This window comes from Lepidochelys olivacea, assembly GCF_965140295.1.
Source record: "Lepidochelys olivacea isolate rLepOli2 genome assembly, chromosome: 17".
Classification (NCBI taxonomy): domain Eukaryota; kingdom Metazoa; phylum Chordata; order Testudines; family Cheloniidae; genus Lepidochelys; species Lepidochelys olivacea.
The window spans coordinates 586,898-727,530 of NC_140427.1; the positions used below are offsets into that span (position 1 = coordinate 586,898).

The 140,633-nt window shown below is 47.7% G+C and overlaps 6 protein-coding genes across 11 annotated transcripts; 4 read left to right on the plus strand and 2 right to left on the minus strand.

The window, feature by feature from the left end:
- Nucleotides 1-9,429: 9,429 nt before the first annotated feature.
- On the minus strand, nucleotides 9,430-15,245 carry LOC311532288 (protein ABHD15-like; the record flags this gene model as incomplete). The annotated part of the gene is given in 4 exon segments (XM_084650614.1): nucleotides 9,430-10,964; nucleotides 12,005-12,357; nucleotides 14,827-15,227; nucleotides 15,230-15,245. Coding segments are annotated over 4 exon segments (1,290 nt in total). The 3' UTR covers nucleotides 9,430-10,444.
- Nucleotides 15,246-20,291: 5,046 nt separating this feature from the next.
- On the plus strand, nucleotides 20,292-33,939 carry WDR81 (WD repeat domain 81). Of its 2 annotated transcripts, XM_084650612.1 has the most exons (11): nucleotides 20,292-20,428; nucleotides 21,158-24,759; nucleotides 25,152-25,259; nucleotides 25,489-25,679; nucleotides 27,609-27,799; nucleotides 28,143-28,308; nucleotides 28,443-28,608; nucleotides 28,976-29,674; nucleotides 30,264-30,409; nucleotides 30,648-30,827; nucleotides 31,930-33,939. In XM_084650612.1, the coding sequence occupies exons 2-11, from the start codon at nucleotides 21,195-21,197 to the stop codon at nucleotides 32,245-32,247; spliced, it is 5,730 nt and encodes a 1,909-aa protein (XP_084506738.1). In that variant the 5' UTR covers nucleotides 20,292-20,428; nucleotides 21,158-21,194; the 3' UTR covers nucleotides 32,248-33,939. The 2 variants fall into 2 exon arrangements, with proteins under 2 accessions (XP_084506738.1, XP_084506739.1); XM_084650613.1 differs by lacking the exons at nucleotides 20,292-20,428; nucleotides 21,158-24,759 and adding an exon at nucleotides 24,786-25,051.
- A 3,981-nt stretch (nucleotides 33,940-37,920) lies between these two features.
- Nucleotides 37,921-47,657, plus strand: SERPINF2 (serpin family F member 2). Of its 3 annotated transcripts, XM_084650754.1 has the most exons (11): nucleotides 37,921-38,043; nucleotides 38,694-38,732; nucleotides 39,273-39,336; nucleotides 40,164-40,235; nucleotides 41,600-41,674; nucleotides 42,244-42,700; nucleotides 43,047-43,190; nucleotides 43,435-43,638; nucleotides 44,523-44,665; nucleotides 45,271-45,475; nucleotides 46,735-47,657. In XM_084650754.1, exons 1-11 carry the CDS (start codon nucleotides 37,928-37,930, stop codon nucleotides 47,058-47,060), a joined length of 1,845 nt encoding a protein of 614 aa, XP_084506880.1. In that variant the 5' UTR covers nucleotides 37,921-37,927; the 3' UTR covers nucleotides 47,061-47,657. The 3 variants fall into 3 exon arrangements, with proteins under 3 accessions (XP_084506880.1, XP_084506882.1, XP_084506881.1); XM_084650756.1 differs by lacking the exon at nucleotides 41,600-41,674; XM_084650755.1 differs by lacking the exon at nucleotides 38,694-38,732.
- Nucleotides 47,658-51,699: 4,042 nt separating this feature from the next.
- Nucleotides 51,700-59,631, plus strand: SERPINF1 (serpin family F member 1). Its single transcript, XM_084650905.1, has 8 exons — nucleotides 51,700-51,821; nucleotides 54,507-54,592; nucleotides 55,003-55,204; nucleotides 55,289-55,444; nucleotides 56,379-56,582; nucleotides 57,559-57,701; nucleotides 58,567-58,777; nucleotides 59,227-59,631. Exons 2-8 carry the CDS (start codon nucleotides 54,515-54,517, stop codon nucleotides 59,484-59,486), a joined length of 1,254 nt encoding a protein of 417 aa, XP_084507031.1. The 5' UTR covers nucleotides 51,700-51,821; nucleotides 54,507-54,514; the 3' UTR covers nucleotides 59,487-59,631.
- Nucleotides 59,632-60,015: 384 nt separating this feature from the next.
- On the minus strand, nucleotides 60,016-71,262 carry SMYD4 (SET and MYND domain containing 4). Of its 3 annotated transcripts, XM_084650901.1 has the most exons (10): nucleotides 70,938-71,262; nucleotides 70,639-70,783; nucleotides 68,916-68,996; nucleotides 66,681-67,851; nucleotides 64,286-64,468; nucleotides 63,392-63,561; nucleotides 62,285-62,417; nucleotides 61,668-61,784; nucleotides 61,189-61,312; nucleotides 60,016-60,378 (listed from the first exon to the last, which is right to left on the minus strand). In XM_084650901.1, the coding sequence occupies exons 1-10, from the start codon at nucleotides 71,069-71,071 to the stop codon at nucleotides 60,225-60,227; spliced, it is 2,412 nt and encodes an 803-aa protein (XP_084507027.1). In that variant the 5' UTR covers nucleotides 71,072-71,262; the 3' UTR covers nucleotides 60,016-60,224. The 3 variants fall into 3 exon arrangements, with proteins under 3 accessions (XP_084507027.1, XP_084507028.1, XP_084507029.1); XM_084650902.1 differs by lacking the exon at nucleotides 64,286-64,468; XM_084650903.1 differs by lacking the exons at nucleotides 70,639-70,783; nucleotides 70,938-71,262 and adding an exon at nucleotides 70,468-70,625.
- A 199-nt stretch (nucleotides 71,263-71,461) lies between these two features.
- RPA1 (replication protein A1) lies at nucleotides 71,462-119,406 on the plus strand. The gene is made up of 17 exons (XM_084650904.1): nucleotides 71,462-71,649; nucleotides 74,134-74,181; nucleotides 74,553-74,631; nucleotides 75,269-75,377; nucleotides 76,300-76,388; nucleotides 88,010-88,099; nucleotides 89,789-89,921; nucleotides 93,859-93,961; nucleotides 95,214-95,282; nucleotides 95,431-95,623; nucleotides 96,710-96,849; nucleotides 99,076-99,224; nucleotides 109,508-109,640; nucleotides 110,971-111,147; nucleotides 115,665-115,772; nucleotides 117,839-117,925; nucleotides 118,315-119,406. Exons 1-17 carry the CDS (start codon nucleotides 71,617-71,619, stop codon nucleotides 118,423-118,425), a joined length of 1,851 nt encoding a protein of 616 aa, XP_084507030.1. The 5' UTR covers nucleotides 71,462-71,616; the 3' UTR covers nucleotides 118,426-119,406.
- The last annotated feature ends 21,227 nt before the right edge of the window (nucleotides 119,407-140,633 follow it).

A 140,633-nucleotide genomic window follows, 5' to 3' on the forward strand; every position in this document is an offset into this window, starting at 1 on the left:
CAAATAAATTGGTTAGTCTCTAAGGTGCCATAAGTCCTCCTTTTCTTTTTGAGAAACTTTAGTAAGACTATCTAGCATGATTCTTGAGCCGAAGACAACCCTGCAGTAGTTACAACAGAGCTATATGTCAAGCAACTAGAACAGAAGTAATATTAGGACAAGAGTGTCAAACAGTTACCATTACTGTAAGTAAAAGAATGTTAGAGGTCACACAAAGTCATAGGTAGCAACTACACCGTTCACACCAGCACCATGCATAGTCTAGGATAATAGGTCTTGTTCTGAAGTGTATTCGCTAGCACATTTTAACTAACCCAATTTAAAATGCAACTTGGCACTTGCTATCTGGTCACGCTAATTCTAAGTGTGAGAAACCAGGATGGGGTGGGGGTAATTGGTGTCTATATTTAAAGACAAAACCCTGGATATCGGGACTGTCCCTATAAAACCAAGGCATCTGGTCACCCTACTTAGAATAGACAGGGCAACTCATCTTTCAAAACATGTTAGCTGTTCATAGTCAGCTCTAGTGGGGTGCCAGCTTACTAAGGGGAGCTTGTGCACTCACAAGAACACACACCAGGAGCAGCAAACAGGCATGGGGTGGGGGATCCAGCTCAGTGACTGAATACCCTGCAGGAGGAGCTGTTTTGAGAACTAGAAGTGCCACTGGGATCAGAAACAGGAATGACTGTCAGGTGCCCGGGACAAACGCCCATCCATCATGGCTGCATCTATCTGTGGCAATTGGTTTTAGTTGCCATGAGGTTTTATCAGCATTTGATTTTCCAAAACAAAAAGAGACTCTGTAACAGCTGCCCCTTGGCTTAGCAGATACTGGCTCCTGCCATGTGACAGCATGTTGACCCTTTGTAACACTGATCCATGTCATCTGACTAGGTCAGGTGTCATTGCTGGGAATCAATCAAACCTTTATACACCAGGAGAGTTTTAATGGGAGCTGGACTCATTGTCTTCTAGTTCTAGCTTCACATTTATTGGCAGATGCAGTTGAGCACCCAACACTGATTTTCCTTCTGAAGCATCTAATCTCACCTGTGACCAGGCTGCAGCACCAAGGAGCTGCCTGGCAGCTGTCTGCTCCAAGCTCAGAATTCACTGGCAGCAGCGCCCTGCTGCTGTCTGAGCTCATAAAGGGCAAGATGACGAGGCAGAACCCGGCAGCAGATTTTAAATGACTCATCATTGCTCTTCTTTCCAGGGAACGGGGCTTAGTTTTGTGGCTGTGTGGGAAGCTCTGAGTAACTAGGGGTCTACATCAGTTCCAAAGGAAGGCTGGGTCCCATGCAGGGGAATTTGAACATGGGGAGTGAATTCCCCTCTTCCCCCAGGAGCAGAGTGAAACCCTTCATCCCCATTCTCTCCCTGCATCCCTGGAGAGAAACACAGCTCAGTTTGCTTGTTCCTTTCCATTAGCACTTACTCCATTACACAGTATTTCAGAGGAAGGACAGAGGCCCTTACAGCTCAGGCAAGACTGGGATGGGAGCCATCCAGCAAACTGAGCCATGAGCCTATCCTACAAGAATGTCAGCTATTTGGCTACGCCCTTCCTGCAATGCATGGGCTGGGATGGCTAACGTCTTCAGGGAGGTGCCAGACAGCAAGTACACCTGGCCTGTGGTCTTGCTCCCCAGAAACGGAGTGAGCAATCAGAAAGGGTCATACTGCACCAGGAGGCTGGGGGGGGGGGGGGGGAACAGCCCACCAGGGCATTGGGATCTCAGCAGGGAGCAGCTCTCTCTGGCAGGGGGAGGCATCCAGGGAGCCCTTTTCCAAGAAGGAAACATCGTGTACGTACTTTCTCTAGTTTTATGCTAATTCTGTTGGCTCAGGCATGATGCGATGACTTTGCTGAGCAGCACAAGGGCCTCTGGCTGCCAAGGCCCTAGGGGGGAGGCATCACCAAACCAGGTTTCCTTTGCACATATGTAGATGCTTGTTCAGTCTCAGAGTCACTGTGACTCCAAAAAACCCAGTGAGATGGGAGCATCTGCAAACCCCACCCCCATTATCAACCCTGTAAATCAGTGTTACCTCTGCAGCATAAGCCCACAGCAGTCCACAGTGTACAGAAAAAATAACCATGCAGCCATCTGGCCAGCACCAGCCGTTCCCGGCTCCCAGGCCCAGCTCCTGACCTTTGTAAGGCATTTAATTGATTCTATCCCTCAACTAGAGACAAGTCTGAATGGGAACAATGGGTCCAACTTTGAGGACGTTTAGAGTCAGACCAGCCCCGGTCTAAGGTTTGTGACTTGGGCATTAACACTGGTGAAGTTGCCAACTGGAGACTGGGCTCAGTCTGTAGCTCTTAGAAACCTTCCTGGAGGGTGCCTGGATCTCTCCATCGGGGTGAGCAAGTAGAGAGCTGTGAGAGACTCTTTAGAAGGACAGCTCTCTGCTCAGGGAGGATAGAGTGACCCCTACTATGACAGAGGGACTCTGCTCATGTGCTTTGATTTTCCCAGTCGCCTAGTCAGGCATTTATCTCAGATTTGTTCCTCTGCAAGTTCTAACCGGGATGCAGCGTGTTCAAGGAGATACGTCTGCACTTGGAGCTGGTGGTGTGATTTCCAGTGCACGGAGAGATACGCATTGTCCTGGGGTGTTGTACTCACCAGTGGGGTGCCTCCTTGTAGCCACACCTGGGGATTCACTCAGCCAGTCTGACCCCCTCCTGCAGGAACTCACTCTGTCTCAGGACTTGACAGCTCCCTCTTTGTGGCTTGACCCTCTGGCCAGGTCACTATACTTTTCCTCTTTGGCGGTGGTTAGGTGGAGGGAGAGCTACGTATCAAGCTCTGTCCCAGCAGCCTTCCAATTCACTGCCCCTCAATGGTGCCATTTGCCATAGGCTGGTAGGGGAACCCACACCTTGCTGCTGTTGTCCTGGACTGCTTCCTACGCTGTCCCCATCAGGCTCCTTCTCCACCTCCAGGCACACCCTGTTCCTGCCTGGGTGAGCTTCATCTTTAATTAGTCCTCATTGCTCCCTGGCTTCTCCTCCAGGTGCTCCTCAATTGGCCCACCTGACCACCTTAATCAGGGCTGGGGTGGGGCGAGACCCCATCACACTCGTGCTATCTGTCATTGAGCTGCAAATAGAAACGGACTGTAGCTGCGGAAGGGCCTAGCTGCCCTAAGCTGTGCTCAGTGTCTCAGACAGGACAGCTGGCCCCCCCTCCCACCACTGCGTCTACATTTAGTGCACTAGCTTGATGCCAGCTAGCATGAGTATGTCTCCTCGAACTGTGAATCACACCCCCAGCTCCCAATGCAGCCGTACCCACAGACCGAGAATCTCTTTGCTCCTGCTCTGAGCTGAGCTGCTGGCCTCGTTCTTTCTGAGTTTCCTGGCTGGGGAAGTTACACTGGTTGGCAGCTGCCCATTCAACTTTCCTTTGGAAGTCCCATGTTTGTTACTGCACCTGCAGCCCTGTCCATGGTCATAGATGTTCCAGCCAGAAGGGACCATGCTGGGCAGTGCGGATGCCAAGATGGCCACCTTGTGTGGGCAGCCTGGGAGCCATACACCTGGACAGCATGGTGCACGCTGTGCTACACCCCATGGGTGACACAGCAGGAGGGCGTCCAGCCCAGCTCAATGTTCTCAGCACAGCTGCTCAGGGTCGGCACTCCAGGGCAATGCCCTGGAAGGGATGCGGGCTCCAGAGTGACCAGCGCTGTGTCCGTGGGAAGTGAGGGCTCCTCTGACCTCCTGCTCTGACTTTCAGGGCTAGAGTCACACCCTGCTCAGCCAAGAGGGGAAGAGGAAAAGTCTGCTCTGGCACCTGAAGGGTGGTGGCATGGGGAATACAGGCAAGTGGAGGGACAGGGCAGGAGGTGACTCTTAGGACTTGCCTCCCAATCTCATTACAGGGTTTAAACCGCAGCAATCTGAGCTGGGATTAGGTCTGGTGGACAGAGCGGGACTCATTTGTTAAAATAATCACTTCTCAAACTACCTACTTTCAGGGCCCGGAACCCTTCTCTGGCCTCTCTGCCTAGGCCTGCAGAGGAGCAGTTCCCTTGAGCCACTGCACAGAGCCTTCACCAGAAGGGAACTCACCTATCTCAGGTCAGCTCTGTGGGGTCCACATTTCCCCTCTGCCTGCTGCTAGGACCCCTTTAAGGCTGGATGCCTCATCAGTTTGGATTGCCAGATTTCAGCTGACAGCCTGGGGCTGCTTTGACGTCATTCTGACCTCAGCAGAGCCTGCCAGCTGATTGCAGTTCCCTGTCACTCCAGCAGCAGGGCCCGAAATAACAGCAGCCTTGCCATGTATAGACACACCCTGCCCTGAGCAGCGGCCCCAGCTTTACGCAACTCACATTTACTGCTGCGGGCTGCGCGATCCCCAGCACTGGCTCCTGCCTGCCCCCGCTGCCGCATCCAAACGGCGCGCCTGGTCCAGACCCGAGGCCTGCCACCGCCCTCTGGCTGCACCTACCCCCTACCCAATATGCCGTCCATACCGAATCCTGCTTCCGGGCACCATCCATACACGCAGCCACACGCCCCGTCCCTACCCACCGCCCCACAGCCCCACGCACCAGCCCTGCCCACCGCCCCACAGCCCCACGCCCCGTCCCTGCCCACCGCCCCGCAGCCCCACGCCCCATCCCTGCCCACCGCCCCGCAGCCCCACGCCCCGTCCCTGCCCACCGCCCCGCAACCACACGCCCCTTCCCTGCTCACTGCCCCGCAGCCGCACGCCCCATCCCTGCCCACCGCCCCGGAGCCCCAAGCCCCGTCCCTGCCCACCGCCCCGGAGCCCCACGCCCCGTCCCTGCCCACCGCCCCGCAGCCGCACGCACAGTCCCTACCCACCGCCCCGCAGCCCCACGCCCCGTCCCTGCCCACCGCCCCGGAGCCCCACGCCCCATCCCTGCCCTCCGCCCCACAGCCGCACGCCCCATCCCTGCCCACCACCCCGCAGCCCCACACACCGTCCCTGCCCATCGCCCCGGAGCCCCACGCACCGTCCCTGCCCACCGCCCCGCAGCCCCACGCACCGTCCCTGCCCATTGCCCCGGAGCCCCACGCGCCGTCCCTGCCCACCGCCCCGGAGCCCCACGTGCCGTCCTTGCCCACCGCCCCGCAGCCGCACGCCCCGTCCCTGCCCACCGCCCCGCAGCCCCACGTCCCGTCCCTGCCCACCACCCCATGGCTGCATGTGCCATCCATGCCTCTCCGCCCCGCATGCGGTCCATACCTTGCCCCACCGCCCACACTGCACACTCTGTCCGTACCTGTGCTGTGCCATTGGGTGTGCCCTCCAAACCATGCCTGCTGTCCATGCCCAGGCCCTCCTGCCACGCGTGCTGTCCCTGCTCACACACTGCACTGGGCACGTCCCCGCTGCCTGCAGCTGCACCCTCTTGCTGCACATGGTAAGCACAGATCCCCACTCACGCCCACACCCTCTGAGCGGGTCCCTGGCTGGAGTGAGCGGTACCAGACCTACCCTCTTTTCCTTTCTGGGCACGTGTATGACTTACTTATGTCACCTTCTGCAGCTGGGGCTCCCTTGTTCTCATGCCCCCTGGTTGCTGAGCTCCCTGGGGATGTGGGGGGGCTTCCTGGGTGGTCCTGTCCCCACTGGCACAGGCATGGTATTGGGTGCCAAACTCCCCAAGGCACCTGAAGCTGCTCTCTGTCCCTCTTTGAGGCTTTTGGTGCTGTGGTGAATTTATCCCTTTTGTCAGACTAGTGCCTTGCCTCTCTCTTCTGACCCTTGGGGCTCCCTTGGCCTAGGGCTGGTCCCCAGAGGGGCTGGGGGCTGTCCCCAATCACTGCACCATCCCTCCCTAAGGGTCTCTCTGGTTAATTGCTGGGCTCTGACCAACTCCGGAAGTTGCCATGGGAACAGCCCTGTCTAGCCTCCTGTCTGCTCCGAGCCAAAGGTCGGTAGGAAATCAAGGTCCGTTGCCCAACCTTCAGCCCGGAGAGCAGGAAAGTTGGTGCCAGGAGAGAGCAAGCCGGGGGCTCCTGCAATGCCCCTCTGGCCAATTGCTCCCTCCCAAGAAGTGGGGTTGGAGCGGGACTTGGAGGCAGAAGTTACTCCTGAGTTCTGTTTCTGCCCCGCCACACACTTGCTGTGTGACCTTGGGCAAGTCCCCTGACCTCTCTGTGCCTTTCCCCTCTGTATAATGGGGCCGGGGGGGAGCGCTGGCAGAGCTTGGGTTCAGTGCAATTCCTGATCTATGTGCATTCAAACCACAACCGGAGCATTGCGCTGAAAACCACTTCCCAGCACTCAGCCATCTGCTGGGCAGAGTGGAGCCAGCCCGTCCGCATGCAGCTCAGGGAGCCACCTGCCGGCCATGGCGGGGTCCCACTGAGGAGACAAAGGCCCTGTTCTGGGGAAGCAGAGGGCCTGAGGGGCAGCCCTGGGCGGCAGAGGGCCGGGTGGAGCCCCAGGCGGGCACTGATGGGGAAGCTGGGCTGGGCGTCCGCTTGGCGCAGCAGTTCTGGAGCGGTGCCACACCCTGGGAAGAAGAGACTCCCCTGCCCAGTGCTCGGGGCCCTGGTGGGCACAGGGCCCATGGTAGCAAATCCCTCCCCAGGGCTCAGCCCCTCCAGCTGAGCTGCCAAGCGCAGAATTTCCTGGTCGCTGAGTCCCAGCTCAGAGTCCCCTGAGTGGGAGGGGGGCAGCCGGGCCAGGGGCAGCTAGGATGGAGGGTGGCCAGTTTTGGTTGGGTGTATTCCTGGAGATTTCATCACATGACATAATCTTTAATTCTTGAAGACTTCAGGACAATCCTGGAGGGTTGGCAACCCTAGCCACTGTTCCCAGTAACCTCCCTGGCTCCCTTCTCCCCCCCCCAAACCCTTTCCCCCAACTCCACACTGGTTCCAGTAACCTCTCTGGCTCCCTAGTGCTCCCCAGCAACCCTCTGCCCAGCTCCCCACTGGTCCCAGTAACCTCCCTGGCTCCCTACAGCCCCGCAGCAGCCCTCTCCACAACTGCCTCCTCCACCCATAACAATCCCTCTTCCAGACGCTCTCCCACAGTAACCCCCCATCCCTCCCCCCGGCCCTGATCCCGCTCATGCTGATTCTCACTGACTGGAGGGGAGAGTTGTTGCTGCGGGGGCAGGAGGGAGCCAGGGAAGTTGCTGGGAACAGTGGGGAGTTGGAACTGTTACATAGTCAGTGTTATATTCATATCATAAGCATATTTCCATAAATAATATGGAGTGTAAGGCCACACCGGGGATTCAGCAAAGCAGGAATCTAGGTGAAGATGAAAAACAAGGCCATCACGTGGGGCAAAAGGCAGGGCGGTTCATGCCCCTGGCACCCTCGCTGCAGTACTGACAGGCTCTAGCAGAGGGTTTGGACTCTCCAGGCTGGCTTGAGCACAGTCTGCATGGGAGTAGGGCTCAATTAAAAGTTTCTTGAGGGCCAGCAGTAAGATTCTTGGGATGTGGTGGAGTTTGGGCAGTCACCCCCCAACCCCTAACCTGCTGCCCTGAGACTGCACAGCTGTTAACACGAGCCCTGCCCTTTCAGAGTCCTGGCCAGGCGGTGGGCCAGGGAGAAGATTTAGGGGAATGGCAGGAGTGGGGAAAAGGGATCTCGTCAGCTTTGTTCTTTCTCTTGTTTGGGTTTGTACCTTTGGGCACTTTTTATGCGGTGGAAGCAGAACTGGGGACACAACTGTCAAATTTCCTGTCCCCAGCACTACAATGGTGGCTGCGTCAGACATGCCTATGATAGATGGACGGACACAGAAGGAAACTCCCTAGAAGTAGAAATTGTGTCCACTGCTGCTAGTCAGGTCCGTTCCACAACCTGACCTGTATGTAATCCTGTATCCAGGGCAACCTCCCAGCCCTGCCTTGGCCCCTGGTCCAGACCCTCAGCATCCACATGACCCAGCCCAGGGACTATTCCCAGGGGAGCAGCCATGGCTCATCCCAGCTCCCCTACAGCACCAACGATAACACAAGTGAACTGAATAGCCCAGTAAAGAGGCTGCTGTGCCTGGCTGGCCAAGCCCCCCTCCCTTCCCTTCCCTCACCTCCCAGCTGGTGTCTGGCACACAGGCCTCTGTTTTGGAAAGAGCCCCACCTTAGAATCATAGAATATCAGAGTTGGAAGGGACCTCAGGAGGTCATCTAGTCCAACCCCCTGCTCAAAGCAGGACCAATCCCCAATTTTTGGCCCAGATCCCTAAATGGCCCCCTCAAGGATTGAACTCACAACCCTGGGTTTAACAGGCCAATGCTCAAACCACTGAGCTATCCCTCCCCCTAGCTATCCCTCCCCCCCTTAAGTGAGGACAGGTGGCCCCGAGGCTAGGGTGCTAGCCTAGGAGTTGGGAGACCCAGGTTCCATTCCTGCCTGACCTCAGGCAAGTCACTGAGCTGCTTGGTGCTGAACTGCCCTGCCCCACAGGCTTTGGTGAAGATAAAGGCAATAGTGATTTGGAGATGCCCCAGTGATGGGGGCACCTAGGGAGAATGAGAACATGGGCACTCCCCGGTGGAGGCAGGGCTCCTGGCAGCTTAACTCCGGAGTTGACTAAGCCTGTTCAGAGCAGGGGTCCTTGGCACAGCAGTCCCTACACCTTAGCTACAACTTAGTTACTGGGACTTAGTACAGCAGTACTAGGGGAAGCTGCATTCCCCCAGGAAAGAGGCGACTATAGCCAAGCCCACAGGCAGCTCAGTCTTGCCAAGCTCCCAGTGGGCATGATCATCCCCCATCAGCACCTGCTCCAGGGGGTTGCTCACACCAGGTTTAGATTCTAGGGGGCCCCCTAAGAATCCATCTCCCAGGCTTCTTGTCCACCCATTTCATGACACTGTTGTTCTCATCAGCTTGTTGCCCAGTAGTGCATACAGAGGAGTCAGGCACACCAGCTCCTCAAAGAATGGACACGTTTTCCTCCTGCTGCTGGATCTGTGTTATTGACTCAGGCCTTCCTGTACTGGAGCACAAGTCCCTTGTCTTCCCATGGCATTGCTTGCTTCTCCAAGAGACATCCCTAGCCGCTCTTAGCTTTCCACACGACACACCCAGCCAACCTTACCTCTGACCCCTTTGCGATGCTGGTACATGGGGACATGGCAGCTCTAGGTGCAATGATACTTGGGGAACACAGCATCAGCCAGTGGTTGTGGTGGACTTATAACGTGCTGGTGTTTGTTATGGAGGCATAAAGTACCCTTGTGGCTTCCCTATGGGGACAGAGCTCAGCTGTCCGGCTGCGGTGTGTGGTAAGTGTCACCTGAACTGAGCATTAGTGTGCAAAGTGGGGGAGTGTGTGTGCACACCTGTGGGTGCATTCATCTGTGAGTGTGCACACATGTATGACAGGTCTGTGAATGAGTGTCCACTGATCCCAGTGAGATGCAGAACAGGAAGGAAGACACCCGTCTTTGAGCCTAAAATAACATTTCAAGCATCCTTTAGTCTTGTCATGGAGCCCTAATGAAGAATGCCAGTTAGCCTGCACACACGGGCAAGGAGGTACAACTACACAACAGGGGTGCATTACAGATGAGGGCCCAGGAGCGTCTAGCACTGCATCACCCAGCTACGTACAGCAGTTCCAGCCTCAAGAAGGGAATCTATGCTAATTACTTCCTTATTTTTGTAGCTACGTGGAGAAAAGTAACAGGCCCAAAATGCTGCCCAGGCAGTGACCCTGAGTCACCCCTGATCATTCTGCTGCAGCCTCCCTCCCGACTCTCAGCTACCCCCATTTGCTTGGACACATGTAAAACCTAGAGATATGCTCACTGCAGCAGGGCCTGTGTCTTCGTATGTCTTCCATGAAGCACTCAGCATAAATTCGGGTGCTACAAAATAAATAAGAATCATTCATCCCTCTCTGTTCCATTGCAGCATAGCACCTGGCTGGGCCCCAATCTTCTAGCACTGGGACATCACAGTACCTGGCAACCATCCGCAAAGGCACAGAAACACATCACATTATCACAACCAGGAGCCACTGGCCCTGGAACACAAACACCACTTCTGACAGGGCAGCACCTGAGATGCTGACACCCAGCCAGGACGCAGCACCTCTGTCACGCTGCAGTTAGCATCTAACATGATCCAGTTGTTCACTGAAATACTATGTTCTTGCTCAGAGCCGTCCCTTCGGGGTGACCGCTCTGGGCCCTGTGCTTTTGGGGGGCCCCAGGCCGGCGCGATTGGCCAGGGTGGTTGGTCCTGGAAGAGACGAATCCATCTCTTTCGCCCTGGGTCCTGCACCCCACTAGGGATGGCCCTGTTCTTGTTACAAAGAGTCACAGTCCCAAGAGCGGGGCCAGGGGGGGGAGGGTATGGCACAACCCAGCTGTCTGGGCTGCTGAGACACCATCCAGGTGCAGCTGATGAGACAGTGCTCTCGGCAAAGGTCAGCAGAACGTCCTCCAGATGCCGAGTGAAGAGCAGCTGTCAGTGGGTGTAGGAGCGCTGCCAGCTGTAAATGTCAGGCGTATTGTGGGGGCAACAGGACTCCTGCCTGCAGCCACTTCTGTCCTGGGTGACCTTCAGCACCGGCCGGGCCCCTCTCTTCTTGGCCTGGCCCTTCAGTTTGTCCTCTGTGAGGAGGAAATCCACAGTGGAGTTGAAGAATTCCAGCAGCACCTCATGGCTCCAGAAGGCACCACCCAGGCTATCCTTGAAGAAGCCGCAGTGTCCGCCTCCCTGGGTAAGCACTAGGAAGAAGTAGGGGTTTGTCTCAAACAGGTCGAGGGGCAGCGTGTCCCTGGGGGCCCCACACATGGGGTCGTCCTGGCTGCAGATGCACAGCACTGGTACTGCTACCTCGTCTACGTCCCGCAGGGGGTTGTTCCTCTCCCAGTACAAGTCCCAGGTCTGGGCCTGGCAGAACAAGACCTCCTCCAGCTCCCTCAGTGACTGGCCCCCAAAGAAACGATCCAGGGGAAGAACCTCCCCTAGCACCGTGGCAAACCTGGGGAGACAGACACTGGTGAGAGCCCAAGCAGGAGAATGAGGAGGGGGGACTGTGCTGGGGGAGGTTCATTGATTGAGCATGGGGCAGCTCCCCATGGCTCTATCTGGGATAGAAAAGGCCTTCTCCCTTCGTCCACCTCCCCCAGGGCTCTGCAGCTCCCCACCTTGTGCTGAGAAGCATTCTCACTAACCAGGACTGCTCCAGCTACACCCTAGGGCAGAGGTGGGCAAACTATGGCCCGCGGGATCATCCTGCCCATCCCCTGAGCTCCTGGCCAGGGAAGCTAGTCCCTGGCCCCTCCCCTGCTGTCCCCTCTCCCCCGCAGCCTCAGTGCACCACCAGGCTCCTGGCCCGCGGCTCCTGCCGGGCAGTGCAGGCAGCGTGGCTGGCTCTGGCCAGGCAGTGGGGCTGCGGGCTCTTCTGAGCAGTATGGTAAGGGGGCGGGTGGATTGGATAAGGGGCAGGCGATTCCGGTGGGCAGTCAGGGGATGGGAAACGGGGGGCGGGGGGTAGGATAGGCATGGGAGTCCCGGGGGGCCTGTCTGTGGGCGGGGGTGTGAATAGAGGTCAGGTCAGTCAGGGCCCGGGACAGGGAGCGAGGCGGTTGGATAGGGGGTGGGGTCTGGGTGGGGTGGTTAGGGGCAAGGGCCCTGGGAGGGGGTAGTCAGGGACAAGGAGCAGGGGGGGTTGGATAGGTCGGAGGTTCTGAGGGGGGCAGTCAGGGGGCGGGAAGTGGGAGGGGGCCAGGCCATTTGGGGAGGCACAGCCTTCCCTACCCGGCCCTCCATAGAGTTTCACAATGCCGATGTGGCCCTCAGGCCAAAGGATCACCAGCTCAGTCCCCTATCTGCTGATCCCACAGGATCTCACGTGGGTCCATGGGACAAGGGCAAAAGCCACTGGGATCCCTCAGTGCACTGCAAAGCTGCACTCATGGCATGGTGGAGCTGGGAGGCTGTGGCTCATTGCTTCAGACACGGCCGGGCCAGGCCATTGCTCCACGCTGTCCATCTCAGCCCCAGAGAGGAGTCACTCACCGGCTAAGCCACATCTTCTGGGACATGAGCAAGAGTTGCTGCCATAGCCAGGGGCACCCAGCTTCAAACCATCCCCGAGGATCAAAGATGGGGGAGATGCAGCCAGCAGCTGTCAGGTGGCTAGAGGAACCACATTCTCCCAGGTAGGAGAACAGGAGCCCTGCCCCAGTGCTCTCCCCCACTGCGAAGAGCAGGGCCCCTGGGCACTGGGAGCGGATGTACCGGATGGCTTCTCGCAGGTCAGCAGGATCCCCATACGGCTGCAGCGCGGTAGTGCTTAGGGGGCAGCCGTTCTGGCCGCGGCGGTTAAAGACAACAGGATGGTAGCCATGAAGGAGTGCCACGTGACATAGCTAGACCAGACAAAGGAAGTCACTGTGAGTGCCCTGGGAACAACAGGGAAGGACAGCCTGTCTGCTCTGAGGGCCCCACCCCTGGGCTGCTCTACCAACTGGTGGGTTAGGGCAGAGCCATCCCTTGGGTAGGACACATCGGGGTGACCGCTCTGGGCCCCATGCTTTGGGGGGCCCTGTGGGCTGGTGCGATTGGCCAGCATGGTCAGTCCTGGAAGAGACAAATCCGTCACTTCCGCCCTGCCCCATCCCCCCTCCCTCCCCCCCAGGGACGGCCCTGAGTTAGGGACTCAGACACCAGGAGAAACCTGTGATCACACCTGGAATCCAGGTCAGGATTCTTCCCTGTGGCCATTATCTATGTCTTTATGAATGACCCAGGTGATGGGTCTTAGAAGCCTGTTCCTCTGCTCAGTGCCATGGTATCCCTGCCTGGAATGTTTCCCTCATTCTTCCTTTCCTCAGTGTCCTGATCCCTGGCCATGCGGCCTTGGTCCCTGTCTCCTGGCCTTGGGTGCCACATGCAGGCCGAGGTTTGCAGACGTGCTCACTAATGTGGGCATCCAACCAGAGACACCTGGGCTGATTCCCAGCGTGCTGAGGACCCACCGTCCCACTGAAGTCAGTGGGAGCCGCAGGCTCTCATGGGGGCTGGTCAGAAGCTGAGGCACCCAAATGAGCAAGCACGTTGAGCACTTGGTGCCTTTAATCTCTGCGTCAGCCCCTCCATCCCCAACTCAGTCGTGTGCCCATCTCTGGCCTGCTCCCACTGGGATAAATCCATCTATTAATTGGGTGAAGCCAATACAGTACCAGGGGAGTCACCCACAGCCCCCGCCCTGCTGCAGCACAGCCCCAAACAGCACTGACCATTCAGCTTTCTATCGCACCATCCACTCACCTTTAAGTCCATGAGCCCTACCCCTCACCCTCATAGAAGATCAGGGGTGGAAGGGACCTCAGGAGGTCATCTAGTCCAACCCCCTGCTCAAAGCAGGACCAATCCCCAACTAAATCATCCCAGTCGGGGCTTTGTCAAGCCAGGCCTTAAAAACCTCCAAGGAAGGAGATTGCACCACCTCCCTAGTAACCCGTTCCAGTGCTTCACCACCCTCCTAGTGAATAAGTTTTTTCTAATATCCTCCCTGGTCTCTCCCTGCAAGAGGGAGGTTTCTGCCCCAGATGGTCAGGTGGGTTGGCTGCATTTCCCATGTGCAATGGCATTTTGTTATTTTCTGCCCTTGCTTCCCATCTCCCTAGCTCCCTTTGTTTGCAACTCCTCCCAATTCAGCATCATTGGAAAATTTAACTGGCATCTTCTTTACCCCTTTCCAGATGGGCATCACGTAGGGGGAGGGTTTAAATAACAGGAATGATTAATGAAGCTGTTAAAGAAGATCAGCACTAGGTGGTGTGGAGCGGGCAAGAGCATCAAGAGGTGTCATAGGGACCCAGCACATGTGCCGTGCTGCAGTTGGGGTCGTGTGGCACTAGGTGGGGGTGCCACTGACGGGACAACCTGGACTCAGTTGCACTGAACAAGCTTTCCTGGCCCTGAGACTGGAGTTAGCTGGGGAGCTCTCTGGCTGATACGGACCGTGTTGTTCTAACCGCACTCACAGGCTGTGGGCTGGCCCTAGTGAGGTGGCACTAAGGCCGTTTCTGGTAAGGTGAAGAGAGGTTTAAAGATGCCCAGAACGACCTACGTCTCCCAGCCCAGTCCAAGAGAATCCACTGTCTTCTCTGTAGATTCAGCTTGTCAGCTGCTGCAGCAGAGCCAAAGGGCAAATGGGGTCAGTGGGGTTGTGGGAGGATGGGGGATAAACCTCAGCAGTAAATCCACTGTTAGCAGCGATTGCTAGGGGACCACTTTGGTGCTGGGCAAGGAACACACTGCTGGGGTTTATACACAGCCTTGGATAGAGAGCCTCTGCCTCGGGCGTCGGGCAGCTGGGAGACAGACTGGAGCTCCATGCAGCTGCCTGATGGGAACAGCCTGTTCTCCCTGGTGTGGTTGTGGGTGTGGGTGTGGGCAGGGGTTATGCAGCAATTCCCTAAGTACAGTATACCCTTCCAAATCCTGTGTGACCCCCTATGTTCTCCAGCCAGGCACAGCACTCACCCCTACTCAGCCCCAACCCAAATAGGCCATAGTGCTTCCAAACCCTCCAAACAGCCCACTTCTGCCCTGAGTCCCACCTCCCCACAAACATACACATTGTTCTGCCCCTCAAGGGTAGGGATTGGCTCCATCTCTGCGTCCTGTTGCTGTTTGTCTAAGGAAATTCTCTGAGCTGTAGCTGAAGGGGTCGGGATCATGGTCCCTTTTTCTACAAAGGGGAAAACTGAGGCGCAGGGAGGGGAAGTGACTGGCCCAAGGTTACCCAGTAAGTCAGTGGCAGAACCGGGATTGCAGTTCCTAGTGCCCAGCCCTGTTGCCCGTCACTGCCAGTCCCTCCCCCTCATTACCTTGCTGATGTTGCGGGTGACCTTCCCGAAGGAGTTGGGGACAAGCAGCAGGACAGGTGTGCTGCAGATGGTGGATGTCTGCCTCCTCTTCTGCTGTGCTGGCCCCACTGCCCAGTCCAGTGCCACCAGCCCTTCATCGCTCAGCTGCAGATAGGTCCTTACAAAATGCACCCTGCTATCCAGGGGCCCCATCATGCTGGCCAATGTCTGCAGGGTGGGGAGAGCCCTCCATGGCCAGCTGGCTTCGCATAGGCTTTTCAAGGCCTGGCACTGGCTCTCCAGGTAGGTAGCCAGCGCAGAGGGCTTGCAGACTAGCTGGGCCCCAGAGCGGCTGGGAACTTTTGCTTTCCGAACCCAAACCCAGACACACAGGAAGATGAGCAGTAGGAGGAAGCCCAGCCCCCCACCCATGGCAGCATGGCCAGGACAGAGCCTTCTTGGATCACAGGTCCCTGCTCCTCTATGGGCTCTGGGGGGCTGAATCACACACAGCCCTAGGGAGAGGAAGGAGCTGAGCCCAGGGGGCTGCGCTATCCAGACCCCTCAGCAGACTTCCCTCCAGAGAGGACAGGTTTCTAGCATGGCAAACTTCAATCTTCTGCTTTGGTAGTGAGAGAGGGTGGGGGTGGCTGGGGCGCGTGAAGCAGCAGCCTGGAGGAGGAGCTGCAGCAGTTTCCGCGTAGGTCCCAGACGCAGAGAGAGAGAACCACAGAGACCAGAGATTGTCCATTAAAGACTAACCCTTTGGGTGAGGGGGGGGACTTGGGGATGGGGTGTGTGTGAGGGATGCTGTGGGGAGAAAGGCTTCACTTGGCTGCTGGGGCAGGCAGCATCTCAGCACTCTGCACCTACCCCCTCCGGGCACAGGAGTGAGAACAACCCCAGTCCTAGGAGAGCGGGCAAAGCAAAAGGGAAACCTGGGGAAGACAGAGCCCAGGACACCCAAAGCAAAGGGCAATGGCTACTCTCAACAGCAGGTTCAGCAGCTCATGAGCAAATACAGAAGAGAAAAGGAGTTAACATTTCCCGTCCCTTATTCTCAGACTCTGGCCCTCAGAAGCAGCATTTCAAATGCTCCAACCCAGGGTTGGACGTCCAGGGCAGATGCATGGGCAAGAAGCAGGAGAGTTAACTGGGCAGTGCTTTCCAGCCCGCTCAGCGGAGCGGCTGAAATCCCCAGCTGTACTCACAGAGAACAGCTTCCCACCTCAGCAGCACTGTGCAGAGGTGGAGCACACCTCCCCCTGGGAGCACGGCCAGCCACACCCACCATGCAGCTCACCCCTTAGCACTCACAAACCACGACACAGGAAGCATGACAGCTGATGACTAGACCGCTGGTGGCACAAGCCCCACTGCCATTCCTTGCAGCAGCAACATGGGCTCTCTGCAGAGCTGGGCCACATGGAAGCCAGGAGAATGGTCTGTTTCTCCAGCAACAACTGCCAGATCTTGGCCATCTGAGCTATGCTGGCTAAGGAACCCTGACTGCCTTGTCTAGATCTCAGACCAGTCCTGCCTGTAGCTGTGCTGAGACCAGACAAGTCTAGTCGGGGGACAGGGCACCAGAGCAGCAAGAAGCAGTGTCTAACCCCACCATCCTCCAGGGCATTTGGGTGCCTCTCACACACACATAACCCCTGCTGACATTCCACAGGGAAACCCATCCGGACACACCTCCAATGCATGTGATAGTCCAGCCAAAAAGCAAACGTAGGCTGGCTCCCAGGGATAAAGCCCTGGCTCCAAACCCCTTTACCCACAAGGCAAAGACCTTACTCCAAAGATCTTACCAATCACCCATGTCTTGGAGGCCTCCCAGTCAGGATCCAGGCCAGGCCACAGCCCAGAGATGGCTTTGGTAGCACTCACAGATTAGTCTCGGTTTGGTGTGAGAAACAGTGTGTGAGTGTGAGTGCAGTAAAGCAGGCACACCCAAGACTGGGTTAAGGGTGCATGTGGGTCATTGGCCTTTTCTGATCCAGGAGTGCTTAATGCTCCCTTAACATTGTTTTGTATGGAACATGAATGAACAGCATCTGCAGTGATGCTAGCAGGGATACAACAACCAAGAACTATTGATCTCTTGTTCCAGGTCATAAACTGATCACAGGAAGGGGTCAGGCAGAAATGTGTCCCTAAGGGACAGCACTGCAGGTGCATTAGGTCTTCTCCAGTGCATCCTGCACTGGCCACCATATAAGGCGGACCGATGCCCAAAGGGCAGGCCACCCCACACCTCTTCCTGAAGATGCCAATTGCCCTGGGGGGGTCTCTATCAGTACATGGGCTTCCCCTGAATGATGCACCAGGTGATTTACAGCCTGTTTTGTCCCTTGTTTCTTCACTGACCTTCCTGCTGCCTTGAGGGCTGTTTCATCCCCACAAATAATTACTCAGCAGAAGTTGCACAAGTCCCTGAATCAACATTGGTGAGAACAGGTGCGGCCAGAGCAGGAACTTGTAGCCACAGCACCAAAAGCAGCTGAGCAGGTACTACTAGGAGGCTGCGGGGCAAGGAAAGGAAAATCGCATCCCAAACCCCCAGGCCTGGGAAAGGAGGCGTGACTGGAACTGAAGGACACAGACAGGGCTGCAGGCTCAGCACCAGGAACTTAGCCCTTCACAAATGAAAAGTCTCCTTATTAAAAGTAATCCACATCATGCAGTGTCTGACACTCCCCCACAGAGGGCCCTGCCTCCTCTGGGAGCCATCTGGGCTAATGGATGCTGCCTGTTTACCCTGGACTCTTTCCTTGCACTGAAACAAAAACCCACTTACCCATGAAAGCTGGCGTGAGCAAGCGAATGGGAAGCTGTGATGGTTGCAGGACCCTGAACAAGGAGCTCACAGGATGTGCTGGTGGCGCAGGGAGTGGATTCGTGACACTGTTGCTCCCAACTTCTGCTTTCTCTCTTCCTCTGTTTCTTTCTCTGGGCCACGAGGCAGACCCCAGCGCAGCTGCCACTCCACTTTGTGTGCCTCTATCCCAGGTCCCACAGTCAGCTCACAGGATTCCTAAAGTCCCTAATTCAGGTGAGAGAAAATAAGCCATTGCTTTTCTATGGAACTGACTCTGTTTGTGAAAAGGGCTCTGTGCACATGACTGTGCCACACACAAGCAGCCTAGCTGAAAGCATGGCACTGCGGCTGTAGGAGTGTGTCACACTGCTCTGCACTGCATGTGCAAATGACTGTGCATCAGTCTGTCTGCCATGGGCTAAACCTTCCAACAGGTGAAACTAATAAAAACCCCTCTGCCTTTCATCAGAGGGTCTGGAAGTGCTAAGAGCCAGATGGGATTCCTTCCTGGCCGTGCTCAGTGTCCAGCTGGCATTAATTTGCCCCCAAATTAAAAGTTTAGAAAACCCTGTAGTGGGGAGGGTCTAGGGAAAGGACAGAATATGGAGCACACGAATGGGTCAGTAGCCTTTATTTGGGTGGGGGGAGAAAGGCATGTGCTAGATGTCCCAGGCTGAAAATTACTATTGAGGTGCACAGAGAGCTCAGGACTGAAACTGCAAGGCCAGGTTGCAAGTCAGCAGCACCAGGCTGAGCTGCGTGGGCGCTGTCTGGCTGTTTACCCTGATCACACCGCACCATCTCACCTCCCCACTTCCTTGCTGTGGATGGAGGAGCGGGCCATGTAGTTCTGTGTTGCTTTCGTTTCTGTAGTGACTTGACCACTTCCGGCCCTGTGTGGCTCTCAGCCATGCAACCCCATGGGCCCTGCACTAGAGCACCAATCTGCACAGCAGCGTCTCTCTGTACAGCATCATCCTAATGTCTGTCCTTGCTGCGGCTTCTCTCTCTTTCCCAGGCCAGGCTGGGGAATAAAAAGATTCTGTCCAAGGTGACGAAGGCCAGACATGCAGGGAATTACCGTGGGGACCTATCCAGCAGCCCTATGGTGATGGCCTCAGAAGCTGGAGGATGCCATAAGAACATCCATACTTGCTCATACCAAAGGTCCATCAAGCGCAGTATCCTGTTCTCTGACAGTGGCCAATGACAGGTGCCCCAATGGGAATGAACAGACAGGTTATCATAAAGTGATTCATGCCCTGTCACCCAACCCCAGCTTCTGGTAGACAGAGGCTAGGGACACCACTCCTGCCCATCCTAGCTAATAGCCATTGATGGACCTATCTTCCATGAATCTATCTAGCTCCCTTTTGAACCTTGTTATAGTATTGGCAAGGAGTTCCAGAAGTTGACAGTGCGTTGCTTGAAAAAATACTTTCTTGTGTTTGTTTTAAACCTGCTACCTATTAATTTCATTTGGTGGCCCCTTGTTCTTGTGTTATGAGATGGAGTAAATAACACTTTCTTATTTACTTTCTCTATACCACTCAAGATTTTATAGACCTCCATCATATCCCCCCTTAGTCACCTCTTTTCCAAGCTGAAAAGTCCCAGTCTTCTTAATCTCTCCTCATATGGCAGCCGTTCTATACCCCTAATAATTTTTGTTGCCCTTTTCTGAACCTTTTTCAATTCCAATATATCTTTTTTGAGATGGGGCGACCACATCCGCACACAGTATTCAAGGTGTGGGCGTACCATGGATTTATATGGAGGCAGTATGATATTTTCTGAATCTTCCTTGATGATTCCCAACATTCTGTTCGTTTGGACAGCGGCTGCACATTGCGTGGATGTTTTCAGAGAACTATCCACGATGACGCCAAGATCTTTCTTGAGTGGTAACCGCTAATTTAGACCCCATCACTGTATATGTAGAGTTGGGATGATGTTTTCCAATGTGCATTACTTTGCATTTATCAACATTAAATTTCATCTGCCACTTGGTTGCCCGTGCAGGGGCAGTGGACCCTAGGTAGGCCATTCGCCGAGTTTTAAGCTGGCTAGCCCTCTTTTGGGGAAGGGCTGTCCTTCTCCAGCATAACTGTGGAGACCAGGATGTTGCAGAGCACCCGGCTGGGTGGGGTCACGGGGGGAACTACGGGAACATCCGCTCCTGGGGGCTGCGCCCCTGGGCACCCCGTGGGCCAGCTGACGGGAGGTGGGCGCAGGGGCCGAGAGCCCCCGGGGAGCTCACGGCTGAAGGGAAAGGCCTGGTACCAGTGTCACAGCGCCCGCGACCTCCCGTCCCTCCCATGCTAGAAATGGGGCTCCGCTCAGGCGGGAGCAGGGGCCGGGGGGCAGGACCAGCCGCGAGAACCTGCCCCCCCAGCAGCCGCGGGACCCAGGCACCGCCCGGGCCGGAGGGAGCTGCGCGCCGGGGCCCGGGCCGGAGGGAGCTGCGGGCGGAGGGAGCTGCGCGCCGGGGCCCGGGCCGGAGGGAGCTGCGGGCGGAGGGAGCTGCGCGCTGGGGCCCGGGCCGGAGGGAGCTGCGGGCGGAGGGAGCTGCGCGCTGGGGCCCGCCCCCGGCCCCGCCCCGGGGCTCCGCCAGGCCCGGCTCAGACCCCGCCAGGGCCGCGCTCGGCGCCTCCCCACGTGGAGTTTGTTTCCCGGGGAAGCGCCGCACGTGACCGGCATCAGCTGATCCAACATGGCCGGGGCCCGGGCCGCCCCCGCCCGCCGGGGCTAAGGGCTCGGGCCGGCGCCCGCCCGGGGAGCCCCGCGCCGCGGCCGCAGGTACGGGCCGGGGGCGGAGACGGGGCCGCTGCGGGGCCCGGCCCGGCCCGGCTCCCCCTCGCCCCGCCGCAGTCCCCCGTGGGAGGAGCGCGTCCCCCGTCCCCCTTCCCGGGGCCCGGCCCGGCTCCGCCCGCAGCGGGGGGCGCGGGGCTGGCCAGGCTCCAGGGGTCGGGCGAGCTCCATTGAAAGCTCCCCGCCCGGCGGCGCCCCGGCTCTGGGGGGGGGGCGGCGGCCTCCCGGCTCTGGGGGGGGGCGGCGGCCTCCCGGCGGCGCCCCGGCTCTGGGGGGGGCCCATGTGCTGCTCTTGCCCAGATTTAATGCTGCTGCCACCGCTCTCCTGAGCGCGGCCTGGCCAGCCCTGTGGCGCATGGCAGAGCAGTAAGGCACTGGCCTCAGGCGACCCCCGTTCAGGAGCGAGTCTTGAGCCCTAGGTCTGTCCACACTGCGGGGGGGACTGAGCTTCCCAGCCCGGGGAAGACAGACCCACACTAGCAAGGCTTGAACTAGTGGCTAAAGGCGGAGGCTGGACTAGCCACCAGAACGCGGGGCCTCTGGACTCTCTGTTTCCAGCAGTCCTAGCCCCAGCCCTTAGCGTGGGTCTGTCTGCCTGGGCTGGGAGGAGCGCAGATACCCTATGGCTGAGGAGAGTCCTCGAGCCCCATGCGCATGGGTGGAATCGCAGCCCCCAAGCTGCCTGTCTCATTTAAAGTGTGTCTGTTTCCCACACAGACAGCTGAGCTGCGGAACGCACCGGTGCCAGACCACCATGGAGTGTCTCCTCAGGAGAGCGGAAAAAGACCTGAATATTGACCACAGGCAGCTCGCTGCTGCTGCTGAGGGGACCCATCTCATTGCCTTTGTCCCAGTGAAGTGGCTAGTGAGCCTGAAGGAGCGCAGGGTGCTGCCCAGCCTGTGCCCCCGGCCCGAGGGGCTGAGCGAGGTGGAGGTGAGGACTTTCCTTCAGCACTCTGTGCAGAAGCTGCCTGTTGGCTGGACGAGAGTGGAAATCCATGGTCTGAGGAAAGAGAGGCTGGCTTATCCGCTGACTCTATACCACAGTGCGCAGGACGATCGGAACGGGGGCGTGGAAACACTCCATGGGTTCATGCAGAACGTTGCCTCCCAGAATTATAGAAACTTGTGGCACAGAGCTCACCGCCTGTATGTGCAGCCGTCCTGTCATGCTCACATGCCGCCCACGATGCAGGCCCTGGACATGCTCAGAGTGGCTCTTCAGAAGATCTACGGCTGCCCTTTTCTCCAGGTGGGTAGGAGTGTCCAATATGCCTCTCCTGCCAAAGAAGGTTCTATAGCCACAAAGGGGACGTCCTCCTGCCCAAACATCCTCCGAGCAGAAGCTCTTCTGGAGTCAGCTAACATGCTGTACATCATCTACCCGTATGTGCAGTATTGCTTGCATGACATTGTGACCTTCAGCCCTGCGAAGCTCACCAACAGCCATGCCAAGGTCCTTTTCATCCTCTTCCATGTCCTGCAGGCTATGAGGGCCTGTCACCAAGCAGGGTTGGCATGTGGCCCCTTCTCCCTTCGCGATGTGGCAGTTGATGAGAAGCTGTGCAGCAGGCTCAGAATTAACCTCCGTGAGTATGAGAAACCAAAGGAGGAAGAGAGGGATCTGAGAGCTGAAGAAGAACAAAGGGCTGAGAAAAGCAGGGCTGTGGAATGGACTGGGAAGGAGGCTAGGTGCACAGCTTGCCAGGAGGAGCTCAGGGGCCTTGTGCTGGATTGGGTGCATGGGCGAGTCAGTAACTTCCACTACCTTATGCAACTGAACCGCCTGTCTGGACGGAGAATGGGAGACCCCAACTACCACCCGGTTCTCCCCTGGGTGGTGGATTTCACCACCAAAAATGGCAAGTTTAGAGACCTAAGAAAATCCAAGTTCCGCCTCAATAAAGGAGACAAGCAGTTGGACTTCACCTACGAGATGACCAAGCAGGCATTTGCAGCTGGAGGATCAAGTGGAGAACAGCTCCATGTGCCCCACCATATCTCCGACGTGCTCTCGGACATCACCTACTACGTCTACACTGCCCGGAGGACACCCAAGGCTGTGCTCTGTTGTCATGTGAGATCGCAGTGGGAGCCAAATGAATATCCAGCTAGCATGGAGCGCATGCAGAGCTGGACTCCAGATGAGTGTATCCCCGAGTTCTACACAGACCCCACCATCTTTAAATCCATTCATTCTGACATGCCTGACCTAGATGTGCCATCCTGGTGCAGCTCCTGTGAGGAGTTCATTGAAGTCCATCGCATGCTGCTGGAGAGCAGGGAAGTCTCTCAGGATCTCCACCACTGGATTGACCTCACTTTTGGCTACAAGCTGCTGGGGAAGGATGCTGTCAAGGAGAAAAATGTCTGCCTCCATCTGGTGGACAACCATACCCATCTGACCAGCTATGGAGTTGTGCAGCTCTTTGACCAGCCACATCCCAGACGCATGGTGGGACTTGCATACATACCCGCTGAAGCGCCAGTCATTGCTCGACCTCTCATCCAGCATGCCAGAGAGACAATAGTCCTAGAGGATGTCCAGGGTCAGATGGGTGATGGGGTCAATGGGCTGGTCTTGGAAGCCACTCCTTGTGAAACGAGCTGGTCTGGTGACAAATCCATCAGTGGTGAGGATGACTTGGAGCAAGGCACTGAAGCTCTGGATTCCATTCCTGCAGCTGGCAGAGCCGCCGACCAGCCCTGTCCCTGCATGCCTTCAGCTCAGCCCTCCAACCTCCCTGCCTATCCTACAGAAGGCAAAACCTCAAATGTCCGGCCTAATCGAAGGAGTAAGCCTGGTGTTGTGGATCACGCTGAAAGGGACAAGATGAAGATTACACTTCCTGAGGGTTTTAATCCTGTCCAGGCCCTGGAAGAGCTGGAAAAACTGGATAACTTCTTGGTTAAAGGCTTAAACAGTGAGATGGAGCTGATGGAGAAGCCACGGGTGGAGCCGCCGCTGCGCCTCTCAGATCTTTTCCAGAGAGACATGCAGGCCCTGGGAGTTCTGATAGCTGAGATTGTGTTTGCGCCGAGGGTTCGCACCCTGAAGCCAGATGCCTCCCTGCTGGAGCGGTTCCTGACCATTCGGAATCTTTGCCAGTATCACCCGAAGGAGATCCCAGCCCCGCTCCAGCACATGCTGGATACTTTGCTGCAGCTGAACATGCCTCAGGGGAGACTTTTAAAGAACAAAGTGGCCAAGAACAGAGTCCAGCTTTTTGAGTACAAACCTGTTTCCCAGGGTCTTCCGCCACCCAGCCCCTTGCAGTTCCTTAGTCCTTTCAGCTCAGTTGTTCCCTTCCCTCCATATTTCCCATCTCTGCACAAATTCATTTTCACCTACCAGTCAAAGAAAGTGGAGGATGAGAGTCAGGGCCGTGAGCTTGTTTTCCAGCTGTGGCAGCAGCTGGAGGGGATCCTCTGTGAAATCACTCCTGAAGGCTTGGAGATCCTGCTGCCCTTCATTTTATCTCTGATGTCGGAGGAGAACACTGCAGTCTATACAGCCTGGTACCTGTTTGAACCCATAGCAAAAGCTTTGGGCCCCAAGAATGCAAACAAGTACCTGCTCAAGCCCCTGATTGGTGCATATGAGAATCCCTGCTGCCTCCATGGCCGGTTTTACTTGTACACAGACTGCTTTGTGGCCCAGTTAATGGTGCGTCTGGGGCTGCAGTCCTTCCTCTCTAATCTGCTGGCTCACATCCTGCAGATCCTTGTTGGCGTTGAGAGCTCCCGGGAAGAAAGTAAGTCCCTTCTGGGAATGGCAGAAGATGAGGAGAGTGGAGGAGGCAGCCCAGTTTCCTGTGCATTTGGGGAAGAGATCAAAATGGATGTGGATCATGGTTCCCCGGCACTTGACCTTTTGGATTACACATCTGGAGTCAGCTTCCACGACCAGGTCTATCTGCCAGAGAACGAGGACTTCCAGAGTGGCCTCTATGTCAGCGAGTCCCTGCAGTCTCAGGAGCAGGAGCTGCTTAGCCTGGGGCGGCTGAGTGACAAAAGCAGCGCCAGTGAAGTGTCGTTGGGAGAGGACAGACCTGCAGATGGGGATTCCCAGAAGGACAAGAGTAGCTTGAAGTCTGTGGACAGCAGTCAGGACCTGAAGCAGAGTGAAGACTCTGAGGAGGAAGAAGAGGAGGTGGAGGAGGAGGAGGAGGCCACAGTTGCTACAGAGCTTACCCTGTCAGTGGGCACTGGTCCTTCCATGGATGCTGCCCTGGCTGATGACCACAGTGAGCCAGAGGAGGGGGACGAGCAGGAGCTGCATGACCCCTCTGAAGATAAAGAGCAGACAATTCTCCTGGGTAAGAGCTGCACTTAGATGTCCGTCTGTCCGCGGTGGTGAGTGACTGGTGCAGCAATGGGAGAGGGAGATGGGAAGCCAGTCCCATGCAAGAGGAGCTGGAACCAGCTCTGGACATGCTCCTGAATTCTCCAGGAAGGGGATCAGAGCAAATCTGAATCTATCAAATGGACACTTTAATAGGGTGGAAGATGGAGTCCTGATGTTGCCGCTTGGCTGATGCAGCTGGCAGGGTGCTTGACAGAAGCCCAGGCGATGCTGCGGGTCAGGAGTCCGCTATGTGGGGAGCTCTGGTGAGGACTGAGGCTCTCAGTATCCCATGGGCAGGGTCTGGGAAGCTTACAGAGTGGTAGAGTATTGCTCCTTCTCCTACTCTGTGCTCTTGTTTTGCAGACACAGCCTGTAAGATGGTGAGGTGGCTCTCGGCCAAACTGGGCCCTACTGTGACATCCCGTTACATTGCAAGGAACCTGCTCCGTCTCCTCACATCCTGCTATATCGGTAATGTCACTCCACCAGCTTTAGAGGCCCTTTGAAGGGCTGCTCCTCTGACTGTGTCCTAAAGCAGTCTGCTGTGAATGCTGCCCTCCCCGAGAAGGGGTGCAGACCTAACTGCATGGCGCGCATGACTGGCTGGGGGGTGGACAGGCCCCATGTGAGTCTTGGGATGAATGTGCCCTTTGCGATTCAGCACAGCGTGTCTCAGCTCACTGAGCTGTCTCTCTGGCAGGTCCTACCAGACAGCAGTTTGTACCAAGCAATGAGGAACACAGTCCTCTGAATGCGGGAAACATCTACCAGAAGCGACCAGTGCTGGGGGACCAGGTGTCCAAGCCGGTCCTGGCCTGTCTCATGTATATGGCATACCTGTATGGAGAGCCTGTTCTGACTTATCAGTACCTGCCCTACATCAGCTACCTGGTTAGTGTCCCTTCTTTCTCCTTTACTTGTAGCTGTTCACGCATGTGATGGAGCGAGAGATGCATCAAATGTTGAGCTGCAGGCACGCAGGAGGGATGATACAGCACAGGCTGCTGAGGGAGCTGCTAGTCTCCAGAGCACACGCATTAGCTGTGGTTAATCCTGGGCATCGTAAGCCGAGCAATGTCCTGCTGGGCTGCTGCTTGGCTGGGAGTTGGCAGGGAGAGCACTTGGCTGATGCAGCCAGAGCAGGAACTGCCAATTCCAGGAGTGAGTTCCCACTTTCTGCCCATGGGTGCAGTGGAGGGATTTCCTGTTTGGAAACCCTCGGTCTCCAGGAGCTCTTGGTGTAAGAGTTCTGCACTATATAGATATGGGACAGGCCCAGGAGGGATTGAAGGCATCTGCCTCTCAATTCCATACTGAAACATTAGCAAGATTTACGGGCTTCTTGGTTTGAAATTCTTAGTTGCTCCTGTTGATTATTTGGCAAAGTGTGCAGTAGAGGTGATCAAAAAATGGAACCCTGTTTAAAAAAAAAATCAACCTTGATTTTGTTTTGAGGTGTACAAAACAGATCCATTTTTATTCTCTTAAATAGTTGTTACTTTTCTACTTACAGACTCTTGCTACATGACGAATTTCAGTAACCATTTCCTTAGCATTTTTTGATTAAAAATTGTGGGTGGGGAATGGCACAACAGTTCATGGAACCCTTTGGCAATGCTGGTCAGATTTCTGTGGAAAAATTTTGTTTTTGAAAAAATGCCATTTTTCAATAAAAACTTTGTGGAAACTTTCAAGCAGCTTTATCATGCAGGTGGTCAGCACAGGAGCCTGGGAGTCACTGAGTTAAGCCTCTTTCCCTACCAGCTCTCTGTGATCCATTTGCCCTGGAGGGGATTCTCAATGTCTGAAGTCAGCAGCTAGAGTTATGTTAGCAGCTGATTTGCTTTGGCCTCTTGTTTTACTCCAAATAGAGAGAGAGAGAGAGAGAGAGTGTGTGCGCGTGTGTGTGGGGGGGCACACCATGTGCTGCCTTATTGTTGCGGAACAGTGTTTGGCAACCTGATGTCGGAGAGGTGAAACTAGGGGGCACACCAACTGCTCCTGCAGGGGCTTGGCAGAAGGGTTTGTGCAAGACTGTGCTGTATTGGGTTAAAAGATGGGAAGAAACGTAGCTTGTGATCGTAAGCTGCCACCGAGAATTGTTCCCATTTTCAGTGCAAACAGCTCTCTGCCCTGCGTCTTGGGTAAGAGCATGGGTTTGTAGGGCGGATAATCTAGAAAGGATGCCTTTGGTGTTACACTGAAAAGCTCTTTAATAATGCTAACTGTGGCCAGAGCTCTGCTGTAGCCAGTGCTCTTAAGGCAGGGAAAATGGTCACGTATGTTCCAAGCCTGACCTTTGAGGTTCTGGGCCTACGCTGCTCTTCCAGCTCTGAAGCGTGCTGGGCTGGCCCCTCAGAATGTATCATTTGAATGTCACTGGCCCAGGAGTCCGGTTCCCAGGATGCTCTGCTAGCGTCCTGGCATGGCCTGGTGGTGGTGAGGCCTGTGTGCTCCGTTTCTCTTCCCCCACTCAGACTCCAGGCCTTAGTGTGTCCTGCAGGCAAACACTGTCTGTGCCATGGAATTGAAGTGCTTTGTTCTCATCACTCTCCCTCCTCCTGGCTTCTGGGTCTTTCCAGCAGGTGAGGGCTTTGGGCTCAGCCTCTCCCCTGCAGTCTGTTGGTCCCTGGTGGGGCTCGGTGCTTGAGCAATGGTTGGAAGCTCCTCTGGAGGCCATGAGAGGTGCAAGCATGAATTCCTTGGGAACTGCTCCAGAATGTGGCTTGTCTGACCTGTGCAGGGAGGCAGGTAACCATGGAATGGGAGGTGGTAATGGAGAGAGCTTATGACTGCTTGACTCTTCTTTCTGCCCTCCAGGTTGCCTCTAGCAGTGGGGTTGGCTCTGGCCGACTAAACAGCAGGAAGGAGGCTGGGCTGCTGGCAGCTGTGACTCTGACCCAGAAGATAATCGTGTGCCTTTCAGATACCACCCTGATGGATATTCTCCCCAAGATCAGCCAGGAGGTCCTGCTCCCAGTACTGGGCTTCCTGACCTCGCCTGCCATTGGGTGCGTGTAGAGAGCCATCACGCCCAGGGACCAATCAGCACCCACCAAACCCTAGCATTTCCTCTGCCTGGTGTGCATAAAACATCATGAGCAATCTAGCGGGTTGGGATAAAGCTCCCCTGGGCGGGGGTGGGTTCAGGACTATGGGGGCTCACGCTGCCATTCTGCCCCATCCCCCCCGGTGGGCTCTCCTCGTGCCAGGACTCGGCATGACACAGAGTTCATGTCTCTGGAGCTCTCTGACAGTGCTGTCTCTCCTCTGTGCTCCTGTAGGGCAAGAACCCTACGTGGGTGCACACTGTTGGTCTGCGGGGTGGGGTGGTGACTGATGTGTCCTCTTCAGGTTCCCTAGTGGTGCCCAGGCCCGCGCTGCCCTGTGTGTTAAGACCATCGGTTTAATTGCCTTGATCTGTCTGCGGATTGGGCAGGAGATGGTGCATCAGCACTTGAGTGGCACCGTAGGAACCTTCTTTGGGGCTTTCTCACTAGTGCAGGAACTGCAGGAGCAGGTTAGTGACCATCAGTGGCATCTGTCTCCCTCTTCCCCGTGGGGCTGTGGGCACATGGACGTTGCAGCTCGTGGTGCCCAGGGAACGCATGAGGGGCCGGTCTCACTAGAAATCATCTGTCTTCTCTTGTCCAGGGTCTGTCTTCAAAGTCATTGAGCCCTGGTGAGACGTCTGAGCTGGAGGTGTCCTTCTCAGATGGGAGAGTGCTGCGCCTGGACCCAGCCGTGCTGGCAGAGTTACAGAAGGTTTTCAGCCCAGAGATGGCCTACACCACCTATGTCCCCTTCTCTTGCCTGCTAGGTATGCTTCAGCTACCTTCTCTTCGCGGCTGGGGCCTTGTGCTAACAGTCCTTGCCCTGCACTCTGTGATTATATGCCTGGCCTAGGGTCCAAGTGCAGCAACTGCTCTGTGCATGAGCCTTGAACCATAATGCAGCATTGACGGACAGGAATAAACCCTCAGGACATCATATGGGCCTTGCCCTGCCTGCAGGGGACGGAAGATCTCCCTGCCCCTCTGACCAGGAAGGACATGTAGGTGACGGTATCTGGAGGGGCCTTGGGCCAGCAGAATACTGGATGCTCTGCGAGCCTTGTGCTATTGCTGAGGGAGATGGGGAGGCCGGGGAGAGGTTCCTTCTTCCAGAGCTGTGCTCTGTACTTTCAGGTGATGTTATCCGGACGATTGTCCCTAACCACTTGCTGGTCGGGAGCCTGGCCAACTTGTACCTGGAGAGCGTGAATCCAAAGAGCTTGCCTCTGGTCAGTCCGGAGCCAGCACCGAGCACAGCCTGCTTGGACCAGGATGCCCGAGGCAACGAGCCCAGTTCCAGTCACCATGAAGACAGTCACTCGGGCACCTTTGGGAGTGTGCTGGTGGGAAACCGCATTCAAGTCCCTGCGGACACACAGCACAAGGGTTCTGGCCCGCTCTGCTTCAGCCCCAGAGCTGATGGCTTTTGCCCCAGTTCTGCCAGCGAGGAGAATGTCCTGAAGCAGGATCTGCCCCGCAGTGCCCACATGCTCTGTGGGAACTGGCTGGCTTACTGGCAGTACGAGATCGGAGTGAGCCAGCACGATCCCTGCTTCCACTTCCACCAGATCAAACTGCAGAGCTTCTTGGGGCACACAGGGGCCATCAAGTGTGTGGCACCATTCAGCTGTGAGGACTTCTTCCTGAGTGGCAGCAAAGATAAAACTGTCCGTCTCTGGCCCCTCTACAACTGTGGGGATGGCACCAGTGAGACGGAGTCACGGCTCACGTACACTCAGCACAAGAAATCTGTCTTCTACGTGAGCCAGCTGGAGGCCCCACAGCAGGTGGTGAGCTGCGATGGTACTGTCCATGTCTGGGACCAGTTCACAGGTGAGGGGGCGTCTGCTGATGCAGTGTTTGAAGAGAGGGGAAGCCGGGGCAATGGTGAGAGGCTGAGCTGTACTCAGCAGGCTGTACGCTTACTGAGAAGGACCAGGCTAAATCTGTACATCTGCACCTATAGGAAACTCAGCCCTGTCCTCTTGATTTCAGGAGGAACAGCTGGCTGGGGCTTCTCTGCAGAGTAAGACAGAGTGATTCCGTTCTCCTCCTGCTCCTGGCAGAGTCTTACCTATAGGACAGAGGGGGTCCCTTGCTCTGAAGCAGCAAGTCTAGTCTGCCTCTAGAGGCAGGAGACTGGAGTAGAGGTGTCCTGTGTTGCTGGTCCCAGCTGATTTCCTGGTAGAGACTGTCCTCTGTTCCCTTCCTTTTCCCTCCCCGCCCTCCTGACACCATGGGTGTCGTTGCAGCAGTGTGTGATGAGTTGCACACAAGGACTGGAATTGCCTTTGGTTCCGGGAGCCATGGCCCACGGTGCCCTGAGCGGTGACGCCTATTGGGGCAGCTTTGCTGATCCTCCCCTGCTGCAGGGAGGTAGGCAGGCTGCACTGGTGCACTCAGCCTGTTGTTCTTTTCAAAGGTAAACTTCTCCGGACCTTTGATGCACTGGACAGCAAAGTTCCCATCACCGCCGTGACCACCATGCCCTCTCCCCACAGCAGCATCTCTGTGGCCAGTGCAGACTCTGTGCTGCGCTTCATTGACCACAGGAAGCCAGGATTACAGGTACCGGGGTCTTTGCCATCTCTAGACATTGTGGGCCACCCTCTCCCTGATCTGTTCCCCAGTTGCACCTACCTCCAAGGTTCTTACCAGGCCAGTCATTGCTACTCCCAGTCCATGCATGATTGGGTACCCACAAGGTGAGGCTGGTGACCTAGGCCTGGCATCCAGGCCCTCCCTGCTTCCTCTCCTGTCACTCAGTAACTGGGGCTACTCCTATCTGTACCTCTGTCTCCTGTAGCACGAGTTCCGCTTGGCCAGTGGAGTGAGCGCTGGGCTCATCCGCTGCTTGGCTGTCAGTCCCAATGGGCGCAGCGTAATGGCTGGCTTCTCATCTGGATTCATTGTGCTGTTGGACACCAGGACTGGGCTCATCTTGAGGGGGTGGCCAGCCCATGAGGGAGATATCCTGCAGATAAAGGTGAGAGGCTGGAATAGGGCTTGGGCTGCTCCTGCATGTGGGGGACCACAGACGGCGCTAAAGGCTGAAAGTTGGCTGTGTGGGGCCTGCTGTGCGGATCCTGCTGAGCCTTGTGGCAGCAGAAAAACAGAGCTGAGGTGGGGTGTCCTGCTGCCGGTGGCTCCTGCAGCATTTAAAGGGCAGTGAGTAGATGTGCCCATTTGTCATCTTTCCCCCACTCCTTAGAAGTCTTTTAAACTCTTGGTTGACTTTTTTTTATTTTAAGGCCACCTCTGTTGCCCCCTTGCCTGGGCTTTGCGTAGGGACTGCCAGTGACTTTTGGTGCATTAGATTCTTCCAGCTCATGTTCTGTCTGAGCCAGCAGATCCCCGGTCTCCTTGCTGATGAGCAGGCATGGGCATTGTGAGGGGCAGGCCAGACACACAAGCTGGGGAGGAAGGGAGGGTGCTGCTCTCTCCCTGAGGCTAGCAGCCCCTCCCCGCTCAGGACCTCATTCTAATAAGTAACTCTTGTCCATATTTACCTGCCCTGAGGGAGCAGCGCTGGAGTTTTTGTGTCCTTGACCCAGTTCAGGTTAAACAAAGTTCACCTGCGTGGGTTGTTTACCCTCTCGCAGCACTGCTAGCCAGAGTGCAGCGGCCCCAGCCCTTTGCTCTCCTCAGTGCAGTGTGTTGCACAGTCTCAGCTGGGCCCTCAGCTCGGCATCCCTGAGCAGGGTTGTGCTTTGTGGACCTAGGCTTGCGGAGGAGAGAGTCTGGCAGTGCTGCCCGCTCTGTAATAGTAACAGGATGACAGAGGAAGGGGCAAGCCCCCAATGTGCAGGGAGAGGGCTGTCAGGTGAGGCAGAGATGCACGCTGTCGATAGTCCCTTGGGAGAGTGCCAATTGCCAGACTGCGCTCAGGAGTCTGAGATGGGAGGGTGTCTCGGGCTGACAAGTTCTTGCCAGCAGAAGATGCTGTAGGTGCCCTGGTGAGAGGAGCTCAATGCTACTCCTGTTTGCAGGGTCCGCTTCCTGTGATCTGGGGAGGGGAGAGTTGGGCTCTCAGGCTGGGGTGCTCTTAGCGCAGAAACACTGATTCACTGGCACGTTCTCTCCTGCAGGCTGCAGAGGGCAGTGTGCTAATCAGCTCATCTTCTGATCACTCCCTGACTGTCTGGAAGGAACTGGAACAGAAGCCTTTGCATCAGTATAAATCTGCTTCCGACCCCATCCATGCCTTTGACCTCTACGGCAGTGAAGTGGTGACCGGCACCGTGGCCAACAAGATTGGCGTCTACTCCATGCTGGAGTCATTGGCCAGCACGACCAAGTTGAGCTCAGAGAATTTCCGGGGCACCCTGACCAGCCTGGCTGTGTTGCCCACAAAGTGTCATCTTCTCCTGGGTTCTGATAATGGTGTGATACGTCTCCTGGCATAGTGGCCGCCACGGCCTATCTGCCTGGTGTCCTGTGCAGTCATCCCACTAGCTCTGGTAGTAGCACCTAAGGCCAATATCTTGGCTCATGGGGAAAGGGGGGTGAGGTATTTCTCCGGGATACAAGATACAGGCGGAATGTACTTGTGAAGGAGTTCTCAATAAATCACCCCCAACCTCTGCCTGCATTCAAAAAAGCCATAATGGAGGAACCTCCACTGCTGCTGGGAGAAATCTGGGCATTGCAGGGCAGCATCACCCTCCTGCAAGAGGCCTGGAGCCTTCCACACCGTGTGTGCCTGACTCCCCCTGGGACTGAGCTGCTCTCGAGAGAAAGGTGGACTCTGGGCGCTCTCCTGTCTCCCTCCAGCACAGGGGTGAGAGGCAGCCCTTGGTAAGAGGAACACAGCCACTGCCCTCCACACTCCAGCCCAGAATTGGTGGAGCCAGCTGAGCCTGGGAACTGCCTGGTATTGGGCATGCTCCCCTATGGGGCCTGTAGGGCACTGGGCTATTTGGTTGTCCTGGACGGTGAGGGCTGAAGGGACACAAATGGTTTTTTTTCTCAGTTTGCTTTATAGTCTGCCGCAGTCCATTTAAAAACCCCACCCCAGCCATGGCATCAATCTGGGAACCTTTCCCAGCACCCACTGTGGCTTCTCACTGATTCTAGGGCAGTGGAGGGTAGCAGAGCCAGCCATTTACCCAAGGCATAACCACCACCTGCTGCCCACCATCTGTTTGGGGGTGGGAATGCGCCTACAGAGGGGTGGGGCAGCCCCAGCTGCCAGGAGAGGCAGGAACTAGACCTGTCTGGGGGGCTTCAGGCTCCCAGCCAGGCCCTCTGCCCCGAATCTCTGCATGCTCCTTGGGCAGAATGAATGTCTTTGCCTCTTCTGGGACAGGAGCTAGGGAGATCCATATCCCCCATGGCTGGGGGGGATTTCTTTTGCGTGCTCTGGAATGAGGCTGTGTTGGCTGCTCCTTTCAAAGGAGGGGCCCCATCTGTGCTGGGTGGATTCAGGCTTGGCGGGGAGGGTAGCTTGAGCCCCTCTTTGCTGTCGTACGTCACACTCTACCTTACAGGTTTAGGACAGCACGGGGCAGGACCCAGCATGCCTTGAACCCACAAAGTGCTGCCCTCTGCCCCAGGACTCCACCTCCTGCCAGAGACCGTGGCTAGAACAGCCCTCTCCAGGCAGCCGTGCTGGAGCTGTGCCTGAGGGGAAGAGGGCATTCCTTGGGCCCATCAGTGAGGGTAGCTGCCTGTCCATACCAACGGCTTGGTTCTGCTGCAGGCTCCCTCTCAGTCCCTTGAGCTACTCTGAGTGTTTGCGGAATGGTGCGGAGGGGTTGGGAGCCTGACCAGAGGGGCCTAGCCTGAAATCAAGGCTTGGCCTGATGGAGGGGAGGAGCCTGCAGTGCCTGGGCAACTCCTGCTGGCTCTGTGTGGAGCGTAGGGACTGTGGGGAAGAGCTGTCGTCCTGCCCGGGCTGGGAGTCCCTGGGCTGCCCACTGCTGGGGGGGTCTCTGCTTCCCGCTGCCCTGCGCTTGCAGACGGAGGGTGGAGGAGATGAGCACTTAGTCCCTTGCTATCCCTCCATTCAGGGGTGGGAGGGGAACTCTGTCCCCTGTTGCCTATTAACCATTTGCAATAGATGTAAATATTTATTCTAATAAACCCTTTGAAAGAGACCAGGAGAGGAGCCTTTCTGTGTGGGGTGCAGGGGTGTGCGGTGTGGCGGTATGCGTGTGTTTTACTTATGGGGAAAGGATGATGGCCTCCTTACACAACTTTCTGTAACGTAGGAAAAAACCTGCACAATCCTGGGGGACGTCAGTCTGAGTGACACATGCTGGTGTTCTCATGCTGCCAGCACTAAAACATCCTTGGGACTTTCTAAACCTGTTGCAGTCAACATGGGGGAATTCTATATTAGACCTTGTCTTAACAGATAAAGAGGAACTGATCACAAAACTAAAAGTTAATGGTAGCTTAGGTAGGAGTGATCATGACTTTATTCTCCTTGCACGTTATAAATGTGACAAACTCCAGACCAGTTATATATATTCTTGCTGCTTTAGGAGGGCCAGTTTCACAAAGCTGAAAACAAGTATGAGCCAAATCACCTGCAAGGAAGAATTTAATCAGAAAAAAGTGAATGATGGTTGGGAATCATTTAAGAACTGCTTACTAGATGCCCCAAAAAGCCACAAACAAGGGAAAAGGCTGTGCCTGATTGAAAAACTGACCTGGGTTAGAGAGGAAATGACGGCAGCTGTAAAAAGCAAAAAACCAAAACCAAAACAAACCAACCCCCCCCCCCAAGTCTCGCTGTGTGTGTGTGTGTGTGTGTATATATATATATAAACAAATATATATATATATACAAACAAATGGAAGAGGGAAGCTGTTAGTAAGTAATATAAATTAGAAGGTAGGAACTTTAGAAAATTGATAAGGGATGCAAGGAGAAATCTATGGCCAGCAATGGACAAGGAGTTTTTAAAATATATTCGGGGTGGGGGGGAGGAAGAATCCTTACAATGGTTTTGGTTCATTTCTATATGGAAATGGCAGAATTATCAATAATGCAGAAGTTTTCAGTAAATATTTCTGTTCTATATTTGGGGGAAATACATGATGCAGACTCATCATAGGGTGATGATAAAACTCTTTCCATTCCACTATTATCTCTGGAGGATGTTAAACAGAAGCTACTACAGTTAGGCATTTTAAAATCAACAGGTCCAGATAACTTGCATCTAAGTGATTTGAAAGAGCTGGCTAAGGTGCTTGCTGGACCATTAATGTTGATTTTCAATATCTTCGAGTACTGGGGAAGTTCCAGAAGACTAGAAGATAGCTAATGTGCCAATTTTTAAAAAGGGTAAATGAGTTGACCATTCAGCCTGACGTCGATCACAGGCAAGATAATGGAGTAGCTGATACGGTACTCGATTAATAAAGAACTAAATGAAGGTAATGTAGTTAATGCAGATCAATACAGGGATTATGGAAAAATAGATCTTATCAAACTAACTTTATCTTGTTTTGATGAGACAAAGTTTGGTTGATAAAGGTAATCATGTTGACGTAATATACTTAGACTTCTGTAGGGTGTTTGACTTGGTACTGCATGACATTTTGATTAAAAAACAATATAAAATTAACATGGCATGTTTTAAATGGATTAAAAACTGGCTAACTGATGGGTCTCAAAATGTAACTGTAAATGGAGAATTGCCATTGAGTGGGTGTGTTTCCAGGGGGGTCCTACAGAGATTGGTTCTTGGCCCTACACTATTTAACATCCTTATCTGTGACCTGAAAACACAAAATCACTTCTGATCAAATTTGCAGAAGACACAAAAATTGGAGGAGTGGTAAATAATAAAGAGGACAGGTCACCGATTCAGAGTGCTCTAGATCACTTGGTAAACTGGCTGCAAACAAACAATATGTGTTTTGTTATGGCTTAATGTCAATGTACAGACCTGGGAACACAGAATGTAGGCCATACTTATAGGAGTGGGGACTCTATCCTGGGAAGCAGTGACTGAAAAAGATTTGGGCGTTGCGGTGGCTATTCAGCTGAATATGAACTCCCCACGTGACGCTGTGGCCAAAAGAGCTAATGTGATCCTGAGATGCCTAAACGGGAATCCTGAGTAAGAGTAGAGTGTATTTGGCACTGATGTGACCACTGCTGGAATCCTGTGTCCAGTTCTGAAGCCCACAATTCAAGAAGGATATTGATAAACTGAAAAGGGGTCAGAGAAGAGCCACAAGAAGGACTAAAAAACACGCCTGATAGTGATAGACTCAAGGTGCTCAATCCAGCTTCACAAAGAGAAGGTTAAGGGCTGACTTGACTATAGTCTGTAAATACCTACATAGGGAACAAATATTTAACAATGGGCTCTTCAATCTAGTAGAGAAAGATCTAACATGAGCCAATGGCTGGAAGTTAAAGTGAGACAAATTCAGACTATAAATAAGGTGGAAAATGTTAACAATGAGAGTAATTAAGCATTGGAACAATTTATCAAGATTGGTGGTGGATTCTCCATCACTGCAAATTTTTAAATCAACATTGAATGTTTTTCTAACAGCTCTGCTCTAGGAATTATTTTGAGGCAGTTATCTAGGCTGTGTTATACAGGAGAACAGGCTAGATGATCACAACAGTCCCTTCTGGCCTTGGAATCTATTAGTCTATGGGTGGGAATTAGCGCTGCCTGTTCTGTGTTTGAGGGAAAGGCATGGGGTGTAGCTGGATGGTGGAGGGGCAGTGTGGCTGTGTGTTTGAGGGAAATGGGTGTGCAGCATTACTAGGGCTGGGGTTGTGGGAGAGGGTTGCAAAGTGACTACTCTGCAGCCAATAGTTTCTCTGCTCTGAGTAGTGACTTGATGAGAACCAAGCCAGCTCGCCTCATTTAGGCTCCCCTGACAGAAGAAGGGGTGCCGTTGAGCAGCCCTGTGCCTTGCCAGCTTGCAGTAGGTTGTGCTGCTGACCCTTGGATCCAACTTCTACTTCAGTATGTTCTAGAGCTCCTTTCCCCCCTCCCTAGGCTTTCAAAGCAGCTTCCCAACAGAACACTGATCTGTCCCAAATCAGCCTCCTTTAAAGCAGCTTGTGGTGACAGTTCTCAAGCCTGTCTTGTTTTCACCTGTTCTCCCCTCCCCAATCTCTTAAGGCTTCTCCATATAGTCACTGTGGGGGCCAGGGCCTACTCCAGGGTGTATGCGTGTGGGGAAAGGGCAGCAGCCCTCCTGCCCTCGCTCAAAAGCTCTAAGCCTAGACTCAGCTAGCATAGCCCTGGCTCAGGCCCTATGGTCCCATTCAAATTCTCCACCCCTCCCTAGCACTCTAGTCCAACAGTGATATTAACACATGAGGCCGCATCACCCCCAGAGACAGGTGAGGCTCATTATCTCCACTGTTCAGAGGGGAAGCTCAGGCCAAGGTTGTAGCAAGTCAGTGAGAGAGCCAGTATTGTGCCCTTTCCACAAGAACATCCTGCCGCGTTAGAGTGGGGGCTTTTCTGGTGTGTGTGTGTGTCAAGGGCTCACAACACCGTTGCTTGTGGGGAAACCCAACTCTTCTAGGCATGGCTCTGCTGCTGCCTTCATGATGTGTTGCATGGCCCAGAGGCTGTCAGCTCAGCCCAAGCTGAGCCCACTCCGCTTCCTGCTTGGACCCACTGCAGCCAGCAACTTGGGCCCTGGCCATGTGTCAAAGGGCTACAGTCCTGTGTTTGCTGCAGCAGGAGGAGAGGCTGGGATAGATAGACTAGAAAGCTGGAGTTTCTCACACAGAAAATTCTAAGAATAGTGGTGGGGCGAGGAACCCAAAAGCCATTAAGTCCCAAACCTTGGCTCTCCAATTTGAGGCCATGTGTAAGGGGTCTGCACTCCTCCAAAGGCACAAAGGAGATCTGGAAAGGGGGAGAGTCTCAATTAGACAAAAGATTCCACTTGTTACTTCTACTCTTGAACTTTCAGGAGTAACGTAAGCTGGTAAAATCAGGGTCACAGCTATCCTTGGGGTGCAGCGACCTAGAGTCCCACAGAAAAACACCAATTCGCTCCATCCCAGAACAAATGTTTAACCGGATGTACAAGGTCAATATTTGCTGAAAGGGAAAAATCTTCAAATAAGGGGTGGTGCTGAAGGTCATGCCTGTCACTGCCTGGCAAGCGTGGGCTGGACAAGGGGCTTCATCTGTCCCATGCAGAGCCATCGGCTGGGTAGAGAGGGTGTCAGCACCAACAGAAATGCTTAACAAACCGAGGTAAGGGGCAGAGGAACTTGGTTTGGGGGGGAAGGGGGATTTGGCAATAAACTGGGGGGAACTGTTCCAGTGGGGGGGGCACAGTGTGAAATTGCCCGAGTGGAGGGTGTGGGGGGTAGAGAATTCAACAATGAGCTGAGGGCCAAGGGCCTCAGGGATTGCATGTGGGGCCAGCTGTTGGATTTGTGGGGGGGAGTTGAAATACTCTTAAGCTCTTCACATATGATTGGCAGATGAGGGAGAAGGGCTGCAGCCCAGCTTGTCCAGGTTACTCTGGGGACTGCCTGGCAAACTGATGCTGCCCCCCAGGAATTTCAGCTCTGTTTTGGGGGTGGTGCTGGGTGTTTACCCAATCAAGGAGTAGGAGAACAACCCCTACTAGACCAGGGTGAGTGCCTGGGGCTGGAGCCAGGTCCCAGTGTGGTCCAGGCCACTGCAAGTGGGCAGGGCCATGCCTGGGGCACTGGCAGGGAGCCTGGCCCCACAAGTGACAGGAACAAGAGTGTGGTGGTAGGAGGGGCTGTGCTTGCCTGTAAGGGGAATATGTGAGTGGGGGGAAGGGGAGGGCTCTGTGCTGCAGGCCAGCTATTGAGAGGGTAACACTAGTGATCAGCTCTGACATTGCACGTCCCATCCACAACCCTCTACAGGCAGCACCTGCTGGATCCTTGGAGCTCCCTAAAAGGCAGGTCAGTATCACTGTCCCCCATGGAGGCACAGAACAGCAGCAGATGTCTCTGACCATCAGCCAGGGGCCTGTCCCTTATCCCCAGCTTTGTGTGCATGGATGAGAGAGTGGAGAAGCTGAGCCTCTCCCTGGGTTGTGTGGGACAGATTTCATTTGGGAATCGTTAGGAAACTGCAATTTGCTCTCCAGCCAAATGAGGGTGAGAGGGGATAGAAATGCAAGTGTCCAGGGAGAATAAACTCCTGAGCACAGCTACAGCACTGCATCAGTGCTGGGTCCTGGTCAACGCGATGCCTTGCGTTGGTCCTGGACTCCAGTTCTCTTCAGCATCATTCACCTTGCCAGCTGCTGTCTCCCTGGGTTGGTTTCCCAGCAGTTTGTGTCTGTTCCTCCTGGATCCTTCTTTCCTTTCCTCTTCTTTGGGCTCATTATCTGTTGCTGTTCTCATTGTAATAATGGGCAGGCACAGCACAGGCACCCCGGGAGCAGAGAGGACCCAGGGAGTAGCCTGTGAGTGTCACTGACAGCTTTTGTATTCCAGAAATACGGCGATGCTGCTCTGGGGTCTGCTGCTCTGCTTGTCCACTCTGCACGATAGCCCACGGGTAAGCCACAGGCACAAAGCATTGCCTTCACCCATCCTGCAGGGCATCTTCTCTGTCAGCACACTCTTCACCCCAGTCAGCCGGGGGCAGTGGCGGGAACAGGGCAGGCAATGCCAGGCTGGATTAGAACAGGGCTGATCTCCAAATGGCTGGCACCAGATGCTTCTGAAGAAATCTCCAAACAGACTACAATGGAATAACCTGCCCCCAGGGGACGCTGCTTCGGCACCCGGTCAGTCAGTTGTTGGCTCCTGCCCTGACACACAAGGGCGTATAGACCTCGGTTTCTTTATCCAGTCTGATGTGACTGTGGATGTGCTCACGATCCACATAAATACCTAATGTTTTTTAGCATCCTCATGAACTTCAATGATATCTAGTGGCTGTGAGTTACAGGAGTTCATCAGGCACTGTGATTTAAAAAAATCCTTTCATCCGTTTGCCTCCTTGCTCTCATGAGAGCAGATATAGAATTGCTCAGTCTATCTTCTATCCCAGCCACTATTTTGCATCCCTCTCTCCTGTTCCCTCTCTAAGCTAAACAGTCCCAATCTTTCCAGTCTCTCTCTAACCATTTCCATCACCCACCTCGGGACTCCTCCACTTCTGTTACATCCATTCTACAAAGAGGTTACAACTATCTTTGCTTCAGTCAGCCAAGAGAACCACAGGGGACATGCTTGTCTCTGGCCCAGCCTGGAGGGACGTGGCAGGAAGTGAGCCAGAGGGGAGTGATTTCCTCAGCCAAACCTGGAGGAAGCTATTTGGTATCCAACTCTGGGCCTCTTCCCTTTCCCCCAACTCTGACTCAGTTCATGTCCTTCCAGTTTCCTTTGGCACATGCCCTTGAGATGGAGACTCCCCCGCGCGACGACGCTGCCCAGCAGGAGAGCCCTGAGGTAAGAGGTGACAGACTCCCATATGTTGAGGTTTCTCCAGGGTATTTGTAAAGCTCTACCAGCTCACCTTGGTCTAGTCCTGCCAGTGCCACCTTCAAACACATGCCAAAAATACGGGGATGTCCAACTTCATTGTGTGTAGAGTCTGCCATATGCACTGCATCCCAAATATGGTCACCTGACTTTCAATGGCACTTAGACACCTCACTCCCTTACACTGGTTCGAAAATCCTAACCTTAAGTGAGAGGCCAGCATATGGTATAGGTCAGTGGCTCTCAACCTTTCCAGATTACTGTACCCCTTTCAGGAGTCTAATTTGTCTTGTGTACCCCCAGTTTCACCTAATTTAAAAACTACCTGTTTACAAAATCAGACATAAAAACACAAGTGTCATAGCACACTATTACTGAAAAATTGCTTACTTTCTCATTTTTACCATATAATTATAAATCAATTGGAATATAACTATTGTACTTACATTTCACTGTATAGTACATAGAGCAGATTGTCTATATGAAATTTCAGTTTGTACTGACTTCACTAGTGCTTTTTATGGAGCCTGTTGTAAAACTAGGGAGATAACTAGATGAGTTGATGTACCCCTGGAAGGCCTCTGTGTACCCCCAGGGATATGCGTACTCCTGGTTGCGAATCACTTGTATAAAGGACAGAAATTGATGTGTAAAGAGATTGGCTGGTGAATTATTTAGTCATAATACCAATTAAGGAAATTACCAGCTGTGGGCAAGGAAGAATAGAGGCTTGTGTCTGAAACTGTGTCTGTCTTGGCTCTTACACTGTGCTCATCCCTGTGTTACCTGAGTGCCTCATGGATCTGTTCAAATACACACAAGGAAACCTCTGTATGTCTCTCCCTCTCCCCATGCTATTCTGTAGGGAGGGTTTTTGTCATTTAGGTGGAGTTACTGAGGGCTGGTTAGGTCCAAGAAGTGACCAGCATTGTAGATGTAGAGGCTGTGACACCCACAGAGAACGCTGCAGAGATGGTGCGAGGCAGATCTGCAATGCTAGAGGTGTGGAGAGGAGGAGAGTTCGGGGTTGATGATGCTGGAGCTACAGCCAGAAGAGGCAAAGGAAGGCCTGAACAAGAAGGAAACCAGAACTGGAGTGCAGGAGACTCCTCGTGCCAGGAGAAAGATGTTAGCCGGAGATATTTAACTGAAGGAAGCTGAGATGAAGCCATCTTTTCACTTAGCCAGGGCAGATCAAGAGAGTAGGCAGGGAGGAGTGACCGACTGCCTTGGAAGACCTTGGCTTGGCCCGTTTTCTTTGGAATAAGGCCCTTTCTATTTTCCAAGTTTGTGCTAGTGTGAAATCCTGAATAACTGCTTTCAACCTTCAGGGCCCTGCAGTGAAAAATGACACCAGCATAGAGAATCCAGAGTGGGATCCCTCAGCACTACAGCGGACCAGTCAGGTAACAGAGAGGACGGGGACGCTGGCCAGAGCTGGGGCTGATCTTCCGGCAGAGCAGTACAGGCACAAGGGGTGAGGCTGTCACTAGCTCAGCATATTCTGTCCTGGGATGTACTGTGTCAACACACAGAGGCCACCTCGGCACTAATACTCCATAGTCAAAGAATACACACAAGTTTTGAGAAGGGACTGGATGCAACAGGTCCCTCATCATCCTCCCCTTTAATATAGGTCATCATCTGGTTGCTGTTATTGTCAGGGGACTTGGTCCCTCTGCTCTTCAATGCAGCTCTGATAGGAGCTGCTCAGATGTCAGGACAGTGCTGATCTTTCAGATTGCTGATCAGTTCCCTCTGGGTAGCCCTCCCTCTCACCGACTACCTGTACTGCTTCCTCACAGAGCATGTAGCCTGTGCCAGCTAACCGGCACTGCTGCCTCCCCACCAGTGTGAACTGGACCCATTCGTCCCCTCCCTGTGACAAGCCACCTGCAGTCCCACTAAGAGAGTGAGGAATGCAGCTCTGTTTCCCTGCTTTCTCTCACTGTAACATCCTTCTGTTTCGTTACAGCACTCTGAAGAGGCTGGAGCCTTAGAAGGCGATCCACAGTTTGTTCCCACCACCACTCTTCTGCCAGTAGTGGATCCAACCCTGCCAAATGCTGCAGTGTCAGATTCCACCTCTGACACCTGGGAAGACATCCATGGGCCTACACTGCCACTTCCTACCACTACCAGCACCACAAGCCCTGGGGCTGGCCTCACAAGCTCAGAGGGCCATCTTGTCACCAGGACAGTAGGAGATCACAAGCAGGTGCTGGAAGGGCAAGAAGTTGATTCCTCTGAAGAGGAGGAAGAAGGTCAAGAGAGAGGCTGTGACATGTCTCAAGAGCAGACACACAGGCTAGCAGAAGGTCTGATGAAATTCACCATCGATCTCCTGACAGAGGTCCAGCTGGAGACCAGCAGACCCAATGTGATCCTGTCTCCCCTCAGCATCACCCTGGCATTGTCCCAGCTGGCACTAGGTAAATTACTACGTTCAAACAGCACAAGCTTTCACCCTCTGTAATGTTCCCTCTAGGAGAAGCACCCATAGCCAATGTCCAAAATGCAGACACTAAGCCGGGCACCCTCTGGCTTTATTTACTAAGGGGCATGAGGTGACGTTCCCTTGAGGCTGGTCTCAGTTTCACTTGCTGGGACAGCACGGACCTGGCCAGGGGGTGCTGTGACAGTGCTGCTAATGCCTTACACTCAGGCCACCAGCGTCTCTCTGGGAAGACATCAGATGCCCAGCCACAGAGGGAGGTGGTCAGAGCACCTGCCCCTCAGCCCCTCAGATACTGACACAAATCTGATGTTGCTTTTAAGGAGCAGCAAACCAGACGGAGAAACGCCTGCTGGAGGCACTGCACCTGGAATCAGTGCCCTGTCTCCACCACCTGCTGAGCAGCATTCGCAGGCGGCTCACAGGGTCCATGCTCAGAGTAGCTTCACGCGTCTATCTGCAGAAAGGTGAGAGCCAGGAATGGGGAATTCCTACTGGGGTGGGGCTGTTGAATAAAACTCTCTGGGACGCACACACAGACTGAAGCAGCTGGGCTGACAGAAAAGTGACACCTGTTAGTTTCCTGAAGTACTCCCTGTGGGGATGCCCCTGCTATCTGGTGAGCACATTTGGCTTCACACTGCACTGTCTGACACGCTGAGCGAGTTTCATCAAGGCCAGATGACGTCATGTCAAGTTCCTTCCTTGCAGGGTTTGAGGTTAAAGAGAAATTCTTGGAGAACTCAGAGCAATTCTATGGGGCAAAGCCTGTGACCCTGTCTGGGAACAATGAAAATGACCTCATAGCCATAAACAAGTGGATAAAGGAGGCTACTGAAGGGCAGATATCCACCTTCCTGGATCATCTCCCTGCAAGGACTGTGATGCTCCTACTCAATGCTGTCCACTTCCAAGGTGAGCTTCAGCGCACTCCACAATCCCCACTTTCCAGGTCTTTCCCTCAGTGACTAGCTGGGGTTCCGGGTCCTTTCCCCAGGTGAAGTAGCTGCATGTACTCAGGTGGAATCTCCTTTCATTTCTTCCCCATTTTGCTAGATTCCTCTTTTCCTTCCCCTGCATGTATGCAGCTCCCCTTGTTTAGTCTTGTCTTCAAATCCCATTACAGCGCAGCCTCTTAACTTCCTCACCTGTGCTACACATGTTAACTGACCCAGGAGCCAGAACTAACCCACAGCGGCCCTGTTACCTTGTTGGTCCTGGTCCCTGGGACGCAGCACATCACCTTGCTCTTCTTAGCCAGGTCACACACACTTCATTAGGTGCCCAGCAAGGTGCTCTGAGGTGCTCCTGTGAAGTACTGGCCAGGGTTTCAGCCCAGCCCAACCTTAGCCTGGTCTTCCTCTAATTCCCTGAGGGCTGAATACCTCCATGCTGTCAGGAGCCTGGCCTGTACTCTTGCAGGAGCTCCTTGCACTATCACTGATGTTGGCCTCCTTCCTCAATCCCTGCATTACTGGTGGCTCTACAGCTGTCTCTTTTCCTCCATCACTGACTTTATCCTGCACTTACAGACATTCTCTACTTCCTCCCCACAGCACCTCAGTCTTCTCCCTCACTGAGGCACAAAGAGGGGATGCCATTAGGCGTTGGCTCATTCCACTGCACCACACAGCCTCTCCTGAGGATAAAGACATCCTGAACTCACAATTCTTCCTGCTCTGACACTTCTTTCTGCTCCAGTCCCCACTCACCTGTTCGCTGATGCTTTGTCAGGCACTTTCCTTTGTTTTTCATTCAGATTTGGGTTTGATTAATTACAAATTTATGGTTTTGGACAGGATTTTGGAGGCATAAATTTGACCCCAGCCAGACTGGGCCAGATATATTCCACCTTGATGACCAGTTCATAGTTCCCGTTGAGATGATGAAAGCTCAGAAATATTCCCTGAGCTGGTTTACTCTGGATCCCCTGGAGGTTCAGGTAAGAGTCTGTCTAGGGTGCTGCCGGGCAGCTACAGGAATATCCCTTTGTTATTGCAATACCTCCACTGTATTCATGTTCTATGAGAAGAGATGAGTAATACCTGTTCACAGACGCAGGACACAGAAGTTCTTTTCAAACATCTTTTGCCTTCATTCCCTGAAAGGCTGTAACATCTTTGCCCTCAAATTCACGGGGATGATGGACTAGATGGGACCTAATGGACCTTTTGGATAAGTCTGAGAGAAAAAGCAACATGGAGATGGAATTCTCCCATGAAAATTGGGAGGATCTCTTCAGAACAGGGCCACTGCAGTGTAAATGCAGTTCATTTTACAGGGTGAACTTTGTGTTTCTCATATCTTTGGTCTCCACCTGCCTTGTGGATAAATACTGGCTCTGAGCATTAGCCCTATCTGTTCCAGTCTGACCTCTGTCTCCCTGGGATAAACAGCCACTCCACTCCCATCATGCTGCCCTCCTCCCCCTGGCTAATTGTTCTATTGAAAAATCAGCCATGAGAGGAAGTATCCCTTTCTGAGCCCTCATTGGCTTTACTTGGCTGTTTCCTATTCCACCAGTTCTTCTGATTGGTTTGTTTCCAGGTAGCCAGGTTTCCCTTTAAGGGCAACATGAGTTTTGTGGCCATTGTCCCAAACCAGTTTAAGTGGAACGTCTCCCAGGTGCTGGTGAACCTCAGCCATGACAAGCTGCACAGTCGTTTCCTCAAGGAGAAGCCCACCATGGTAAAGATGCCCAAACTGCATGTAGATTACCAGCTTGAACTCAACCAAGTCCTCAGCCAACTAGGTAATGCCCAGGGTGAGGTTTGCACAGCATGAATGGGTTGGGCTGATTGCAGTTATCTGTGCACTGAAGCTCAGAACTGATCTCCTTGCTCGAGGCAACTTCAAAGACCATGTAACTCTTTACTCTTCTCCCTGTTCCTGTCCTTTGCTTTTTTAGCACCAGCCTTTTCTCTGCCCATCCCGCAAAAATGTGGCCACTGTTAGTCTGAGAGCCTTCTTCACTGCAGTTCCTGTAACTGTCTCTCCCTATCTTCCCCTCCTTCAGCTCTCCATCTCACTTCCAAACTCAGCTGTGACCACCTTTCCCCTGCCTGTGACCTCGATTTATTTCCCCTTGATGTTAGGATGTATGAACTGCCAAGACAACCATGCTTCTCAGTGACAATGCAGATCACAAAGCCCAGAACAAAGTGTGTGAGAACTAAGGACAAAACAGTCATTGTTAAGAGGATCCGGACCGGGTTATGAAATGGACTTCCAGATGAGATTAGGCAAAAACAGAGTATGAGTGTGTTTAGGAAATGCAGCAGAACCTTCCTCATGGACAAAACATTTCCAGCATAGCAGGAATGACCTTAACCACAAAGCCCCTGATCTACCCTAGCACCCTTCAGAAAACAAAATCTGCAACCAACCAATCAACGCTAAGCAGCAAACAAAATATACCCCATCAGAGCTTTCCCCCCCACAAGGGAGAAATGCCAGAGACTCTATGAATTCCACTAGGGACATCACTGTTTCTACTGGTTTTATGTGGAAGGTGCTCAGATACCATGCTGTGGGCAGCAGTATAAAGCCCTAGGATATGATCAGTCCATATGAAAGCTGTGTTTGTTTGGCACTTGCAGATCTCCATACAGGGAAGGACTGGTAAATCTGGCCAGAGTGCACTTTTCCTTCCTCTGCCTGGCCAGTCCCTGGTGTTGTGCATAGAATACAGTGATACAGGCGGCTGCCGCCTCTACAGCAAAGGTTCTCAAACTGGGGGTCAGGACGCCTGAGAGGGGTGTGAGCTGTCAGCCTCCACCCCAAACCCTGCTTTGCCTCCAGCATTTATAACAGTGTTAAATATTTATGTGTTTTTAATTTATAAGGGAGGGTTGCACTCAGAGGCTTGCTATGTGAAAGGCATCACCTGTACAAAAGTTGAGAACCACTGTTCTACAAAGATGAAATGAATGTCTGAGCCAATGGCATGCCATGGCACCGAACTAGTGAACAGACAGGCTTCTGTTTGACCCCAATTTGATTTCTATTTAGGCCTCGGGGAGTTGTTTTCAGCCCCAGACCTGCAGAAGATCACAGATGAGCCTCTCTTTGTATCCAGCATCCAGCACCAGTCCACCCTGGAGCTTGCAGAAGATGGCGTGGAGGCATCAGCTGCCACCAGTGTCATGATGTCTCGTTCACTCTCCACTTTCAGCCTCAACCAACCCTTTCTCTTCATCATCTTTGAGGAGACAACGGGCATCCCACTCTTTGTGGGCAGCATCCAGAACCCCAACCCCAATGCTGCCAAACAGAGAAAAGAGCCACAGGACTTGCCTAACCTGAAAAATGCCATCAAAAATAGTATCCCCAAATAAGGGAGGAGCAGTGCCTAGGAATCCTGGGACTGCTGCCTGTGAGACCTCTGTAGCAGGGTCTCTCTCCCTTGACCAGGCTGCCATCAGAAGCCCTTCTGCCCCATCCCAGTGGGTCCCCTCTGGCAGGGCTCTCTAGAACCCCTCAACACCACTCTTGAGCAGCAGTGCTGGGTACCTCATTGTCTTGAATACTCGTTAGCTTCTGACAATGTCTCTATGCAATTGGACAAAGACAAGAGGTGTAAAAGCTGCTCTTCCTTCTGAGCCCCTCATGCACATTCCTTGGTCAGGACATTGACCAAATAGCAGGACTTGCTTGTCACTATATAGGCCAACGGCAGCTAAATCAAACTGACTAGCAGCCAGTTGCCTTCCCTGGGATGTGAGTCTCAGCTAATACTTCTGATAAAGGTTCTGCCTAGAATATTCCTGCCCCTGTCCCCCTGGGTACTGGGATTTGCTGGGTGTGTGCACAAGGGAGGGGGTTTATTTCTATCCCTAGCACCAGCCCTTCACCTGGGATTTTGGAGGCATATTTTGTAAATTGTTTTTTTTAGTAATTTTTATGTTGGCACAATAATAAAGAGTAAAACAGAAGATGTTTGGCTGAGTTGTCACCTTGAGAGATACCCGGCAGAGACTGGAAAGGGGCATAGCAGGGCAGCAAACAGGCGGAGTAACTGCAAAGACTGAGGGGAAAAAAAAAGACTTACTGGGGCTTGACCAAAGGATGGAAGGTCCTAAAGGGTCTCATGAGAAGTGAGCAGTCCTTTCTCCTTACTCCAATTCACACCACCAGAATGAGGAGCCACAGGATGAGATTAATGTCTAGTAAATATGGAACCACTAAAAGGACATTGCCTATTCCTCTTTGGAAATCTCAGCTGAACATACCAGAGAATCCACTAGTGTGGGTGGATACAAAGAGAGGGGAGATTCAGTCTGATGCCACAGGGTCTGAGCTGAATGCTGTAGGGGTCAAGAAGGAAGTTTCCCCATTTGCAGCATAGCACAACTGGCTGGTGTTTGCCTTCCTCTGAGGGAGGAATTGGTATTGGGCATTGCCAGCTGGCAGGCTACTGGCTTCAATGGATCAGTGGTCTAAGCTGGTCTGGCACATCCTACGTGTGACTTGTTCTCCTATGTTGGGTACTCCTGAGCCTGCAGAACAATGCTACAGGAGTTTGACATCTTCCAGGACATGACTGCATCTCCTTGGGGTCAGAGTCACTCCCTCCCATCAGTACAGGGATGGTGTTCACCTTGAAGTTCACTTCTGAGACGGGTACAGCTCACTGAATCCCTGCTCTGAAATAATTCAGCATGTCTGACCCAAGCAGCAAAGACTGATGGTTTGGGGGAAAAGCAACCCCCCCTACAGCAACTTAAGCTGTGTTATATTAGTCTTGCTAGTTTTGGTGTTTCTGTAGCAATTAACAGTGAACGTCTACCTGCTGACAAAGGGAATTTAGAACCACTCTTTGTTGGTAGATTCTGCTTCTCATTGCTTCTAGGAAGTCGTTCTAGGGTATGTCTACAGTGCATCTGGGAGCGAGCTTCCCACCCTGGTCCACAGTAGTGAGCTAAAGGTAGCTGTGTAGACAGGGTGGCTTGGGCTCTGAAGCCCACTCTCCTCCCACAGGTTTCAGAGCCCAAGCTGCAACATGGACACAGCGATCTTTAGCACACTACCATAAGCCCTGCTAACACAAGTCTCTTCACCTGAGCTGAGGTACTTACTCCCAGACACCAGGTAGACATACCTTAGTTGTTTTGTTTTTGCATGGAAGTAGCTAAAGAACCAGTGTCACCTTCCCAACAGCTTCCCCTTTCCTGAGTAGATCTGCCCCAACCAAACAGCAAGCTGCCTGCTGGCATCTCCCTCACTGACTGGCCTGCACTTTCTGTTGGGATTGGAGGGAGGGGGATCGACTCACTGACCACAGACTTCAGGGACACAAGAAACTTTTTCAAAGAAAGCAACTGGCTCAAACCTGCAATTACCAATAGACACCACACATGGTTTACAGACTCCAAGTTTAAGGGGAGACCAGCTAAGAATAATTCCCAGCCCTGTGACCCATGGAATAACATTTACTGGTCAAAAAGAGGGTATAATTATTCTATAATTACTCTACCGTGTAATTAACAAGTAAACCAGCAGGAATCCAGCTCTATTATGAGAGCCCTCAGAGAACATTTCAGATTGCTTTGCTCTCATAATTATTGCCTTAATTTAGAGATGCTGGTCCATGCCTTAGTTAGGTCTTGCCTTGGCTACTGCAACTTTCCCCTCCTTGCTTTGCACCTTGCTGCATTCCATTCTATCCAAAATCCTGCAGCTAAAGTCATCTTCCTTCCACACCACTGCCTTCCAGCTCCCTTTGTGCAGAATGTACATGTTTCTTCCTCTTCAAAGCCCTGAACAACTCAGTTCTTATTTCCTCCTACTCCCCTTCATTCTGGTAGTTCCCTCCTGCTTTTCTTCTCATACTCCCATCTTCATGTTGTTCCAGGGGACAGTGGCTAGTTCCTGCTGCACTGTGTATAAGGCACAATTAACTTTTTATGTTCAACAAATGATGTTACATTGAAATTAATTCATGAGATTTTGCGCAGTCTTTTGAGGCTCTTCAATGGAGGGGTGCTGTAGAAATGCAAAATATTATTAAGATCCAGGCTCACGACTTCCCACCACAGGACAATGCTCTTGCTTCCTAACATTCATACATCTTGGTAATGACCCTTGAACCTATTCTGGTAAAGCAAAGCTCTATCATAGGTTGTAAGGCCGGAAGGAATGACCGTGATCTTCTAGACTCAAATGTATGACACAGGCCATAGGACTTCCTTGAATGAATTCCTGTTTGAACTAGAGAAGGTCTTTTAGAAAAACATCCCATCTTGATGTAAAAATTTCCAGTGAGTGAGAATTTCCCATGTCCCTTAGTAAGCTGTTCCAATGGTCAATTACCCTTACTGTTAAATTTATAACTTACTTCCAGTCTGAATTTGTTGAGCTTCAACTTCCAGCCATTGGATCTTGCTATAACTTTTTCTGCTAAATTGAAGAGCCCTCTATTATAAAATTTCTATTCCCTCATGTAGGTACAGGACCTCTTTCCTGAAAACTATTGCCCATAGGGTGAAGCCATCACTAAATTAATATTTCTTGATAACTTTCATATTTGAAATGTTATTGAATTTCTTCACTTTAGCAAATCCATATGAATATCAAACATACAAAATGTCCATGACATAAAGCCTAATGCTGTTCAGAAAGAATATGCCCTATTTTAAATAAAATAAGCTCCTCAAACCAAAATAAAATGTCCACATGGAGGGTTTGGACTGGTTTAACTAAGTTTGTTTAAATTCACAACTTTAGTTAAACAGATACAACTCTCTACATAGAAAAGGACTAATTGACTTAGCTAAAGCAAAATAGGTGTGTTCACACAGCCTTTGCATAGGTTAAAATCACACCTATAGTTAAAGTGGTGCAACTTTCTTGTGTAGACAAGGCCTTAGTAAGAATCAGCCCAAAGCCTTCCACAAAGTACATTTTAGTACAAAACACGTACATTAAAAAGAGGAAATGGAGAAAAACATGGGAAATGTCAACTGCTAATCTCCAACAACCAGTGTCATTCAGCGTCAGGTGAATGCAGAAGGGGTCACAGGGACAAGCTTATTTCCACTGATCTCTGCTTACAATACAAGTCCAGAAGTAATTTCCACATAAGGCCATAACTGTCCATCTTATTCCTGCTCAGGAAGACTGTTTTTTCTCGCTTGGCCATGGTCAATGAAGCAGCACTGAGCCACAAGAAACCAGCTGGGATTATTTGCTTTGCTCACAAAGATGCTGGTTTGCAGTTCATGTGGGTCTCCAGTCATCCCCTCTTCCCATTAGCTGAGGGCCTGTAGGCGATGAGTGCATGTATGAATAAGTCAGTTTTATGCTTCTCATTGCCTAGAGAGTAAGGCCTGCAGCACAGCAGGGACAGATTCCAGGACAATCCCACATATGGGGTTTGGCACAGCTGCCTTCACTACATTTTCAGCATTTCCCTCTAGACAAGCTGCTTGAGGCAATGGTCAGATAGCCACAGTCCCATCCCATCTCTCCTTCACTGAACATATTAACATTCTTGTTAATACTGACCCTGCAGCTTGGCTAGAGCTGCTCCTGGGTCCTTATTTGCTTTAAATCAGTATTTGGATCCTGCTGCTGGATCGAGGTTCTTGCTACGTTCAATGTTAAAGTTGCTGCTATATTAATGATGCTACTGCAGCTCCCACACAGCCATCACCAAGCATTTTATAACCCCCTGAGGTAGGGAAGGAATTGTCCCATTTTACAGATGGGGAAGCTGGGGCTCTGCGACGGGAGCTGACTTGCCCAAAGTCACACAAGGAGCTTGTGCAAAGCACAGAATAGAAGCCAGAGAACTTGGTTCTTAGTTTTATGCTTTAACCACTGACTGTTTCTCAAATAATGGGATTTGCTTTGGGAGCTGGATCAAGTGAAGGGTTAAAGCAAGCACAATGCAGTGACAATCACAGGATCAAAAATGAGAGCAGACCACTTTAAGAGAGCCCTGGGAAGTGTAACCTGAAGCCTGCTAAAGGCTGGGCTTGGGAGCAGTCTGCTGGCAGGCAGCAAAGAAAGCAGATGTGGCTGTTATAAACTCCATGCTGTCCAGACTCTCATCAAGGGTGGTAACATTAGACAGCACTGGCTGAGAGGAGTCCGAGGTAAGGAGCAATTCACCCTGCTTCCAGCCCTGTTGGCCCTCAGCTAGTAGCAATGGGAGTACCCAGAATTATGGGAAGGGCACAGGAATGAGCCCCCCGGGGGGGGGGCAGCTCTCTTGCAGGGCCTGGGAGACAGGAGTGATGGTCCTTGCTGTGGTATGGCCTGGGGAGTGTAGAATTCCTCCTGGGGAACAGGAGTAGGCTGGAAATGGGGGACTCTCACAGAGGGCCTGGGGCTCTCCAGATGTCATGGGGCTCCTCCTGAAGGGACTGAGGGCCAGAAATGTGCTTGGGAACAAGGGTCCCTCCTGGAGGCTCTGAGGACCAAGCATGGATGGGCAGGGGTTACAATGCTGCATCAATTAGCGCTTGTGTTGCAGTTAGTTACTATTGGAAAGAAAAATATCTAAGTCTAGCAGAAAATTGAGTCAGACCCTCTCGGTGAGGTGCTCTGAGACACCCCCCAATAGAGAGAAACAGACCTCATGGGTGGGGTGGCTGAGATATCCCACACTCAAATGTGCTTAAGGATAGTTAGAGACCTTCAGAACTCTCTAGCCTGGGGGAAATGCTGTTTTATTTTAGAGCTGCAGAGATCCAGGGATCGGACAATTCGCGCTTTGAAAGCATCTTCTCAGCTTGTTTCCCAACCTGCTCTTTCTGAGTCTAACATCACAGACTGTGTGCTCTAGATCTTTTCCTCTCCTTTTAAACATAGCTACAGATTTTAAAGTCATGCTAGAAATCACCCCAGCTCTGCTCCAGTAAGGACTTTTTCTATCTGCAGTTTTGGCTGTGTGTATCATAACTGCAAAAATAGAATCCAGATGTTCAGGCCCATTCCGGCTCAGCAGGGCTTTGTCATTCTAAAATGGAAATCACTTCTTGGCAAAGCCTGAGAAATATGAGGGTGGTGACAATCTTGGCAAAGATGATAAGATCTGGGAATGCATGCTCCATTCTCATGCTCCCAGGAGCACAGAGCAGTTGGGAGCAGAGTATTGTAGAGCTTTTTTTCAGAACAAAGACCACACTTCATGGAAAACCCACGTCTCACGCCTAGCCCAGAGCACACCTCTCACACTACGCATAGTGGTAAAGCCAGGTGATGAATCTGCTTGCAGCAGGCATCCTCAGACAGCATCCAGCCAGAACCTCTCTGCTCACGTGTGCCACAGGAGGCAGGCCTGCTCAGAAATCCCCACCATAAGGCTCACTCTCACAGGAACAAGAAATCCCCGAATCACATCCACCATCACGCCACCTAACATTGCTTTGGTTCAGTACAGCAGCTCTACTCAGAGCATATTTTCTGCACTGGAAAGAAATCCAGAATACCGCTCTCCTGGGTGGGCGATGGTGTCTGAGCATAGATGCAGTTTTGTGTCTGCTCTAAACAGAAACAATGCTACAGAGAAATCTCCTTTGGCAGGGATGCTGTAGATGCACATCGTGTTTCCTAAAGCAAAACTGCTATTCTGGAGAGAGGGTCTGGGGGAGCTTTTTCTTGTAGGGGAATCCTCTGCCTGAAAGGCTGGTCCCTGAATTATAGTCGTTTTGGACACGTGGCTTTAAGAGTTTGCAATTCTACCAACAGCCATGTTTGCTTCAGAGCTGCATTTAATTTGAAACACATGTGCAGACTCCTACTCCTTTGGCTGCACTGGATCACAGGGGTTAGTTAAATACAAGTGCCCTTCCTTTAATTTCTTTGGAATTTATATAAACATGGCTTTCACCCAGCCCATGGCATCTGACCTCAGGGAAATGGCATCCCTGCAATTGCTCTAATTTACCCAGGATGAACATTTGGGTAACACTACCCTTTGGGCCAGACACATCATTGTACAGAATCCTCCCATGCAGACACTGGAGAGGTTAACATTGGATTTCTGAAAAAGAACAGGATTACTGGCTCTAGGGAGCTTGGTGGTTTTTTCCTATCAGGAATCCTGAGTAAGCCCAGTCCTGTCCTTTACCTCCTCTCTGCTTTAGCCTCTACCCCATGGTATACATTTAGGGTGAGGAAGAGTTCGTAGGACTCCCTTTGGAGCCCATCAATGTTGCTATTTAAACAGCTACTGAGTGAGAGTGATAGTAAGGTGCTCATGCAGGCAGTAATCCTCCAAGGATAGGGCTACTCAGTGAGCAAGACTGAGGCTAGGAATTTAATTGGGGGGCTGGGCAGGGGGTGTATGCATGTTCAGGACAACAGCAGTAGCCCGTTAACTATCTATCTTTTATTTCATCCAGTGTTAGTTGTTGCACTTGCTGCTTTTGTATTAATATTGACATTTGAATGTATGGGATGTAAAGCAGCAAGAAGCATCTCTTGTGCACTGATCTGATCTAGTACCTTTCAGGGCCATGGAGTCTGGTGTCTTGTCTGAGAGCCAGGGTGATTTGCATCACATCTCTACCTCTGCTTTTGGGCACAGGCACACCTGCCCATGTGTCCACAAATGTGCATGCCACAATCTCAAGAAGCTCAAAGCAGCTGGAGCTGAAGCAGCTGAAGAAGCCAAAGGCTGAGGATTTGCAACTGGTCAGCTGTGCACACCAGGTCCTGCTGCAGACAGAGATGCAAATGCAGTTCCTGCTAGGTGTAGTAGACAGAGCTAGTTGGAACAAATAAGTAGGCAGATTGACTAGGGCAAACAGCTCTATTGTGTTCTTCCCTTCTAGGTGCCATCATGCAGACTCTGTTTGTTCTCCTGTGGTTAGGGCTCCTAGCCTCCCCCAGCAGATCTCAGGACTCTGCTACAGAGCAGGTGAGCGTGATACAAAACATGACAAGGAGAGTGAGAAACCTGGAACATAAAACTTCCAAAATTAAAATTCTAAATGGGAATATTAAGCACCATCCTCCAGAGTTGCCAAGGACAACCTAGGATCATAATGGGCAATGAAATGAGACAGGTAAGTCCTACTCTGCCTAGGTAAAAGCATGGTGGGATCTCTAGTAGGTACAGCAGGGACGACTGGGTTCTATTCCCAGCTCTGCCTATGACATACTATGTGATCCTCAGTTTTCCCAATGGTAAGACAAGGCCAGTACTTCCCTAGTTTACAGAGGAATGTCTGTAAAGCACTTTGAAGGTGAACAGTTCTCTGGCTATCATTACTGCTCCTCCCTTCTGATACATAACAATTCTAAAGAAGCGTTTCTTGTGCCTGCAAGGACTCTGGTACCCCTGAAGGAGGCAACACAGAGGCTGCTGAGGAGGAAGATCCCTTCTACAAAAGCCCTGTAAACAAACTGGCAGCTGCAGTCTCCAACTTTGGCTATGACCTATATCGCCAGCAGTCGAGCAAGACTCCCACCGCCAATGTGTTACTGTCTCCCTTCAGTGTGGCTACTGCACTTTCTGGTATTTTACTAGGTGAGTCCCTACTCCTCCTCCTCCTCATGCATACTCGTGCATGGCTGGAGGGGGGCCTCATGCTCCCTTATTTATGGTTGGCAGGTGCTGGAGAGCGAACAGAAGACCTGATTTCTCGTACTCTCTTCTACGACCTGCTTGACAAGGCTGAGGTCCACAACACCTACAAGGAGCTACTGGCCAGCATCACTGCACCTGTAAAGGGCTTAAGAAGTGCCACCCGCATTGTTGTGGAGAAAAGTAAAAACCTATCTTGTTTTTGTCCCTGAGCAGCAGTCAGCAGAGCAAAATGGATGAGTAACTGTCACAGGCACCCATGGCTTCAGTTATGGGACACAGCTGTGCCTGGAGCCTGAGCAACTGCTTCCGCCCTGTGCTGATTGCGCCATGCAGTAACAATGTTGGGGGTCCCTATATAGAGCTTGGAAAATGTTTATTAAAATCAAAAGTGTCAACAGGGCACTTGGCAACAGAGCTGCTGGCACAGAAGGGACCCAAGAAAAAATTGCTTTGATAATTTCATCTCCTCTCTAAACCTCACTCTAGCTGTGCCTACCTCCCAGGAGCCATCTGATGTATTTTCAATTCCAGATACAGTTTGATTATATCTTTTGCTTTACAATAATGATCAGCCCCAGCCTGGAAGACAGATCATATAAGACTGTTTGACCCCTCAGCGTCAGTTAAAATGCCATGTTTCACTCTGCTCTAGACCATCTTGATAAGAATGCTAAAATCTCCCACTTTCCCCAGTCAGCCTAAGGGCTTGAGGAAGATCCAAGCTCCTCAATAAGCTGTAATCATATAAGGAGTGTAGGGACAGGGCTAGAGTCAGACACCAAAGTAGTGGCAGCTACAGGCAGGCTTTTGGTTCCTATCTCTCATCTTTACCCATTAGTTGAAGGTTTTTCCAGAGGACAGCATAGGATGTGGCTGTGAGACTTAGATAAATACATCAGTTCCCCACACAGCTTTAGTCAGACTCTCTAGGTGTTTGCACATGCCTGTGTATCACAACAATGGGTATTTAGAAGACCTTGGCTTACACATCTGTAAGTATGTCAGGAAAGGGCGCGGGTTGCTCACTGCCAAGCCTTCAGCTGTATGTCATTGCCTTGGGATTTAGTTTCTGATAGAGGGAGTAGGCTGCAGTAATGGTCTTTCTGCCCCTCAGAACTGAGAATGAAAATTGGGTTTGTGAGCCGGCTGGCGAAGTCCTATGGAGCACGTCCCAAGTTGCTGACTGGCAATGCCCAATCAGACCTTCAAGACATCAACAACTGGGTGCAACAACAGACCAAGGGAAAGATTGTCAAATTCCTGAAGGAGATACCTACAGGCATCAGCATCTTCCTCATCGGGGCAGCTTATTTCAAAGGTAAGAGCTTACTGTCATTCATGGCGGGGGAAACGGGGGGTCTCCTATTTGCATGCCAGAAAACACAGGAGGGAAGGTCAATTTCTGGCTAGAGCACACTGAAGAGGTAGGCAGAAAGACAGAGTGACAGGAGGAAACTTCTTTGAACACATGGATATAGATTCTCTACTGTGAGTTTAGTAAAGGAGGTGGGACAGATGCCTGATGAACATGGAAAGAACTTCCCCAGGGGAGGAGTCACTACTCACAGGAAGCTGAGTCTTGACCTGCTTGCAAAAAGGGGTCAGGGAAGGAGGAAAATGAAAGCCTGTAAGGATGAAAAAGACAGAATGCCCTGCCCAATGGAAGGAGATTCATCAAGAGTTCAGATGGGACTGTGCTTGCCACAGCACCCCTCTCCATGGACAGGAGATACTGGGGAGCCATTTTAGGGAATCCAGACATCAAGTATTTATATTACAAGAGAAGCTATTGGCCTAGTCGGACTCAGGGCCACGTAGTGCTGGGTGCTCCCTGAACAGGGGTACAGACACAGTCCCTGGCCTGGAGAGTTAACAAGTCAAGACAAGGAGCAAATACACAAAGGGTAGGTGGAGATTAGCAGTACCACTTGTATTTGTGCATATAAAGTATAAAATAATTATGTATTTATAATTACATAAATAAAATATCAGCTCTCTCCAACTGCTCCTCCACCCAACCAGCATATGTCAGATGACTTCATGTCCAATCTGGTTAAACCTCAGATGGGATGGAAGGGACTAGAGAGCCAACAGTAACAATAAGACAAAGTTGCAAGTATAGCTGATCCCAGTAACTGGCTCTCTCACCTCTATCATCCTCCACTTACCAAGACCAATCCCCTAAAGAAGGGCTATTTCATGTATGAAACCACAAAACCATTCCACTGGCTACACACCCAGGCCTTAGGTTTTCCCATTATTCCTGAACGTTCTTGTTTTATTTTTAAAAATAGGACAGTGGGAGACCAAGTTTGACCTTACAAAGACTACGCTGCAGGACTTCCACCTGGATGAAGACCGATCTGTGAAGGTGCCCATGATGTCGGACCCCAAAGCCATACTGCGATATGGCTTCGACTCAGAACTCAACTGCAAGGTCAGGTGAAGGACTGAGCAAGAAAGAGACGGTAGTCCCTGTGCAAAATAACCTCGCCCAAGACTAGGGAAAGATCCATCTTCACTCACTAGCTCCCCCCCACTAGAGGGTGAGTTCTGCCCCTCCCACCAAACTCCTGTAACTCTTATGCTTACATTGTACACCAGGGCAGAGAGCTTTGGGTTTTCTCAGAGAACTCCACATCCCCATGATCATATGGCAAGCAACTACATCTTTAAGTAGCACAAACGTCTTTCCAGTCTGTACAGCCATCCCCAGCTGGGCAGGGAGGAAAGTGATAGGTTGCAGGGAAGGGCAGGCTCTTGTAGAAGTTTCTCTCTGACTCACTGCCTTTCAAAAAGTGGCAAGTTATTCGCTTTATGTGTTCCTGCCTGTTCCTAGTGGAGCTCCACCCCCCCGTGACAGGGGAGGGAAAGTGCTGCTTCTGGGAATTAATCAAGGCTGCTCCTGAAATAGCTGGAAAGGTTGCTAGTGAGTTAGGCAGGGCTGACCGTGGGTCAGACTCCCAGAACTGGGGACTGTGCATAGCACAGCATCAGTATAGGGGTAGAAGTTCCAGCTGAGAATTCCACGGTGCCCCACAGCAATACTGTAATTCAGTACAGATTCTCACAGGAGAGATTTTTACAGCAGGAGGGACAGGGTTTAGGGCAGAAGTCTGCATTGTGGAGGGGCAAGGGGGACTTGTGGTGTAACAGATAAGCAGGGTGGGAAGGAAGAACCTGGTAGATGGAGTGGCTGGCTGGCCAACCAACCAAGGTTCAGAGACCATAGCTGGCACTGGGAGATTCTGCTGGTGTGTTTAGAGATAACTCCTTGTCTTTTTTTTTTACTACCCTTCCAGATTGCACAGCTACCACTAACAGGCGGTGTCAGTGCTATGTTCTTCCTGCCACAGAAGGTGACCCAGAACATGACCCTGATTGAGGAGAGTCTCACCTCAGAGTTTGTCCGTGACATTGACAGGGAGCTGAAGACAATTCACGCTGCGCTGAGCATACCCAGGCTGAAGCTGAGCTCTGAGGAGGCACTTAGAAGCACACTGCAGGAAATGAGTATGTACACAGCATGGCCCTCTGCAGGCTGCCGGGGCTCAGAGCAGTGAGCAGAGCTGCTCTTTCCTTCAGCTTCCTGAGAACAAGCAGTCAATTGTCACAAGCTAGGTCCTGCTGTCATATCTATGCACTTCATTGACAACTGCAGCTCATGCTTCCATCTCTCATATAGGCTCTGCCTAGGGGCCACTCCCACCATCCCCCAATGAGCTCAATGGGCCCTATGAATAGGGTTGCCAATTTTGGTTGGATGTATTCCTGGAGATTTCATCACATGACAATCTTTAATTCCTGGAAACTCCAGGCCAACCCTGGAGGGTTGGCAACCCTGCCTATGACTCCTCCCCTCTACAGCACTAGTAGTACTGCCCCAATCTGCAGCACTGTCTCCTCACCCTCCCAGAAGGCCCCTTCTTCCTAGCTAATGGAATCTTCCTCCTTTCCCATAGGGCTCCAGTCGCTCTTCACATCACCTGACTTCAGCAAGATTTCTCCCAAATCCACCAAGCTCTCTCATGTGCAACACAAGGCAGTCCTGGAACTAAATGAAGATGGGGCAAGATCCACACCAAATCCTGTAGAGAATGCTGCTCGCCTGACCTTCCCCCTTGACTACCATCTGGACAGACCTTTCCTATTTGTGCTGCGGGATGACGTCACGGGAACCCTCCTCTTTATTGGCAAAATCCTGGACCCCAGGAGCACTTAGCTCCATGGACAGCAGCCTGCAACGTTAGAGTCCTCCAGAAAGGCTGGGGTAACTGGGAAGGATGCTGGGTCCCTGCTCTGCTGCACAGATTTTAACTTGCAAATCTTATGCCTACATGCTGCAATAAAAGAGCTTTTGTCACGAACATCTCAAAGCGCCGCAATGTTCTCCCTTGTGACACAGGCCCTGGTTCAGTTTGCATTGGGTCCCCATACCAGTTTCCCAGAGTTCCTCCAACATCACCATATGTCCCCTCTGGTGAGCCCCACTGTTCTGGCCTAAGTTCTATTGCATCCCCTTCATCTTGTGGCTCTACATTTCCTGGCCTGCTGCCCGCCTCATTCCAGCCCCGTGTCTCTCATGTTTGCAGGAATAGGTGTGCTGAATGGCAGGCAATAGGTGAATAGTACTTCACCACTATTGTTTGCTTTCGAAAACTGTGGGCGTGGGGGGGGGGGGGGGCTGCGTGCATAGGACCAACATTTAACCCTCCAGGGAAGAACCACAACTTCAGAAAAAACACATAATGGGCTCTCAAAAGCATGTTAAGAAATTCTACAGCAACATTCATTTCTATGAGACAGCCCTTCTGTCAGTACCACAGTGGTGTCCTCTCCCATGTCAGCAGTGATCAGCTTGATTTCCTGGCCCTCCCTAGGGACATTTCAGAGCTCACCCAGCTTGTAGCCAGGCCTTGTTTGCATGGCTGCCCTGCCACATGGCAGCTTCCTTTGTTAGTCACTCAACCCTGTGAAGGAGGTTTCTGGGCAGCTCCAGCAGACAGGCTCTCATCTCCTGCAGTTCCTGGACCTGGGCATTCTGAGGGCCACAGTGCACAGACAAAACCGTCTCTGCTCTTTGAATTGTGCACAGAGCTTCAGACACTGCAAACCTGAAGTACAGAGGGAAGAAGTGAGAGAAAGATTTAGGGGACAATCTTCCCACAGCACATTTGATGAAGTCATTCATTCAGCACCCTTCATCCTTTCCTCCATTTCCCCCTAAGCCAGGACAGCTCAGGGAATTTCTGTCTCAGTGAAAGAAGGAAGAGGTGCCTGATCACATGGGTAGGACTCACCCTCGGCATCCCATCACTATCAGGTAAATGCCCTGTTTTAGCTAGGGGAACTCAAAGTGCTTCACCCTTGGAAAAACAGCCATATTATCTTATTGCCACTCTTGCCAAGGTGGGAGACAGTTAAACCAGAAATACTGATAAGAAAGGGGTCTACAAAAAAAGTAATGAGATCTGCTGGCCAATGGGTTAGAAGAGAAAGCGTCTGGGACACTGTCACTTTAAAAGGAAGCGTCAACAGCACTGCAGTACTGGGGCCTGAACACTCCATGGTACCTGGGATGCCAGAGAAGCAGTAACAGGAAAGGGGATGATAGGACAGGAGTGGGACAGATGAATGGGTAGGAAGGATGCCAAAAGGAACACAAGACGGTTGTGGAGCCCCTAGCCAACTGAAGGAAACTTTCATTTGATCCAAATACTTCGCAGCCTCCACCTCATCCTGGATAAAGGGCAGATGTCTCCCCTTTGCCAGAACATCCAGGAGTCCTGGAAGACATCTTGCAAAGGGACTAATGATGCCAAGGACTTCCTGCCACATCCCCATCTCAGAGACACAAGGACATGGACTAAAGCAGGGAAGAGATGGAGAATGAAGGGTGAGATAGTGGGAATGGGGCTCTTTACCCATTAAAGAGGACTTGCGCCAGTTTGAAGAGTTCATGACCTGTTTCCACACTGGACGGTCCATGGCGAGTTTCCACAATTTGAATGCTGCGCTGCAGGTGCTTCGCTGCTTCCTGCCACTTTCCTGGCCAAAGAAAGAATGGATTATTAAAGCTCCCTTTCTATAGCCACTGGAAGGAACTCAAAGGACTTTACAACTTTAGTGAACTAAGACTCACAGAGGGGTGTTATCCTTATTGTACAGAGTGGGAAACTGAGGCACACAAGGTCACACAGCCAGTCCCTGTTGGCTGGGAATAGAGACTGTGGCTAAAACTAGATTCCTAAGAAGATTCCGCTATGTGAGTTTAGTGGGCTGCAATAAGAGAAGGGAGGTGAGAAAGGGAACAGACTAATCAGGGAATCTCCTTCTACTGACATTAGAATTAATAGGCCAGCCATACAAAAATGACCCCAGAGGCGACAGGAAGACATCTTACCAAGTGTGGCATAACCCTGTGCCAGGTGATCCTCAATCTCGCCCACCAGCATGTGCTCTGCAGACAGGAAGTTCTCTGCATCCATCCGGCACCTCATCAGCAGCTCAACAGCCTGATCTGCAAATCCAGGGAACAAAAGCACTTTTCCACAAGACATGAACCCATTTCAGTTGCCAGCTAGCCATGGTCTATGAAGTGAGATTGGGTCCATCTATTCCCACCCCCCAGCCTTGAGCAGTTAGCCCTGGACTTTATATGTTGTTCTTGCAGAATTATCTAGGGTCACCATTTCTATTTCAGTCTGAAGCCTGTCTGACCTAATGCAGAGTCACCGGGGGCAGGGGGACCTTCTGGAACATAGGGTCTGGGCCCAAACCTTCAACATTTCCCTGAATTCCCTCATATTCCAGTGGAGCAAACATGAGATTTAGCCTCCCAGTCTGATCAGCAGCATAAGCAGCCTACCACTTGTGCTCCCAGGGATTCCAGCTTCATATCAGCAGTACCTAAATGCTTGGGCAAAACTGCCATCTGGTGGCTGGGACCAGGATCTTGCTATAAAGATTACTTGTGTAATGAACTGAACAACGTCCAAGACAGATGGCTGGCTCTCTTACTGGGCTGGTTGTCTTGGAGAAGTCCCAGTGCTGTTTTAACTTGCAGCTGAAGGTCCCATAACTGGTGTAGGAGGTAATCCCTGCCAACCAAGAGTGTACAAGCACCACTGGAACAGCGAAGCACAGCTTCCCCCTGTGGAAGTCACAGAATCATAGGGACCTCAAGAGGTCAAGTCCAGTCCCCTGCACTCAAGGCAGGACTAAATTATCTAGACCAAGCCACCTTTACAATAATTTTTGCACACAGAAAGCATAGAGTTGTGTATCTCTACGCCCCATAGTGTATTACAGGGCTATTGCACTGTTTCCCAGCCACACTTTAAACAAAGGGGCCTGTCTGTGTGCTGGTGTTATATCTTCAGATCTCTGGAAGAAAGCTGAAGGAGTAGCCCTGGCAATGGTGCCAGCCTGAGCCCACTTAGATACGGCCAAAATAGGGCATGGGCCACCCAATTAATCTTCACAGAAAACACACACTTTCTCTTCCCTCTTTCTTGATGGCTCATAGCTCTACAGTTGTTTTTTAACTTCTAAAACAGCAACATGGCTGTGCAGGGTATTTTACAAAAAGAGATGAAACAGAGTCTCTACCCTAAGAGCTTACAATCTGAAGACCAGACCAGACCAACAGGAAAAGAGACCACCAGGAGGCTGGTGGAGGATTAGGCCAAAGATCATATGATCTTGTGGTTGCAAGAGAGAGTAATGCGCAGATCCTATTAGGACCCTAGTAGGACTGTTTTTAGTTTATAAACCTTCCTTGAGAAGTGGGTTTTGTGAAGGGATTACTGAGAGCAAGGGCACAAGGCAGACACATTAAGGGGTTTCCAAACATCTGGAAGATTAGGAGGGTGGGGAGAAAACAGTACTTGAGTGGGACCCCTTGATTGTGGCAACCTTTCCCTCTGGACAGGCTGGAGAAGTACAAGTCTTCCAAGAGGGTTGCTAGAGAATAACGAGACCATCCCTCACTTCTGCCTAGTCCGAAGAGCAGGGGCCCTGGACTCAGATCCCCACCTTGCCCCTCACAGTACAATGCCAGAGTGCAGAGAACATTTAGTTTTACTAACATTTCAAAAGTTACACAGTTGTGATTATGAAAGTTACCTGCATTGAAGCATGGCAGCTGGAACAGCAGAATATATCCGTTGTGGCTGCTATGCCTGTGACATCAGACCCCAACTCATCCAGGCAGGCCTGGCATTGACACTCAAAGAAATACTGACAAAGGAGCCGTTGCCGCCTCTCAGCAGCCCTCATTCTGCATCGGTGAGGCCCTACAAAGGGATGATAATGAGTCAAAGAGATGATACATTAAGAAAGCAGGGAAGTTGGATACCTAACTACAGACTAAAATCCACCCTGCCATGGATTGAGAGGGAATATATAATCTGTAAAAAAAACGAGGAATACTTGTGGCACCTTAGAGACTAACAAATATACCCAAATACATTTGTTAGGTTTCAGAGTGGTAGCTGTGTTAGTCTGTATCAGCAAAAAAAACCGAGGAGTACTTGTGGCACCTTAGAGACTAACAAATGTATTTGGGTAAATTTGTTAGTCTCTAAGGTGCCACAAGTATTCCTCGGTTTTTTTTGCTGATACAGACTAACACAGCTACCACTCTGAAACCTATTTAATCTGCGGCTTCATTACATTTTGGATTTCCTACCCACATCGGAGGCCTTGCAGTGAAATTAATGGGATTGAAGAAGGGGTTGGTGTGGCCCAGTGCCTCTATGTCAGGGCTATAGACTGTGGGTCCACATCTTGAGATGCAACTAGAGAGTGACCGTAAGAGATAAACGGCAGGAATAGGAGGTCTCATGCTGAGGTCATTGATGCAGGGTTGTGCACACACATGCATGTGTGGATAGAACAGAGACAAACTCCAAACACATGTTTGGAAATGTTACCCTTGTGGCCATGATACTGCAGGGACTGCAGAGGTGAAAGGTCACTTGTGTACCCTATGTATTCCTGAAAGGGACTGCAACTTACCATAGCAATGGAAAATCTCTTGCCCTCTTGGGATTGGCTGCGATGCCCTGACTCTGACAGCAGTCCCACTGAAAGTCACGCTAGTATTAGGGTCACAGGAATGGTTCAGGAGGCTGGTGACAGGGAAGAGGGCTGTGGCCAGGCGCACCTCCTCACTATCTGCAACAATGCTGTCTCCAGACTCTAAAGACCACACAACATAAAAAGGGCCAAATACATCACGAAATCAGACCTAGTGACCTACTTTGCTTATATTCCAGGCACTGAATCTAATCACAGCAAAACATCAGCAGCAAAAAAAAGTTTTTGGTGTTTTAATGTGATAATAAAAGAATAATTACTAAACAAATTTGAAAGCTGCCATGCTCACAGTCTGACCATGTGGAGATGGTTTTGGGTAATCAGCTCCCCATTTGAATCCACAGGGAAAGCAAAGAGTTTCTAGACTGCTGAAGGTAAGTTCTATTCTTCTAGACTGCTACTATAATACAAATACTAAGTTTAAATATTTGGTTTAGCTGCTGTTTAACTGAAATATTTTTAAAAACAGAACTTAAAATTGTAAATTTAGAAATCTTTGCATCCAAATCATTTCTCCCTGCATCCAAACGAAGAGCAGATTCCCTAAGGTCTACTCTATAATGTCATTATATTTGACATTATAAAAAGATAAAAAATAATCTAATTCTGCCAATAGATGTCTATTTTTAAGCATTTCCCCCCCATTTTTATCAATTTAAACGTTCATGTGTGCAAAATTATGGGTAATAAGCAATTTTTTCGATTTATATTAATTTAAATTTTCACAGCTATGAGAAATTATGGGGGAGTCAGAATCATTAAATGGCAGTAGACATTGAGATTTAAAAAGTTAAAGCTTTATAGCTGTTAAAACACAAACTGTCAACATCCCATGTGAAAATATACAAAGTAAATATCCTTAAATCAAACTCAAATCAAAATAGTTCTCAAGCAGCATTTTTCTTACTTTCCCTATTTGTAAATTTTGATAGAAGTATTTTGTTTGTTTCTATGTGTATGGTGAAACTGATGTTTACTTATATTTGCTGAAAAAAATCTAATCCTTCCAAGCTTAGTTATCTATCAAACTAGGGAAATGTGGTCTAGATGAAATCATCATAAGCTGGGTGCAAAATTGGCTGAAAGACTGTACTCAGAGTAGTTATCAGTGGTTCACGGTCAAACTGGGAGGGCATATCCAGTGGGGTTCTGCAGGGGTCAGTCCTGGATTCAGTACTATACAATATTTTCATTAAGGACTTGGATAACAGAATGGAGAGTATGCTTATAAAATTTGCAGATGACAACAACCTGGGAGTGGTTGCAAGTACTTTAGAAGACAGGATTACAATTCAAAACAACCTTGAAAAATCGGAGAATTGGTCTGAATTCAACAAGATGAAATTTAATAAAGATAAGTGCAAAGTACTCCACTTAGGAAAGAAAAATCAAATGCACAACTACAAAATGGGAAATAACTGGCTAGTTGGTAGTACTGTTGAACAGAATCTGGGAGTTATAATGGATTACAAATTGAATGAGTCCACAATGTGATGCAGCTGTGAAAAAGGCTAGTATCTTTCTAGGGTGTATATACAGGAGCATTATGAATAAGATGCAGGCGGTAACTGTCCCACTTTATTGGCACTGGTTAGGCCTCAGCTGGAGTACTGTGTCCATTTCTGGGTACCACAGTTTAGGAAAGATGTGGATAAATTGGAGAGTGTGCAGAGGAGAGCAATAAAAATGACAAATCAGATTTTCTAAACCTTTTAGAAGGAAAGGTTAAAAACATGGTCATTCAGTTGAGAAAAGAAGACTGGCAGGGGTGGTGGGGTGGGGTGTTGAAAACAGTCTTCACATATTTTAAGGGCTGTTATAAAGAGGATGGTGATCAATTGTTCTCCATGAAGGTAGGACAAGGAATAAAGGGCTTAATCTGCAGTCCTGGAGATTTAGGTTAGATATCAGGAAAAACTTTTCACTTATAATGATAGTAAAGCTCTGGTATGGACTTCCAAGGGAGGTAGTGATATCTCCATCATTGCAAGTTTTTAAAAACAGGTTGGACAAACATCTGGCAGGGATGATCTAAGTTTACTTGGTCCTGTCGCAGCACAGGGGGCTGGACTTGACGATTTCTTGAGGTCACTTCTAGCCCTACATTTGTATGAGTCTATGCTGGGCATACCACTAGGAAAGAATAAGGAAGTTTCCATTGTAAAAGAGATTATGAGGTTTTAGGGAGATAAGATACTTACACAAAGTTTACGCGAGTGCAGTGTGATCTCTAAGAGTGCTCATCCATTTACTATATCCCTCCCAAAGGACAATCCAACGAGGACAAGAGAGAAGAGTACAGTTTCTCACTGACCTGACTCCCGGATTGCAGTCACTGCTTGAGCATTACATTGCAGCTGCAACATATGCCTCAGCATTGCTTCTCCCAGAATCTTCAGCTCCGGAGACAATTCAGCAGACAACTTCACATGTGCTTTCAGTTTGGACTGGCTCTCACATGACTCCTGACTAAAAATGGTCAGATCTGTGTTGAGCAGTTTCTTGCATATGGCTATTATGCTCAGGCTGCAAAGGAACTTGTGTTCAGGGCTGTGCTTTTCAGCATGGGTCAAAAGGTTGAAGACAGCTTGGTAAGAACCCTGGTACTGTCCATCATCCTCACAACCAGGAATCAAAGGCTTTGGTTTCTCAGAGAGACCCTCCATGCCAGCTGTGGAATCTCGTGTCTCATCCAGACTCTTACCTCTGGCTTCAGCCTTGTAAAGTTCCTTGTCATCTCCATGAAACTGCTTCACTAAGCTGCTAACCTCTGCAAATCCAGCCACTAGAACAGTTCTTAAGGCAACATGGGAGAAGACCCCTAGTGTGAGCAGCAGTGCCCCTAATGGGCACTCTGTACTGTGATAGTGCTCCCATGCCAGCTGTGCACACTTCTTGCTGCAGTACTTGGCATAGCTACACCCCCCGCAGGGCACTGAAGCCAAGAGCTGCTTCAAGCAGCGATGACAGTGGAGGTCCCCATTAGTTACCCTAGTATCCCATGTTGTTTCAGCACTGTCCTGGAGCAACAGACCCTTCCCTGGGCTGAGCACACTTACAAAGGCCTCCTCTTTCACCAAGTTCTCCCCTGGCAGAATATCTTTGGTGGCAACCAGATGACGTCCTTTGCAGGAGTTAAAGTTCAAGCTCACAGATGAAGATGCACTTGAAATTTTACCATTTTCTTCCCAGAATTCCAAGTCCTTTTGAGTTTTGCTGAGTGCTTCCGGCACCGATAGTGGGCTACTCTCCTTCTCATGTGCTTTCACTTTAAGTTGGCTGATTTTTCTTAGCAAAATCTGGCGTGTGGTACTAGTCAGACTCTGATCCATAGCTATTTTACTCTCCACCTTGCTGATGACCCCTGCTGCCTCCTGTAATCTTCCCAGAAGAAGCAGACACTCAGTTTTCCGCAGCAAGATCTTAGGCTGCAATCTGTCTGGATAGCCCTGGGCTTGAGCCCTGTCAATGTCTTCCAGACAATCCTGGAAGCGAATACAAGAGACGTTTTAAATGACTTTGAAAAATGCCTGAAAGATTTTTACTCTTCTGCCTCATCTGAGATTGGGCACATTTCATTTATTTAGAACTGCATTAACTAAGTTTCTGGTCCATGACTGAACAGGGGTCACAGTAAAGTCTTATACAGTGCTGCCACTTTAAAAGTGAGACCATCCCACAGAGAGAAAGGGTGAAGAGACTCTGCAGGAATTCAGAAAAGCACCTGCAGTTTGAAGCAGTTTTAAAACCATATCGGACCACGGCCTCTTGTTCTGGTATTTAAACTTTGTTCTTTAGTCATCTTAATTTGGATTTAAATAAACACAAGAACACCTATCCTAGGTCTAGTGTACAGGGCTTGGATAATATAGCTTTAATTAGTTAGTAAGACCTCTACTGGCTTTCCCTCTCTTCTAGGTTTTAAAAGCTACTGGAATGCAGAGCAGCAGTGTATAAATGTAGGTAGGCACTGCATGTTGTATACAGTTAGTAAATATGGTGATATGGACTTCACTGTGCCAGTGTGGTTTCTTCACATTATGTTTGCTATATAAAGAGCAAAGGACACAACACCAAGTCCTAGGCACCCTTGTCATCCACTAAAACTATACCATAAAAACCATTACAAAAACAGCAGCAAGAACACATTACAAACCAGATTAATATCACCCACTGCTCAGGTTCCAAAAGAGAAATCCTACTCTAGCCATCCCCAAATGCCATCTTAGGCTATTTTGAACCAAGAGCACACAATGTTGAGCAATGGTCTCCCACTGAGGTATGGCCTTTTCCAATTTAGTGGCACTTCATTTTAACACCTTCAACTAGCCCGACTGCTGCTGTCTTTTGGGCAACATATAGGGGGATTACGCAGTGCTGGCACCTTCAGAAACACACAGCATGCCACTTTTTTGAAGTTGTGGCACAGCATATAAAACACAATTGAATAGCTGCAAAAACTTCACTGCCATTACCGGATTCTCTATACCCAGTTTTCAAAATGAATAGCTGCTGGGTTGTCCTTGATTCTGTCAAATCTAGGACTTACCTCAAACTGACCCAAGTGAAAGAGGGCTGCAGAGCGATTGGCATAACACAATGACATTTCTGGGCTGTTGTGGGACACTGCCTGCAAAGACCAAAAAGAGTAGTTGGCACATTGAGAAAGAGTGACTGGTATATGTTCTATGGGCAGCTTGGGTTCTGGGACATGAAATGTGCGTGGTCAGGGCTGGGAAAGGGAGAGTAGTGGGGTAAAGAGTCAATTCAACCTGTTATGTGCCAACCATTGGATTAGTGTACTGGAGATTTTCATTCCCAATCTTGCTTATCTTGACCTCTTCCACCTTTATTCCACATCATAACGGGGTTAGGAGGGCTTGTGAGATTCTTGGATATATAAACAGGGAAATACAGAGGAGCAGGGAGGTAGTTTATCTCTGTAGATTATATTAGTGAATCCATTACTGGAATAGTATTCCTGATTTTGATGCCTACTCTTCAAAGAGAGATGTTGATAAATTGGAGAGGATTCAGAAAATGGAAAAATTACTCAAGTTCTGAAAATCCTGCCTTACAGCAAAAGACTTAAGAAGCTCAATCTATTTAGTTACTATATGGTTAAAAGATGACTCAATCAGTCTATAAGTACTTGCACACGAACACTTCATTATGCCTTTTTCTGTTAGACTAAATTCAGACTTGAAACACATTGCAAAATTTTAACAGAGAGATCAACCAACCACTGGAACAATTTGCCTAAGGACATGGTGGATTTTCCATCACTTGAAATCTTTAAACCAAAACTGGATGTCTTTTTAAAGACACACTATAGCTTAATCACAAAGAATGTATTTGATGTAGGAATTACTGGATGAAGTTCTATGGCCTGTGTTCTGTAGGAGGTCAGATTAGATGATTAGAAAGGCCCTTTCTGGCTTTAAAAATCTATCAATCATAATAATTTGCCCTTCTCTAGAGTCTTCCATCCAAGGATCACAATACACAGGTTTCAGAGTAGCAGCCGTATTAGTCTGTATTCGCAAAAAGAAAAGGAGTACTAGTGGCACCTGAGAGACTAACCAATTTATTTGAGCAGAAGCTTTTGTGAGCTACAGCTGAAGTTACATCCGATGAAGTGAGCTGTAGCTCACGAAAGCTCATGCTCAAATAAATTGGTTAGTCTCTCAGGTGCCACTAGTCCTCCTTTTCTTTTTGTGAATACACTGTACAGAAGCCTATAAATTAAGCCTCAACACCCTTGTGAGTGTTTTTGTGAGTTATTGTGAGTGTTATATGTTTTTATTTTGCATATATAGAAACTAGAGAACACAGAGATCATAGATCCAATCCTGAATGGTGCAGAGCATTCTCAGCTCCTGTGAAAATCACTGGGAGTTGAAACTGCTAGTACCTTTCCAGACTGAGCAAAGAGCAACCAGCGGCTTGGCCAAGCGCAGAGCAGAGCTGGGACTAACACGTGGTCAGGTTACAGCCGTTCCGAGAGAAGAGGGACCGGCTACATGCAGGGTACGCGCAGAACGAAACTTCTCCTGACTGTTCTACCCGAGGGCGCCGCAGAATGCCGTTTCCTTGCTCACCTTACGCAACCGCATTCGACATCCGTCACAACAGCCACAAACACCTCAGCATGCCTGGGGAGTCCCAGGGAAGTTATCCCCACATCAAACCCGCCTACCGGGAGATGAACTGGGGCTGAAGCCCTCAAAGCACCCGTGTTTCCATCGGCGTGAACGACTGGGAACCTCTACCTTGGAATAGAGGACTCGTGCAGCCGCGTATTCCCTTTCCTGAAACCTCTTGTTCCCCTCCTGCTTGTAGAAAAGGGCAGCTCTCGGATCCTTTCCCACCCCGTTTCTGAGCGCCAGTCTGCGCAAAAATTCTTCGTCCGCGGCTCTGCGGGGAGACGGAAAGCTCGGCGTCACGGGCCGGCGGCCACACGGGACGGGCCGGGCCGGCGGCCACACGGGACGGGCCGGGCCGCGCCGGGCCGGCGGCCACACGGGACGGGCCGGGCCGGGCCAGGCCGCGCCGGCCGGCGGCTACTCACTGGAAGAGAGGCAGGCAGAGGAGGAAGGTGTCCCGAGGCGGCACGGCCAGAGACAGCTGCTCCCGCAGGCCGGGCTCCAGCGAGGCCCACCTCCGACGGGCGTACGCCTTCCACTTCTCCGCGGGCAGATCCATGGCGGGAAGACCCCGGCTGGACAGAGCCGCCCTGCGAGCCGGCAGCAGCGGGGTCAGGAGCAGCGGGGCCGCGTCCCCGCCGCGGCGGGGTGGGCGAGGGAGCGAGTCCCGGCCCCACCGGGGCCCCCCGGGACACGGCGCCCGACGCTCCCAGCAGCCCGGGAGACGGGGCCGGGCAGCGCACGGACCCCTCCCGCGCCTGGAGACACGGGCCGCTGAGCTCCCCCGACCCGCACCCAGCCCCGAGACGGCTACACGGCCCCGCCTGCTCTGCCCCGCCCGGCGCGGCTCTCTCCCTCACGCTCCTCAGCCGCGGGACTCGCAGTCAGTCAGTCAGGAGGAGCCCATGGCGGCGCACACAGACGACAGGCCGGAGAATCATTTCCGCCGTACAGAGCACGCCAGCCAATAGCGGGTGTCGCACCGGTGACGTCTCTACGTGCGGAGCGTACGTGCTGAGGGGGTGGCGCCGCGCGACGGCTGAGCGGCAAGAGAGAGGGTTTGGCGGGAGTGCGAAGAGGTCGCGCTCGGGGAGGCTACGCACCATGAGCGCGCGGCTGAGCGAGGGGGCCATCGCGGTGAGGAGCTTCGGGGGAGCGGGCGCCCGGCCCGCCCGGCCGGCCGGCCGCGGTTCCACCTCCTCCCGCGGGAAGGAGTGGGGGCTGGGCCCCGGGGAGGCGAGATGGGCGTGGTCAGTGCTCGGGGGGCAGGGGCCCCTGTGTGCTGTGGCCCCCCAGAGGCTAGGCAGGGTAGCGCACGGCGCCGAGGGGAGTAACTGCTCTCGGCTGGGGCGGGGCCCCCGAGCGCTCTCGGAAGCGGCCGGACGGGCCCCTTCACCCCGCTCGGGCCCTCAGAGGCGCCAGCTCCTCATGGCGCCGGGGGGTGCCGCGCCCTCCGTCCCTGCCCCCAAAGTCACTGCCTCAGTTCCACTCCCCCCGCCCCTATTGGACCCCGCCCCAAATCCCCGCCCCACCCCCGCTCCTCCGCCTCCCTCCCGGCGCTCGCCACCGCTTCGCGCTCAGGGGAGCCGGGGAGGGGGGCGGCGCGCTCGGGCGGGGCGGGGGGCGCTCGGGGGAGCCGGGGCGGGGCGGGGGGCGCTCGGGGGGGCGGGGCGCTGGGGCGGGGCGGCGCGCTCGGGCGGGGCGGGGGGCGCTCGGGGGGGCGGGGCGCTCAGGGGAGCCGGGGCGGGGCGCTCAGGCGGGGTGGGGGGGGCACTCACCAGTTTTTCCCCGTGGGGGCTCCAGCCCCGGAGCACCCACGGAGTCGGCGCCTGTGCTGGACCTGCTTTCGTTACGGTTCTCAAGCTGTTATACTGGTGACCTTTACAGCAAGCCTCGGAGTGCGTCCTCCCCTTGTAAATTAAAAACAATTCTTTTATATGAAACACTACTATAAATGCTGGAGGCGAAGTGGGGTTTGGGGTGGAGACTGACAGCTCATGACCCCCACACAGTAAACTCCTCGTGGGGGTCATGACCCCCAGTTTGAGAGCCCCTTCACTATGCCCCTGGGTTGTTACATTCTTTCACTCCATGGCCACTTCCTCAGTGATCCTTGGCGCACATACCTCCCTTTCCGGCCCTGAAGTTATAACTGGATAGTATCTGCCTGGCTGTGGATTTCTATCTTCTTTAAAGTGGTGGAGCAGCTGGTTAGTTATAACCCCGCCTTTCTGTATCTGAGCTTTTTATTCTTGCTGCCTGTCCGTAATTTCACTCCTATTATTTTTGAGGTTTATAAAGTTAGAAGGGAGTGCTTGTCATCTGTTCAGCACACCTCTGACAATTGGTTAAATGAGCAAAAGAGAGTGAGCAACAACCCTACAAAGTATAACAAAAAATAAATTACCCATAGCACGCTCTGCCCCAACTCTTGGGTACTGTTTGCGGTCTGGTTCTGTGCCTGCGTGTTTACTACTACTCCAGTTCTGGTATTTTGCCAATTTGATCACACTTGAATTCAACACCGGAGAAATACGCAACAAAGAGCAGGGGTGGGCAGATTACAGCCCAGGGGCCACATCTGGCCCTTCAGACATTTTAATCTGGCCCTCAATCTCCTGGGGAGCGGGGTCTGGGGCTTGCCCCCCTCCGCATGTGCTGTGGCTCTGTAGGCTCCCAGAAGCAGTGGCATGTACCCCCCTCTGGCACCTACATGTAGGGGCAGCCAGAGGGTTCTGCACACTGCCTCCTCCCCAACTGCCACCCCCGCAACTCCCATTGGCCGGGAACCATGGCCAATGGGAGCTGCAGGGGCAGCACCTCTGGATGGGGCAGCGCGCAGAGCCACCTGGCTGTGCCTCTGCATAGGAGATGGAGAGGGGACATGCTGCTGTTTCTGGGAGCTGCTTGAGGTAAATGTGCCTGGAGCCTACACTCCTGATCCCTTCCCATGCCCCAACCTCCTGTCCCAGCCCTGATCCCCCTCCCACCCTCCAAACCCCTTGGTCTCAGCCCAGAGCACCCTCCTGCACCCCCAACCCATCAGCCGGAGCCCTCACCCCCTCCTGCACCCCAACCCCCAATTTCAGGAGCATTCATGACTCGCCATACAAATTCCATATCCAGATGTGGCCCTCGGGCCAAAAAGTTTGCCCACCCCTGACAAACAGAGAAACATGTGGAAAGGGAAGAGATGGACTTTAAAAAAAATAGTTGAACTCTTTGGGAACTCTAGGTTCCTTGGCTAAGTTACAATTTGTAGGAAGTATAACTACTTGCAGCAGCTCCATCGGCTGCCTGAAAATGCTCAACAGGCAACTGTGTGAGAATTGATGAACTAGTAAATCAGCCTGTCACTTCCCATAAAGAGCAGGGATTTCTGAGGTGAAATGCTTCTCTCAACAAATGGTCTGTCCTTTTCCTTGTATCAGGATGCGCTTATACAATGAATAGAAATTTTGAGGATGTTCACGCTGTTGGCACACTAACCAAGTTTGATTCCCTGTTTTGGGAACAGTTTATTATAATTAGTCGAGTTATTTGTTGGCTAATCTCCTCAGTCACAAAGCTCTAAAAATGTTTTCCAATCAAAAGGATTAAATCCTCTATCTTCCTTTATAGGCCATAATGCAGGGAGAGAATAATTTAAAGCCTGTCCTCCAAGTCATTGTGAGTATTCCCTCAAGTGTTATTTTATTCCTATTATCCGTAGCTTAGTGTACTTATAATTGTACATGCTGATCTATGAGTCCATAAAGATAAGGTGCCTGACAACTCCCCTCCCATGAGTTTACAATCCAATTCAGACATGAAGAGGTGGAAGCCTTGTAGGTGAGCAAAGGAGCACTGAAAGGCTCGTTGGCATGAATCTGAGCAAGCATGTTTTAGTCCGTCTGAGATTGGCTTTAATTGATTGTTATCTGTCTATCTTAGTTTTCTGCTTTATGAGTAAGCTCTCCCCAATAGGTGTGATCTCATACTTTGTCTCTGTGTGCCTATAAAATCAGATAAGGGCTAAGAATTCAAGTGTTTTCTTCTAGAACATCCGTGCCATAGCCACAGGAAATGGGCCACCTCGTTACCGTGTGCTGATGAGCGATGGGGTGAACACACTTTCCTGTAAGTAATTCATAGTGATGAGAATTTACAAGTGCATGGCTAATAACTGCACCCAATTGTCAGAATTAATGACAGAGTGGTTTTTGCTGCTGAACTAAGTTCCAAAGGAGTGTGTGAAGGCTATAGAATTTATTTATTTAAATTTATTTAGATTCTGGGATCTATAATCGTATTTTAATCTTACAAACAAAATCCAGCTTTTCTGAGTTGTTGCAGTGTGTCCAAGAATTCATGTTAATTATGGAGAACAGCTCAGTCATACAGAACGGTGATTAACGGACTATCATAATAGTGGTGAGGTCCAAGAACCATTTAGCAGCTCATCTTAATCTATCTTTTTCTAATTTTCTGCATAAATTTTACTTCAGTGGGTTGGGCTACAAGGCAAAATATCATTGCAAGGGTGTTGTATTCTGTTCTCAAACTTTAGGGAGTTATAAGTGATTTATGTTCCAGAGATATATTCACACTTTCTCACTTGTGATTGCACTGGTTTGTGTGAGATGATTAATGGGACAGGCCTTAAATCTATGCAGGACCAGTGGCCAGAATGGATTGACTGCAGTTAGCTATGACGGCCATCTTTTCAGGGCTGCATATGCTGGTTGTTTTAGGGTTTTTCTTCTGTTTTTTGCAGCTTTCATGTTGGCTACACAGCTGAACTCTCTAATTGAAGAGGAGCGCTTGTCTGCCCACTGTATCTGCCAGGTTAACAGATACATTGTTAACAGCCTGAAAGATGGAAGGTATACATGTATATTTAGATATGGGCACACAAATGCATCTGACTAGTGGATGCTGCTGCATCTCACATACGGGATGAGAGGTCATTATTAATAGAGATTATTAATAGGTGTATCCATTGGGGTGTATGGTGCATGAGGGAGGAGGCATGTGTTTCTCCTGACACATCATGTAATCGTGATGGCTGTTCGAGGGTTGCAGAGATAAAAGTTGCTGTACCTGGCTGCAATGTGGTTAGTTGCAAATATTAATATCTGTGTAGTAATTAAATGGATATAACTGGATAAAATGCATCCAACTCTGTAATCATTAGATTTCAGTCACTGAAAATTACTTGCTGTGGGTGAGGGTGTGAATGAGGACATGCCCTGGTGGTGGTTGGTTTTGTATTCAGATGGTAAAGTACTTGAACTTTCTATTGCAAATTAAGGTACGGTAACAAACCTTCAAGATTGTGTACATGCATGAATGTGTAACTGTGTGAACTTTTGCTGTCACTGTCTTTCTCCCCAGTCCACCTTTTCTATTTGACACTCACTTGTATTTAGTTTTATGCCATTTGGGGCAGAGTTGTAAGGGATCTAGCACATTTTATGTGCTCCGACATTAATGTTGACTGTATCACTACATCTCAACATCATGTGCATCATTTTGATGGCTGTCTACTCTTCCTGATTAAGTGCTGTATTGTTTCAATCTACACCACTTCTACCTGCATTTACTAAATTGTTAAATCTCTAGTTGATAATGGAGTGTTTCTTCTTGACAGTGCCTCAGCAGGAAATCTGTCTTCTATAGTGATTGCAGTGCCTGTGTGTATGCAAAAGACTCATTTATAGCCTAGGGCTGTATATGGGCTTCTCTCTCGAGAAGTGTCCAGGAAGATGTCAAGAGTCTTTACTGTTGCTTGCTTTGTGTTTGTAGGAGAGTGATTATATTGATGGATTTAGATGTTCTGAAAACAGCTGATGTGGTTGGTGCAAATATTGGCAATCCAGTACCGTACAATGAAGGTAAGGAACCTCCTACAGACAATAGAATTGTATAAGAGACTCACTATCATGCTGGTTTTCAGCTGGTTACTCTGTTTTTAGTGAAAAAAATATGGACACCCATTTAATTGTCTTGTGCCTGGAGTCTTGATTTCCAGTTGTCCACTGTCACCGTAGCTGTGTAGCTTACAGTTTTGTACAGTGCCTATCACCACAATAGCTAAGCCCAGGCCAAATGGGTTAGTTCCTGCTTCTATGTGTTATGGGGAAGTATCAGACCGGCTGATTGTCACACCTTAGTGACTTTCTATATAGCTCTCAAGTATAATATTGCCTAAATGTTTCCATTCTGATTCTTTTTTTATCTGCTTGTAACTGTCAGCTTTCAGGCAGACATTTTCCAAGCCAGTCTCCTTGAGGTTGTGTTTGGAAAATCGATCAAAAAGTTCAGCTTTCTTAATGAAAGTTGGGTGGTGGGTGGGAAATATATTTGATATGTAGGGCTTTAAACTAGATTAAAAGGTGCCGGAGATAAAAGCCCAAAGGTAAGTGTAAAAAGAAATGACCTTAACAGAGGGCTAGCTGTTTTGGGGGGAGACATGGAAACTTATGATAGGGTGATAGAAGCAACAAGAGGGAAATTAGTGAGGAAATCTGCTTGACAACTAATTGACTATACACAAATGTAAGGGCTATGGGGAATAAACATAAATAACTGGAAGTCTTAGTCCCTGAGCTAAATTATGACTTAATTGGTGTTGTGAGAAGTGTCATGGCTGGAATATTGGTATTAAGGGTATAGCTTGTTCAGTAAGGGCGGGCAGGGTAAAAAAGGGAAAAGGTGTTGCATTAAACTTCAAGAATATATACACTTGTTCTGAGGCAATGAGAGGCCAGACCAGTTGAAAATATCTGAGTAAAGATAAAGGAGTAAAAAAAAAAATAAGGGTGACGACATGGTAGGGGTCTACAGTAGATCACCAAATTAGGAAGAGAAGGCGGATGAGGCATTTCTAGAACAAATAACAGAAATATCCAAAACACAAGACATGGTACTGATCATGAGCTTCTACTATCCTGACATCTTTTGGAAAAGTAATACAGCAAAACATAACATTTTTAATAAGTTCTTGGAATGTATTGAGGACAGTTTTTGTTTCAGAAAGTGGAGGAAGTAACCAGGGAACAGACTTGATTCTGACCAACAGGGAGGAATTGGTGGTGAGTCTGAAGGTGGAACGCAGTGTAGGTGAAAGTGGTCATGAAATGATTATTTCATGAGTAGAAGGAAAGGAAGGCATGAGATCAGCAGAATGAGGACAATGGACTTTGTAACAGGGTCGGTACCTGCCTCTCATGAGTGCCCCTTCTGGTCGGATGTGATCCTGTTGTTTCTTGGTTTGTGGTAATGGGGTAGCATCCACTTCTCACAAGCGCCCCCTTCTGGTCGATGGTTTCTTCAGTAGGTCTTCAGCGACTCATCCCTCCAGCTGAGTGTCTCACGCTGTCTGTAGGTGGAACAGAACAAACAAACCCCTTCTGGGGTATACTGTCTTTACCTTCTGCCAAGGCTTCCTCCCTGGAGACACTGCCCTCTATAACAGTCCAGCTGGGCCCATCGCGGTATACCCTCATTTGGTCTGGCTAGGTTCTTTGTCTTTGCTCGGCAGCCTGTCAGGAACTCCTTTTTAACTTCATCAGTCTTCGGCAGCCTCCCCTGGGCTCAGTCTTGCCCACACTGAGCTGTATGTTGCCTGCTGCTCTTCCAGCTAGCCAGGAACCTGGTCTTCCCTCTTCCAGCACCAGGAAGCAACTGACTGCTCTGCTTGTTCTGCTGCTTCTTTTTAAGTGGCCTTCCTGGTCCCTCTGTTTGGCTGCTTCCCCTGCAGCCTCTCTGGGCTACCTAGAGGACTTCTCCTCTGCTCTTCTCTGGGGAGGGGTGAGATGGGACATCTGGACCTAATCCACCCCATCACAGACTTCAAAAAAGCAGGCTTTAACGAACTCAGAGAACTGGCAGGTAAGGTGCCATGGGAAGAATATCTCAGGGAAAAAGTTCAGGAGAGCTGTCAGGTTCTCAAGGAGACGATATTAAAGACACAACTGCAGACTATCCTGATATAAAGGAAAGAGAGAGCCATATTGGCCCTCTTTCTATTCTTCCTGTCAGGAGCTCTTTAATGACCTGAAAATCTGAAAGGAATCTTACAAAAAGTGGAGACATGAACAAATTGCTAAGGAGGAGTATAAAAGAGTAGCACAAGCATATAGGGACAACATCTGAAAGGCTATGGTTACACCTACCAAGAAACATAAACGGCAATAAAAAGAGGATCTTTAAATATATTAGGAGCAAGAAAAAAACAAAAGTGATGGCCTCTACTTAGTGGGGAAGGAGAAGTAATAACAGAAAACATCAAGAAGGCTTAGGTGTTTAATGCTTCACTCTTCGCTAAAATGGTTAATGGCGACCAGATGCTCAACACAACTTATATTAGCAAAGGTGGAAGAAATGTAAGACAAAATATGGAAAGAACAGATTAAAAAATATTTTAGATAAGTTGAATATATTGAAGTCATCAGGTCCTGATGAAATTCATCCTGGGATAGTTAAGGAACTAGCTGAAGCCATCTTGGAACCATTAGCATTTATCTGTGTGAACTCATGGAGGATAGGTCAGGTCCCATTGGACTGAAGAAGGGCAAACATGTTACCCCTCTTTAAAAAGGGGAACAAGGAGTACTTGGGGAATTATAGACCAGTCAGCCTAACTTCGATACCTGATACTGAAGATATTGAAACAAATAGGGTTACTGGCCTGTCAGTAGATGTGATATATCTTGATTTTAGTAAGGCTTTTGACACAGTTCTACATGACATTCTCATAAGCAAAGTTTGGAAATGTGGTTTAGATGAAATTGCTATAAGGTGGGTACACAAAAGGCTGAGACACCATACACAGAGAGTAGTTATCTGTGGTTCCCTGTCAACTAGAAGTATCTGGTGGGGTTCTACAGGGGTTTGTCCTGGGTTCAGTACTTGTCAATATTTTCATTAATGACTTTGGGGTGGAGAGCATGCTTATAAAATTTATAGATGACATCACCTGGGAGAGATTGGAAGCACTTTGGAAGACTGAATTAGAATTCAAAAAGACCTAAACAAATTGGAGAACTGGCCTGAATTCAACAAGATGAAATTCAGTAAAGATAAGTGCGTAGTACTTCACTTAAGAAGAAAAAACTAAATGCACGACTACAAAATGGGGAATAACTGGCTATCTGGCAGTACTGCGGAAAAGGATCTGGGGGTATAGCAGATCACAAATTGAATGAGTCAACAATGTGATAAGGGCTAATAACATTCTGTGGTGTATTAATAGGAGTGTTGTATGTAAGACATGGGAGGTAATTGTCCACTCTGCTGAGTGCTGGGCACCACATGTTAAGAAACATATGGACAAATGGCAGAGAATGTTTAGGAGAGCAGTGAAAATGACAAGGGTTAGAAAACCTGACGTAGAAGGAAAGGTTAAAAAATACTGGCATGTTTAATCTTGAGAAAAGAAGGTGGAGGTGCTGGGGGGCCTGATAAGGCTGTTACAGAGCACTCTGATCCATTGGTCGCCACATCCACCAAAGGTAGGGCAAGAAGTAATGGGCTTAATCTGCAGCAAGGAAGATTTAGGTTAGATATTAGGAAAAGCTTTATAAAACTATCAGGGATGATAGTTAAGCACTTGAACAGGCTTCCAAGTGAGACAGTGGAATCCACATCACTGAAGGTTTTTAAGGGCAGGTTGGACTTACATGTGTTATGGATGGTCTAGATTTACTTGGTCCTGCCTCAGTGCAGGGGGCTGGACTTGATGACTTGTCAAGGTCCGTTCCAGCCTGACATTTCTATGATTTAAAAAAAAAAAAAAAAAGTCTGAACTTTCTTTGAACAGCTCTATCATTGAAATGGGTGGGGATAAATAGTTGAAATTTGGCAGGGAAATAGCCCTTTGGGAGGAGCAGTGCCTTTGAGAGAAACTCAGGTAACAATACGATCCATTTTCATTGTTGCTGTCTCCACGTTCTGATTTGGGAAATTAACACACGTGTGTGTGGTAGAGTAGCAGGACTGACAGGTAAACTGCCAGGCTGACCAGAAATCTAGCTGACTAGTTGGAGCAGAAATCCTACCTAATGCTGCTGTGTAGAACCGTCTTTTTCTATCACTGTTACTTCCATTGTTACTTTTGGGGGAGAAATGCATGCACTAAACAACAAGAGCTTGCTCTTGTGACAGCCATGAAATTAATCACAATTTTAAATGGTGTGGTTAATCGTAGGTCTAGACTAGTGTCTTCTGAAAATTTACTGAACAGACTGTTTTATGTGCATGTGTGATTTTCTTCCCAATTGTTTGTCTGATACAATAGTATATTTCTTGTTAGCTAGGTGTCTGTTTCAGAGTTGTAATTATTCTTTACTGTTGCTTAGAAGCAGCTTGTCATTTCAAATATTTCTAAGATGCATTTTCAGTTACAGATTATTCTGAATGTGCAAGTTGTGAAATTATTTTCTGTAGTATGGCTTAGGTTTAAATTTGCATAAAAGTGATTGTAATAGGAACAGAAATCAACACAGACTGAGCAGTTCTTGCATTGTTAAAATTACTGGGGGAGTTTTGCTCCTTGTGCTTCTTATTTGAATTTAAAGCTAGTCAAAGAACTAAAGCTGTTGGCATTTGGTCTAATATAGTCAGAGCAGTGTTAAAGGTTCAGGAGCAAGGCCAATGCACTGATGCATTCTGCAGATTAGAGGTTCTCAAATTTTTTCATAGTGTGGACTAGGGATGTAAAATATTAAATGGTTAACTGGTAAGTATTAGACTTACGGTAAACCCATCCTTACTGTTAACCCCCTGCGTGTGGGTCTCGAACTGGTTCTCCTGTCCCCGCGCCGGCAGGCTGGGCAGGGGGAGCACATTTAGGCTGGGGGGGATGGGCTGGGGCTGCAGGCCCCATTGAGGGGGTAAAGTAGTCCTCGGTCTCCCATGTGCCACTGGAAGGGGTTCGGCTGCAGAAGCAAATGGCGTGCTGGGAAGGGAAGGGAAGCTGCTGTTGGGGTGGCACGGAGAGTCTGTGGAGGCCGCATCGGGACAAACTAGGTACCTGCGGCCCTCTCCCTTTAATTGATTAACCAGTTAAACAATATAATTTTAATAGTTTAAACGGTTATCTTTTTAAACGATATTTACATCTTTAGTGTGGACCACTTTTTTAACACGGAGATAGTCCTGTGCGCTTCATGCCCTCACATTTGGCATCTCATAACATCCCTGTGGTAACTGCAGCAATTTTTTTGCAGGGACCAGTGATGTTAAGGAAGTACTTAAAATTAATTAACAGAAGCTAAAAACGCTAACAGCTGAAAATAGGGCAGAGGATGCTGTCTGGAGTGCCTCATAACTGCGAGTGCTGACCTCAGGGCAAGCATCCCAAAATGGTCTATTCTACAATTTAGATTTCATCAAACCAGTAACAAAGGTGAACTTCTGGATCACTGTACCTGTTTTACGATGGAGTCACAGACAGTCCCCTTAAATTCACCATTCTGTCTTGCCACCCAGACAAACTGGACTGATGATAAAAGGTCACTTAAACCAAAAATCACCCCACATCAGATTGTTCCCAGTCCCAAGAGACCAACCAGTCTCTTACCCCAGATCAACTGGTACTCTAAATCTTACACCAAAGACAATATTGGCAGCCAATTCTATAGTAAACTAACTAAAGATCTTTTAGCTAAGAAAAGGAAATGAGAATTATTGAGAGGTTAAAGCAAGTAAAGTGTGTGTGTGTGTGTGTGTGTGTGTGTGGTGGATATATAAGTGAATCAAAGTTTGTAATTCCAAATGTTGGAAGTGATGTAATAAACTACCAATTTCCCAAAATGTCTCTGGGGATCTCTGGTTTGCAACTGGTACAGTTCCCTGTAAGAATCCAAATGGTTCAGAGAAGGATCTTTCCTTGAATCCATATTTATAGCTTCATCTGACAGAAAACAAGCTGACTGTTTGTCTATACCTGCATGGGCTTTTCCTTTGATGATGGTGAGTGAGGAATGCACTTTGAGTCCTTGACCCCCCTTCTCTGAGTTATTTAATTATAAGAAAAAAAAGAAAAGGAGTACTTGTGGCACCTTAGAGACTAACAAATTTATTTGAGCGTAAGCTTTCGTGAGCTACAGCTCACTTCATATGTTCTGATGAAGTGAGCTGTAGCTCACAAAAGCTTATGCTCCAATAAATTTGTTAGTCTCTAAGGTTCCACAAGTCCTCCTTTTCTTTTTGCGAATACAGACTAACACGGCTGCTACTCTGAATCTTCCCATTAGGTATAAGGGTATATACAATGTAAATGTTTGCTGCTCATTATAACAGGATACAGATTAGTGAGAACAACGCAAGTAACATCCCATTAGTTTTATGAAGTCTAAACATCAAATACTCTTTTCTACCTTCAACAGTCACTTTGATTAGGTGAATTGGCCTGAATACACTTTGGCATGACCTGGTCTGCCAGCAGCATTGTAAGACCAATAAGCTCTCTGTAGACCTCAAGCAAGTGCTCCGCAACCCACTAGCTACCCATGTGCTACAGTTTGGGATCCTCTGCTATAGATTGTTAAACTTTTACCTGGTTAAAACCATAGACTCCTAATTGAGAAAGACCAGGAAGCTAGGGGAGTTTGTTGCTAGTTGTATATTTGAACACATATTCCAGATGTGTTAATTGTAGGACTAGAAGGGACTTCTAGAGGTCTTCTGTCCAGTTACCTGCATTAAAGGCAGGACTAAGTAGTATCTAGACTTCCCCGAGAGATGTTTGTCTAACTTGCTCTTAAAAATCTCCAATGATGGAGATTCCACAACCTAGGCAATTTATTTCAGTACTTAACCATCCTGACAGTTGGGAAGTTTTTCTTAGTGTCCAACCTAAACTGTCCTTGCTGCAATTTAAGCCCATTGCTTCTTGTCCTAGCCTCAGAAGTTAACAAGAACAATTTTTCTCCCTCCTCCTTGTAACAACTTCTATGTACTTGAAAACTATTATTCTGTCCCCCCATAGTCTTCTCTTCTCCACACTAAACAAACCCAATTTTTTCAGTCTTCCCCCATAGGTCACATTTTCTAGATCTTTAATCATTTTTGTTGCTCTTCTTTGGGCTTTCTCCAGTTTGTTCACATCTTCCCTGAAACGTGGTGCCTGGAAGTGGACACAATACTCTAGTTGATGCCTAATCAGCTTGGAGTAGAGTGGAAAAAATACTTCTCTTGTCTTGCTTACAACACTCCTGCTAATACATCCCAGAATATTTGCTGCTTGCTTGCTTGCCTTCCGCCCCCCCCCACAGTGTTTCACTATTGACTCATATTTAGTTTGTGATCCATTATGATCCCTTTCCACAGCACTCCTTCCCAGGCAGTCATTTCCTTTTTGTATGTGTGCGGCTGATTGTTCCTTCCTAACTAAGTGGAGTACTTTGCATTTGTGCTTATTGAATATCATCCTCTTCACACCAATTCTCCAGTTAGTCCAGATCATTTTGAATTTTAATCCTGTCCTTGAAAGCATTTGCATCCCCTCCCTGCTTGGTATCATCTGCAAACTTGAAATATATAGATACTTTATAAGTAATATATCCCCTGAGGTATGTTGTGAAGCACAATACTGGGCAGCTGACTACTAAGCCATGCCTTGGAAGTTCTTAGTGCTTTTATAAAAAGATTCTTTCACAAGTATTTTCCTGTTAAAATGCAAGAGAAAATGTGGAAGAGCAAAAATAGTTTTAAAAAATCCCCAAACTTGTGCTATTTCTGAAGCCTCTTCATTTAACTCCTCTTTCATGGGCATCTAGGACTCTAGCTTTCTTTTCTGGCTCCTATACAGAATAAATTTGGAGTTACTGAATAGGGAGTCCTGTTGGGCATCTTTTCTCTTTTGAAGCTAGAGCACTTAAGTCAGCTAAGTTTTGGCTGGCAAGGGTGAAGCCCAGCGTCTCTGTCTAGTGGATGCTGGAGAAAGCACGCAGTATTGGGTTTGATGTCAGTCTGTTGTTAGGGAACAACTGTCACCAATTCAGTATTGACTTTACTGTAGCAGCCAATTAGAAGAGTAGATTGGCTTTGTGCGGAAACCTTGTTCTGATTAAAAATAAACTAGAGGGTCACACACTTCATAGCTTCTGTCAGCTGAGCTCGTACACACCAGAGCTCCTTGTGTTCCACTAATCGCCCCCATAAGCTCCCTATGTGCCACCCTCTCATTCCCCTCTTTCAGGGACTCCCTGCAACACTCCCCCGCGTGCTTTGTGCTTCCCTCTACCATTGTTGGTTTTTTTCTTTTTGTCAGGGAGATGAGTTATTCAGGTTGTGGACATTTTGAACTCTCTTGGTGCAATAGGCAGAGTTGAGATGGTGGAGTGTTATGCTAGAAGGTGTTAATGGCTGTCATCAAACCAACTGCTTGATCTAAACAACTGTAGACCTGGAATTTTGAGAATTGATTGTATGCATTGTTCTAAAAATTATTGCATCGTGCCCAGACATATAGAAATGCCATTAGGCTGAGTGCAGGGCCTGACTTCGCTCAGTCAATAAAAACCCAACAAAATCTTTGACCAGTGAAATAATGAGGGTGACTATTACACCTGTAAGAGGATCTAAGTTTTCAAACTATGGGTAACACTTCTCTAGGGAGGGTCGGGGGAGGAAGGGGTTGGGGAGGAATTGGGGGATGTTGTTACCTTGGATTAAAATAGCAGTGAAGACATAGCTATTTAGCTTTTAACTTGGGTTAGCAGCTCAAAGATCAAAGTTGAAGCCTATTGGGGAGTCTGGAGTTGAACTTCAAGCTGCTAACCTGAGTTAAAAGCCAAGTTGCTGCGTTTTCATTGTTGTTTTAAATTGACTGAACACTTTTTTTTTTTTTTGGCAATTAAGACACATACATAGGATAGTTTTCTGTAATGTAGAGTCAGTCCCTATTTTAGGGTTCTCCCAAGTGGCCATTGTCAATATACTGACAACTATCTCTAAGGTGATCAGATGCTGTGGTGATCCACCTGACTTCCTGTGAATCTCAGCACTGTGGCTCAGGTTGGTCAGCAATGGATTCAGACTTGACTGTGGTGGTTTCTATAATGTGGAGCCCATCATTCTTCATTTAGTGTCTCCATATTTTCTAAATTAAAAAAATAACGTATCTCTTATAGGTTATTGTTGAGTCTAGATTTACCTTCACCCAGCACCTTTTCGCCTGCATTTTAAAGAGTTTTGTTAAGTTATATTTTAGCTCTTGCATGGTGCAGTGGTGCAGACCCTACTGCTTAAAGCTGTCAAAAGCTTAAGAACAGCCCTACTGGGTCAAATCAAAGGTCTATCTAACCCAGTATCCTGTCTACCGACAGTGGCCAGTCCCAGGTACCCCAGAGGCAATGAACAGAACAGGTAATCATCAAGTGATCCATCCCCTGTCACTCATTCCCAGCTTCTGGCAAACAGAGACTAGGGACACCATTCCTGCCCATCCTGGCTAAGAGCCATTGATGGACATATCCTCCATGAATTTATCTTGTTCTTTTTTGAACCCTGTTATGGTCTTGGCCTTAACAACATCCTCTGGTAAGGAGTTCCACAGGTTGACTGTGCGTTATGTGAAGAAATACTCCCTTTTAGTTGTTTTAAACCTGCAGCCTATTAATTTTATTTGGTGACCCCTAGTTCTTGTGTTATGAGAAGTAGTAAACACTACTCTACTTTCTCTACACCAGTTATGATTTTATAGACCTCAATCATATCTCCCCTTAGCCGTCTCTTTTCCAAGCTGAAAAGTCCCAGTCTTATTAATCTCCCCTCATATGGAAACCGTTCTGTACTTCTAATAATTTTTGTTGCCCTTTTCTGAACCTTTTCCAATTCAATATATCCTTTTTTGAGATGGGGCAATCACATCTGTACACAGTATTCAAGATGTGGGCATACCATGGATTTATACAGAGGCAACATGATATTTTCTGTCCTATTATCTATTCCTTTCTTAATTATTCCCAGCATTCTGTTAGCTTTTTTGACTGCTGCTGCACATTGAGTGGATGTTTTCAGAGAACTATCCACAGTGACTCCAATATCTTTCTCGAGTGGTGACAGTTAATTTAGACCCCATCATTTTATATGTATAGTTGGGATTATGTTTTCCAATGTGCATTACTTTGCATTTATCGAAATTTAATTTCATCTGCCATTTTGTTACCCAGTCACCTCGTTTTGAGAGATCCTTTAATAGTATCCCTTTAAATAATTGCCAGCCCTGAATTCTTTCTAAGTAGTAATAGAAAGTGGTTGCTTGTGAAAAGAGATCTGGTTGAGATCACCATATGCTATGGCTCTTCTCAGGATGGTTTGCTGTTGTCTTGTAACACATTTGAATGTTAGTGGGTGTTCTATGCCATGGGGCTCTTGTGAAAACAAGATTACATCCCATTGTGACACCATGGGTATGTGTGCCTCATTTTCCCTTATTGGGCTTTCGGTAAGTTCAGTGATGCTTGCATACAGTGAACAGTGCCCCTCCAGGGGTCTAGTTTATTTAATCAACCACCAAACATGCTTTGTAAACAAGCCACCACCTGCTTTAAGACCCAGGGCTTCTCTTCTGCCAGGAGCTGTGCAGTCTTTCCCATGCTAACTCAGGGTTTCTCCCATGCCTTCCTGCCTAAAGAGCTTTGTAGTCTTTCTCCTCTGGAGTGTTCTCTTTGTGTTCTGTGGCTGGTTCCTCTCTCTGGGAACTTCTGCTCTCCAGGAACACACCACTGGGAGTAGCTTTCCTATCGAGCGCCCCTGTGGAGCATCCTCTTGGTTCTGGGCTCCTGCTTGAGGCCCATAAGCTGAGGCCCAGGTGTTTCTTACCTAATTAACTTCTGCCCACCTGTTTATCCAATTAACCATCCATAGGTAGATCTGGGTTGGCTCATTCTTTTCAGTAGAGCCTGTCACGGGGAGGCTGGGTGCCTGACTCCACAGAGGACCACCCCTTGTGACAGGCATCCGAAAGGCACTTTTAATTACTTGGGTCCTCATAAAGCAGTTTGCTGTGAGAGATCTGGTTGAGATCCATATATGCTGTGGCATTTCTCAGGCATGGTCTACATTTAAAAGTTAGGTCAATATAGCCATGGTGCTCAGGGGTGTGGAAAAAAGTTCACACCCCCTGAACACCATAGCTATGGTGACATTAACCTCCAACATGAGGGCAGCTTGGTTGATAGAAGAATGTTTCTGTCGACCTACCTACTGTTGCTTGGGGTTTTGGAGTTTCTGTGGTGATGAGGAAAACCCCTGTCATTGCTGTAGGATGCATCTGCACAACAGCAGCACATCTGTGGCACAATAGCTGTGCTGGTCTAGTGCCCATAGCCTCAGGGTGGCTTGCTATTGTCTTGTAACACATTTGAATGTTAGAGGGTGTTATGTGCTATGGAGCTCTTGTGAAAACAAGGTTCCATCTCAAAAAGGCACCTTAAGGCAGTTTTAATTACTTTGATCTCCAGTCCATTGCACTATAAGTAGTCTCTTCCCCTCTGGTTAACAGGACAGGGGCACCAGCAGCAACGTTCCTCAGTTCCAGCAGCCAGCCCAACACACAGCAAACCACAGCAGCAGAATGGAAATTCAGCAGTAGGTAAGACACTTCTCATTCAGGGTGTCTAAATATTGGCTTGCAATACTGAATTGAATTATGAGCCTGAATTTGTTTAGGACTGGAAAGTAAACCTAGCTAGAGAATCCTATAACAGCAGAGAATGGAGGCAACTTCAGGGCACCACTTCAAAGTGCTGAGAAAAGAGAGGGCAAGAAGTTGTTCTAAACCAGGAAATGAAAAGTATACAGCAACAGACAAACCGTAAATGTCTCTTCATTCACTTACTGTCCCTGAGAGAATGCTGTCCTAGAATCTTTGGAATCTGTTTTCATGGCGAAAAGGAACTACTGCCTTTAAAATATTTGAGCCCTTCTGTGAGGGAAGAATGATGAGTTCATCTTAAAATGCATGAAAGAAACTTGGTAAAAATTCTTGACCTCGTTTGGGAAGTGGCATATATTGCACATTCTTTCTGATGGATGGCTTTTGGTTGAGGCCTTGTCTACGCTGCCACTTTACAGCGCTACAACTTTCTCCCTCAGGGGTGTGAAAAAACACAACACCCCTTCCGCCCCTAGCACTGCAAGTTTCAGCGCAGTAAAGTGGCAGCGTAGACGGTGCACCAGTGCTGGGAGCTATTCCCCTCGTGGGGGTGGTTTTTTACAGCAATGGGAGAGGTCTCTCCCAGCGCTGGTGCCGTGACTACACAGCCCTGTTCTTTATGCGCTTTAACATTGCTAGTGAAGATACATTGTGCCCTCTAGACAACTAAACAGATCGTGGTTCCAAACTGATTGAAAGGGTGTGTCCGTGCTCAGCCATTGAAGCAGAATGGTTAGGTGTTATAGGTATGAGATTCAATTGAAACTGCCTCTATAAATACTAGTTTTTGGTGAGGGCTTTAAATTGGCGTATAAATTGTTTGTCTAGCTGCAGATTTATTTTTCAAGCAAAAAGGTTTCAATCCAAGTCTGAGCTATGAGTAAGATTTGGGACCTGCCTTAGACTTTTTTGGCCAAATTGCACTATTTGAGAAGCATTTTGAAATAGATACGAGAATTTTGAAGCCTGCTTACTAAGACAAAAGTGAAAATGACTCCTACCTTACTTTCTTTACTCCTTACCTTACTTAAACGTATTTGGTTATTCGTTTTACATTTATAGGAGCATAAAAAGGCTTAGTAACTGTGTGTTTGAGTTCTCCAAGGAGCTGCAGGACTGTAGCTAAACTTGCCATATCTTATTGGTGCTGGTTTGTCCTTGCTGATTAATCCGCTGACAGTTAGCTGATGATTCTAACTGAACACCCTTGGAGACTTGTCCATAGTTGCCATTCTTTGTTCACTTACGGTTTAATAGTCATAAAAGACTGAAGCATTTCTCTTCTGAAACCGTTTGCAGTGACAGACTAGGTATAGTTTGTGACTCAAGAGTAGAAGTGCTTTAAAACAGTGAATAACTTCTTTAAAAACATACTGTTTGGTGCCTTTGTACCCTGGTGACTGGAGACTTATAAATGCCTACATGCACTTTCTTCTACTTGCTTGTGTGCACCATCTTCCTGTAGCCAGTGAGGAAACTTCTGTTGCAGATTAAGTGAGTGGTGCCTGGCTTGGCACTGCCACTTGAAAGTTATTTACTTTAATCTTTGTCTACACGTAGAAAACAAAAGTGCAAGATCATTTTGTCCGAGTTCTATATGACTGAATTTATGCTTGTTTTTTCTAGGCCCCACTACTACTAAGTACCATGGCCCCTCAAAGCAGTTTGGTAAAGCAGGTGGTACTAGCTTCTTGAGCACCCCTGGTGGATCACAGTCCAAAGTGGTACCAATTGCCAGTCTGAACCCATACCAATCCAAGTGAGTTACTCTACCAGCCAGGTTCAAAGAATACTGCATGCATGAAGGAATGATGCTCAGAGTAAATTTCTGTTCTCTCAGAAGAAACCTCAGTCTTTTACGTCTGCCAAAAATTCTTTAATTTCTCTCGGACACAGTGTCAGTTACCTCAACACAGCTGGTACTAAAGGTATTTTTTCGATTACCCCATGTCCTAGGAACTCTGATAATCTGAGATTAGGCTCTGGATCACCAAGCTCTACGATACAACTGCGGTTGTATCGTAGAGCTTGGCTGTAGATAATGGATCGTGTGGTGTGGTCTGGATGAAAGCTGGAGGCATGTAGGTAAGTATAGCGGTCAGTAGGTTTCCGGCGTAGGGTGCTATTTATGTGACCATCGCTTATTGGGATTGGGCCAAAAGAAATCTGATGAGGTTCAATAAGGATAAGTGCAGGGTCCTGCACTTAGGACAGAAGAACCCAATGCACCGCTACAGACTAGGGACCGAATGGCTAGGCAGCAGTTCTGCGGAAAAGGACCTAGGGGTGACAGTGGACGAGAAGCTGGATATGAGTCAGCAGTGTGCCCTTGTTGCCAAGAAGGCCAGTGGCATTTTGGGATGTATAAGTAGGGGGCATAGCGAGCAGATCGAGGGACGTGATCGTCCCCCTCTATTCGACATTGGTGAGGCCTCATCTGGAGTACTGTGTCCAGTTTTAGGCCCCACACTACAAGAAGGATATGGATAAATTGGAGAGAGTCCAGCGAAGGGCAACAAAAATGATTAGGGGTCTGGAACACATGACTTATGAGGAGAGGCTGAGGGAATTGGGATTGTTTAGTCTGCAGAAGAGAAGAATGAGGGGGGATTTGATAGCTGCTTTCAGCTACCTGAGAGGTAGTTCCAGAGAGGATGGTTCTAGACTATTCTCAGTGGTGGAAGAGGACAGGACAAGGAGTAATGGTCTCAAGTTGCAGTGGGGGAAGTTTAGGTTGGATATTAGGAAAAACTTTTTCACTAGGAGGGTGGTGAAACACTGGAATGCGTTGCCTAGGGAGGTGGTGGAATCTCCTTCCTTAGAAGTTTTTAAGGTCAGGCTTGACAAAGCCTTGGCTGGGATGAATCATAGAATCATAGAATATCAGGGTTGGAAGGGACCCCAGAAGGTCATCTAGTCCAACCCCCTGCTCAAAGCAGGACCAATTCCCAGTTAAATCATCCCAGCCAGGGCTTTGTCAAGCCTGACCTTAAAAACCTCTAAGGAAGGAGATTCTACCACCTCCCTAGGTAACGCATTCCAGTGTTTCACCACCCTCTTAGTGAAAAAGTTTTTCCTAATATCCAATCTAAACCTCCCCCACTGCAACTTGAGACCATTACTCCTCGTTCTGTCATCTGCTACCATTGAGAACAGTCTAGAGCCATCCTCTTTGGAACCCCCTTTCAGGTAGTTGAAAGCAGCTATCAAATCCCCCCTCATTCTTCTCTTCTGCAGGCTAAACAATCCCAGCTCCCTCAGCCTCTCCTCATAACTCATGTGTTCCAGTCCCCTAATAATTTTTGTTGCCCTTCGCTGGACTCTCTCCAATTTATCCACATCCTTCTTGAAGTGTGGGGCCCAAAACTGGACACAGTACTCCAGATGAGGCCTCACCAATGTCGAATAGAGGGGAACGATCACGTCCCTCGATCTGCTCGCTATGCCCCTACTTATACATCCCAAAATGCCATTGGCCTTCTTGGCAACAAGGGCACACTGCTGACTCATATCCAGCTTCTCGTCCACTGTCACCCCTAGGTCCTTTTCTGCAGACCTGCTGCCTAGCCATTCGGTCCCTAGTCTGTAGCTGTGCATTGGGTTCTTCCGTCCTAAGTGCAGGACCCTGCACTTATCCTTATTGAACCTCATCAGATTCCTTTTGGCCCAATCTTCCAATTGGTCTAGGTCCTTCTGTATCCTATCCCTCCCCTCCAGCGTATCTACCACTCCTCCCAGTTTAGTATCATCCGCAAATTTGCTGAGAGTGCAATCCACACCATCCTCCAGATCATTTATGAAGATATTGAATAAAACCGGCCCCAGGACCGACCCTTGGGGCACTCCACTTGATACCGGCTGCCAACTAGACATGGAGCCATTGATCACTACCCGTTGAGCCCGACAATTTAGCCAGCTTTCTACCCACCTTATAGTGCATTCATCCAGCCCATACTTCCTTAACTTGCTGACAAGAATACTATGGGAGACCGTGTCAAAAGCTTTGCTAAAGTCAAGAAACAATACATCCACTGCTTTCCCTTCATCCACAGAACCAGTAATCTCATCATAAAAGGCGATTAGATTAGTCAGGCATGACCTTCCCTTGGTGAATCCATGCTGGCTGTTCCTGATCACTTTCCTCTCATGCAAGTGCTTCAGGATTGATTCTTTGAGGACCTGCTCCATGATTTTTCCAGGGACTGAGGTGAGGCTGACTGGCCTGTAGTTCCCAGGATCTTCCTTCTTCCCTTTTTTAAAGATTGGCACTACATTAGCCTTTTTCCAGTCATCCGGGACTTCCCCGGTTCGCCACGAGTTTTCAAAGATAATGGCCAGTGGCTCTGCAATCACAGCCGCCAATTCCTTCAGCACTCTCGGATGCAACTCGTCCGGCCCCATGGACTTGTGCACGTCCAGCTTTTCTAAATAGTCCCTAACCGCCTCTATCTCCACAGAGGGCTGGCCATCTTTTCCGCATTTTGTGATGCCCAGCGCAGCAGTCTGGGAGCTGACCTTGTTAGTGAAAACAGAGGCAAAAAAAGCATTGAGTACATTAGCTTTTTCCACATCCTCTGTCACTAGGTTGCCTCCCTCATTCAGTAAGGGGCCCACACATTCCTTGGCTTTCTTCTTGATGCCAACATACCTGAAGAAACCCTTCTTGTTACTCTTGACATCTCTGGCTAGCTGCAGCTCCAGGTGCGATTTGGCCCTCCTGATAACATTCCTACATGCCCGAGCAATATTTTTATACTCTTCCCTGGTCATATGTCCAACCTTCCACTTCTTGTAAGCTTCTTTTTTATGTTTAAGATCCGCTAGGATTTCACCATTAAGCCAAGTTGGTCGCCTGCCATATTTACTATTCTTTCGACTCATCGGGATAGTTTGTCCCTGTAACCTCAACAGGGATTCCTTGAAATACAGCCAGCTCTCCTGGACTCCTTTCCCCTTCAAGTTAGTCCCCCAGGGGATCCTGGCCATCCGTTCCCTGAGGGAGTCGAAGTCTGCTTTCCTGAAGTCCAGGGTCCGTATCCTGCTGCTTACCTTTGTTCCCTGCGTCAGGATCCTGAACTCAACCAACTCATGGTCACTGCCTCCCAGATTCCCATCCACTTTTGCTTCCCCCACTAATTCTACCCGGTTTGTGAGCAGCAGGTCAAGAAAAGCACCCCCCCTAGTTGGCTCCTCTAGCACTTGCGCCAGGAAATTGTCCCCTACGCTTTCCAAAAACTTCCTGGATTGTCTATGCACCGCTGTATTGCTCTCCCAGCAGATATCAGGAAAATTAAAGTCACCCATGAGACTCACTCACTCATTTAATTGGGGATGGGTCCTGCTTTTGAGCAGGGGGTTGGACTAGATGACCTCCTGAGGTCCCTTCCAACCCTGATATTCTATGATTCTATTAGCACTGTAGTGTCTAGGAAGTGCTTCCAAGAGAATTGTGCTTTATCACGCTATATGCCTTAAAAGTGACTGTTTTCTTAAATGTTGTTGCTTCTCTCTAATTTCTGTTTTAATGGTATAGACAGTATACTGTTTACACAGACAAGTAGAATCACTGAGATACAGTGGAGAATACTAGGTTCTAAATTAACATCTCAAGAACTGAAAGTCTGTGAAATTTGTAAGACTCCACTCCAGTCTAAAAAAGGACATTGGAGTACTAATTCTTACTGTCTTGTTTCCAGATGGACCATCTGTGCTCGTGTTACTCAGAAAGGCCAGGTTCGCACATGGAGCAACTCCCGTGGTGAAGGAAAGCTGTTCTCTATGGAGCTGGTTGATGAAAGTGTAAGTACTGTGGTGGGATCCAAGATACTACTGTGATGGGAGCCATAGAAGTACCTAGATAGGAGCAGATGAGTTTTTGAGAAACAACATTCTGAGAGAAATGAGAGAAGGAAGAACAAAGGAAATAGTTGGCAGATTTGTTATAGAGAATGGCATTCTTTGAGGTGTTAATGTACTTGATAGTCCTGCATTCATTCGCTCAGAGTCTTTACAGCTATCTAAAATGGGACCCTAAATACAGTTATTTGCCTCTTTTTGTTAACTCAGTCTAACATGTGGTAAGTGGCCAAAAATGGTGGCAGCATCAGAATCTGGTATCTATGCAGATGGACAATGTCTCTGGTTTGTGGCACTCCCCTTTAGACTGGCAGATGAATCCCATTGCTGTTGCTAGGACTTCACATCCGTAATACAAGGAATAAGACATGGAATTTAAATGAGCATCTCCAAATAGAAACTCTCATTTTAATTGGGAAATCAGAATGTATAAAAAAGTAATAAAGGGAAATTCCATTTCTGGTTTATTTTGATAAGTGAATCAGTGTGGTCAATCTAAGCCTGCTCTTGAGACTTGTTACACAAATATGTTGATTAAACTATTTTGTTACACAGCAGCTTGTTTGTTTGTATGAGATTATTTTTAGTACCAAATGTGTGGTTCATAATTTGACACATCTTCATCAGCCTTTTATTTCACTTCTGTATGCTGTCAGCATTTTGACTGACAGTTTTTATTTTAATTTTTAATATTTCTATTGCATAAATATCTTAACTAGTGGAATTCTAGCTCTGTCATTTATTGTCATTCAGGGAAGAGCTTGTCACAACACACACTGCTGTATTGATCAGATAAGATGTCATCCCCTAAATTTGTGAAGCTAAATGCTATATCTAAAATGAGGTATTGCCTAATCTGTAAAATGACATAATTAATGCAAGGTTCGGGCATATCTGTTCAGAGCTACACTTCTTTACTACACTGTGATGGCATACTGTATGCACCACCACATCTCATTCTTTCTGGAGTTTTTTTATATGGGGTTGTTAAAACATGGAGATGAAATCAGATGGTCAAGCAAAGGATTTATCATCCTAGTTATAGCAAAATATGTATGGAAAATTTATTTCTTCCGTGGCTGGAAGAAGGCTACCCCTACAGAGCATTACACATCTGTAGAAATGGTGCCACTTTTATTGGAAAGATTTTGCGTGCTGAATTTTAGTTCTAACTGGCTTTTGCATTTTCCTGCAGGGTGAAATTAGAGCTACTGCTTTCAATGATCAAGTGGACAAGTTCTTTCCCCTCATTGAATTGAACAAGGTGTAGTATCATTATTATTTTATAAACCGATATGAGCTAAAGAGAGGTGTTCATAGAGTGTACAGGGTTGTTTAATGTGAGCGTAAGCCATCTGCAGCCTTTCAGTGCGGGTGTATCCTATGTTTCATCACTTCTCCTTCTCCTCTAGGTGTATTACTTCACCAAAGGCCATCTGAAGACTGCTAACAAGCAGTACACAGCTGTGAAAAATGACTATGAGATCACATTCCATAATGAGACTTCTGTTGTACCCTGTGAGGATGCTCAGCACCTTCCTTCAGTTCAGTTCGAGTTTGTGCCCATCTCTGACTTGGAGAACACATGCAAAGACTCAATTATCGGTGAGTCTGTATTGCAAGATGGGGAGCCATGAGGCTTAAAATTAGTCGTCTTGTACCAAATACTTGAGGAGCAGATGAAGAAACCTATAGTGCTATGTGATTGATATGTTCTCTATTAGACATTGACATTCAGTTACTGCAGTGGTGGATGCCCCTAGAAATGCCTGAGGTAGTTACTTTTGCTTGTTTCGCTGCTAGGAACTTTAGAGATGGATGTCCAAGTTCAAAGCGGTGTAGAGATTAGAGGACATGTTGCACGAGTTTATCACTTCTAAATTGTCCAAACATGTTTGAGTTGCCAAATGAAAATGACTTCGGTGTCCTCATCATAGTTCCTAGCAGATCCACTTTATAATCCCTTGCTCCAGAGAGCCTCATACTCGAATAAAGAACAGGAGTACTTGTGGCACCTTAGAGACTAACAAATGTATTAGAGCATAAGCTTTCGTGGGCTACAGCCCACTTCATCGGTTGCATAGAGTGCAACATATAGTAAGAAGAGATAGATAGATATACACACAGAGAACATGAAAAAGTGGAGTAAGAGGCTAATTAATTAAGATGAGCTATTAGCAGGGGAAAAAAAACTTTTGTAGCGATAATCAAGATGGTCCATTTAGACAGTTGACAAGAAGGTGTGAGGATACTTAACATGGGGAAATAGATTCAATATATGTAATGACCCTGCCACTCCCAGTCTCTCTTCTACTCTGAAACCTGTCATACAGGAATAGAAAGTGGTGCTGCAAGGTGAGAATGAAGTCCATTTTATAAAGTGGTAGGAGAGAAGATTGCACAAAATCTTAATCTACCTGGTACGGTGAGTCCCTTACTTTCATGAACGCTAAATTCATGAACAAAATAGTATTCCAAAGATGTAATGGATTTTTCTTTCACCAACAGCCTTTCTACTTTAATATACAGGGTTCTCAGGTTTTAGCCTTTTAGAATTTTAACAGTGATTTAGAATCTCACAAGATGTAATCTGATGCTACCTATGTGTGAGTTCTTCCCATGCAGTCTTTGCTCATCTGCTCCAGCCATGACCTTTCAAGTAATTCTAACTGAATTATGCCTACTTTTCAGACATAATTGGAGTCTGTAAGAGCTATGAAGACAGCACTAAAATTACAGTGAAGTCTACCAATAGAGAGGTGTCCAAGAGGAATGTGCATTTGATGGATACATCGGGGAAGATGGTGACAGCTACTCTTTGGGGAGATGAGGTAAGTGCCCTGTTACCTGTTCTGAGCTTTCAGATATATTAAAAAGAAGAATGGCTATGGTATGTCACCTGAGGCAGGTAATAGTACTAGGCTAAGGGAGGGGATGCATCTCAGTATTGAGGGTGAAAGATTTAGTTTGGCTTCACTCTGATCTGACATTGTTAGCCTTTCTCCAAAATAACTTTATGCTGTGGCTGATCTGGTGTAGTTTGAGCAACACTGTGCGTCATGGCTGTCAAGCGTCTGGAGATAAACAGGCTTCTGATTCAGGAAGCCAATCTCAGCATTAGCTCCAGGGGAGTTGCTGCTTGATCAAGGAAGAGCTCAATGACCAAAGGTGTCCAGGAGGGTTAAGTTTTATTTGTAGGGCAGGGTCCTTGCAACCCTGACTAAAACCAGTGCTTGTCAAGGGTTGTGAGGAGGAGTCAACCTCAAAAAGCTAGCAGGAATAAAGAGCTCATGAATGTATTTAGTTTTTAACCATTGGGATTTGGGGGACGTGAGCTCAATTTTGAGCATTGCCATAAATGTCTGTTGTGGCCTTGAACAAGTCACTGTGTTGTTTTCTAGTGATGTGGTAGGCTCTTGTTGATCTGTGCCCCAGTTTCCTGTCTGTAAAATGGGTATGATTCTGATCCACCTGACAAGGATTCCTTGAGGCTAGATGTTCATAAGTCACACAGCCTCTCTGATGGAAGGTGTCACAGAAGAGCTAAATGTTAACTCCATGCAAATAGCCATTGTGCAGAGCTATAAACATTATGAATTAAAACTGTTTTCTGCCACAGACTGGAGAGGGTGAGAAAGCTGAGAGGGAGGAGAGGGGCACAATGTGGGTCGTGAATGGCCAGTCTGCTGCTGCAGGGAGAGATCTGTGACCTGTGTGATCTGGCTGGATTTCTTGAATATAAGCACTCATTGTCTTTAATCCTGGTCTTACACTGCAGTTTGTTTGCACGGCCGAATATTGGGGTTGGTGGGGTGGATTGATTTTTTTAAATCATCAATTTTAATCATGATTTAAATCAGCAAGCAGGAAATCTTGGTTTAAATTATCAATCTTAGTAGTGTTTTGCATTTATACTTTTTAGTTATTGTCATAAAAAAGGGTTGAGTCTGATTAGTTGGTAACAATTATAGCATGTTGATTTGTAAGTAAATATAGCCTCTACTCTAAATTTTGTGCTGCTTTTTGCTAACCAGGAAGATATACTTTATTGATGCACAATTCTATAGCTTAAATTACATTTATTCAGATTCTTAATTTTTATATTTTTTTATTGCTGGTGAACGATGTATTTCTTTACTAGATTGATTTTTTTTTTTTATTTGTGCTTTGTGTAAAGCTCTGTGTTGGATGGAAATTCAATTTCAGTTAAAAATTCGCATCATTTTAATTTTTATTAGTTAAATAAAAATACTGTATGTGCTGGATACATAAGGAAAAAAGCTTATCAAAACATGTTTTCTATTTTAAAAATTATTTATTAAACAAAGGAAGAATTATAGAAACATATAAATGTAGAGCTGGAAGGGACCTCAATTTTTATAAGCATATTTTAATTTTGTAAACATACTCTCCACTCCATCATCTAAGTCATGAAGGAGAATATTCAATAGTACCAGACTCAGGATAAATTTCTGTGGGACCTCAGTAGATACGTCATCCCAGTTTGACAGCAAACCATTGATAACTACTCTTTGAGTGGTGACAGGTTTCAGAGGGGTAGCCCTGTTAGTCTGTATCAGTAAAAACAAATGAGGAGCCCTAGACTATATTTCCCTAGTTTGTTTATGAAAATGTCATGTAGGATGGTCAAAAACCTGACTAAGATCAAGATCACACCTACTACTTCCTCCTATCCACTAGGCCAGCAATCCTGTCAAAGAAGATAAATAGGTTGATTTGGCATGATTTGTTCTTGACACACCCATGTTAGCTATTGAAATTAGGCTGACTTCATTTTTCTCCAGTTAAATGCGCACACACTAGGGTTTGGGGACTTCCTGCATTCTCTGAGATTGGCCATTGGGGATACAAAAATCCTTTAAACAATGATTAATAGCCAGTTTTCAAAGGCTTAATGACCTAGCTTAGATACTGTACCTCATAGGTACAGCTGGACAATCTGGTCCAGTTTTGGCCTGTTTTTAGTCATGATCTATGAATTATGAACCGAGGTGAGCTGCCACATTGGGCCATTAATGTTTTCTGTGTTTTCACAGGCTGAAAGATTTGATGGTTCTAGACAACCTGTGGTAGCCATCAAAGGAGCCAGAGTCTCTGATTTTGGTGGCCGGAGTCTCTCTGTCCTGGCTTCCAGCACAGTCGTGGTGAACCCAGATAGTCCAGAAGCATTTAAGCTCCGAGGATGGTATGACTGTGTACTTGTGTTGAATAGAGGGGACTGCCTATTGCTTGACTTTAACTTGTTGGGGATTCTGTTCTTGTGTTACCCCTGTAATCCACGTGAGCAGTCTACAGAGCATTAAGGGAAACACTGGATTTGGGTTCTAAATAGAACAGTTTCCATTTCTCTTGGAGGCATTATGGCCTTCGAAAGGTTGGTTTTAAAATTCTTAAACTGACAAACCTGTATTCCCATAGCAAACTATGAAGAAATTGGAGAAGAAGCAATTAGAGTGGAAGTGGTGCATGTTGACCCATATCCTTGGAAGACAGCATGAAATCAGACTTTTAACAACTCTGCTTCTATGGGTTTTACCTGAGAGAATGTTTTTCTTCCACAAGCTTTATCTACTCTGCAGGATCTTGTGTGTTCAGCTAGTGTGGGTGGGAGGAATAGTTTTGATTCTTGAAAGGTTTTGTTGTTGTATTGCAGCCTCCTTTTCCTTTATTAGATGCCTTTTATGGTATAATAACAAAATGACATCAGATCTTTGTCGTCAAAGTAATGTAATTCCAGAGGTTCCCCTAGTGCTGCTAGATTACAAGCCCTGCTAAGAGGAAACTACAAGTGTAGAAAGGATGATCTAGTGAATAAGGCGCTGGACAGGGACTGAGATCCTGAATTCAATGCCTGGCTCAGTTAGACACTCTGATCTTTCACGAGTCACTTAATCTACCCTGTGCCTCCATTTCTCACCTGTAAAATGAGGATAGTACTTCCATACCTCACAGGACTGTTGAGAATAAAATCGTTAATGGTTCTGAGGTTCAGATACTGCTGCAGTTTTCATTAAATGCTGTTTTTTACGAAGTGCTGTCAGCATGCTCAGTCTGTACCAGATACAGAAATAGCCCCTCCTTCAAGGAGGTTATGCTGTAGTAGACAGCGAGCATCAAACACATTGGGAAATGTGGAACAGGGCTCTATCTTAAGATACATGTTTGTTTGTTTGTTTTAATGTAAGTGTAGGCTCATGTTTGTGGGCTCTGTACAATAAGTGAGGTTTGAGGAGGAATTTTAAAGGGGTGGGAGTCTGGTGGAGGGCACACCATGGGGAAAAAAAGTGTGAAAATGAATATGACGGAAGATGAGAGGAGAGGATAAAAAGTAAGAAATGAGATCAAAGATACAGGGAAGAGCAGAGGTGTGCGGTCTAAAAGGTGAGGATGAGAAACTTAACATTCCCCTGCCTTTTGGAGTCAAGTTACAAAGAAAACACTCCAAACTGTAACATGATGGAATTGCTACGTTTAAATAAACATAACTAATGTTGAGCAACATGGTGGGGAATAGTGTATTTGGCACTGTACTTCAGGCTGCTTAAAAATAACTTGGAGCAAGTTAGCCCATGACATGATCTAGTAGATCTTCCTGATAGTTGGGTTCTTTCTCATGCTTCACCAGCATTAATATTTCATTGGTGGTTGCCTCTGGACAGTAAATTAGAGCTCTCAAAATTAGTTTTTACACTAACATAGCCATGTATTGTGATGGTTTAGTGTGATGTCTGCGTTGTACTCATAAGACCTTACAGTGCAGAGAAGAGTGCATGGCCTCCCAAACGAACTGGAAACGCTTTCCTCCCTAAGAAAAGCTAAACAAACACTGCATTAAAGTAACAATGCACAGCAGTTTCTCAGGGATGGGAGAAAGAAACACCAGTAAGTGCTTCAGCTTTTGAGTTTCCTGGCTCTGGAATATCAGAATCCTAAATAGTATCATTCTCTTTTTTGGGAGTTCTAGATTTTTGTTAGTTCAAGATCATGATGTCCTTCTCTCCATCAGAAAATGGGTTTAGTCTATCAGTGCCACTTGTCACCTAGCTGCGGTTGCTGGAGCATGAAGTGATGAGCTTTCACCAGCCTGCTCTCAGCCTCTTCTGACCTTGAGGGGAGGGACAGATAGGGTCATAACTCAACCTCTGATTCTCCCACTTGGCACCATCTGTCTGCTTTTAGGCTTACTTTAATATCTGAGGGAAGCTTGGAGAAGATGTGCCTTTGGAAGGGAATTGGAGTAAGGGCTTGGGAGCCTTTTAAATTGATACCAGTTACTTTGGAAAACTATGTACAGAGTGCTTTTGCTTTTTTATGCAATGCACTTGGGTTCCATTTCAGTGACTCCCAGGCTTTCTAGACTCCTCTTCCCAAGACTTCTCGGTTCCTCTCTGAGGCCTCCCTCAACCCCATTCAGAGTGTACGTAGGTTGAGGCAAGGCTTCCTCATTATTTCAGTTCAGTTTTCAGTGTGCAACTAAGTTAGCCATGCACATGTTGGGTACTGCAGCCGCCTTAGCTGCATACTTCATAAGCTCAGCAAGATAATTGTATGCAAAGTGCAGTTATTCGAGTGCTTGCTCATGTCAATTCCTTCTAGGTGTGCGCGCGCCCATGTGCGTGGTTGTTGGAGATTTGTGCCTTAGCGGTATCTGTAGGGTCGCCAGCGGCACCCCCTTGAGTGCCGCGCTCATGCACTAGTATATCAGGCGCGACCAACCCTGTCCCCTTTCAGTTCCTCCTTACTGCCTGTGGTGATTGGTCGGTGCACCCTTCCTTGCATTGCAAGTGCTAGCGGTTTTCATCTAGTGTCTTCGAGCCTGAAGGCCTTGTAAACAGGTTTTTTTATAGCACTTAGTGTTAAGTAGTTAAGTGTAGTTAATAGTTAGCAGTTAGGGTCCCAGCAGGGACTTTGCCCCAGGCGGTACATGCCCCAGTCTCCCGGATTTGAGCCCTGCCTGGTCTGCAACAGGCCTATGCCTGTAAGTGACCTCCATAGTACCTGCCTCAAGTGCAATGGGGAATGACACGTTAGAGACAAGTGCCAAATTTGTAAGAACTTCCAGGCGTGCACGCAAAAGGAGCAGGATATTTGGCTATGGGCTCTCCCCATGGAGTCCGCCCTGCTTCCAGCCTCTGAGCAGCCCCAGCAAGACTCGCCAAGTATCTCTGCCTTGGTGCGCAGTGCTCCCACGGCACTGTTCCCTGTCACTGGTGCCCAAAAAGAAGACTAAAGAGCATAGCTCCCCAGCACCAAGCAAAAAGGGCCATGGGCCATTGGGCAAAGGACCCGCTTCAGGCCACCTGGCCACTCCAGAGCTGTGCACTTGCACTGCCCCCCCAGCTGGGGCTCTTAGTCCCGTGAAAGGTCCACCACCGACTCCCAGGAGCAGCATGGGACCAAAAACCCTGGCAGCACTGACTCCTTCACAGGCACCCCTTGTGCCGAGAGCACACAGGCCTCTGCCCATGCCGCCACTGCAGCATGTGCCCCACAAACTGGCAAAGGCTCCCCACAAGGGCAAGCCAGCCGCTAAGACCCCTTGGGGCAGTGGAGCGCCGCCAATCCCCTGAGACGAAGCAGTGCTCTCTACCTCTGCACTGCAGGTCGCCGGAGTCGCAGCCCGGATGCTCTGGGGCTCATCCTCGGTCACTGGCACCACGTTCATGGTCGCCACTGTGTCAATGCGGATCGCCTAGAGCAAGACGCCAGTCTCTGTACTACCGACGCTGCTCCCTCCCCCACAGATCATCCTCTAGGCACAGGTTCCAGTCGCCTGCATAGTGGGAACGCTCCCCATCACATCTCCAGCGCTGATCACCTCGCCTTGGGCATCAGTCCCCGACGGCAATGGCCAGCAAGCAGACCCTGTGTTAACAGCTCCACCGTGGTCACTGGAAAGGGATTCTCTTGCATGGAAGCCCAGTTCAGCCCCTTGCTTAGTCTGCACTAGGGCAAACGGGCACCCGAGGCTACGTCAACATTTCTAACTTAGCAGCGTGGCCAGTGGCTGGTGCAGTGGCCCTATTGGGGCTCATGGGTAATGCTGGTTGTGGCGATGCCCCCTTCTCACCACTGATCGGCCGCTGCCTCAGAGCAGCAGCTGGTGGCACCGGGCTTGGTGCACAGGGCACTCCCAGTGGTCAAAACAGAGGAAACGGCGCCCACCCCAAGCCTCCCTCCCCTGTGGGGGAAGATGCTCTGGAACCTCCCCTGGGGGTGCAATCATCATCCTGGTCCCCAGATGAGGCGGTTGCGGGTCCCTCAAGGGCAAGGCTGCTGGACAATTTCAAGGGAAATCAGGCTCTGCTGCGTTGGGTGGCCAAGAACTTGGGCCTGGAGGTGGAGGAAATAGCTGAGCAGATGGACACCTTGTTTGGCGTTCTGTCAGCTCCACCCCAACCCATGTCGCGCTACTGGTGCACGATGGTGTCCTTAAGAGTGCCAGTGGTCTCTGGCACACTCATTCCTCCTACCTCAAAGAGGGCCAAAAAGTAGTACTTTGTCCTGGCCAAGGGGGTTGAGTACCTCCCCGGCTCGCTGGTGGTCTCTGTGGCCAACAAAAGAGACAAGGAGGGGCATACCAGTTCGACCCTCAACAATAAAGAGGCTAAACGGTTTAGGAGAAAATTTATTTGACGGACAGTTTGCAGTTCCGGATGGCAAACCATCAGGCCCCCTTGGGCTGTTACAACTTTAAGTTATGGGACTCCCTCCGTAAGTTCGAGTCCTTTCCACAAGGTTTGACTCAAGAATTTGGCACTCTGGTGGAGGAGGACACTGCGGCCACCAGGTGCTCCCTCCAGAGGCTGTGGGATGTGGCAGACTCGTCAGCCAAGGTGGTCGCGCAGCTCCTGGCTTCAGACTGTAGGTCTATCCCAGGAAATGCAGACCTCCATCCAAGACCTCCCATTTGATGGGAACAGTCTCTTTTCAGACCAGACTGATGCGAAGTTACGTGGGCTGAAGGACACCAGGACCACCCTTTGCTCGCTGGGAATACATACGCTGCAGCCTGCGAGGAAGCAGTTCTAGCCGTCCCTGGCTCATCAAGGGCAGGTCCCGGAACCAAGTATAGAGAAGCCTTGCATGCCACCTGCCATGACCTGGGCCTGTTGATGATAAATGAGAGAAAATCTACCTTCCACCTTAAGGCCAGTCCAACACAAAGTTCATATGAGCGGTTCTCAACTCCACGCAAGCCAGCGCCTTCCTTCCGGAGGAGCGTTTTCAGACCGTCGGACCTGATTTCCCATGTGAGGAGCTGCCCGCTCACCATGGCTCACACTTGCCTGCTGTTGTTGGGCCACATAGGTGCCTGTGCCTATGTGGTCAGTCGTGTCCAGCTCTACCTCCGGCCTCTGCAAGCATGACTGGCATTGGTCTACATCCACAAAAGACATGATCTTGACCTGGTGGTTGGATGCCGGGACAGTGTTGCAGGTTGTCCCCTTTGTGACCCCTCCCCGCGCTGACCCTGGTCTCTGATACTTCCAACCTGGGCTGGGGAGCCCAGCTGGGTGAGCTGAGCACCCAGGGCGGATGGTTGCGGGATGATCTGGCCCTTTACATCAATGTCAGGGAGCTCAGAGTGGTTCCCCTGGCCTGCCAGGCCACTTTGCCCCACCTGAGGGGCAAAGTGGTGAAGGTCCTGATGGACAATACTGCTGCGATGTATTACATCAACAGATAGGGCAGAGCCAGGTCATCAGCCCTCTGTCAAGAAGCTCTCAACCTTTGGCACGTCTGTGTGCAGCATGCCACTCATCTGGTAGCCATACACCTGCCCGGCACCAAAAATATGCTAGCGGATCTCCTCAGCAGGACCTCTCGTCTTGCCAGGTGGATTTGTTTGCGTCCCACCGGAACAGGAAATGGCACATGTTCTGTTTGCTCCAGGGGATGGACAGGGGTTTGCTGTCAGATGCTTTCCTAATTCTGTGGTCAGGGGCCCTGATGTATGCCTTCCTGCCAGTGCCATTGATCCAGAGTCCTTCTGAGAATCAAGTGGGACAGGGCGAGGGTTATCCTGATAGCCCCCGAGTGGCCTCACCAGTACTGGTGCAGCATGCTGCTAGACCTTTCGGTAGCCGAGCTGCTGCGACTCCCTCTCTGGCCGGACCTGCTGTCTCAGAATCACAGCAGTCTCCTGCACACGAACCTGGAGGTGCTGCGCTTGACAACATGGCTGCTGCATGGTTATATGTGGATGAGTGGGAATGCTTGACCCGAGTGCAAGAGGTCTTGCTGGGTAGCAGAAAGCCCTCCACCAGTGTGACCTATCGGGCAAAGTGGGAAAGGTTTACATGCTGGGCCTCAGATCGGCATGTCTGAGTCCAGCAGGCCTCCCTGCAGGTGATCCTGGACTATCTCCCACACCTCAAGCTCTAAGGCTTGTCCTGTTGTCAGGGTCCACCTGGCTGCTATTTCGGCTTTTCATCCTCCGTTCCAAGGCAGGTTGATCTTCGCTCACGGCATGACGGCCTAACTCCTGGAAGGTCTGGAGAGTCTTTATCCGCACATCCGGGATCTGGTCCCTTATATGCCATCATGTGCCAGCAATGCCCCTCTGCCATGTACATTGGCCAAACCAGACAGTCTCTACACAAAAGAATAAATGGAGACAAATCTGACATCAGGAATTCATAACATTCAAAAACCAGTAGGAGAACACTTCGTTCTCCCTGGTCACGCAATAACAGACCTAAAAGAGGCAATTCTTCAACAAAAAAAACTTCAAAAACAGACTCCAACGTAATTTGCAAACTGTACACCATCAAATTAGGCCTGAATAAAGACTGGGAGTGGTTGGGTCATTACAAAACCTAATTTTCCCCTATACTAAGTTCCCCCTACTGTTACTCACACCTTCTTGTCAACTCTCTGAAATGGGCCACTCTCATTACCACTACAAAAGTGATTTTTCCTCCCTTGGTGTGTCCTACTGTTAATTGAATTGTCTCGTTAGACTGACCTCTCATTTGGTAAGGCAACTCCCATCTTTTCATGTGCTGTGTATTTCATAGAATCATAGAATATCAGGGTTGGAAGGGACCCCAGAAGGTCATCTAGTCCAACCCCCTGCTCGAAGCAGGACCAATTCCCAGTTAAATTATCCCAGCCAGGGCTTTGTCAAGCCTGACCTTAAAAACCTCTAAGGAAGGAGATTCTACCACCTCCCTAGGTAACGCATTCCAGTGTTTCACCACCCTCTTAGTGAAAAAGTTTTTCCTAATATCCAATCTAAACCTCCCCCACTGCAACTTGAGACCATTACTCCTCGTTCTGTCATCTGCTACCATTGAGAACAGTCTAGAGCCATCCTCTTTGGAACGCCCTTTCAGGTAGTTGAAAGCAGCTATCAAATCCCCCCTCATTCTTCTCTTCTGCAGGCTAAACAATCCCAGCTCCCTCAGCCTCTCCTCATAAGTCATGTGTTCCAGACCCTAATCATTTTTGTTGCCCTTCGCTGGACTCTCTCCAATTTATCCACATCCTTCTTGTAGTGTGGGGCCCAAAACTGGACGCAGTACTCCAGATGAGGCCTCACCAATGTCGAATAGAGGGGAACGATCACATCCCTCGATCTGCTCGCTATGCCCCTACTTATACATCCCAAAATGCCATTGGCCTTCTTGGCAACAAGGGCACACTGTTGACTCATATCCAGCTTCTCGTCCACTGTCACCCCTAGGTCCTTTTCCGCAGAACTGCTGCCTAGCCATTCGGTCCCTAGTCTGTAGCTGTGCATTGGGTTCTTCCGTCCTAAGTGCAGGACCCTGCACTTATCCTTATTGAACCTTATCAGATTTCTTTTGGCCCAATCCTCCAATTTGTCTAGGTCCTTCTGTATCCTATCCCTCCCCTCCTCCCAGTGTATCTACCACTCCTCCCAGTTTAGTATCATCCGCAAATTTGCTGAGAGTGCAATCCACACCATCCTCCAGATCATTTATGAAGATATTGAACAAAACCGGCCCCAGGACCGACCCTTGGGGCACTCCACTTGATACCGGCTGCCAACTAGACATGGAGCCATTGATCACTACCCGTTGAGCCCGACAATCTAGCCAGCTTTCTACCCACCTTATAGTGCATTCATCCAGCCCATACTTCCTTAACTTGCTGACAAGAATACTGTGGGAGACCGTGTCAAAAGCTTTGCTAAAGTCAAGAAACAATACATCCACTGCTTTCCCTTCATCCACAGAACCAGTAATCTCATCATAGAAGGCGATTAGATTAGTCAGGCATGACCTTCCCTTGGTGAAGGTTTATACCTGCTAATGTATTTTCCACTCCACGCATCTGATGAAGTGGGTTCTAGCCCACGAAAGCTTATGCCCAAATAAATTTGTTAGCCTCTAAGGTACCACAAGGACTCCTAGTTGTTTTTTCTCTGGGATTTGAATCTCATGTTGTCGAGGCTCATGGGCCCTCTATTTGAATCTCTGGCTTCCTGCTCTCTTCTCCTTCTCTCCTGGAAGAAGGAGTTCCTGATGGCTATTACGTCCGCTCACAGAATGTGTGAGCTCAGGGCACTTGCGTCAGAACAACCCTATATGGGGTTCTACAAGGATGAGGTTCAGTTGCAGCTGCACCCGGTGTTCTTGCCCAAGGTAGTCTTCCAGTTTCATACCAGCCAGGACATTTTCTAACTGGTCTTCTTTTCGAAGCCCCATAATTCCAAAGAGGAGCGCAGGTTACAGGCCTGGAGATCTGGCGGGTGCTGGCCTTCTATATCAGCAGGACACAGCCTTTCCGTAAATCAACGCAACTGTTCATTGCTGTGGCAGACAGGATGAAAGGTCACCCAGTGTCTGCTCAGAGGATTTCGTCCTGGATCACAGCGTGCATCTGATATAGCTATGAGCATGCGAGTGTGCCTCCGCTGGCGATAGTCAAAGCGCACTTGACTACAGCGCAAGCATCGTCAGTGGCCTTCTTGGCTCAGGTGCCGATCCAAGAGATCTGTAGAGCTGCTACCTGGTCGTCTGTCCACAAGTTTATGTCCCTGGGACGATGCTGGCTTCGGCAGGACAGTGCTGCTAGCTGCAAAACTGTGAACGCCGAGCCCACCTCCACTGGCACTGCATGTGAGTCACCTAGAACGGAAAGAACATGAGCAAGCACTCAAAAAAGAAAAAAACGGTTACCTACCTTTTGCAACTGTTGTTCTTCGAGATGTTGCTCATGTCCATTCCATTACCCACGCTCCTGCCCCTCTGTTGGAGTTGCCTGCAAGAAGGAACCAAGAGGGCATAGGGTTGGTGACGCGTGATATACCAGTGCGTGAGCATAGCACCGAAGGGAGCGCCACTGCCGACTCTACAGATACCGCTAAGCCAAAAATCTTCTCCAACCGAACACGTGGGCGTGTGCACACACACCTAGAATGGAATGGACATGAGCAACACCTCTCGAAGAAAAATAGTTACAAAAGGTAGGTAACTGTTTTTTTCCAGCAGGTTATAACTTGGCAAATCCAAACCAGTTTTTATCAGAACCCTCAAAAGCACTTCTCCGTGAGGTCTGTCTTTGTGCCAGGTTTCAACTTCCACTCCCTAACCATTTGGGCTTTAGAGCTGTGCAGAAGAATGTTGCAAGAATTTATTACAATAGTTAAGTGGTGTTCCATTCTTCTCAAAAATAGTTGAACTGTTATTACCCAAAATTTCCAGAAGAAAATCCCCTTTGTGCAAAGACTGAATATTAGAAACTTCTGCTTCAAAGTGAGTGGCTGAAAATGGGATTAGAATCAAAAGCTTATGCAGTCTTACCTATAATGGTCATTACTGCTCCTGTGGACTTCTGTTATTTCTTTGTGATGGATATATAACTAGTGGGTTTTTGAGAGAGCTTCTGCTAGCCAAATCAGATGTGCTGTAATTCAATTAATGGTCATGGCTGTATTGATGCAAGAGGCTATGCTTTTGTGGACAGTGGTCTCTGGGAGGTTTGACACAACTGAAATGAGCTTTCTGCTGAAATAAATTTGCCACTAAGTTGAAATCACAACATCACCTGAGCAGGGCTTGTAGCACCAGTTTCACTGACAGACATATTTGCTTATTTTAACTAAAGAAATATGATCTATTAAACACTATTTGCTTTTCTCTCAAAGCTGCAGGAAAGATAATGGCAGCATGTAATTTAATTCTAATTATGCAAATATCTGGCTGCTTCTAAAATGCATGCAATTCCTGGTTTGGCCACTAGCTGGCATCAAAGCTATGGACATGTAAAGCAGAATTTGTCCACTTTTGAGATTATAAAATACTATGCTAATTAAAACCGGATTAATTTATCCTGAAATGCTATTTGTGTAATATGCACATGGTACAGTAATTGTTTCCTGTGCAGGTCGCTGATAAACTCCCTCTTGCATTAAGTATGTAAAACTAAATATAAGATTTTGGATAAGTCTGGCTGGTTTGCATTCCAAAACTGGAAGAATCTCTGTGCTTTCAGGTTTGACTCTGAAGGGCAGCTTTTGGAATGTACCTCAATCTCTGATCTGAGAGGTGGACCAACAACTGGGGGAAATACCAACTGGAAAACTTTGCATGAAGCTAAATCTGAAAATTTGGGACAAGGAGATAAGGTAAAATAGGGCTATTAAATGCAAACTATGTATGCTGCATAGAAAATAAGTTAGGTTTTACTCAGGTGTGGTGTTTGAAGTTACCAGTTCTTGAGGGAGACTGTTACCTTTGGAGACTGTTAGAACTTTTGATCTTACTGAGTTTGAACAGAGGTTAATCAGATCCTGAAGTTCATGGCATCACTTTATTTATTTTTCATATTATAATAGCAGCTAGAATCCCCAACAGAGTTCTGGGCCCTGTTTTTAAAAAAAAAAAAAAAAAAAGACACTCTATGACCAAATAAGCTTTCAATCTTAATAGACAAGACTAATTGTGGGAGGAGAAACAGGTATAGAGAGGTGAAGTGACTTCCCCAAGGTCACACAGCAGGTAAGTGGAAGAGTTACATAAGAACATCATAACGCCATACTGGGTCAGACCAATAGTCTTATCTAGCCCAGTATCCTGTCTTCTTACAGTGGCCAATGCCAGGTGCCCCAGAGGGAATGAACAGAACAGGTAATCAACAAGTGATCCATCCCCTGTTGCCCATTACCACCTTCTGGCAACAGGGGCTAGGGACACCATCCCTGCCCATCCTGGCTAATTACCATTGATGGACCTATTCTCCATGAATTTATCTAGTTCTTTTTGGGGTTAGAACCCACGTCTGAGTCCCAGTTCAGTGCTCTGTTCATGAGATCACACTACCTTTTGTTTTTGAAATTTCAATGCTAAAGCTTCACGGTATAAACCTACCAGCATCTAAAGGGTAGGAAGAGACTTTTCATATAGGCAGGTTATTCCATAATTGTCCATTATGGAGTTTGTCTTCCTCTGAAGCATCTGGTGCTGGCCACTGTCAGACAGACTGGACTTGATGAACCATTGGCATGGCAGTTCCTGTGTTCTTTTGTTCTGCAGGCTGTGGTTTTACTGAATGTTAGTTTGCAGCACACTCTATTGTATATAGATCCTCTGCCTTTTTAATTTTACTCTCTGAAGAAGAATGGGGAAAGTATGAAATTTTGTTGTTGTGAATGAACAACAGAACATGAATCTCCAGTCTTGACTAGAGACAATGGGAAAGCAAATGTGCTCATTCTAATAAAGTAGGGATTGTGAACATGGTTCAATGAAGATTTAGGGACTTCATTTAACTTAATGGAATCCAAGAGCAGTGGCAGCAGCAGATTTGAGTTGCAAGTCCCAATGACCCACAAATTTGAGGTCTGTTAGTCATAAAAATCCAGCTATGGCCTTTCATGTTTTCCAATTCATTTAGAACTCAGATTCAGAAAAAAATCCCAGTGTTTTGTGGGTAATGTTGCTCTCTCATTCTCTCAGGCAGATTATTTTAGCTGCGTGGGCACAGTGGTATTCCTGCGCAAAGAGAATTGCATGTACCAGGCATGTCCCTCTCAGGACTGCAATAAAAAAGTGATAGACCAACAAAATGGACTGTATCGCTGTGAGAAATGCGATCGTGAGTTCCCCAACTTCAAGTATCGCATGATACTCTCGGTAAGTAAAAGGATTAGGTGAAATAGTGTTGCTCGTTGACCACATGCCTAGTATAAACATAATTATATGCTTTGTCTGAGAGAATGGGGCAGCAGAGTAGAGTGGTCCAACGTGTATGGATCCTGTGGATAAATGAGCATTAAGCAGCTTGTGTGCTTTAACCAAGCAGGTAAGGAGTGTTTCATTGATCTGATTAGCAGTTTGTTTCCTTCTGCTTCAATTAAAAGCTTTTCTTTATTCCAAAAAGTTTCAGGCTAACCCAGTTGATTCTGGTTTGCAAACATGGCATGCAGTGCAAAACTTAGATGGCCCACATCCCTTCAGTGATGAAGATAAACTAATGTAAAATGGCATTTCTGAAGAGTAGTAATAGCACTTTCACAGCTGATACCTATATTTAGTTCATTCTTTTGTAGGCAATGTTCTGCCTCTCATGCATTAATGGAACCCGCTTCAGGATAGTGTGCCTGAGAATTGTTATTGTGACACCTGCTTGCACCACTCACATTGAGATTCTTTTTAGCCTTTACGTTTATAAAATGCTTGAAAAATAGTGGGTTGTGCCTACCTTTAGAATTGCTGTGCTGGGGGGTCTGCTTGGGAGTGGATCTATTGCTGCAATTTCACTTTGGATAACACAAAGACTAAATGAAACAGTACTTCTAAACAGAAATACTCCTCTTATTAGAAAATCTAAAAATGTACAAACTACCCTATGAATTAGTATTTCTGCTGTGGAGTGTGGGGGGATGTGGGAGGTGTACTTATGAATTTCACACCACTTGAATCTCCTGTTTTTCACAGAAAGAACAAGGAGTACTTGTGGCACCTTAGAGACTAACAAATTTATTTGAGCATAAGCTTTCATGGGCGAAAGTCCACTTCATCAGATGCATGCAGTGGAAAATACAATAGGAAGACACACACACACACACACACACACACACACACACACAACATGAAAAAATGGGGGTTGCCATACCAACTCTTAACGAGACCAATCGATTAAGGTGAACTATTATCAGCAGGAAAAAAGCAAAAAAAACCTTTTGTAGTGATAATCAGGATGGCCCATTTCAAACAGTTGACAAGAATGTGTGAGTAACAGGAGGGGGGGAAATTAGCATGGAGAAATATTTTTTAGTTAGTGTAATGACTCATCCTCTCCCAGTCTTTATTCAAGCCTAATTTAATGGTGTCCAGTTCGCAGATTAATTCCAGTTCTACTGTTTCTCATTGGAGTCTATTTTTTGAAGTTTTTTTTGTTGAATAACTGCGACTTTTAGATCTGTAATTGAGTGTCCAGGGAGGTTGAAGTGTTCTCCGACTGGTTTTTGAATGTTATAATTCTTGACGTCTGATTTGTGTCCATTTATTCTTTTGTGTTGAGATTGTCCGGTTTGGCCAGTGTACATGGCAGAGGGGCATTGCTGGCACATGATGGCATATATCACATTGGTAGATGTGCAGGTGAATGAGCCTCTGATAGAGTAGCTGATGTAATTAGGTCCTATGATGGTGTCCCTTGAATAGATACGTGGACAGAGTTGGCAACGGGCTTTGTTGCAAGGATAGATTCCTGGGTTAGTGTTTTGTTGTGTGGTATGTGGTTGCTGGTGAGTATTTGCCTCAGGTTTGGGGGGCTGTCTGTAAGCGAGGACTGGCCTGTCTCCCAAGATCTGGAAAAGTGAGGGATCGTCCTTCAGGATAGGTTGTAGATCCTTGATGATGAGCTGGAGAGGTTTTAGTTGGGGGCTGAAAGTGACAGCTAGTGGCGTTCTGTTACTTTTTTTGTTGGGTCTGTCCTGTAGTAGGTGACTTCTGGATACTCTTCTGGCTCTATCAGTCTGTTTCTTCACTTCAGCAAGCGGGTATTGTAGTTGTAAGAATGCTTGATAGAGATCTTGTAGGTGTTTGTCTCTGTCTGAGGGGTTGGAGCAAATGCGGTTGTATCGTAGAGCTTGGCTGTAGACAATGGATCGTGTGGTGTGGTCTGGATGAAAGCTGGAGGCATGTAGGTAAGTATAGTGGTCAGTAGGTTTCCGGCGTAGGGTGGTGTTTATGTGACCATCGCTTATTAGCACTGTAGTGTCCAGGAAATGGATCTCTTGTTTGGACTGGTCCAGGCTGAGGTTGATGGTGGGATGGAAATTGTTGAAATCATGGTGGAATTCCTCAAGGGCTTCTTTTCCATGGGTCCAGATGATGAAGATGTCATCAATGTAGCGCAAGTAGAGTAGCGGTGTTAGGGGACGAGAGCTGAGGAAGCATTGTTCTAAGTCAGCCATAAAAATGTTGGCATACTGTGGGGCCATGTGGGTACCCATAGCAGTGCCGCTGATTTGAAGGTATACATTGTCCCCAAATGTGAAATAGTAGTTCAGCCACCAGGTTTGCCATGACATTATCAGGGATACTGTTCCTGATGGCTTGTAGTCCATCTTTGTGTGGAATGTTGGTGTGGAGGGCTTCTACATCCATAGTGGCTAGGATGGTGGTTTCTGGAAGATCACCAATGGATTGTAGTTGCCTCAGGAAGTCAGTAGTGTCTCGAAGATAGCTAGGAGTGCTGGTAGCATAGGGCTTGAGGAGAGAGTCTACATAGCCAGACAATCCTGTTGTCAGGGTGCCAATGTCTGAGATGATGGGGCGTCCAGGATTTCCAGGTTTATAGATCTTGGGTAGCAGATAGAATACCCCTGGTCGGGATTCTAGGGGTGTGTCTGTGCTGATTTGTTCTTGTGTTTTTTCAGGGAGTTTCTTGAGCAGATGGTGTAGTTTCTTTTGGTAACCCTCAGTGGGATCAGAGGGTAATGGCCTGTAGAATGTGGTATTAGAGAGCTGCCTAGCAGCCTCTCGTTCATATTCTGACCTAGTCATGATGACGACAGCACCTCCTTTGTCACCCTTTTTTATTATGATGTCAGAGTTGTTTCTGAGGCTGTGGATGGCATTGTGTTCTGCATGGCTGAGGTTATGGGGCAAGTGATGCTGCATTTCCACAATTTCAGCCCGTGTACATTGGCAGAAGCACTCTATGTAGAAGTCCAGTCTGTTGTTTCGACCTTCAGGAGGAGTCCACGCAGAATCCTTCTTTTTGTATTGTTGGTAGGAAGGTTTCTGTGGGATAGTATGCTGTTCAGAAGTGTGTTGGAAATATTCCTTGAGTCGGAGACGTCGAAAGTAGGATTCTAGGTCACCACAGAACTGTATCATATTCGTGGGGGTGGAGGCGCAGAAGGAGAAGCCCCAAGATAGGACAGATTCTTCTGCTGGGCTCAGTGTATAGCTGGATAGATTAACAATATTGTTGGGTGGGTTAAGGGAACCACTGTTGTGGCCCCTTGTGGCATTTAGTAGTTTAGTTGCTTTTCTACAAAGGAAAAGACAAATGTGTGTTGTAAATGGCTTGTCTAGTTTTTGTAAAGTCCAGCCACAAGGAAGTTTGTATGGAAGGTTGGTTTTTTATGAGAGTATCTAGTTTTGAGAGCTCATTCTTAATCTTTCCCTGTTTGCTGTGTAGGATGTTGATCAAGTGGTTCCGCAGTTTCTTTGAGAGTGTGTGGCACAATCTGGCAGCATAGGATTAGGGTTACTCCTTGTTCTTTCTGCTGATACAGACTAACACGGCTAGCACTCTGAAACCTGTTTTTCACAGAAGACAGAGAATTCACTTGAGGATTTTGCTTGGTCTTTAACTTGTACCACATTATTGCTTGGTATTGTGGGAGTCTCAAGGTAGTGTGATTTTTTTTTTTGCATGCTGTTTTGCTGAAATACCTGGATGCAATATGGTTTGAGATGGAGACGTTAAGATTAAATTAGGACACAAATTGGTTTCTTAAACTGATTGTGGTGATAGAGATTGCAGGCTAAAATAAAGCTCCTCCCATGTCCATTCCTACGTGTGTGTTGGCATCTGAGTTAGTGAAGACCCCTGCTGTTCTGTTGAAAGCACTGTGCATCTGACACTTAAACAAAATCTTTGAAGTTTGTCATAGCCTGTGCATCAAGTCCCAGTTTCCAAATGTGATCTGTACACCAGGCTTCTGCACAGCAACCCTTCCTGCCTGAGTGCGGTGTGGCTGTCAGTCTGCGTGCAGCTGCTGCTCCTGTTCTCTGGCGTGAAGAAAAAGGTGTAGTGCTGCTTGCAGCTACCTTCATTCCTTGCCGTGTTGCACTGGGGCTGATGGCCTGTGTTCTGCCGTCACTTACACGCGCACTTCGGGGGGTGGCAGCAGGCGGCCATTTCCCCCATATGCTTACATTATTAGCTTGTTGGCCTCTCCTTTTGACTCTGGTTGAAGCATGTTGCTAGACAGTCTGTACTGCCATGAAAAAGATTTGTTGCACTTTATCCACCGGTGAGTTCAAATAGTTACAAAAGGCAGGGAGCTTGAGGCTGCAACAGTCACATTTAAAGTTTAAAGCGCTCCCCAGCTGTAAAATAAAACTTTTGTTCTTTAGTTTTCTTCAGTGGGAGGCAATTGGATTAAATGGCTGTGGACTCTTTTTAGGTGAACATTGCAGACTGTCAGGAGAATCAGTGGGTGACTTGTTTTCAGGAGTCAGCAGAGGTCATTCTTGGGCAAAATGCTGCTTTCTTGGGAGAACTGAAAGAAAAGGTGAGTCAACTAGCTTGTTCCTTTTTTAAAAAACAATAAAGTAAATGTCGAGAGTATACAGGATTCTGTTTCCATGTGTTTTGTCACTTGGGATTTTAGAAGCTGCCAGTGGCAGCTGTAGCATAGTGGCGCTACCCTCAAACAGGTCTCTTGTCCTTTCTGAGCCTGTAGTTAGGCTTCTGTGACAATTCACTAACTCTAAAGGACCCTTGAAGGGTGTAGATTTGGATCCTGCCGTGAGTTCTGTATGGACAGACCCCTGTATGCACACACACCACCATTGAATTTAGCGGGGATTTGCAGGGGCCTAGGGTTCCACTCATGTGGCTCTCATTGCAAAATTGGAACTTTATTTATTGAAATGAGTATACAAGGAGTATCTGAGAGATTCCTGCTACATTTAGCAGGAATTTGATTTTACCCATGGCTTCCAACTTTCTTGTTCACACTAGCGTAATTTCCTATCAACTCAATTCTGAGGCTAATTTTACTGGTGCTGCTTAGTAGAATTCAGTTTTGTGGCCTTACAAAAATTATGGCTTTTTAAATAGTGTGTGCAGAGATGTTTTAGACATCTGTCTCATCAGATTAGAATAGTTTGATAATAAACCACTTAAGCTTTAATAAAAATGACAGTCTTTTCTTCTCTTTATGTATGCATACCTCTCCTCTACCACAATCTCCCTCCCCTCTCCAAACCCCTCCCCCTCCACCCCCCCCCCCAAAAAAAACCCCAAAAAACTTTTTCTAGCTTTTTCTCTTGAAAATGATCTTTTGGTGTCAAAGCTCATATCAGACATGAAGCAGGTCATTCAGAAATACTTGGCTTATTAAACTAAAATGTATTAAATGTTGCTGACCTAAAGCCTTAGAGGAACTCTGTTGCACAGGATGACATTTTTAGCAGTCAGCTAGCTATATAACTTAATCTGACTTTGTTTTGAAAGGATAGTAGCAAGTGGCTAAGCTGTCCGCCACTGAGGTGTGATGCTGGTCATGACCATAGTTATGTTTGTATAAATTTTCATTTTACATCCCTAACTTAATGAAACTCTCTCATCTTTCAGACATGATTAGTCTCTGCCTGATTCTGAACAAAAATGGTTTAGCCAGTTCTGAGTCAGAGGAGAATTGGGGAAAATACTTTCCCAATTACAAAAACATAAAACAAACAAGATCTGGATTCAATTTCTGGGTCTGACAGTTATCTGCTCCTTGACTTTGGATAAGTCACTTTCCCAACTCTATAATGGAGACATTAAAGCAGTATTTATTTGCCTGTATCACTCAGGGGCTGTGAGATCTAGTGGAATGTCTGTACAGTTTTTAAAATGTAAAGCTTTATTAAAAAAAATAGTGTATTGTACTTGAGAAATGGTATGTGGTCATGTAAGCAGTCTGTGGTGGTATAATAGACACATGATAAATGGTACAATTGCATGTGTAACCTTAACTTTTCCTGACTTTTGAGTGCTTTTCCGTGCAACTTGGACAGTCATTGTATGGCTAGCAAAAAGAAAAAAATCACAACCCCCCCACTTTTCTTGTGTGGTATCCTTTCCAATGAATATGTGTCAGGATGCCAGGATACACATGCAGCTTCACTAGATAAGCACAGAAGCTGAATAAGTCTGATAAGACTGTTGGCAGTAAAATGGCTAACCATCTTGACATTTCAGTGACTATAATTAAGCTTCAGAATTAACCCCAGTTCAGAAGCATGGGGGACTTCACAGCTGTTGGTGATCTCAGTTCAGTTCTCTGCAAACTGAACACAACTGTGCGTTGTTTCACATGGCCAATCGAGAGTCTTCAGCATGGACTGGAAACTTCATCTTTTTTAAAATTTAATTTAAACTACAACTGTGGAAACGAAACAATTTGTTGGAAGAACAGTCCTCCAAACTAGATTTTACTATGCCCACACACTTCCATTGACCCAGCTAATCTATATTTTAACAAATTCCCTCAAACTTTACAATGGCTGAGCTTTTCTGAGACTCTATGGTGCAGCTGGATGCTTGGATTGTCGTCGTCTCACGTCTCTGTCTTTGTACTCCTCACAGAATGAGCAGGCATTTGAGGAAGTGTTCCAAAATGCCAACTTCAGCTCATACGAGTTCAGGATCAGAGTCAAGTTGGAGACTTACAATGTGAGTACTCCCACCAGGTGGATGGGGACATGTAGCTCTGCTATATTTAGACTAGATTGACAGGAACCTGCTTTCTCTTATGCTATGGAGTGGGGGAGGGGAAAGAGCTTCCAGAGGTTTTAGTTAGGATGGCCACTGTTCACTGCATGGAATGAGAGAAGAATTAGCATCATTTTGTGACACTGCTTTTCTTCTTACTCAGCAAAATCTAGCTTTTCACTTTGTTTTCACTGGAACTATTAGCTCTGGAAGCCAGAACTTCACACTGCTGAGTAAACTTGACACCCAAGAGTAATGAAGCTACTTTGAGCAAAGGGAGATTAGAACTCATGTGTCTGGAGCACTGAGCCCCAGCTTTCCCTCTTACATACCACTTTTCTCTTTCAAAGGATGAATCTCGTATTAAGGCTACAGTACTGGATGTGAAGCCTGTGAACCACAAAGAATACAGCAAGAGGTTGATCATGAACATCAGAAAAAACGCAGTACAGCTAGGTTGAGAAGGATGGTGTTGATTGAGCTGAAACTAGAACTTCCACACAGAATAACTAAAGAGCTGAAGTTAAATTGATTACTTCCCACCCCATGTGACAATTTGGCATTAGTTATACAGTGCATGGTAGCCCTTTATAGTGGGAAAGTGATTTCATGGAATCCTGTGTGCAGATATCCCAGTGGTAAGTTAAAAGAAAGTCCATAATAAACCAAGGCCTCCTGAGTGCTCTATCTTGGTCAATTAAACTATGGCAGAGCTAAAGAGGAATCACGAGACAAACTGATACTAGTTGCTCCGGCAGGCCTGCAACCTGTGTTAAGATTTCATTCTTCAGACGTTTTGTATGCCTTTGTTAAAGTAACTTTGCTCTCTTCAGAGATTTAAAGCTAAATTACAGACAGATTTTTTTCTTTTCTTTTTTTTTTTTTTTACTAGACGAGACTGGTGACACCCTTGACACTTTTGACTTTTTCTGAAGGGGGTGAGGGGGAGGGAGAGACTGTCATACAGCTTTCTGATGTGGACTAAGGAGAAAGAAAGGGCCTATTAGCACGAGTCAGTCCTCCTTCCGCAGAATTCAAAGGCTTTCTCTTTCCACAGGTGCCAGGCAGTTGTTAATGCTTGGAATGGCAATATGGTAGAATTATTAATCAAAGACACATCTCTCATATCTGAAGAATATCCTTCCTTCAGGGTTTATCAGACTGAGTCAGATGGGTCTGATATTAATCAAAATGGTCTCTTCTGGGAGAAGCTGATAAGCATTGACTCTCTGTCCCCCAGGGAAATCTAGGCAACTACAAAGCATTGCTTTAGTTTTCACTTCACATACTTCTTGCCTTATACATATTTGTTTTGTTGGTGTTTAATTTCTTTGGTTTTGTTTGTAAAAGTGTTAATCAGAAAGAAGTTTTTAAATGGGGGCCACTTCATGTTAAAACTGTGTTTCAATAAACAATAACAATAAACAACAAAGCTTTTTGTTCCTGTGTTGTGAATCTGCTTTCTTTGAACTGAAGATTTCTCATTACTGGAAAGCAATTAATTAGCTTCATAATAAGTGTTCACTTGGGGGAGACATTATCTTTTTTTCAGACTCTAAGGTTAGACTGAGGAATGGAGATTTCTCTGCCTGATGTTGGCAGCAACGGAAATGCAATGATTTTTTTTACCATTTCTCTGCCTGCGAATGCTGATGATCTGGCACTTTTGGGATTTTTATTGACGTTTACACAGCAGTCTAAAGCTAACCAGGCTTTGAGATTTGTACAGACAGTGAGCTAGTACAGAAAACAGTAATTATGCTACTGGGCTTTTCAGTCAGCAGAGCATGCTAGCTGTGTGTGCTCCTAATCACATTAATTATGTGTTCCCTGGCTGCAGCTCACAGCTTGGCATTTGCTGCACAGCTCCAAACATCCAGACAGTATTGCAGTCAGTTTGTGGTAGCAAAACTGAGTTTTGTTATAGAACTGTAGCTTGTGTGCTTGATTGGTGCACTCTTTACTTCCTGAGATGTCCTGTTTGTGTCCTTCAGTTTGTGGGTCCTTTTATATTCAGGAGCTCTAAATGCCATTGCTGATAATGGACATGAATGGCATTTTCCCAGGCCCATTAACTGCATGGACAACGCTTTTTCCCTTTTTGGACTCTAAAGGTAGTGAGTAGATTGCACTTGGTTCTTTTGCTGATGCCTCAGAATTTTTATGGAAGTACTTGTTCACTCTGACCTTGCTTGTAAAGCGTTGACTAGAAAATTATAGTCTTCAATGCTGTTCTGGATTGACAAACTGTGTGTTAGGAGTGATAATCTGTCTTTCCACTCTGCTAACCAGTCTTTTAGTTCTGCTCCTTTCTTATACTTCACCTCCCTCCCAATTTGGGAGCACTGAAAACAAGGTGTTAACATGAAATGTTCATGTGTGTGGTGAGCCCTTTAGTCTATTTCTCTTGCTCTCAAGTTGGGGGAAGAGGAGACACATAGCTGTTGCACAACTGTTGTTTGAACACATTTTTACTGGGGTGCTCCAGTGAGAGCAATTGCCAAAGTTTCACTTTAGATTTCTCTTTGGAGATGCACCGTAAACAGGTGCCAGTGTTTTTTTATTTTTTAAGAGTTTGTGTTCCCAGAGGATCTTCTATATAGATTCTGGCTCTTGGACCTTATAGTTTTTTTGGAAGTATAACAGCAATAAAGGCCAATTATTTTATTCTGCATAATATCTTTCACTTTTATGGATCAATCTTTCTGTCATATCCACAATGACATCACTGTTAAACAATTAAGAAAAAATTAATATTCTTGCCTTTATTTTATAGTTCTAGAACTCCTCTCATATTTTATTGTGCAAGAGACTGAAAAAAGAGTAATCATCTAATTTCTTTCTATTTCCCATTGCTCTATGCTTTCTGTTAAAGCTCTTCTCTCTGGTGTGTTGCACTAACTTTTTGAGCTGCCTGGTCAAAAATCCCCCCCCCCTTTTTGTTGAAAGGACCGTTTCTGAAAGTTAAAAATATTGATTGAGGTATTTAATACACTAATGAAAACCACAGTTATTGATTATATAATTAATATACTGTCTAAAAGTGAAGTTTGGCAGCACTTATGGAAAAGCTGTATTGACTTGTGCTGCCTTGGCAATGTGCCTTGCAGGTTTTATTTATAGAAAATGATACAGGTTCCTCTTCAAGTAATGATTCAATCCTACTTTCTACTCGCCACAAACTAGAAAGCTACTGTTCCCCTTACTGACTCGCTAAGATTTTCATTTATCTTTGGGGGACTAAAATTTTCAGCATTTAGCTTTTAGGTCTGTTGTACTAGCTCTTAATACCAAGCTATTCTGCTAGTATATAGGTCCTTTGGGTTTTTTGTTTGTTTTTTTTTTCCAAATTTATCAGGTCAGAGGTCTCCAAACAGCTTTGTGTTTCCTATAAACAGCTATATCCCGAAGGATCTTTGGGATTTGTAAATTCTTAAGAGAAATTAGTACAGCGTTACTCAGTGTAACCAATTCTGCCCTTTTTAAAGCAGATCTGTCTGGTGTGAAAAAGCCACACTTAAATAAGACTTTCTAATTTAAGCTCAACCAGAGTGGTGGTCAGTTTTGCGTGGTTTTGGTTCAAGCCAAGGTAGCCTTTAATATAATACAGGAAAGAAGGCTCTGCATCTTGCCACTGAAGAACAGAGCCATCTTGCTTACGGGTGTATACCTGCCTTGTTTCATGGGCTTGTTTGGCTTGTTAAACCATACCCTGCTAATATTCTGAGCCACATTCAGCCTTGCTTCTTTCTTCGTGACAGTGTTGCCTCCAAGTTTAGGTTTACACGTCCTCCTTGGTGTTATGTCACAAAGCCTGTGTAAAATTTGCCAGGAAAATAAAGCTGCATTTTAAAAATTGTTTTAATTTGTTCCATTGTCATGTGAAATGGTTAAATTTCTTAAGCCCAGGTGAAGTTATTTACATCCAGTTCAGAAGCTGATAACTAAAGTGTGTTGGGTTTTTTTTAGATTTCAAGCAGTTTTAAAAAAATTCTTCCACTCCCAAGTGTATCAGCTTTCTGGTAATTGGAGCTTTTGCTGTCATTAAAAATGACAGCTTTCTCCGATAACATTCCTAGTGCTTGTAAAATGCTGCTAACGTAACCTATATTTAACTTGTATTAGCGAGAATTTCCTTTCAGTGGTCGCTTATTCCAGAGTCCTGGGGTGAATAGCTGGTTATTTTTCTTTGTGTGAACGTAGCACTCTCTAACCTAGTTAAGAGTTAAAGATTTTACCTAAGGACCGAACTGGACACTCATGTCTCCTTGTCATAGCTTCCACTGTAGAGGCTTATTTGTGTTTTCAGCCAATCATGGAGCGAAGACCATCCTTTTTGGAGAGAGAATGCCCTGCACTAATGCCTATTGTAATAAGGCCCAGATTTTGCTTGTTTCCTCCTAAAGGCCTTTGAAAAGACTTCTTACTCCCACATTGATCATCCAAACAAAACCCCCTTGCTCTTTGTGGTTGGTTGAAAACGTTTGTCCAATTGAAACATTAAGGTGCTGTCCTGATAATTGAGATGCTGTATCACAATCTGCTCCTCTCTTCTGCCTGGAAGTGTTCCACACAGAGCCCTCTAATTAAATAGAGAATGGTTTGCCATGTGAAACTGCCACTTCTGAATCTAGCTAACTCATTTCAAAAGATGTCATCACTATCTTTATAGCTATTCTTAATAATTTTCTCTTGAATCAGAGAGGGTTCTAACCTCATATTTTGCTCCACCAGTTGTTTGGTTTTGGTGTTTTTCTATATTTGGAATATTTGTATAGGGTGTTTTTTTTTTTTTTTTTTTTGGTGTGGAAATACTCATTAGAGTAACTCTTAAGGGTGCACCTTTGTGAAATAGAGTCTGTTAGGGCCCCTCTGAAGCATTGCTATTTACAGTAGGAGCATGTGCAGTCTCTTAGCACAGAGCCCTGTCAATCACATGGCTGTCATATTGGGAGAGTGCTTGAAGAGCACCACTGCCATCCCCATTTGCTCGAGAATGAAGGTGTTTAGGTATTTTACCGGGTTAACATCTATTTCACAGACAGATGTGCGTGCTGCAACCACCTTCTGCACATGCCTATAATAGAAACCATTAGCTCCTGGGTGCTATTGAAGAGCTAGAGTGAATAGGAAGAATGTAGGGTACTATTAATGCATGAGGCATGATCCAGATAGGACAAAAATAGCATAGCAGATTACCAGGTAAAATTGGCTTTTACCTCTTCCTTATCCTTCTTGCAGTCTCCTGCCAAACTTCAGCTTTTAAGTCGGTACTCAGAGAAATTCTCTCTTGTTGTAAAGATGCCTCTTGTTACCAGTTAAATCAGTGATTGCTTGGCAGAAAATCTGAGTAGCTGGTATCATTATTTATTACCTTCATTACCTACTGCATTGAGTGTTTGTCTGATATTAGTGGCTTCTATTTACCCAACTAAGCATCGCAAAGATATTTTGTCTATGTTCTAGTGGCTCTATCTGCCTTCATCCAACTGGATGTAGAGATCCCGCAGGGGACAATACTGTAATGGCCCATACTCAGTTCTTTAAAGGTTCTTAATTCTCCTTATTTGACAGTAGGGGGCTGAAGAATGTGTTTTTCCAACTACTATTACTATCAAACTTCAGCTGCGTTGTGGAAATCCCTTCTAGATTTGTACTTGATCTCTAAATGCTGCAAGCCTGATGCCACCATCTTCAAACAGCGAAGGAGTAGCAAGCCAACTCCTGACAGTTTGTTGGAGAATATTTATAATTCGAATGCTAATTCCTCCTCTTGACTCATAATAGCTTCTGAATCCAGAATCTTTAAATTCTGGATCTCATGTCTGAGGTTAATCCATCCAGATAGATTGAGAAATAGAATTTGTAATTTGGAGAAGTAATGTCAATCTTTCTTTGCTTTAGCCAGTTTAGTTATAGGCATATTGGCCATGGGTCCCACCGGGATACCAATGCATGACGTTTGTTCTGTAAACTCTCACCAAAGGCAGATTGTTTCTAATTTATTCATATGGGCAGCATTGAGAGTTTGTCTCCTTTGTACCCATGTCCTGACACAGGTTTAGAAGCCTCAATAACTGGCAGTGGTATTAAGCCTTTTAAAGAAGTTGTAAACTTGGAGAAAATAGACTGCAAAATAATCAGGAATTTCAAGTTTCTTCTTCCATGACTAGTGAAAATTTGCAGAGACTGAGGAGAGAGATGGGATCTCTCTGGATTAAAAGTCAAGAGGTACTAGTGGTGCCATATAACAATCTAGATTTTAAATCATAGAAATAATGGGTAAAAACAGTGAAGAAAACAATAATTCTGGCTAATCAGAACTACTGAGCACATTCGTGGCTCTGTGAAGAGCTGGATTGAAGTACAAGAAGGCTCTGCTTCTGAAAATAAAGGAAATGGGTTTCTGCACCAGTCAACGACAGGAGGCAGAGCCTACTTGAATTAGGCTGGAAGTTAAATTTACTGAAGCAGTTTATAGAAACACTAGAGTGTAGCAGCAGAGCACAATCAATAGACAGGATCCAGAGATGATGGCGTAAATGTTTCAAATGTGCTCAGGGTAATTAGTTCTGAATTACCATGTGCATATTTTAAACATTTAAATGATCATCCTAGGATTTAGTAAACAGTTTCATGTATCTTGGTTTGATTTTTCCATAAAGCTGTTAGTGACTAATCTGGATGAGCAGGGTAGAACAGCCACAACCTGCACTGTTGCTGAAGGTAATCAGCAGTGCAGCCACTGGAATAACTGCTGGAAAATGGGGGTTAGGTCATAAACCCTCCCTGTCTCAGCTGTCTCATACAAGCTGCCTCTCCTAGGAAGCAATATTCATTTTGTACCAGTTTTCAATATGATTGGCTCAGCTCTTAAACTGAAAGGATTTTATGCAGGTGTATGTTGCATTTTCTTATACCTCAAACAGCAACAGAACAAAAACAAAACCAGTAAGCGGTTAAAGTGCAAAATCCTATTTGTATGCAGTAAACAGAGATCCCCCTTCTGTCTTGATACTCTGTGGCTGCTGTGTGCACATCATATCTTTCCTTCTGCTGTCCTAACTGCGCCTTCGACTTACAGGCATGTGTGACAGCCCATGGACCTTCACTGCTTCAGAACGGTCATCACAATCCAGGGTCTAACTAGGCAGTTGAACATGCCTAAATCAACTAAAATATTGACAGAATTCTGGGATAAAAATTCATTTTCTTCCATTTAGTATTTTATTTTTTAAAAAAATCCATGCTCAGTCTCAGGATTTTCTTTCTTCTGGCCTTTTTTGGCCACAGCATTAACTTTTAGCACGAAGGGTATTTAATTTAACTTTAATTTAGGACAATAACAACTGGCTCATGCGAATCCCGGAGCCAGCAGGCGGAGCTTTAAGAATAGAAACTATTTCTAAACCCCGTTTGTGCTAGGGGCACTGAGTGGGAGCTGCCTGCGCTGAAATCCTGATTGAATAAAAATGGTTCATTATGCAAACTGTCTGGTTCAGTACGCAGAGGCATCCCCCAGGCACAAACCCCAAGTAGCTGCTTTCTCTTTCCCCAGATTAAAACATATGAAGTGCTTTGATGTAATCTTATAACAAAGCCTAATGGAAATTTTATTTCCTCTGAAGTTGACTGTCATTTCTTATTGCTCCTCTTCCTCTGTCTTCTTAATACTCTCTGATTTGGAGATCTGCAGTTAAATTTGCACTGTTCTTGTTCCCAAACACAGTACGCTTCCCCTTCCATGTTCAGGTTTATTTAAATTTAAATACTGTTATGTTGCATTACAGTATATTTAATCTCTTGTTTTTCTACAGCTATTTATCATTTTAATGAAATGCTGTAGAATATGACATTATGCAATGTGTTTAAATTGATAAATTACATTAGAAAAATATTGGATGGGATTTTTTAATGGTTAGTGGATTTTAGTAGATATATTTTCTTATTAGTAGACTCACTGCACACAGCTGGCATGAGGCTGGAATGTTAAGGATTTTGGGATAAGCTATGTTCATAAGTTTTCCGAGACTTTGCCGAGCAGAATGGATGAAGAAAATTTGCCCCAATGCAGTTACTTTTACATCATCAGTTGCCATGACAACTACATGCAATACTATATTTTTATTCAAAAATTCCTTTTAAGACTCAGTTGCTGTAATTTGTTTCAGCTCTTAAAAGGCGTGTTTCTCTTGGTGGTGGTTTCAGGGCTCTCATTACTGTAACGGAAAAGTAGCTGTGCTAATATACTCTTCATTTCAACATATGCAAGAGTTCAGTACCATCCAAAAATAGAATTTAAGAGTGGAGGTGATGAATCTGCTGTAGGATCTCTTCAAGACTACAGGAAAGAGGAATAGGCTTAGCTGGCAAACTGCCTTAAGAAGAGAGATGCTGGTGTTCTGTATCAGTGATTACTAGACCCAATGGGAGTCTAAAAAAATGCAACTTCAGTTCTGTGTATCCTGCTGTTTTGCATCAGGCATATTCCAGTTGGCCTTTCATGGAAGACGGATGTATTTGCATCTTCCAAAGAGCTGGGGCTTCAGCCAGATGTCATTCCAATCATACTAACAGTATTTGACTAATGAGTAGAGATGTCCCTGAAGTATTTGCTTAAGAATAAGCAGCAGAGTAAAGCTTGCTGCCCTTTCTTTCATGATTAGCTGTTACCTTAATTCATTAGATGACCACTTCACAGGCTACGTATGTATGTTTAGGTTTTGACCACAGTCAGAGGCACTTGTTAGGCTTCTTGGGTCTGTAGAGTGAGGCTGGAGATCTTCTGAATAGACTGCTGAGAGTTTTCTGGTACTGTACTTCCTGCTTCAAGAAGCAGAGCAGAACCAAGAGGGGTACCACATCCAACACTATCTGGGAGAAGTTAGGCAAACTTCTGGAGGCCCCAGAGTTCAGGCCTGGTTGGAGTTTTGAGTTGGTTTTACCTGAATGGCTGTGTCAGTCCGTCCTTACTCTCCTCAGTCTCTTAATCTTAGCTTCTAAGGTGCTTATTGTCCTGGTGGTCAAGCCCCATATCAAAGTTGAATGATCTTTATGGTGTCCTGTAAGCCTGTTTGAGGGGTGTGATGCATGCAGTTCGGGTGCAAAGTTGTTGTTGCAGTGTAAAATTGAGTGTTGAATGTGTACTATCTTCAGGGGAAATGATGCAGTCAGCCTTGGAGCGGGCCCTTGCTCCCCATTGTACAGGGACGTGTCTGTCTCCCAACCCCAACATGCTATGGGACTGTTCCCCACTAGAGAAAGGAAGAGATTCCAAACCCCTTCAGGTCATTGCAAATGTCATGATAGACATGCCTTTCCTTGAGAGACTGTTGGACCTTAATGCTGCCATTCTGCAATATGAAGGTTCCATAGAGTCTTTGTTTAATAGTCTGAAATTTCTGATTTCACTGTTTCCTGTATTTGTTCTTGGCGTTTTTAATCGTGTGTGTGTGTGTGTGTGTGTGTGTGCGCGTGTGTAGTTGGAAAGGGTTAAAATGGTCTTAGTAGCTCCGTCCTGTCTGCTCCAGCCACAGCTCCTAGATGATTTAATAAAAGCAAAGATGAGGGTCATCTAATTCATGCCCCTTTGTAGAGCAGTGTTTTTCTGTAGCCCCCTGGCAGCTCATCTCAAGTGCTTGATTTTCTTTATGCTTTGTCACAGCTTTCATCCTTAACTGTATTTCTCTGATAAACCATAACTGCTTTTTTGTTGTGGCTCCCATGAAAATGACCACCTTACAACTTGGATTCTGTCGGCCTCTGGCTGTGAGACTTGGGCTGGGCAAATCATTTTGTGTGAGCAGAGATTATAGGAAAGGGCATATCTCTCCATGAAAGATGAATCCTTCTTCCTCCCTTTGCTCCTTATTGGAGTAACTTTATTCCTGAGAAATTTTGTTACTTATATGAATGTCAAATATGATTCCATCAGAATTATAATGGAATTCAGCATAAATTAGTGACCACTTAGTGTTACAGAAGGCTGCAATGTAAATTCGCTCTGATCTCACCACAGCTCAGTCTTTAGTAGATGCTTCAGGATGGATTTCCCCCCTACCCCGCCCCCCAAAAAAAACACACCCACACACCAAAAGTGGTCATAAATTGCAACCAGTCACTGGACTCCCTCCAGTCCTAGAGCAATTACTGGGCCAATTTAACTGAAGGTTTTGATCAGGTGTTTTACTAGCAGGATTTTATTTCACTAAATGAATGTCTTCTAAAGGACCAGGCATGTAATATTTACATGTTAAAGTGCTGCTATAATGGCACTGCGTTTAAGTTCACTAGGAGACCAAGAATCCTGTGGTAAAATGTGTGATAACTGCTGCATTTACGAGGGAAATAAATTATAGCAGTTGAATTCCTCCACCCGAACAAAGGCCCATGTTATACAAGCATCTCTGCTTTATGAAAAATTGTTTGAGCCGTTCTCACTTCCTGCCGTAGATGTTCCATAGAGTTCCTGTGCACTGTGGGTATTGCATTCCACAGTCGTTGGGGCAGCGTATCAATGGGTGGGGGATTGTTCTAATTTTTCCATCTGTACAACATGACTCTGATGTAAGGTTTAACGTAATTAATGTTTGGAAAGTCTTATGAGAACTTCAGATGAAAGGGGCTATTGAAGTGAAAATTGTTAATGAGCTATTTCAGTACTCAGAGCAGTGATGTAAACAGAACCCGATTCTACCTACCCCAGTCTGGGTGTGCAAGGGGGAAAAAGTGCATTGTCCTTCACCTAGTCCTTTGCTCATGTGTGAAGGAGTCAGCCCCTTTCATGGAGAACAAGCGGCAGGCATGTAAGCTGGAGAACACTTTTAAATGTGTACCATTTCATGACAGACAGCAGCTCCAGGGTGTTTGGGCATGGGGCTCTTTGCCCACTATACCTTTCCACCTTGCAATCTTAGGATGACATCGGGGGGAGAAAACGCTGCATCTCAAGCAAAGTATAGTCCATTGTGTTTACTTTTGGGCATTAGTGCAACCCTGAGGAAGTTGGGTGCATACCTATCCCTACTGCTTCACACCCCTTTCAGCCTTCATCATTACTACTCCTAATCTCATTAGCCACTTACTGCTTTTATTCTGCTAGGTCATGATTTGTAAGCAGGCCTCATGCACTGCATATCTCCATGCTCAGTGCACATGTGTGTTAGTATCTAAATTCTTCATCTTAACACATAGTTGAACTAATCAGACAATAACACTCTGCCGCTTAACTTTCTTATTTCTTGGGATAATCTGTTCCAAACTCAGAGTATTTTAATATATTTTGTACTACATAATCTGTTTTAAAAAAAAAAAAAAAAAAAGGCAAACTCTGCCTGTACCAACCCAGCCCCCATAACCAAAGAAATCACTTAACTGGGCAATTACCTGTGAAAACCATAGCCCCTCCTTCCTACTATGCCTCACCTGCAGCCCAGGGAATGAGGTGGCCCTTGCAGTATTCATTGAAGCACAACACATGCATGATTTTTTGGGGTCGGAAATGAATCCCCTTGTTGAAGACCCTCTTCGGAAAATACCCGAGCCAGTCGCCACCTCTTGTTTAAACCAGGTGCTGGTTGTGAGTATCATAACTTGCTGCTCCTCTACATGGAAGGCTGAATTAGTGACAGCCTGGCCCCTTTTTAAGCGGCAGTAAATGGCTTTTTCTATTGGTGTATATAAACCATAACCTTGCTGACTTTCATCTTTAATCTCTCTTGCAGCAGCTGACTGTCAGTTCTCCTTGGCAATGCTTTTCCCAAATGAAAGAGGGTTTGATGGAGTTAGCTCCGTGCTCAGTATCTTGAGGGGAATGAGTCCCTGAGCAAACAAGTTCAGGCCTTTGACCCTGAAAGTACTTGAGGTGTACTGTGATCTCAAGTGAGTTGTGTGTGCCCTGTGGATTCCCAAACCACACTGTGACTGTGGAAGGCTCCTGGGTGTGATGCTAGTGTTGATCTCTCATTTCTTTTTCTGTGCCTTTCAGCTGGGAGATGAGTGAGATCACAGAGCCCCACTTTGCTTTTTGCAACAAGACAGTCTCTATCCATGCCCTGACACCTCCAAAAGAAATGCACTCATTACTCTTTGTGGGACCTCTAGCTTCTTCCTTTCAGACTAATAAGAGAAACGCCATTTCATGACCAGCAAGTGCTTTGTGGATAGATGTGTTTTCTTTATCAGCACCTGTCTGATTACAGTATAGCCAAGGGGTACCAGCTGTTTTACTGGAGTACAGCTAATACCATTATATGATGCACCTTTCCGGGCAGAGCAGAACATACGTGCAGTTGCCTCTCAATACTTCTGTGTAGCGTTAGAACTAATAGGAACCTTTCATGGCTTTTGATGTGAAGCAGTTAACGATGTATGCTTCCAAAATGAAGGCTGTTGTCAAAAAATAGAAAGGGAAGAGAAATTAAATGCTACCCCGAGCAGTAGCAGAAGTGAAAGAGCATGTGACCCTAGTCCACAGCAGGTGACGCTGTGCTTTCCCTGGCTAATTACATTGAGTCTGCATACATGTATGGTAATGATGGACTTTAACACCAGCAAAAAGAAAAGGAGGACTTGTGGCACCTTAGACTAACCAATTTATTTGAGCATAAGCTTTCATGAGGTACACCAGGGTAACGTTTTAAATAACGTTTAAATAACACAATGTTTATTTATTGTGTCTTTAAATAACACAATGTTTAAGCACCATAGCTTTTCCCTTTCATGTATGTTTTGGTCTCATTTCTAATTATTGAAGGCATTTGACTTTAGAGAATAGGCCATTTCCCCTTGTTCCTGCTGTGGTTCAACAACCCTTTGTTTATGCCAAGCCACGCCAGTTTCTTGCAAGAGATTGTGATGTTAAACAGAAGGTTATGAACAGTGAAGCAAGAGTAACTTGGAGAGACAAGTTCTCTCAAAACAAACTTCTTGGCATTTAGGAATTGCTGGGGCAAAAGGCAGAACAGCATCCCAAAAAGGTTAACTAGGATTAGTGTGCATCTTTAGGAATGTGTGCAACTACATTAAAGAGCAGTTAGTTTCCAAGCCCACCTAAAAAATTATGACTTTTGGCTCCAAGAATGTCCAAAATTACACACACTCTCATGAGAGCTCTGTGGGCCAGATCACTCCCTCCTTCAGAAAAGTCTGCACGACTGACACAATTAGGTGGAAAACTCTATGCCATTGGGTGGATGAAAATTCTCCTGCATTGTGGGGCAAGAGCAAGGGCTAAGGGCCCTATAAACCATGAGTAGCATGAAATGCATGGGGAAATCTCCCAGCATGCAGGCTACTCAGGATGGGGCACGGTCCTTTCGTGGTACTGTCTGTCTCTCAACATCTGTGTCAGAAGGGTTCCCGCAGGAGCACTTGCCGCGGGCTATGCCTGCTCCAAAAGGAGGGACGACAGAGTTAGTGGACTGAGCGTAGCATTTGGAGGCAGCAGCCATGTGTGTGTCACATTTCTGCTTCCAGCTGGGTGTGTGACCTTGGGTAAATTGCTTTGTCACTGTGCCTCGGTTTCCCCATCTGTAAAAGGGAGATAATACAAAATGTTTTACAAAGCTGATTGTGTAAGTCTAAAGTATTCTCCTGTAGGGACGTTGCCATGAGTTTGTAGGGAGGGGTTGTTGTTAGAGCATGACTCACAATTTCATCAGTTCCTAGTTACATCCCTGCCCCAGTCAGGCAAAGAATCTCTGTAGTACATGGGAGAGGAATGAGACGCTCATCTGCGTTTAAGTCAGGAAAATACTGTAGGATGCTTGCTGCTGTAAATGTCATCCTGAGGAATTTTCACATACACCAGCATACGGATATTTAAAATAAAAAGTGAAACTCCTTCAAGGCGAAAACGGGGAAAATCTCGGTGAGACCAAGAAATCTGCTTTACAGCATGAGAGGAAGGGACCCAAGGAGAGAACTCTAGCTCATCTTGGCTGCAATAACATGTAGTCTGTCCCAGGACACCCACATCTCTGGCTGTGACTCTTGGTGGTAGAAGCTGCTAAATCTACAAGTGTAGCAATGTGGTGTTTTTTTCAGAACGTCCCTGATCATTTTTGTTGGTGTTTCTTTGTCCCATCCTCTGCTCCTTCATGCTCAGCAGCCCAAGAGCAGATTTATCATGAAACAAACCATACGATGGCATGGAGCCCCCAATGACAGGAGGCCCCTCAAAATACAGGACAAATATCTGACAACCTGCCCCCAAGTCCCTGCCGTTGGTGCAGGAGGGCTCAGGCCGGCAGGCTGCCTGCATGCTGAGGCCAGTGGGCCCACACTGCTTCCGGAAGCAGCCGGCTGCTGGCATGTCTCTGTGCAGCCCTGGCAGGGGGAGAAGGCGGCTCCATGCGCTGCCCCTGCCCCAGGCAGCGCACGGAGACTCGCTGACCCCCTCCCACCAAGAGGCGCACAGAGACGTGCCAGCAGCAGGGCTAAGGTGGCCCCTGCCTGCTCTGCCTCCCTCCCTCTGTGCCGCTTTGTTCCCGTAAGCGGCTGGCATGACCCTCTAGCCCCTGGAGGGTGGGGATGTCTCCGCGCACTGCCCCGCCCTGAGCACCGACCCCGCAGCTGGGGGGGCAGTGGCACGTGGAGACCCCCTGCGCGTGTCCCCCATCCCCCTCCAGTCTAGGAGCCGGGGTGTGTGTGCTGGTAACTTTGGGAGTCACACTGCTTGAGGTAAGCGCTGTCCCCTGTCCCACTCCTGCACCCCAACCCCCTGTCCCAGCCCAGAGCTTGCATCCCATGCCCAAACTTCCTCCCAGAGCCCATGCCCCAGCCCAGAGCCTGCACCCAAACTTCCTCCCAGAGCCCACCTCCCACATCCCCTCCTGCACCCCAACCCCCTGCCCCAATCAAGGTACCTCACTTTATTTTCATTTACTTCCCTTACATGTAGGAGGAGAATGAAGAAAAAAATAATGAAAAATGGGGGGGGCGGGGAGATAAGAGATAATGTTCTTTTTCTTGGCTGGGTCCCAAGGGGGGCCCCCTGAAAATGAAGTTGCGTATATGGCCCCACTAACTCTAAATCCACCTCTGCAGTAGCCACATGAAAGCAGAGCAAGGTTAAAGATACATACCAGGATTTTGCTATCCCCAAAACAGACAAACTTCTAGGCCAGGTCTGACATGGGGGCCATCGAGTCCTTTTGCCAACTGTGGCCAGTACCCACTGCCTCAGTGGACGGTGCTAGGCTGTGATGTTACTGATAACTCTACGTGTCCAGTTTCAGTGGCTACAGAACATGCTGTGCCCTGTGTAGATCTCTCTGAAGCTACCATTCCATGCTCTGGGGTCAGTTTGCTGGTGGAAGCTTCTCCCTATCCTGGAATATCTCCTGAGGCTGCAACAGTGTTTGGTTATTTGTATTCATCTTCAACAAATGCCAGTAGCTGCTGTTTGGTGTTGAACTGAATATCAAAAATGTTGATTCACTGACTTAAAAATACACTGGACAAAATGCTGGAAGATGTGCATTGACAAGCAGTTGGAATTGGTGACTTAAGTATGCTAACTCTGACTTTTCCAAATCTTATGGCGCTGTTTCAACATAGATTGGATTGTTTTATTGGACAATTAATTACCTAGATCCCTTTTTAATTTCATGGATATACAGTTTGAGATTGTTGGGGATTTTTCATCTTCAGATGCCTTTTATCCTTTCCCCAGTAGACTGATGTTGCTGCCAAATTGAAAGGATTATTTTCTTGGTGGCCAGACTTGTTTGTGCTGTGAAGCCTGCTCTAGGAATTGGGGTGAAAATGAAGTCTATCCAACTTTTCTTTGCCCCACTGGATTTAGTCCCCTGGCAGGCTTCCATTAAAGTCCTGGAAGGGGAAATTCATTAGATGTACCTTTAGCATGATTTCCCATGGCTTTGATTTTAATGAAAATGTGGATATGAAATTGTTTTATCATTAGAATCTGTTGACTGAATGTCAATGAAAAGCAATTCCACCCACCAGCCGTATATAGATGCATCCTGTGTGCTTAGGTAAATCCCCCAGTGAGAGTGTGAAACATCAGAAAGGGCAGAAATTAGCCTGCGAGGTTTACAAATGCACTGCAGGCTAATGTTTTTCTGCATTTCAAGGATCTAAGTTCAGTTCCAACAATGTTGTTCCACTTATAATCCGTAATGGGAAAACTAATCAATTAAAATGGTCCATTCTTAAACCATTGCAAAAGGAAAGTGATGTTTAGAATAACTGCATTATGTAGCATGAAGGATGTGAACTAAAGATAAAAGCATGTTATCCCCAAATCTGCAAATCCAGACAATCTTTTTCCATGGTACCTGAGAAGGCAGGAGGAGAAATTCTGGTGACACTCTTTAGTAGGTTACCAAGGAGTGTTTATGCATAAGGCAGCTGACTTCTTTTCTCTGAAGACCAATTTATACCAGCCCCAGTGACTGCAATGAGCCTTTAACTCCCAAATCTCAGGGCTGCAGCTCAGCATTCTAACCAAGGATACCACTGGGACTGCAAAGACAGCTGTAGGGTTTGGATGTATACCATTGTACCTACTATAGCTGTAGAAGGAGCAGGAGTGCTCCTGAAAGCTTGCCTGTGTTGTTTATACAATATGTGCATTTGAAATCTACCACACAAGAATGCATTTGAGTCTATTAGACAGCCTTTCTTTTTTAGGTCAGTGCAGTGACTAACCCAGACCTGCCTGATTGCCTTGTGAATGAAAACAAAAATGTAACATAAGGGTTCCTCAAGTGTTACCTTTGTCATAAGCCACCAAGGCATGCTGACTACAGTACTTTCAGTGCATCCTCTAGATAAAGGTTAGTATCTGAAGAGTTGCAATGTGGGTAAATCTCCTTTACGGCAATCTGGTGCCAAAATCTGCTCTGTTACACCTGTGCAATCTCTTTGCCTCCTACAAACACTGGGTCTGATTTTCCTGTAACTTAGATGGATGTAAATCAGGAATAACTGCTGACATCAGTAGTTACACTGATGTAAAAACTGGTGTAAGAGCGGAGAATTGGGCCCCTTCTCAGTATCTCTGCCTTGCTCTCTGCTGAATTCTGCATAGAGATCAGCACTTCCAACAACAAAAGAAAGTAGGTCACTGGCAGGTCCCCCCCAGTCCGCCCTCTACTGTCTCATCAGAAACATGTGTGTTGAATTACACGCCTGCATTTTGAAGCAGGAATATGCACAATATTTTCCCCATAGGAAGCTGCATGTGGTTTGATGTTTACAGCTCACTAGGTAAAGGTGCACCATAATGTTCACTTCTTCCCTACCCATCCTTACTGTAGCTGTCAGACACGTGATGCCGGGAAAGTCAGGAGACCTGTTCGAATGTAAATATTGCAGAGGAAAGCTGCCCTAGTTTCGCTGTAGTGCAGCGGTGCTTCTGGGAGCCTGTGAAGCAGACATTGGCACCTGCATGCGTGTGTGCTCACTTTCTACCCTGTTATTCTGCTGCTGTATATTTCCTTTGCTCACTGTGCCCATGAAACTCCAGTTCTACTTGAAAGATTATCCAATGTGCTAATTGGGACTCCTGCTATGATTAAAAAGAAGTTTCAGATTAAAACCACCATGCTGTATAGCTCAGGAAGAAAACATCTCTTTACAAACACAGCAGGAAATTTTTTTTTTTTTTTGGTAACTTTGAAGAAACTGGCTCTTACTGCTGTTTTTGCCCACAAGGAGTCAAGTATGGACAATCAGTGTGCAGTGGTCAGAACTATAACAGGAGGAACATTTTCAGGGAGGTAACATTGAAGGGTTTTTTTTTTTAATGTGATAATCCTAATAGTTTTATCTCTGTAAACCTCAGATCCTATCCACGTGGGCAATGGCAGGTTCCACTGCTCCTAGCTAGAGCACTCGCATGTTTTTGTGACTTTGGTCGTGTGACTACACGAACAGGCTAAGTGCTGTTTCAGCTTTGATGGGCAGGGTAGGGTATTTAGCACATTTAATTTGTTACGGAGCCTCTGCTGTAGTACAACAGAGCTGCTTTCAGAGATGGCCTTAGCTTGCTGGAAGTCCCCAGAGAGAACTGACTGGTGAGCTTTCCTTAGTTCTTCGTCACAAATTGCTATTTTAATAGGAGCAAACTCTTATCAATGACTGCAATATTTGAGATCATAATGGTGATGTCCTGGACTTCCCAAATGTTTGCTTTATTTTATTTATTTTTAATTTGTTACACAGTCTCCTAAATTGTGTCCAAAATCTGACCCACCTTCACAAACTATTGCAGTCTTGTGGGGAGTGTCCCCTGGAAATAAACAATCAACTTCTCAGTTGAGTTTTTTAAAGAGCTGCAGTTTATATAGGGAACCGTTTGGCTCAGTCCCCAGAGCAGTGATAATGTCAGCAGTGATGCTGCTATACAGACAAAGTTAACAGAATGGGCCAGGTTAATGTGAGCATTGTGAGCCCGCTCCGGTTGACAGTGAGGCCAATGGGAGTTTTGCCATTAACTTAAATGGGAGCACATTTGGACCCTGTAACACACAAGAAAATAAAATCAGACTCTGTCAACAGAAAAGATGTGAAATGGCAGAGTCTTTGTGGCGTCGGTCCCTGCATTTCTTCAGGGCCTGTTACTCCCACTGTGGGTGTTGCAAGATCAGAGCCAGAGGGTATTCCAGCGAAAAGGGGCCTGGGAGCCCTACTGCCTCTCTGCTCTAGCTTGGGTTTGGGGTTTGTTAGCAGCCCAGAGGAACTGACTATGTGTTGACTTAGCTCCCCTTTTTTTCTGCTTTCTCTGGTGCCTAGAGCTGCCTTTTATGTTTTCAGTTTGTAGTTAATTTGAAGAGTTGCATAGCTTGGAAACCACTGTTAAAGGAATCCGGTTTCTAGCACCTGAGATGAAATGATGAAAATCACCAGACAATGGAATTGCCTTTATTTTCAAAGATTTTAAAAATAAAAGAGACGGCAAATAGAAAATCAACTGACTGGTGTAGGTCACAAACATTCACACAAGGGGACAGTATATTGTATATTATTAGAAAACATTGTTCCATTGGATCACTGAAAAGAGAATAACGTTTCATAATAGTATTAATTGTATTAAAGTTTGCACTTGAATTTGTGCAGACTGTTAGGGCAAATATCTGTTTCCCAAACACTACAGTACATACATGTGCATGACATGCTAACGTTGACCAGAGAAGAGTCGTTTGCATATTATGAGGACATTCTCTGGCCTGCGTTATACAGGAGGTCAGACTAGATGATCACAATGGTCCCTTCTGCCTTTGGAATCTATGAATATTATCTGCACTGATTGCTGTCCCATCTGAGCAGAAAGAAATGGATCTCTAAACCAGATAATTGTTTCTTCTGTATCCTCCTCTCAAGCCTCCCTGAATCTCCCTCGGTCCCCTGTAGTCCATTCAGAACACAGCAGCGAAGTTTATCTTTCATAGCCACTAGTTTTCCCCTCAGCCTCTGAATCAGGATATCCTTCTTCCTTTCAGGACTTGGCATGATTCCACCCCAATCTATATGTCTGCTGTCATTTCCGACCAGTCCTTTTGTCCACTGTGCTCTTGCCTCACCTCTCCTTTTGCCTCACTCTCCCATGCTGGCCCCTGCACCTGGAAAGAACCCCTCTCCTCATCCCAATGCACCAAGCTCCCTTGTAACTCACTTCAGTGCCTGCTCAGTGCTCACTTCTGCCACGCAGCCCCTAAATGCTGCTACCTCCCTATGGTGTTGAGACTCTACAGTGGTAGGAGCCATGTAAGTTTCTAGAAAGACAGACAGGGCCAAAACTAAGATGATCTAAGGCAGGACCCCCCCCCCCCTGCATCTTCCCCTGTGTTTGTGCCGTCCCACTGTTTAGACCATAAGCTTCTCAGTGCAGGGGCCAGGTCTTCTCTTGAACTCTTACAGCACTTAGCATACTGACAGCTCTTAACAATAGCAAGTAAAGAAAGGATTTCCGAGTCTGCCTATGCCTGCTCTGCAGAGAACCTATTTTAGCCATTCAGTGAACTTGAATGTATCAGGCCCCGTTGAGCTAACTGAAAACCCAGATAGTGGAGCCAAGCTGTCAGCTCTTGGCTTTCTGTTTACTATAATTTGTAGGGAAGGACCCAACACATGTATGTCTTCTGATTTTTCATTGCTTTATCCATGCGCAACTGGTACAATAATGAGCCTGGGAGCTGAGCAGTCTTCCTGCTGCCACAGAGGGCCCTATGGCCTGTTTGTCTGGTTTCCACTGTTCTGCATTCTCTGCTCTTTCATGGAGGCATTTTCCTGGGTTATGCTTTGAAATAACATTTATATAAGAGCTGGAAAACTATGGGTGTCCCAGGGTCTCTTCATAGCAGAAATCAGATGAAAACATGATACTAGCTTCTCATACAATAGGAATATTTCCAATGGACAGAGGATACAGAGCAGCTTTGAGTTGGGGTAGTCTGCAGGAAACAAACTGACTTTTTGAAGGCTGCTTGGTCCTTCCCAGTTGCACTGCACTATACACTGCGTAATGTACACACCAAGAGCGTAATGCATGGACATGACCTTAAATCAAAAAGTGAGATTCTTAGTGTAATAAATAGAGTTACACTGTTAGCTTTAAAGTACAGGCACTAGACTCCTCAGGATAAATATTAGGGGAAGCTACACAAGTTCTTTAAGAAAAGTGATTTTGTAGGAATGCAAAATTCCCTCTGGGATTTGGCTTGGAATTAGGTGTCCCGGAGACCTACTATGAGAAAGTAAGAGGTGTTATGTACAGCTGAAGCTCATGCTGCTTAATTCTAAACAAAGTTATTCTGTGGAATGGAAAATCCACCTTTCTGGAAAGCAAAAGGTATGAAGTGGAGAAGAAATTACAATCTGTTCTCAGACAGGTCAAAGAATGACTGAGAGACATTTTATTTTCTGTGTCAGCCGCTGAGATCTATAGTCTGTTTTATAATGGCAGTTTGCTCTGGAATGGAATCCTGATGCCTTTTTCTTTAACCCTTGGCTGAAGGGTTGGGATGTTGTTAGTTAATGCCTTTTTCTATCTACAGCTCTTTCTCTTAATTGTATCTTTTCTTTAACACCTGTCCCCTGAGAAGATAGGTTTGCACTGGTTAAAGTCAGATATATTGCTTTCTGTACTGAGGTATGGAGAGAGCTATAGTCTCCAGGTACAGTGAAGCTCTGGGGTATGTGGCTATGCAGCTGTGTCTTCTGGAGGTTTGGCTTGCCATGTTGTTGGCAGGTTGCTGACTCCACAGAGCCAGTAGACACACCCTGACTATATTCTAACGGGTAAGATATCATTTACATTGGCAGTGGTGTTGGGGAGGGATACTGCTTCATTATGGTTAATTGCCATTTCATAGTTGTTAACTAGCAACAATTTGCTCAGCTCAGTACAAGACAAATGTAGAGAGACAGTTCCTGTGTCAAGGATCTTACAGTCTAGCGGGAGTCTACTTAGTTTACGATCCAGACTGAGGGCCAAACCCCAAAGTGCTTACTCAGTTTTCATTTAAGCAAAACTCTCGCTGACCTCAGGGAGAGGTTTACCTTTAGAATCTGTGTGTGCGGTTTTGTTACTCTAAATAATATGCATGACAACCTAAAGCCTCCTGTTTTGAGTTCATACTTTATCTGGAAACACATACAATTCAGGATTTGTGAAAATTACTGCAGGACTTAGGTAGAACATTTTCTGAGTCAGGGAGGATATCAGACTAAAATAAACAAATTGGGTGAAGAAATGGGGGGGAAAAATGGAGGTTCTGAGTAATTCTAGCAAGTCCTTTAAAAAGCTGTGTGTGGTGAACAATGCACATGTTACCCTGCAGTTGTCAATAGCACAAGGGCTCTGTGGGAGTGAGGAGCAATGTAAGTTGTTCACGATTCTCAAAGCATTAAGGTCACTAGAGCACCTGTTTGTTGTTGACTGTAATTCAGGTTAGGCCCCATCTCTCTTTGGTATAGCTGTATTGTTTTGTTTCCTCTACACATGGCCCAGAAAAAGCTAGACAGGAATGTTACTGTACAATCCCCTTTATCCCGCTGATTTTTCAGAAGACAGATTTCTAGCAAAGCTGGAATTAGTCCTGTTAATGTTTTGCAACAGAAGTAAAAAATACTGGTGAGTTGCAGTAAGAGCAAGTGGGCCATGTGCTAATCAGGGGGGGTTAAAATGGGATTCGTTTGGCAGAGAGAGTGTAATCAGAGCTACGATGCCGCAGTTAGAAAAGGAGGACTTGTGGCACCTTAGAGACTAACCAATTTATTAGAGCATAAGCTTTCGTGAGCTACAGCTCACTTCCTCAGATGCATATCGTGGAAACTGCAGCAGGCTTTATATATACACATATATACACAACGCAGTTGTGTTCTGCCATGTGTTATTTAAACAATAATTTGGTAGTAAATATAAGTTATAAACTATATATTAACCTGCAAAGGAAGGGGATTGGGAGATTTGTACAAAAATTTAGAAGCAAGTTAAAAGGGCAATTAGAGGAGCAGAAAGAGATCAAGCAGTGAATTGGAGAGGATATTTTCACGCATAGTCAAAGCTTCAGGAGATATATTCAGAGCAGACAGAAGATAAAAAAGAAAATTGGTCCATTACAAAATGATAGCAGAGAATTGGTGACATGGGAGAAGGTAATGGCTGATTCATTTAACAGTTATTTTGATTCTGTTT

Coding starts and splice junctions, on each gene's coding strand:
- SERPINF2 (XM_084650754.1), top strand. CDS start 37,928: ATGCCTGTCACTGCCTGGCAAGCGTGGGCTGGACAAGGGGCTTCATCT. Junction 38,044..38,693: donor GAAATGCTTAACAAACCGAG/GTAAGGGGCAGA, acceptor AACCCTCTACAG/GCAGCACCTGCTGGATCCTT. Junction 45,476..46,734: donor CCAAGTCCTCAGCCAACTAG/GTAATGCCCAGG, acceptor ATTTCTATTTAG/GCCTCGGGGAGTTGTTTTCA.
- SMYD4 (XM_084650901.1), bottom strand. CDS start 71,071: ATGGATCTGCCCGCGGAGAAGTGGAAGGCGTACGCCCGTCGGAGGTGG. Junction 62,418..63,391: donor GCTGCCATGCTTCAATGCAG/GTAACTTTCATA, acceptor TGACTTCCACAG/GGGGAAGCTGTGCTTCGCTG. Junction 61,313..61,667: donor ACAGGGTTATGCCACACTTG/GTAAGATGTCTT, acceptor TTCTTTGGCCAG/GAAAGTGGCAGGAAGCAGCG.
- WDR81 (XM_084650612.1), top strand. CDS start 21,195: ATGGAGTGTCTCCTCAGGAGAGCGGAAAAAGACCTGAATATTGACCAC. Junction 25,260..25,488: donor CCTCACATCCTGCTATATCG/GTAATGTCACTC, acceptor TCTCTCTGGCAG/GTCCTACCAGACAGCAGTTT. Junction 29,675..30,263: donor TGTCTGGGACCAGTTCACAG/GTGAGGGGGCGT, acceptor TTCTTTTCAAAG/GTAAACTTCTCCGGACCTTT.
- RPA1 (XM_084650904.1), top strand. CDS start 71,617: ATGAGCGCGCGGCTGAGCGAGGGGGCCATCGCG. Junction 74,632..75,268: donor TGGGGTGAACACACTTTCCT/GTAAGTAATTCA, acceptor TGTTTTTTGCAG/CTTTCATGTTGGCTACACAG. Junction 109,641..110,970: donor ATTTGGGACAAGGAGATAAG/GTAAAATAGGGC, acceptor TCATTCTCTCAG/GCAGATTATTTTAGCTGCGT.
- SERPINF1 (XM_084650905.1), top strand. CDS start 54,515: ATGCAGACTCTGTTTGTTCTCCTGTGGTTAGGGCTCCTAGCCTCCCCC. Junction 54,593..55,002: donor AGGACTCTGCTACAGAGCAG/GTGAGCGTGATA, acceptor TGTGCCTGCAAG/GACTCTGGTACCCCTGAAGG. Junction 56,583..57,558: donor CGGGGCAGCTTATTTCAAAG/GTAAGAGCTTAC, acceptor TTTTAAAAATAG/GACAGTGGGAGACCAAGTTT.